This window comes from Mizuhopecten yessoensis, unplaced genomic scaffold, assembly GCF_002113885.1.
Source record: "Mizuhopecten yessoensis strain PY_sf001 unplaced genomic scaffold, ASM211388v2 scaffold917, whole genome shotgun sequence".
NCBI classification, from domain to species: Eukaryota; Metazoa; Mollusca; class Bivalvia; order Pectinida; family Pectinidae; genus Mizuhopecten; species Mizuhopecten yessoensis.
The window spans coordinates 365554-509732 of NW_018403786.1; the positions used below are offsets into that span (position 1 = coordinate 365554).

At 34.8% G+C, this 144179-nt stretch overlaps 8 protein-coding genes across 20 annotated transcripts in view; 2 read left to right on the plus strand and 6 right to left on the minus strand.

Moving 5' to 3' along the window:
- Window positions 1-16231, plus strand: part of LOC110454557 (6-phosphofructo-2-kinase/fructose-2,6-bisphosphatase-like) — a 63363-nt gene extending 47132 nt beyond the window's left edge. For 3 of the 6 annotated variants that reach the window (XM_021504140.1, XM_021504149.1, XM_021504132.1), the window contains exons 13-14: window positions 9845-9972; window positions 10937-15762. In XM_021504140.1, the coding sequence (XP_021359815.1) occupies window positions 9845-9972; window positions 10937-11020 (212 nt within the window). In that variant the 3' untranslated portion in view covers window positions 11021-15762. The other 3 variants (XR_002463387.1, XR_002463386.1, XM_021504158.1) reach the window with 3 other exon arrangements.
- Window positions 16232-25195: 8964 nt separating this feature from the next.
- On the minus strand, window positions 25196-33719 carry LOC110454236. The gene is made up of 5 exons (XM_021503647.1): window positions 33539-33719; window positions 31172-31444; window positions 27150-27246; window positions 26260-26386; window positions 25196-26123 (listed from the first exon to the last, which is right to left on the minus strand). Exons 2-5 carry the CDS (start codon window positions 31395-31397, stop codon window positions 25872-25874), a joined length of 702 nt encoding a protein of 233 aa, XP_021359322.1. The 5' UTR covers window positions 31398-31444; window positions 33539-33719; the 3' UTR covers window positions 25196-25871.
- Window positions 33720-38763: 5044 nt separating this feature from the next.
- Window positions 38764-42113, minus strand: LOC110454241. Its single transcript, XM_021503660.1, has 5 exons — window positions 41900-42113; window positions 40645-40885; window positions 40286-40382; window positions 39696-39819; window positions 38764-39513 (listed from the first exon to the last, which is right to left on the minus strand). The coding sequence occupies exons 2-5, from the start codon at window positions 40883-40885 to the stop codon at window positions 39031-39033; spliced, it is 945 nt and encodes a 314-aa protein (XP_021359335.1). The 5' UTR covers window positions 41900-42113; the 3' UTR covers window positions 38764-39030.
- Window positions 42114-45162: 3049 nt separating this feature from the next.
- On the minus strand, window positions 45163-58991 carry LOC110454247. 2 transcript variants are annotated; one of them, XM_021503674.1, is made up of 15 exons: window positions 58846-58991; window positions 58772-58804; window positions 57144-57406; window positions 56449-56548; window positions 55318-55462; window positions 54898-55110; window positions 53015-53053; window positions 51675-51713; window positions 51027-51086; window positions 50380-50427; window positions 49274-49384; window positions 48697-48792; window positions 47427-47675; window positions 46513-46593; window positions 45163-45724 (listed from the first exon to the last, which is right to left on the minus strand). In XM_021503674.1, exons 3-15 carry the CDS (start codon window positions 57370-57372, stop codon window positions 45551-45553), a joined length of 1584 nt encoding a protein of 527 aa, XP_021359349.1. In that variant the 5' UTR covers window positions 57373-57406; window positions 58772-58804; window positions 58846-58991; the 3' UTR covers window positions 45163-45550. The 2 variants fall into 2 exon arrangements, with proteins under 2 accessions (XP_021359349.1, XP_021359357.1); XM_021503682.1 differs by lacking the exon at window positions 51675-51713.
- A 625-nt stretch (window positions 58992-59616) lies between these two features.
- On the plus strand, window positions 59617-66747 carry LOC110454263. Of its 2 annotated transcripts, none has more exons than XM_021503699.1 (5): window positions 59617-59798; window positions 61211-61492; window positions 62612-62708; window positions 63164-63266; window positions 64407-66747. In XM_021503699.1, exons 2-5 carry the CDS (start codon window positions 61261-61263, stop codon window positions 64689-64691), a joined length of 717 nt encoding a protein of 238 aa, XP_021359374.1. In that variant the 5' UTR covers window positions 59617-59798; window positions 61211-61260; the 3' UTR covers window positions 64692-66747. The 2 variants fall into 2 exon arrangements, with proteins under 2 accessions (XP_021359374.1, XP_021359367.1); XM_021503692.1 differs by lacking the exon at window positions 59617-59798 and adding an exon at window positions 60856-60924.
- Window positions 66748-71067: 4320 nt separating this feature from the next.
- Window positions 71068-104149, minus strand: LOC110454594. Of its 5 annotated transcripts, none has more exons than XM_021504205.1 (6): window positions 103731-104149; window positions 81835-82098; window positions 78364-78460; window positions 77783-77957; window positions 76969-77022; window positions 71068-73157 (listed from the first exon to the last, which is right to left on the minus strand). In XM_021504205.1, the coding sequence occupies exons 2-6, from the start codon at window positions 82043-82045 to the stop codon at window positions 72942-72944; spliced, it is 753 nt and encodes a 250-aa protein (XP_021359880.1). In that variant the 5' UTR covers window positions 82046-82098; window positions 103731-104149; the 3' UTR covers window positions 71068-72941. The 5 variants fall into 5 exon arrangements, with proteins under 5 accessions (XP_021359880.1, XP_021359891.1, XP_021359898.1 ...); XM_021504216.1 differs by lacking the exon at window positions 103731-104149 and adding an exon at window positions 90823-91103; XM_021504223.1 differs by lacking the exon at window positions 103731-104149 and adding an exon at window positions 87801-88001.
- Window positions 104150-132416: 28267 nt separating this feature from the next.
- On the minus strand, window positions 132417-133853 carry LOC110454328 (potassium voltage-gated channel subfamily A member 1-like). The gene has a single exon (XM_021503787.1). The coding sequence runs from the start codon at window positions 133851-133853 to the stop codon at window positions 132417-132419; it is 1437 nt and encodes a 478-aa protein (XP_021359462.1).
- A 3039-nt stretch (window positions 133854-136892) lies between these two features.
- The window catches only part of LOC110454616, a 7848-nt gene continuing 561 nt past the window's right edge, over window positions 136893-144179 (minus strand). The window contains exons 1-3 of one of the 2 annotated variants that reach the window (XM_021504241.1): window positions 142275-142921; window positions 141249-141354; window positions 136893-139010 (exon numbers count right to left, since the gene is read on the minus strand). In XM_021504241.1, coding sequence (XP_021359916.1) covers window positions 138760-139010; window positions 141249-141354; window positions 142275-142334 — 417 coding nt within the window. In that variant the 5' untranslated portion in view covers window positions 142335-142921 and the 3' untranslated portion in view covers window positions 136893-138759. Of the gene's footprint in view, window positions 139011-141248; window positions 141355-142274; window positions 142922-144179 lie in introns of those variants that run through there. The other variant, XM_021504233.1, reaches the window with a different exon arrangement.

A 144179-nucleotide genomic window follows, 5' to 3' on the forward strand; every position in this document is an offset into this window, starting at 1 on the left:
GGAAAGGTCTCAGCCTAGCGATTGGTAAGCTGTTTCTACCCGAGACCAATCAAATAGCTAGTTGCATGCCATCATTTTTGCTTTGACATATTCCAGGGGTGCAGGTGGTGATCTTGTGCCCAACTATATATAGAGAAATATGGCCCTGACTTTATTTAGTCATGTCCTACAATATTATCTGTAACCAACTATTTCTATAATTTATCAGTACCTCTTTGGTTGGTGGAGTGTTACATACTGAAGTGGGGTCTCTTGTCCCCCTTTATTCAGCATTACGGTCTTTTGTTCATTTTTAACACTGAAGTTGTCCAGCGCTGGGGGACTATTAATTTGCTGGAAGTACTTGCCCCACTTTATATTGACTGAATATGAAGGCAAAGCAGACTTTTGGAAATGTTTTTTAATATTGGTATAAAACGTTCTCTGTTTTACTGTAAACAGAACTATTTTGAGTGTGGAAATTCTGATTTGATTTTGTAACATATTTCAACACTGTCCTATATGCTTAGCTCTTCTTAAATCTATCATATCACATGCAGTCTGTCCAGCTTAATGGCATTCCTCAGCTTTTGTGATTGTAGATAAAGTTTCTGACAATTTAGTACAATTCTGATCTTCTATTACTACACTTGACAAGATGTCCAAGGAAAACGTCAACACATGTGAAAAAAGTCTATCCAAGACCAGTACAATATGTATAAAATGTCTACAACAATAACAATAAATGGAGATGACATTTGTTGTAGGTTTACTTTAGTAGTTGTAAATAGATTCTTTTTCGTATTCAATAGTAACCATAGTTTCTTGATATTTTCCCTCAAAGTTTGATGGAAGTATTAGGTTGGGTTTCCCTGACGTCTGGTCTGTGGAAGTGGTGTGACAATTCATTGCAGTTGAGTTACTCACAATTGATTTGATTCAGTTTTCAATTTGTAATTTGGAGATAAGTTTGATTTGGTATGTACTATATACCTGTCTTTAGAGTTAGATACAGTACCAATAGTAATGTTTGGCATTCTGTTGCTTTTATTTTTGTTTCGTATGGAGCATAACAACAATTCGTTGAAGCATAACAACAATAATAATTTAAAAAGCCCAGTTAACATTTCAATGACATTAAAGAATGATTTTAATTTTTTCTTTCTTCCATGTATTTCCATGTGATAAATATGCAAGACCACACACTTGTGTTTTTCTAACGAATCAGAAAGCACTCATTTATTGCGAGGACAAATATATTCACGAGTGCACGGATGTGAGGTCTTGCTTTTATCACATACCTTCTGTATTTGGTAGCGATTGATACAAAGGTTTTATAAACTTTGATATTTTTTACAAATACCGGGAACTTTTCAGTTCGCCATGACAAGGGGATTCCCATAAAAAGTAGTTCTGGCTAGTAGGTAAATACAACGTTCCATATTGCACATGTGCAATACATAATGTTGTATTTCATGGTCTGAAAATTGCTTGTATTACTATAACAAGATTCAACAGGTATGTGATAAAAAATAAATAAAATTGGCTAAAATAATCTGATTGAAAATAATCAAATCAAAGTACTTAATTGGTAAACCAAATCAAATACTGATCAAAGAAGGTAAATACTCCATAGTATGGCTACATCTTCAAACGCAAGAAGATGACAACCCCTGGTAAAGGAAAATCCTTATTGATTATGGGGTCAAAAAAATCTAGGGTCAAGGTCATCGGGACCCATTGTATGAAATTGATTCTAAACACTATAAACAGTCTTTCCACATAGTACTTTGTGACTTAAAAATGATAAAACCACACAAGGTTTGATGTAACCCTATTGTTTTGGGGAATGAAAAGCTCTTGTGTACCTTTCATATGTGTCATCAGTTCTTGTGTACCTTTCATGTGTCATCAGTTCTTGTGTACTTTTCATATGTGTCATCAGGTTATTAAACTTGTTCAGTTCCTTAAAGATATTGGTAGGTTTCACAGTGTCGAACTCTCTTGGAATTGAGATTCATGTCAGAGTAGGGTATACCCTTATACAACGTGACAATGGTAGCATTCTAAAGCATGTATTTTGATCCTCACTTGGATGGTTACCATTGTAAAATTGTTGGTACGGAAAATTATTAATCATCGGTTCCCTATCAACACAATAAATGTCATCCCTTTTTTTTCCATCTGAACTACATTCTGCTGCCAGCCATCAGATTTTGCAACAGTTGACCTTTGCCTTGTTTATAACTTCAATATTTAATCATTTCAATTTTATCAACGGACAATTCCCTTGATCTTCTCTGTTTTGGATATGAAGGGGTTTCTTTTCATAGATATATCGCGGGAGTTGCTTGCGTCATGAGGGGTTTAGTTGTTATTTCGATGGAGATTTGTATTGTCATTAGGAATTGTTAAAAAAAAAAGGATGAAGGGGGCAGGGGCTTCAAATTTGTTGGCGGTAGGCGTGAAGGCAATAATGGCATTATATCATGATGTTCCCGTATTCAAATTTACCCACAGATTTTACTGGCTTTCTGCATCAGTGACATTTAACTTAGTGTTTAGTATGAGGAAAAAAATTGAAAAGAATATGTCCATTATGTGCTGACAGCTCTGTCTGGCTGTCTGGCAGTGTTTTGCTTCAGCATACCAATGCAAATGAAATATTTGATATAACAAAATAGACATAAAACCTTTATCCTTTGTGTTGCTTAATTTATTGAAAATTAATTTTGTTGGGGTCTGTATGGGGCTAGCATCATGAGCATGTGTGTTGGCTATTAAACATTGAGTTATGTCAGCTTGTTTGTTTAGCAGTCGGTATTGGGTTAGTATTAAAGTCCCAAGTGTGAAGTTCTGAATGTATTTCTGTACCTTGCTTTTGTGGAGGCCAGTATTGTAGGTGTATCATGTTTGTGTACAGCGGCATCTAAATGTTATGCTGTACTTTGCTTGTTATTATAAGTTCATTGTGAGGTCAGTATGTTTTGCGTCTGACTGTTAGCTGTATACATTACTGATGTAGTGGTTTGGGGCCAGTATCATGTGTGAATTGGTTTGGATTTGTTTGAATGTGTGTAGCTAGATGTGTTCGTGTGACATCATTTATAGTTGTTGATTAAGAAATGTTTGAGAAAGACATGCTACTTTATTAACATGTCTTAAGTTGCTGATGATCAGTCAAATCTGATGTGGCTTAAAGCCTACATATAGCTTCTTAAAAAAACACCTTCTTCATTGACAAATCTAACGTAAATGATTATACAGTCAAATCTGTCATAGAGAGTGTGTACTGCTACCACTATCTGAAGCTACTGCCTGTCTGTCGCTAGCACCTGTCATTACTAGTCCCTGTCTATAGTTTCCCCCTGTCTACCACTACCACTTTTACAGGTGGTTCTTGTAGACTTTAGGCAATATACATTTATTTTACTCACAAAATGAAGGTTTTGAACATTCCAATATACATGCTACCAATTATAAAAACAAAACATACAAGAACAATAATTAATAATTATTATAGTTCCAGACATAGTTTTGGCTCATAATATGAAGCTTCATGTAGTTGAACCACTACTACCATACATGCTGTGTTAATTATGCAGCTCAGTTGATTAATAGGAACGGTAAATGGTCGGGCAGTGATATAATGTTTAAATTGACCAAGTGCAAATTAATTACGTAAAAATTGACAGAAGATTGTGTTACATTTAAACTGTACCTTTTAGCACTTCAGGCATTGCAACGTTACTGGTTTGTGTGACACTATAGATTTTGTCTATCTATTGGTGACATCACTATATTTAGGGGCGTAATTATTAAAAAAAATATATTTGAATATATATTTTTGTCCTTTTTTCATGAGCTTAGACGTTTTATGGATGACTTTCAAAGTATAACAGGGTTCCATTTATCCAAGGTATCATTTTTGTATCAAAATTTAACAAACAAAAAAACAAAAAATCAAAATTGGGCCATTGATTGAACAATCGGAGCATAGTGAATAAAATTAATTAAAAGTTCAAATTAATTTCGAACAAAATTACAAACAGTAATACAACAAACTGCCTTCAGTTGTCTAGTTCTACCTGAAACACTAACAAATATAAAGGCACAACTTTTAAATTTTCCTCTAGTTATGATCTTCTCTTTACCTGATTGTTTATTTTGTTTATTCCGTTAGATGATCCGTTTTGGTTCATATTTAATCTTCATAATTTGTTCACAGTCACTCAAGAAATTAATTCTTTTGTTTTTTGTTGGTTGTGATTTGCTGTGACCTAAAAAAGATGATGTCACAATTTATGTGGTCATACATTGATGATGTCACAGCTTTTGTGTTTGTTTATTGGTGATGTCATTGTTCATGTGATCATACATTGATGATGTCATGGTTTGCTGTATAAACTAGGCATTTTCTTTCCTTGGGCCTTTGTAGAGGAAATCCCCTATGTTCCGGTCCCCCAAGAGGCTGTCGTCAAAATGCACATGACCGGACATGGCTGTGAATGTGAAAATAATCTGCTGCTAAGGTATTTTTTTGCTAAGTACACACCGATCTCCTAACCTAACCCCTTTTTTGAGTTTTGCTGTCTGTCTTTAATTGGAATTCAGGTTTTTTTTGCTCGTTATATGATGACAAAACTGATTGGTTATTCACCAATACTGGTTTGAAACAATCAGCTGATCAGCAGATTATATTTGATCTTTGTTAAATTGAACAGAAACTGGCAATGGAGCTATATCAGATCATTAGGGCTATGTGTTTTTGCAGCTTCTTTCAACGAGTCTGGTTTCTCTGGTTTTGACACAGTGAACATTACAAAGAATTAATACAATTTATACCTCTTTTTGCTCCAAAGTAGTTTAAAATTCCATATTATTCAAAAGAATTATTTCCACAGAGTTTGGACAATCAGAAAATTTGCACACACCCAAAACTGTTTTACCTCACCTAGTCTGTAGTAAGTTTTTGTTACACCATACCTTATAATACATTCCCTGGTCTAATAATAATCATTGTTACACACACTGTGTGCTGTTTGACCCCAGCTGGTCTAAAGTGAGTTATTCTTACACACACCTCGTGCTGTTTTACCTAACCTGGTAAGTGAATAATTGTAAAAGATGTGGATTAATTAGGTTGCCTTACAAGCGTCAGCTGTAAAGCGTCAGCTGTAGGGAATTTCCCTTTAGCTCAATGGTAGAGCGTCTGACTAGGAACCTGGAGATCGTGGGTTCAATCCCCGATTGAAGCACATTATCCTCTTACCTACTACAAATTGGTGCCGTTGACCCTCCCCGTTCAAGGTAGGAGAACCCTTGGCAGGGAGTCAAACAACCTGGGTTGGTGATTGAAAATAGGGGGGAATAGTGTAAAAGATGTGGATTCATTAGGTCGCCTTACACGCGTCAGCTGTAGGGAATTCCCCTTTAGCTCAGCGGAAGAGCATCGGGCTGGAAAGCCAAGAGTCGCCGGTTTGAGCCGAAGCGACGGCACTATCTTTATCACTATTCCTCGTCCTATTACATAATTCTTACACACACCTTGTGCTGTTTTACCTGAACTAGCCTGAAGTGAGTTATTTTTACAAAGAACACCTTGTACTTTTTTAGGTCACCTGAGCTTTAGCTCAAGTGACCTATTGCTATCCGTTTTCGTCCGTCGTCGTCCGTCGTCCGTCGTCCTTCGTCCGTTAACATTTTACATTTCAAACTTAAAGTCAAGTTCTGCTGGGCCGATTGAACTGAAAGTTGGTAGGAATGATCGCCTCATGGTCCTGACAAAGTGTTGTTATTTTTCGGGTCGATCAGAAATCCAATATGGCCGCCACGGCCGCCATTTTGAAAACCTATTTCAAACTTAAAGTCAAGTTCTGCTGGACCGATTGAACTGAAAGTTGGTAGGAATGATCGCCTCATGGTCCTGACAAAGTGTTGTTATTTTTCGGGTCGATCAGAAATCCAATATGGCCGCCACGGCCGCCATTTTGAAAACCTATTTCAAACTTAAAGTCAAGTTCTGCTGGACCGATTGAACTGAAAGTTGGTAGGAATGATCGCCTCATGGTCCTGACAAAGTGTTGTTATTTTTCGGGTCGATCAGAAATCCAATATGGCCGCCACGGCCGCCATTTTGAAAACCTATTTCAAACTTAAAGTCAAGTTCTGCTGGGCCGATTGAACTGAAAGTTTGTAGGAATGATCGACTCATGGTCCTGACAAAGTGTTGTTATTTTTCGGGTCGATCAGAAATCCAATATGGCCGCCACGGCCGCCATTTTGAAAAACTATTTCAAACTTAAAGTCAAGTTCTGCTAGGCCGATTGAACTGAAACTTTGTAGGAATGATTGACTCATGGTCCTGACAAAGTGTTGTTATTTTTCGGGTCGATCAGAAATCCAATATGGCCACCACGGCTGCCATTTTGAAAAACTATTTCAAACTTAAAGTAAAGATCTACTTGGCCGATTGAACTGAAACTTTGTAGGAATGATCGAATCATGGTCCTGACAAAGTGTTGTTATTTTTCGGGTCAATCAGAAATACAATTTGGCTGCCATGGCCGCTATTTTGCTACTAAGTTCTAATAGGCCGATCTCACTTAAAATTGGTCTAGGAATGATCAGCTCATGGTCCTGACAAAGTTAAGTTAACATTATACTATTTTTTACTCAAATTGGTACATATTTCAACAACAAAAATAAATACTGTAGACTCAGGTGACCGTTTAGGCCCATGGGCCTCTTGTTATATTTCCTGGTTTAAAGTTGGCTCTTCCTCCTTAAGTTTCTTCCACATATTTGAAGCGGGCCCACATCAGAGATTTGGGTGCCATTTGGTAATCATGTTATGCATCTGTCTGGCCATCATCTTTGTTTTCAGAAATTATCACAAAATCCATAAGATTAATCCTTTTAAATTTGACATAGTGATACACTGATATGCAGATGTGCTACAGGGGAATTAAAAGTTTCTAAGGTCAAGGTCACTGTAACTAAAAATAAATGAGAGGGGGGGTGGGGTTACAGTCAGGCACATGGCTGGGCCCTCACTCATGTCAGTGTTCTAGTTGTTACATGTATCTTGTACTCTCTAAAGTGAGTCAAAATGCTACACACATCTTGTACTGTTTGACCTCACCTGTCCACCGAGTCTAAAATGACTATATGTCATTGTGCATCAGGCAGTCTGTTGTCAAACTGTTACCTTATAAGTTCAGGCATATATCATCGACATATTCCAATTGGTAAGAGTTTTTTCATCTGTTGAATATTTCTATGACTGAAGTTGTCAATCTATAGCAAAAACACCAACAAAATATTACGTACTATGATTAAAAAAATCCAAAGATCTCATGCAGTTGTTATCCACAATCCAATAGCGAGGATTTTATTTATTGATCGTCACACTTCAGACGTCTTCCACTACTGATATTTGATGGTCACAATTCACCACTATTGATAATTATTCTCCCACCTTTTACTGAATAGTCTCTCGTTTTACCTGTTCATGATTTCTATGTCAACCAGATTGCACAACTGAAGATACCATACTACAATGTCACTAAAACAATAAGATATCACATCATAATCAGCTACTGACAGGAGGTGTTATGTACAAAACAAGATAATAAACACATTCGAATGCTGAAAACTATTGTTTTTAAACATAGTATTGGAATGATGGGAAAAAAAATTACCATCCTTTACCTTGATGGTTTAACAGATATCTCCAACCCCTTAGGGTGACGACGATTTGGTTGTCTGGGGTGGATGTTGCGGTATCTGTGCTAATTAAAGCATTCAAGTGAGGTTGCACTATAAATGATGCCATTGGAAGCATTGTCCCACTACAAACAGAACACATTACATCTTCAGCACACACGCAGGCATACACACATAGGGAGATATTAGCCAGGTGGCATAGGACTAGTTAGCGCCTAATAAGGCATCTCCTGCGAATTCCTCAAAATTGCATTGATTAATGTATATGCTAATTGTGTTAATTTTACATCTATAAATGTGTAAAGCGCTTTAGAGTGGCTTATGTTAGCTAGATAGGGTGCAATATCAAATGCTGTATATTATTATTATAATCCAGAGTTCTGTCACTATTGATTGTTATTGTCATGCATCTGTAAGTCTGTCAGCTGTTCTGACACAAAGTACTTGTGAGTTTATGTTATGGTGCTGTGTCCATCATCTAATGTCTAATGTCAACACCATACTTTGAACAAGTTCATCTCACTATAATAAGGTAAAGGGTCATGCTATTTATTATGTAACTTGCTGGGTTGAAGTGCCATTAAGTTTGTTGTGTACATAAATTACCTTGACCCACATTCAAGGTCACAGGGATCATATGTGTTGAAATCATTCAACAACTTATTCTCAAAAATCAGAAAGCCTGTAGTTATGATATATCATGTACAAAATATCTTGCTAGGGTTTAAGTGCTATCAGTATTTAAAAAGAAAATGTTTTAAATCACATTCCAGGTCATGGCTCAAATACATCTTTTAATAAATCTTGACACTGACACCAATACTATTCGGCCAATTGCTTGTTTGCTGAATGTCTAACAAGTTTCTTAAACAGAGTGACCCTGAAGCCCTTGAGACTTCATGGGTCAGTTGTGTAAAACTCTTTAAACAGCTTCTTTTAGTGAACTTTGATGGGTAAGGTCATGAGATGTGACTGGTCGCTTTCTTGGGTGAACTGGTAGCTTTCTTGGGTGAACTAATTGTTGTCTATAGTATATTGACCCACATTAGCACAAATATTTCTGTCATCACACTGAACATTGGAACATTGTAGTGTTTATAAAAAAAGGTACATCCTAAAGAAAGGCTTTGTAATACCATTTTAAAGAAAAAATAAAGTTTCCATCAGTATTTAATTAATGAATTAATAAAAATACCATCAGATATCACCTTCTGGAAAGCCAATTTGTACCAAATGTTACTCTTGGCGCTTTAGGTCAGTGTTGAGAAAAATATGAGAATGTGAAAAGGCATCTGCTAATGTTGCAACACTTTAGAACTGAGAATTTTATGTACTGCGGTAATTGTACTACTTGTTGTATAGTGTAAAAGTTAACCAACATGTCCAACATAACAGAAACGAAAATAGTCTGACAATTACTATTACGAAGGAAACATTTTATGTCAACGATTTCTATATATTTGGGTTTTGTTGTAGTGGCAATTAATTCAGGTGTAATTCAAATGTTAAACGGTACAAAAGTCCACATTTTCATTTTTCATTTTTTTGCCCCCACAAATTTACCCTTGTCTGCCCCATTTCATCCCGCCCAGTCCCATCCCGATCCTGTCTCATCACAGATCATTGTCATGACTGTACTGACTCCATTTTTTAGGAGTTTTTCATTAAAACTTATACAGCGTCAAGTATTTGAAAACCTAAGATAAATTTGTGTTTCAGGGTCCCAGGGTCAACACTTAAGTTACTGTTGCTATTTATAGGTCAGCCACAGGGGCAAGATGATTTTCATGTCTGATTGATAGAAGCTAGGGCTGTGATCAATATGTCTTGATTTCATTTAAATATGGTATTCAACGTTACCATTCATATCTTATCATAAATAGGTTGTTAAAGTTATCTGCCCCTTGCTATCTATGAACAATTGATATTTTACGAATTACAGCTGAAAGTACAATTCCAAGTTTGTGCTGAGCTTTTTCCTTTACTTTATTTGTGTGTTTTGTTGTGGTTTTAAACATAACAGTGAACTTGCTATATCTAAATGTTGCATTAAATTATTATCTTAAATATTATTTAAGAGTTATCTACCCTTACCAGCTTCACATTACTTAATACTTGATGTTTATGTTCATTACAGCCGACCTCGCGTATCTAAAGGTCCCACTCCACACAGTCATCAAACTAACACCGGTGGCTTATGGCTGTAAGATTGAGTTTGTTGCCCTCAGCGTAGATGCAGTCAACACCCACAGAGAGCGCCCTCAGGTGGGTAGTACACACGTTTTATCTAATGTCACATCCTATCACTAATCCAACACGGCGAACCCTCCATAAATCCTCCCCCATTTTCTTTTGCCACTTTGCTCACTGCAAACACATACCAATCGCTCCTTTTGCTTTCTTCTTAACAAATAATATGCAATATTTTTATAATTTATTTGCTGACTTGATCCCTAAATCTTATATCCTTTTTTTTTCTCATAAATGTTTATTAGTGAATCAATGCCAAAATGTCCCAGTTTCCCTAGGAAACAAATGTCATAATTTAAGGCTCTTAAAATGTTTTGTTAATTATGATGAACAATTGGTAAAATGTTTGCAACAATGGTTGTTTTTGGTGTCTTATTAATGATAATAGACAATTAGTAGGTGACAAAATAATTCTTTTATAATATATTCTCATTTTAATGATTATTTTTTAAAAAGTGGAATAAAAATGTTGCTAAACCAACACAATTATCCGGCACAGAGATCCAATTTATGAATATATTCACCTTAGACAAAACAAATACTTCTACCTGTAAAATGCTGCTTTACGTATAATAATATACTTATATATAGCATGTTGCAGTTTAACTTAAGGTTAATGGTTAATTTATATATTCATATAATAACATTTTTGATGATGTCACTAGACATAAATATCAAATATATGTAAATATCCAATGAGCCCTTGCTTTTATGAACTTTGACCTCTGGACACATGACTTTCCATGAAATCTATGAGTTCCAATACCCTGTATAGAGATCATTTTCTGTGGTTGGCGGTATTCTTCTCAAGCTATGCCTTCCTTTCCCTTTTCTTTACGATGTTTGTGATAAATAACATGCGGGTGTGTGAGGGATGTGTGTGTTGTGTTGATCTAACTTTGTGTGACTTGAAAACCTGTGTGACCAGCAGGTCTCTGTTTTTCCTTCTCTTACAAACTGATTTCTTTAACTTTTCCAGCACGTCTCTGGCACAAAGAATGGGCCCATCGCAAATGCGATGTTTCCTTCCTGCACTAAGTGTTCCTCCCATGTTGGTACTTAGTCAGCTAGCCTGTGATTGGTGCATGAGTTAGACTCCCTAACCAATGGTAGTCCTTGGCCGCATGTTGCTATGGCAACGATCATCAGGATATCCCTAAAGCTCTTGACTTTGTGTTGTAACAATCAAGTCATGACAATGGCAGTGAACAGCAACAAATTAAAGCCATTGTGCAATTTGTTGACATGACAATAGTGCAGGAATTCGTGTCCAACCAATGGTTGTCATGGTGATATGTGTAGCAGGAAGCTTAGTTTCGATTACAAAAGAACAGTTTAAACAAATGTCTTTCAGTTGTGAGTACTTCATCCTTTTGTGTGTTTTTTCACAAATTTGTCGAAAATGGGAATCACGAACATAAAACTGGTGACACCAAAAAGATATTAACCTTTGACCTGTGATTGTCTGTGTTGTCAATGTTATTAAGTAAGAATTAAGTTCTGTAGTTGAAGTTTAACAAAGCATGCATGGTTCCTGACTTCCTGAATCATTGACCTTGACATTAAAAAGAAAAAGTTTACAACATATGTACGCAAAGACTGTCCTCTTGCTGTGTATCTGAGACTGCTGAAATTGTGCTTAACCCTTTCACCACTGTGGACCATAATGGACTCATCCAGATCAATGAATGGTAGAGTTGACCAAAGTTACATAGGGGTGAAAGGGTTAATGAAAGCTATGTTTGGTGTAAAGCACCCGACCCAGGAAAAACAGACCAACTGCTAAAAATAATCATGGATATTTTCTACTGAAATTATTTTTATGTTAATTCAGGTGCAAGATCTGTTAAGTGTTTTATGAAGTGCTTATGTGACTTGTGTCTAGGTGGTGAAATCAAAATGGATGCATTGCTTCTGTTGACTTGTTCTATTGACTAGAGTCGATTTAAGTTAATGACTTTCTTTGTCAGATAAGAAATCCTTTTGACCTATCTACCCAAACCTAAAATCCTTGGTCGGGTTATGCCAAACAGATAAGTTTATAGTGGTGGCCTGACTGAGAACAAAATCGAGGCTCTTTATAAAGCTTCATACACCCGCTGACAGATAGTCATGCACCAGTTGTTTTTAAACTAATAGCATATTTCATGCATGTCTTACTTATTATCGTTAATTATTTACTGTAAGGAGATTTATTCGCTGGTTTTGTAAAAGTCATGCATGCATGTTGTCGCCTACATCAAGGTATTACCAGTGTTCTCATTAAAAGCTGGTCGCTGGCAAAAGTAGCCTGTTACTTCTCAACTTTGCACTCTGTAGCAAGTGAACATTCAACCAGGTATTCCTTTCAAGTCAGCCACCTATTTGAAACTTTTGTGAGAACACTGGCATATATTCGAAACAGATAATGATGTTTATATACCTTCTAACACAGTATTTGTCTCACAAAATGATATTGTATACAAACAACCCCAAATGTTTGAAGGCTAGTCAGTGCATGTAGGACCAAGGCATTTGATCCTAAGGGGTAGGGTCAGGCATACTTATATACATCAGGGTTAGGGTTGAAAACTGAGAGTGGGTAAATTATCATAGGGTTAGGGTTGAAAACTGAGAGTGGGTAAATTAGCATAGGGTAAGGGTTGAAAACTGACAGTGGGTAAATTATCATAGGGTAAGGGTTGAAAACTGACAGTGGGTAAATTAGCATAGGGTTGGAGATTCCCAGAAACTACTTGAAATACTCCCTGGATCTGACACTGTTGTACAGTGTATGTACCCATATTTGTCAGTCAATAAATCCCTGCCTTGTTATAGCCCTGCACCCATATACATGTACAGCTGAGTAGAAAGGGTAACAAATGCTATTACATAAGTGTCCTGTAATAAGCCTCCTAACTTTTGAGTCAGAGATAATGTGTTGAGGCTTTGATTCCTTTAGCCTTCAGGATGATTATGGTATCCTCTTCAGCATGATTGAAATCTCAATAGAGGGAAATGTTTTCTGTTTCTCATCTATATCTTTTAAATTAAATTGAACTTACTGATGCACTCAATATTTACATACTCAAAAGCTCAATTATATAAATAATAGAATCTGAACAATCAACTTTAAAATGTTCATCCTCTGTTAGGACTCCAGTGCTGGATAGGTGTTCTGGTCCACAGGCCAGTAGTAACCTTAAACTCTACTGGACAACTGAAATTTGCAAAAAAAATATGCTACATGGCTGAAAACCACCAACTCCACAGAAGTAGGAATTTTCACAGCTTTCATTTATATCTAGGGTATTTACTGGATACGTTTTTCTTTGAGCATTTTAACATATCAGTCAGTACAGTGTAATTTTGGCCAGAAGATTAGATTTTATTCCCGCATATGAACATTTTGAGCAAGGCTTTGTCCAGCACTGGATTTTATTTATCATTGACCATGTCATTACTTATACCCAGTGGTTTGTAGTTACCTGTTGTTCTAGACACAGGACCATGGAACTTTGTTCGTCTAAACTCTGGTAATACATATAACATAGTGCTTCACCTGTAATTGATTGATTGATTGATTGATTGATTACACCTGTCATTCAAAGTGCTTCACCTGTCAGAACGGTCGTTGTTGTTCTACATACCAGGTAATCCACGATGGTATCTAACATAAAAGATTACTCAGAACAAAGTACCATTTACCACTTTTAAATATTATCCTGATGTCTATAACATGTATCTACATTTCTATTTGTAGATTATGTAAATTTTTATTACATTTTGTCCAAAGATCAGCATTTAGTCAAATTGGTTCTTATTTATTTAAACAAATGTACCAGATCTACACAAGGTATTTTAGTACATGTAGTCCAGTGGGACCTGTGTAAGATGATGAGAGATCTTTGTTATTTCTACCTTCGTTTAGTTTTCAGGTATTTTATGTTGTGTAACAGGTTCAGTTGAAGATTTATTTTATGTGTTCCCATATCTAGTATTACGGACCAAAGATTGTATGTAATAAAGTGTTTTTGATATAAATATGTGCGATGTTGTTTATATGTTGTCACACGACTACTGTATTACGTATTGAGTACTCCAGATCTTTGTCATATTTTTATGTATGACTTAAGGATCCCTGTACCACTGCCAAAAACTTAAACGATAAATCGGAAACTTATTTTTGAAAATAATAATAAAGATGAAATATAACAGTTGCCCTAACCATCTGAGCTACGGGATCAGGGAAAGTTCCCTGGTCTTGTCCCACTACAGTTATGTCTAAAACAAAATTAAGGGGAGATTACTATGTGTATGAAAATCTAGTGGAATTCTTAAGGATCCCCGTACAACTGCCCAAAACTGTAAATAATCATTGGAAACTTCCAGCGGAACTATAACCTTGATAAATAATTTTTGAAAAGAAAACCATACCTTGCAGGACTGAAGAAAAATAACAGAGATGAAACTAACTAAGTGGAATCAACAAGAGTGTTCTGAGTGTAAAAAAACAAAGGAAGTGTACTAGCCCAAATGTGTTGCAGTTATATCCAAACGGAAGTTAATGGGAGGTTACTGTGTACAGGAAAAATGGCAGTGCAGTGGGGCAGGGATCCTTAATGTGTTGTCACTGACTCTGATATCACAATGAAGACAACAGACCTGGGCAGGAAGTGGACATGGTGGAGTTTAAGACTTGACGGTGGCCAGAGAAAACCTGGTTTTCATAAATTCTTGATTATGCTATTAAAGAGGAACATTTCCTGGCGTCTGACGTCTGTACAGCACCAAGTGACTTATCACAATGGGTTGCTGACCATTATCTGCTGTCTATTTGTAACCTTGAAGTTGATCAATATTCAAAGTAACAAGGGTTAAATTTGTTGAAACACTCACATGATTTGAAGATAAGCAAAGACAAATATTTGGCCAGATATTGCTGGTATAGATTTCTTCCAAAATAAATCCTTGACCAAAACTTAAGATCACAGTGGTCAAATCTTTTAAGCCTTGCAAACAAGTTTTTCTTAAGAAAAGAAAGTCCTCCAGTCATATTTGGCCAGTATCTTGCTAATTTAAGTGCTACAAATAGCAAGAAAAAACATACAAACAAAACACACTGACTCATCTTTGCGGTCAAGGATCAAATCGGTTAAAACACCTACAATCCTGATATTTGGCCTGTACCATGCTGGGATTAATGGCAGTTAATTTTATAAAATATTTTTATAAACCTTCAGGAAAAGATCCACGAAAAAGCAGAACAACAATATTGTGTCCGTAGGGTGCTTAAGCAGCTGGTTTGTTTGAATTAAAAATGATAAAAATGAAAAAGTTTGACATTTGAAAGCATTTGGAAATATCTCTAGTTAATATTGACCTAAATATAATATATTGAATGTCTGTGTCATTAGTGCAAACCAGATTCCTGAAACAGCCTAACATCACCAAAATGTTTGCGTCAAATGGTTGTCTCATGTTATTTGAGGTGGAAGGAGAAGCTTCAAAATGATGCTGACTATGACAGCCATTTCTTCTGGTAATGTTTATAGAGGAACTTGCAGTGGAATGTAAATATATGTGAATGACAAATTCTGAGCTTCTTGGCAGGTTTAAAACAAACTAGGTAAAGCATCTATAGGCCATGAAAATAATATTACTTAATGAATAGACTGACCTTCGTGGAGGCTGAGGGACAGACCATTATGTATTTACCACCACATACTTGTATTCCTTTTTTTAAGTATTTTTTTCTCTGTTATATTTGTCTGTTTTATCGTAGTGAATGCAGGTATATATGGTTGATGTCCCAGTCACACCTTTTTGTTTATTTCCAGTGCACACTAACACAGAGGAGTAGAGACGAAGCGCTGCAGACCGTACCAGCCCACTATTGACCTGCTTGTGGTTGTAGAAGAGGGGATTGATCTCGCTACCATATTCCTTGCCTGTCCCGATATTCTCAGATCGTGTGTTCAAGACTAGGTCTCCTTCAAGACCATCAACACTGTTCAGTAACTCTGGCTTATGTTAATGGTGTATGTTCCTTACTGGTCTCTATCTCCTTTCATAAAGATTTGCACACTAATAAACCAGTGAAATAGTTTTATAAGCAGTATAGATATTAGTATTTTATTAATATTTCATTTTTAATATGTAATTATATTGGGTGATGATACTAACTAGAATCTTAACAGTGCCATATTTTTCTTATGTGGCAACAATATATAAATATGACATTCATTAGCAGGTGACAGTGAATATTGTCAACCCGAGAAAACCATTGTCACCCGAGGCGAAGCCGACGGTGACAATGTTTTTTTTTTTTTTTTTCAGAGTCTTTGTAGCTCAGAAACGGCAGCAAACCTCGATAATGACATCTTGTTTGTTGATAGTCTGCTGTTTACAATCGCTATCGCACCAGCTCTTGATAAAATTGGCTATAGCCGTCAAACGTTCTTGTGACCATCACGGTGAGGAAACTAAGCGATGCACGCACATTTTTCGCGCATGTGATATTTTTCACTGTCTCATGGCAATATCACCCGCGCCCCTTAAAACCAATGTATTTTCGGAGGGTGACAGAGATTTTTGTTTAATTTTCTCCCAACCAATCAAATAGCTAGAAATTCGCCTGAGGTGTAACAAATGTAATTATATCCTGTTCTAAGGGATACAGTTAAAATATTGGGTTGTTGACCAGGAAATATTGTTTAAGAGTGGATGACATATGTAGTAATGATTAGAATTTTTAGGTTGTTCAAAACCTATTATTTATGTCGGGGATATCTCAGGTGGCTTACACACATTTAAGGTAGAGAGTCCAAGCACTCTGTAGTAAAGATTAGAGTCATATATGGGAGAAACATATTAATTATAGTTCATGTTTAACAAAAACATATTAGCTTTTCCACTGCACTACCAGTCAAAATGTGAATTAGCTTTAGGTTAATGCTTTTCTGCAGTTTTGCTGGGTATAACTTCAAAATGTCGTAACTTTCTAAAAGATCTTTAACCTTATACTGTCTTTGAATCTGGAGGAAATTACATAAAATGTACAGGAAAATATCTTTCAAAGGTTTGTTTGCAGTGGAAAGGTTGTGGGAGTTTCTACTTTATTTTCACTCTTATGTTAATTAATGTATTTTGTTGGTTTGTGGAAAACCAAATGTAAAATTGACTCTTCAAATTACATGGGAGACAACTCCTACATCCATATAGAGGAGTGGCTCTATCAGATGATCTGGGAGCAGTATATATCTGCTGTACATATCATTGTAAAGTTTCTAGGCAGCACAGTCTAGACTTACCCTCAGGGTTCAAAGGTCAAGGCCAAGGTCACAGATACTATTGATAGAAAAATTGTTTAAGCAATGAGATGTTTTAGGGAATACAAATGTATAGTTTGATAAAATAATCTAGTTGATTTTGTTTAAAGTTAAAAAAACCGTTTGTCATGAGAATACTTTGGATGAAACCATGTTTCAGGGTACCAAGGTCACTGATACCACGGCTTTAGTGACTTCATTTCTCAAAAATATAGCAGAATTTAAAAAAAAGATATTTTCAAAAGATTTTAAATGTATTCGTGCTATCCCAGTACGAGAGAGAAACTGAACTAAGTTGGTCATTATTAAACAAATATAATATCGTTATAAACATTAATAACGATTTTATTATAATTGATTATTATGCTTTTAAACTGTAAAAAGTGTTTTTCTGATTTTCTACAAAATTAATGTTCAACTGTCCCTGCTGACAAATATAAAGTGATTTAACATTAGAATTAGAATCAGATTCCTACTTTAGTCCCCAATTTCAATGAAATCCCAAAAACTTCCAAGGGAGCAAGCAAGGGAGCTAGCAAGGGAACTAGCAAGGAGCTAGCAAGGGAACTAGCAAGGAGCTAGCAAGGGAAGCTAGCTGAAATAGAATTATAGAAAGCTTGTGTATAGAATAGCAAGGGAGCTAGCAAGGGAAGCTAGCTGAAGTAGAATTATAGAAAGCTTGTGTAGAATGATAGAAGTATTGTAATATATGAATTATATAGTAATATTTTGTTCAAATTTTTATGAGTTAGATACAGTGATACTTACAGTGATACTTAGTCATTCTGAACTCAATTAGTCCATAACACTAAGTTTCAGGACTAAGTGTGCAGGCTTGGTAGGTTTCACTGTAGCAGGGATATGTTTTGATTGTGTATAACCATATTTTTTTTATATGAAGTCCTGTTTTGTTTAGATTCCTATATTTTGTAAACATGGAGTAATGTTATATATACAGAAAGCATATTTTTAAATAAAGAGTTATGTTGTTAAATTATTTGAATTGCTCAAAATCAATTGAGCTGAAATCATGACATGAAATTCTTTTATTTTGTAACTATTTAGATATTTTTGCTCGCCTGATTGAACTGCTTATCTTTCCCTATGAAATGATATGATGGAAAGGGTTGCTAAGGGTGTGAGGATGCTGAAAGAGTATGAATGGGTTGCTAAGGGTGTAAGGATACTGAAAGAGTATGAATGGGTTGCTAAGGGTGTAAGGATACTGACAGAGTATAAAAGGGTTGCTAAGGGTGTAAGGATGCTGAAAGAGTATGAATGGGTTGCTAAGGGTGTAAGGATGCTGACAGAGTATAAATGGGTTGCTAAGGGTGTAAGGATGCTGACAGAGTATAAAACGGGTCGCTAAGGGTGTAAGGATGCTGACAGAGTATGAATGGGTTGCTAAGGGTGTAAGAATGCTGAAAGAATATGAATGGGTTGCTAAGGGTGTAAGGATACTGACAGAATATCAATTGGTTGCTAAGGGTGTAAGGAAGCTGAAAGAGTATGAATGGGTTGCTAAGGGTGTAAGAATGCTGAAAGAATATGAATGGGTTGCTAAGGGTGTAAGGATATTGACAAGAGTATAAAAGGGTTGCTAAGGGTGTAAGGATGCTGACAGAGTAAACGGGTTGCTAATGGTGTAAGGATGCTGACAGAGTATAACAGGGTTGCTAAGGGTGTAAGGATACTGACAAGAGTATAAAAGGGTTGCTAAGGGTGTAAGGATGCTGGAGTATAAATGGGTTATTAAGAGTATTAAGATGCTAACAGGTATCAGGTGGCAATCATAGGCCCTATGCACCTTTCGTTCATTATGCAACATGCTACTGAAGGATTTAGCGAAACAAAATGTTATACTTGATCTGCTGATGATTTAGGTTTTAAGAAATATCACAATATTTTCCTTTAAGTAAAACATACACAAAGTTATCAGTTACACTACATAGAAATACATGTTCATGTTATTACATATGCAGCTTTCAAAATACAATGTAAATGTATTGTTAAATCCGTTTGTTTAGTAATTAACATTTACTGTCTGTGATAGATTTAAAGGGTAGAAGATTACTGAACACTGACATCATAGCTAGATGTTTTAGTTCTATTTACTGTACCTTACAAGGTAAATGGTCCGAGTTCAAAAATGGATTTGCTTGATGATAAAATACTGCATTTGCTCCAATTAGTACAATATGAAATCAATAAATGTCATAAAATTCAAAAATAATTATCCCGTATTGGAGTATAGGGATTCATAATCACTCTCTGAAGAGATGAAATAAATATACAAAAAATATGTAGAAGTATTCTAATTTTCCGAAAGACATCGAAAAAAGGCAGTTTAAAATTTGCTTAATACTTTTGATAAATAAAACCTTATAAGTCCAGCTGATGAATTTAAATGCAATCAACATAGCTGAACAATTTTTATGAGCTACAAACAGAATATAAAAGCTTAGTTGTTTTCTTGTTTTCATAAATAACGCATACCTGGTCATACTATTTTGTACAGAACTTATATGCAAGCTGTATCCTTCCTGAATGGAGCACATAATTTTTTACATATTGATAATGTAAGACATCAAGCCATGTTATCTTTTAACAAATTTTCTTTTTTCTCCTTTTCCTGTCACAGTGTCTAGTCTTTGTGTAAATTTTCAAATTTCTTTATATGAAATATTCATGAAAATCGTGAATAAATATAAACTTAATTCAGTGTGTTTAAATAAGAAATGCTTGCTGTGAGTTTGATTTAAACCCTTTCAGCCCTATGTAACTTTAGTAGACTCTACCTTGCGTTGATCTGGGTGAGTCCATTATGGTCTACAGTGGTGAAAGGGTTGATAAAGAGTGAAGATGACTAAGGTAATAGAATATGTTTTAAGGAAAAGGATGGGGAACAAGAGCTGTCATAATGAAGATTTCTAAATTATTTTAATTTCTGTACAAAGATTGAAAGAATAATGAATTGTTGAGTGATAGTGTGTAAACAGAATGGATATATCTTCCTGTTCAATACGATTGGCACATTTTATATTATATAGAGTTAACAATACTCTGTAATGTTATGTTTCATGAAATCGTTCTGATTTGTTGATAATAAAATAAGATGTAATCTATTTAACATGTGTTATCTTGTTTGTAAGGTCAAGGATCAATCAGAATTTCGAAATCATTTACACAGGTTTGAAATCATTTAAACATAACAGAATAGTCTAGATAGTTTGTTAGTGAGCAGACTTTTAATTGGTACAAAAACCCATAGTTGATAATATTTTTTGTACCATTCAAACATCCTCAATAATATTCACTTTTTTTAACTGACCAGAGCAGAGACCTACATGTATATACTACATATGGGCTTTATACGTCTCTGACCAGAGGGCAACCATATCCAATTTATTTTGTGGGGTATGCATTGTTATATCTATAGTTATAGACTTCATATTAGCTGCATTACTAGATACTAGAAGTCCAACAGTCCTCAAACTAGATTAATGTTACATAATGGGGCGTCGCCGCTGAAGCAGATGACACTTAACCTTCCGAAATACCTGGTCTTATTGTCTAATCACTTTTCAATGGACTCTATGAAAATCGTTACTTTCATTATATTTTGCCATATTTTTGTTATCTCTTTCGAATTAAATTTCCGATTATGCTTACACTTCGGATTTTTTCTTTGAATTTACTTAAACTTTCCTCCATTTCAAACAGGAGAGTATCCAACATGGACGGGATGTTGGATCACTTTTCATATTTATGGTACAGTATTTATTTATTTCTATATATATTCTAAATATATATATATATTTATTACATCTTGTAGGAAGCTCATTAGCTCAAAAAAAAAATCAAAAAATCCCGGGAAATTGTACGGTGCGGTGCGACAACATCAGCATCCTATAACATTTCTAAACTGAAAAAATACGTTGAACTGTTAATCGTTAATGAATAAATGGCTAAATCATTTTAGAAAGTATCAAAACTTTTATGAAATGAAGACAGATATTTTTAATATTGTCACTTATTTTCATAAGCAGGTTTGTATGATTAGGTGTTCCATTTTGGGTACCGGCAAGCTAAAGCATCCAAGAGAACCTTACTCAACTAAATGAGCTCTAATAATAGACACAGGCGCTTGTGATACCCAAGAAATACATAAAATGAAAACTAAAGACATCTTTTGTTTCACATTAGTAAAAATGTGGTGTTAAAAAAACCCTAAAAAATGAAATAGAACAAATTTCTCCAAAAAGCTGTCCAAATTTGGGAACAGCAGCATATATATGTACATTTGTATATATATATATATATATAACAAACGTTTTCAAGCTGTACGACATTTGACGCCCTCTATGTACCTAATAATGTACAATAATCCAATTTAAACCACTATGACTTTGATTGAATATTTTGATAGGGGACGACACATTCTTAAACACACGTCTTCTTTTTAGAGGTTGAATGTTTTGGCTGGCTATCAAAATTACACTGACCTAGTATAAAGTCACTGGTCACTATTCATATTAAATGCAGTAGTGTGCATCTACCCGGAACTTGTCAGCAATTGTCTTTCCATTAAATGTTCTATACACATATACCCATTGCGGATATTTACGTCAGATTAATTAACACACTAGGGTTAGATAGGTTAAGGACAGCATGTTATGTTGGTGACGTGTTCGGCTATCTGGGCAGTATGCCTACCATAGTCACGTTCGTCCTACCATAGTCACGTTCATACGGCTGTCCAAAATAAAGCACATGTACTTCACGTTTGGTTAAACAACACGTATATTATAAACTCGTCCTAAGAAGCTATAAGGTTTATCATTGGCGTCTACAACTGTGGACCGAGGCCAGAGTGTTGTGATGTTCCAGCTCAAGTTTGCTGTTGAAAAACTAAGCGCAATCATATCAGCATAGTAATATTAAACGTTTTGAAGCCGTCCCGGCAAAAATATTTCGCCATATTTATGAATTGATTCAAATAAAGCATTGTAGTTATTTCTTAAAGGAAATACGGGCGCTACAGCAACTCTTGTTGGGTGACCCTTTAAATGACACATTTACCGAAAACCGATTTTTTCGAAATTTCTACTATCGTCAGTCAACATAATGTGCCAATTAATATCCAAAGTATGTTGGTGTACAAAAACAGGATATGTGCCTCTCACTTCCGTAAAGATGCGACACAATTAAATATGTACATAATATACTAAACTTTTATGTGTGTGAGACTGCATAACTTTTTTATTTTGCAACATCTAGCTTTATAGTTGAGCTCATCATGAGAAGCAGACTTTACTGATGACAATTCTATCAGTTGTGATAATAAATTGGTGCGATGTATTGTTAAATAATCAATCATGACTAAGGTCATAAGGTTATTGGATTTTATTTGGAAATAGACGTTGCTTCAATTTTTTCAAATTTTCACCATCGTATCTCAACATAATGCACCAAATAATATAAAAAGATGTTTGGTGTACAAGAACCAGAAATTGGTGTGTCACTTCCGTAAAAAATTGACACAGCAAAAAAGTGAATGAAAATACCAACATTTTTAGACTTTAAGATAGCAGAACTTTTTTATTATGCAATGTTTTGTTACATATTTGAGTTCATAATTTGCAGTAGATCCTACTTTAAACAATGTAATATTATTTGATAGTGTAAAATATTGTTTTGATAGTTATTTGGACAAAAAAGTGAACCCTGTCGTACACCTTTGGAGGGTGGCACTAAATTGGTCATAGCACAGGCCCCGGGGACCTTTTTAATTTAGAAATAGTATCTCATGTGTCATGTCTTAGTGAGCTACAACTATATAACCCAGTTATGGTTAAATTGCTTTGTGGGCAGAATTCTTTTGTTCCTGTAATAGGTCCTGGTTATTTATGCTCATAAATGGGGTTTAAGTTTTGTTGTCACTGCCCCGGTTCTCATTTTCAGAACGTAACATTACTTGGATTTAACCTAGATTTACACTATGGGTGTCATCTGTGAAGCAGAGTACACTTATCTTTCCGGAACATCTGGGTTAATCCTCCCGGTTTTTCAAGGGTATCCATTTAAATATGTCCTTTTCATATTTTGCTCTAGTTTTATCGAATTTGTTTTATATATAAACTTTATTTCTTGTACAACAATTATGAAACAAGTTATTGAAACTGATATTAATCACTCTTGTTGGCCCGGATGTAAGCGCGCGGGGGTCTTGTTGTGGGAGGAAACCGGAGTACCCGGAGAAAACCGACTTGGTTGTGCAGGTGACCCTATACCCTTTCATGTCTGATCGAGGAATCGAACCCCATTCGCCTTGGTGAAAAGCAAGTGCGCTATCCACTGCACCACCCGACCACCCTTAATCGATTTTGTTTTGAATCACAGTCTTGTTTACAAATTAGCATTGTTTTTTTTAGCTAGACTACAACTATATTATAATTAAGATTTTCTTACCCCTGCTGTCAAATAATATATATCTACCCCCCATCACTAGTACATGTATGCAATCATACCAGTGAACAAAGTTTATGACAATGCCGTTTGCTTCCGTAAGTCTAACTACTGTTATACGTGTGGAGATGCTGGGTTTGTTAGACAAGGTTAGTATACTCTTTATGTACCCGATCGACACTTTCTGGAGAATATATTTGCCAATCATGGATATGTACTCCGATAAAATTTTTATATCAAATAAGAGCTCTAATGACGATTTAACTTCCTTAAACATGGATCATGCATCAAAAGCTTTAGTACATCTGTCTTGATACCAATACCCTGTCAATAAAAATGAGACTTATTTGATGAAAGATACACTTGCTGTCTAGTAATATATATATATATATATATATATATATGTATATATATATATATATAGAATGAAACTATCTGTATTACGTTTCTTGATCGACATAACTTTTGTTGACATTGGCGGAAAAATATCTCAACAGACTATCGGTATTGTAATAGGAACTTATTGTGAACCTCTTTTAATCGATCTCTGTGTATTTTTACGTACCTTAATTTTTACTATATAGCAATTACTGTTAAAGAAAAGGGATACTATACCTGCCTGATCCTTTAATTTACATATGATTAAGAAAGGTTCATGATGTTTTGTCTTTGAAAACCGAATTAAACTTGCATCCCCATTTATTATCCAGAAAATTGAAATTAAAGAAACCACAGACTCCTACACGTCGGCCCCATACCCTTATAATAATTTCCCTTTCCTCAGTAGTAACATACATACCAGCCTCCACTAATAACGTTCTGTCACAGTGGATTCTTTGCCCCCGTTGCCTTTTCTTAGTTAACGATTTCCTTGATAAAAACGTCCTGCTGATCAATATAAACAGCTTAGCCAGGGTTTTCTACCTGGAAAGCTATAATCTACGTTGACAAAAGAAGTCGTCATGCATGATTGATTTTTAAACCTACCGTTTCACTTTCAGGATTAAAGACTATCCAAACTATGTGTTAGATCCTTGATGGCATGTATACTACATAAGGTTATGACACGTGATGTAGAAAACAGTCAATCTCCCATATCACTTGGATCATCCTCTTTGTGTAGGGTTTTATGACGTTCCCTCCTCTTTCTGCCTGTCCTCAGTTCCTGGTGTTGTAATTTATTATAAGATTTTGGCATTGTGTGTTGACGCTTTGGTGTGTATATTTTCTATTTAGCCTGAAAGAGGTTCTACTTTATCCTGTAAAACATCTATCGGTTAAAAATTTACAGGCAACATGATTGTGCTTGATGGCATTCGTCTTGCTGATATAGTTAATGGGATAAATGTCAGATATGGATGGTGTGTCAATAAGATGGTCACGGATATAGCTACGCAGGTGGACGTCTCATGTTTACGACAATGAAAAACATTCACGAACACTGAAATCAATTTCAAGATTTACGTTTATTCTTAAAAGTAACGTTTAATGTGACATGGAATACACTCTTAGTTTTCCCCCTTATACAGTCACACCTTGTGAGTGCTAACAGAAAAGTAACATAGATGTATTTACAATTATATAACTATACAACCCTACCAAATTTATCCAGGACTAATACGAAAGCAATAGCCGGTTGCTGACGTCATTATTATTATAATATCATAATTGTACGTTAAATGCGGCAAGCCCGTTTTGAGGTTTGCTTTTGACCAAACATTCACCATTAAGTATATAAAATGTAAACAAAACACAGACATTTTATGAATGAACAATATTTGCTTTATAAGAATATTAAAAATGGTTAATTCACACACAAATGAATTTTTATAGTGAATATGAAAGCCACTTACGCATTCATCATAAATAAATTACGTACTGGTACAGAAGTGAATGTAAGATTATGTCATACAAATTCATTTACATCTGTGTGTACTGAAAACATAGCTATATGGAGTATGTAAGTAACACATTGGAATGTAGAATAAATTATTTGTCAAATCAGTTGCAGAGCAATCAAGACAGCACGAACGCTCAATATTATTTTAAAATAGGTTAGGATAACGAACATCCATATCCAATCCTGAAACCATTTCCGAGACTAGAATGAAATAAAAAGTAATATAATAACACCAATCACATGTCAGCGTTCTTGTTATTCCCAGGGGGGAAGGAATTTTTCTTGTCCACTACCGGCCCGTCATCCGCCCCAGCCTTGGCGCGACCTTTCGATCTACCTTTGGCCCCACCCTTAGCTCCATCATTGACTGTATTCTCGTCCTCAGGAGGTTGATCATTGGGATCCTTTTCGCCTTTAGTAGGGAGGTCTTTCTTTTCTAACATAGGTAAACCTATTTGTTCCTCATCGTCCTCTTCATCGTCGTCATCCTTTAACACAAAGACAGATTTATCAGTAAACAATTATCAAACGAAAATAGAGATAAAGGCTGTTCGACGATGACGACGATGATGATGATGATGATGATGATGAATAAGAAGAAAGCAATGACAATGATTTACTTACATCAGGCCCAGTACAGCATTTTTTGCAACATCTGCAGCAGCAGCAGCAACAGTAAGCACAGTTACAACACTGCTTTTTAGGATACACGTGGTTCCCGCCAAAACCCACGATAGGCCCAGAGTAACATCTAATGGAGGAGAAGACATGATTGCATGAGAAATCATTCGTTATATTCATGGGGATAAAGACACATGGACAATGGAACATGATTCAGTCCACTTTTTCTCAAATATGGACATTTATTCTTTCCACATACATGAACCAGCTGAATATACCAATTCATCGTGTACCCTTTCTCTAGTTATAAAGAACTGGTTTACTTTTGAAATGGGAGTTAGAAGTTATCATGAATATACCGTTTTATACAAACAAGTCTCCGTAGAAATAGCATAGGCATGAAACACACGGGATATTTGACAATTATATAATCCTATTATATGGATGAATGTGGTGTATTTTTTTGACATTGTACCTATGCTACTAATATATTGGTCAGTTCTAGGTTTATGAAATAGCACGTGTATAATATAAAACATAGCCTGTTAAACTGTTCCTATTTCTCTGGTTACTTTTCATGGAAGATGTACGAGTCAAAAAAAACGAGTGATGGTCGGATATCACGTTTAAATCTGTTTGGTTTTTTAAAATTTCAAACATAAGCATGCTTATCTGTCATCGCGAGTTAGAGGACCATTTTCTCTCATTTCGCACATACTTTACAAAACAAATATAGTAAAGCTGGATTCTGTTACAAGCCACCAGCATTGCTGATTGGGATGAACGTATTCCCTATTTCTAATGTTCCATGGACTTATTTTAATCAATGCATAAACACGTGAACTACTCACACGCAATATAATTGATTATTATTTTGGTGATTCGATAATTACCCAAGAAGATGGAGGCAGCATAACAACAGACCGACGAGGAAGGACAAACCAGCCATACCGGCAGACCCGGCCATGATGTACAGCAGCCACTGGGGAACTGTAATGAGAAACTCGCTCATCATTACATACATTCGCAGCTATATGATAATTATATAAATCGTTGATATATAAAATTGCAACTTAAGACTTTGAAAATGTTTCTTTCATGGCGTGGCTAAGGTAAAGTAAATACAAACTTTATTTCCGAAACAGCAATACCCTTAATTATATTTTTTTCACATAATGTACTGTGTTACACAGTGAATATACACATGTCCTATTTTTTTTGCGTATGAACCCATGTAATATGACCAATCAACCCTGTGATTGGTTGAAAGTTTCAATTGTTTCAATTGTGACGTCACGCAAATTGTCGTTTTACACGAAACAAATTTTGATTATGTGATACAAATTATCTTACACTCGTTTTCATTTCATAAGAAATTTATGAAACTCGTCAAGAATTTTTCATTTTAGCTCACCAGAGGTTCGCTAAATTGAAAAATTCTTAGACTCGTTTCATAAATCTCATATGAAATGGAAAGTCATGTAAGATCCTATATACATCTCAAGATATCATTTAGAGACCTGGGGGATTTCCAAATTACCTGGGGGGGGGTTCCATGTTGGAAAAAATTGAGGAAAATGGTGAAAATATATGATTTTTAAAGAAAATTCTCAGGGTGGGGGGTTCCTGAAGCCCAAAAAAACCCTCTGGATCCGCCACTGATAGCGCAATAGTAAGTGTTTAATTACTATATTATAGGTAACTATCTTAATATAGTGATAAATCAATTCAATTAATTTACTCTGTAAAGCCTTACGGATTATGAGATGCATGACATATAATATGATACATATGTAGTTTCAATTTGTACAAAGTTCATGCAGTTGTTTAGGAGAGTGACAATTGTAAATTGATACATTAACACACTATGGAAACATGCGCGAACACACACACACAATATACATATGTGTAGAACTATAACGACAGAGAGTGTTACTTAAATGCTAGTCTAATAAATTTACCAAGATTAGATAACTCATTTACATTGTTAACACTTAGTAACTGGACAAGTTTGAACGATGGAAATAGTAAGACTTCAAGTAACTGACTCGTAAGATGGAATAAAAAGGACACTTTAAGATGAAATGAAATTCGTCTTCAACATCTCCATTATCACACAATGTACACACCCTATCTGCTGTAGCTACATCAACGTATCTTCGACTTTCTATATTTAGCTTGTGTGTAAGTCGCTTTCCGATGGTAAATAGTATACTTAGCGCTAACTTACTTTCTGTTGGCTCAAAAGTTTACTTATTATTAATTTCATATGTGGTAACTCAGTAATTTAGTTAGCGTTCTGATCGCTTATGATTTATATAGCGTTAATTAACTTCCTGGTGGCAGAATGATTTAGTTACGTTATTTAATGTCTAGTTTCTCCATTGTTTAGTAAGCGTTTTTTAATTTCTAGTGTCTCAATAGTTTAGTAAGCGTTATTTAATTTCTAGTGTCTCCATTGTTTAGTAAGCGGTTTTTAATTTCTAGTGGCTCAATAGTTTAGTAAGCGTTATTTAATTTCTAGTGTCTCAATAGTTTAGTAAGCGTTATTTAATTTCTAGTGTCTCAATAGTTTAGTAAGCGTTATTTAATTTCTAGTGGCTCAATAATGTTGTTAGCGTTATTTAATGTCTGATGGCTCAATAATTTAGTAAGCGTTATTTAATTTCTAGTGTCTCCATTGTTTAGTAAGCGTTTTTTAATTTCTAGTGTCTCAATAGTTTAGTAAGCGTTATCTAATTTCTAGTTACTCAATAATTTAGTAAGCGTTATTTAAGTTCTAATGTCTCAATAGTTTAGTAAGCGTTATTTAATTTCTAGTGGCTCAATAGTTTAGTAAGCGTTATTTAATTTCTAGTTACTCAATAATTTAGTAAGCGTTATTTAATTTCTAATGTCTCAATACTTTAGTAAGCGTTATTTAATTTCTAGTGTCTCCATTGTTTAGTTTGCGTTATTTAATTTCTAGTGGCGCAATAGTTTTGTTAGCGTTATTTAATTCCTAGTGGCGCAATAGTTTAGTAAGCGTTATTTAATGTCTAGTATCTCAATAGTTTAGTTAGCGTTATTTAATTTCTAGTATCTCAATAGTTTAGTAAGCGTTATTTAGTTTCTAGTGTCTCAGTAGTTTAGCAAGCGTTATTTAGTTTCTGGTGACTCAATAGTTTAGTAAGCGTTATTTAATTTCTAATGTTTCAATAGTTTAGTAAGCGTTATTGAATTTCTAGTATCTCAATAGTTTAGTAAGCGTTATTTCATTTCTAGTGACTCAATAGTTTAGTAAGTGTTATTTAGTTTCTGGTGACTCAATAGTTTAGTAAGCGTTATTTAATTTCTAGTGGCTCAATAGTGTTGTTAGCGTTATTTAATGTCTGATGGCTCAATAGTTTAGTTAGCGAAATTTAATTTCTAGTGGCTAAATAATTTAGTTAGCTTTATTTAATTTCTAATGTCTCAATAGTTTAGTAAGCGTTATTTCATTTCTAGTGACTCAATAGTTTAGTAAGCGTAATTTAGTTTCTGGTGACTCAATAGTTTAGTTAGCGTTATTTAATTTCTAGTGTCTCAATAGTTTAGCTGGCGTAACTTTAATTTCTAGTGGCACAATAGTGTAGTTAGCGTTATTTATTTTCTAGTAGCACAATAGTGTAGTTAGCGTTATTTAATGTCTGGTGGCACAATAGTTTAGTAAGCGTTATTAAATGTCTGATGGCTCAATAATTTAGTTAGCGTTATTTAATTTCTAGTGGCTCAATAATTTAGTAAGCATTATCTAATTTCTAGAGCCTCAATAGTTTAGTTAGCGTTATTTAATGTCTGATGGCTCAATAATTTAGTTAGCGTTAACAAACTTTCTAGTGGCTCAATACTTTAGTAAGCGTTATTTAGTTTGTAGTGGCTCAATAGTTTAGTTACCGTTACCAAACTTTCTAGAGCCTCAATAGTTTAGTAAGCGTTATTTAATTTCTAGTGGCACAATAGTTTAGTAAGCGTTATTTAATGTCTGATGGCTCAATAATTTAGTTAGCGTTAACAAACTTTCTAGTTGCTCAATAGTTTAGTTACCGTTACCAAACTTTCTAGTGGCTCAATAGTTTAGTAAGCGTTATTTAATGTCTGATGGCTCAATAATTTAGTTAGCGTTAACAAACTTTCTAGTTGCTCAATAGTTTAGTTACCGTTACCAAACTTTCTAGTGGCTCAATAGTTTAGTAAGCGTTATTTAATGTCTGATGGCTCAATAATTTAGTTAGCGTTAACAAACTTTCTAGTTGCTCAATAGTTTAGTTACCGTTACCAAACTTTCTAGTGGCTCAATAGTTTAGTAAGCGTTATTTAATGTCTGATGGCTCAATAATTTAGTTAGCGTTAACAAACTTTCTAGTTGCTCAATAGTTTAGTTACCGTTACCAAACTTTCTAGTGGCTCAATAGTTTAGTAAGCGTTATTTAATTTCTAGTGTCTCAATAGTTTAGTAAGCGTTATTTAATGTCTGACGGCTCAATACTTTAGTTAGCGTTAACAAACTTTCTAGTGGCTCAATAGTTTTGTTAGCGTTAACAAACTTTCTAGTGGCTCAATAGTGAAGGTTAGCGTTCACAAACTTTCTAGTGGCTTGACTACTTAAGTAAGCTTTAACTAACATTTTGATAGCTAAATGGCTTAATTGATTTTGACTAATTTTGTGGACGAAATGTTCATATGATGTTTAATTTGCAATTGGTTGCTCTCTGTACCGATAATCTAAAGTTGTATATGCATATTTTCCCACTTTTAATTTCTAGTAATTGTTTTCCAATAGCTCCATTGTTTAATCACTGTTAATTTACTTTCTGACGGCGTACTATTTTAGTCATTGAGTTTATAGTCAACTTTATATTCAGACTGACCAGTAGTTAAATAAGTGTTCACTTACTCTCTGACGGTTCTATAGTTTCGTAGACGTTTATCGTATTGCTGACCTCATGGTTTTCGTACACAATCAGACACTGTGGTAGCGTGCTTTGCCACACACCTCCTGTACAGTGCACGGCTGTATCCCCCTGCATGGAGTACCCGGATATACACGCGTATTTGACAGTGGTCGAATTTACCAAAGTCGCAGTCGCTGCTGCCACACTGGGATACGCCGGACAAGCCATGGTCAACTGACACTAGATAGGTAACACGCTTTATCTTCTCAAAGTATCTAAAATTAAAATAGAAAATAACTGAAGGTTTTAAACTAAGAATCACAGGGCACAGGACCAAGCAACTGTTAATATGAATTATAGAACAAAGCATTGATGAACATAGCTGAAGACCAAGAAACGTAGACTGACTACCAGCCCCTAAGTTTTTATGAAGAATTTCTCAACTGCATTTTCCACTAGCTTATCTCCCCCTTTTTAATCAGACATCCAAGTGATCAAAATCATTAGTGTTATTTTCTTCTTCTAAATAATTCAATATTCTAGAGACAGGGGCCAGTCTACAAGAAACGCTAAGTAACAAATCTGAAACACAAGAGCAAGTTACACCAAAGATATCAAATAACGGACCAAACAATAAAAGTGGTAGAAAAATACCTGAAATAGATAGCACAGGTTTGTATGTCATAACACCTTTCCATTTATTTGGGGAACGTCTTGATACTACAACGCTAAATGAAATATATAGTACAAAATATTCCATAAACTTCACGAGACATACGTATCTCATTGATCATCTAACACATGTTATAAAGTCTACAAAATATCTAATATTGTCTGAAATATCTTATATAGAGTTTAGTTAAAATCTCTTAAAGTTTATTAAGTATTTGCAGTTTGAAACGATATCTTTATTTGTAGGAAAATATATCTATACTTAATGAACCTTCATTCTTAATAGCCAAATTTCTTAGTTCTAAGAAGTGTTGCGTTTGTTTGCCATTCAATATGAAATTTCTTTGAAGAAAAAGGAATAAGAAAAACGAAGATTGTACTCGATGTATTTGAACTCAACGAAACTTTAGCAAATTAACGACTTGCAAAAATATCATTGAAAAGAATTCTAGGACAATGTTATCAGCAGTTCGGAAAAAGGCTAACGCCTTCTGCGTTTGATGGGTTTTTTTCGACAATACGAAACACTGACCCTAACTTAATTCCGAGTTATATTTCTTTCTCAGCGAGTAGTGACAACGGAAACCACTTAGTAACAAAGAAAAACATGCCTTCGTATAAACATAAAAGGCTAAAAAACAAATCGAAATCGACACGAAATCAGGAGTCGAGAAAACATCAAAACAAAAGGAAATACATATCGTGAACGCAAATTATAACCGGACGCCTAATTAGTTGCTCTGGAAAAGTAAGTTCTTCCCCAAAATTGTATGTTACAGTTAAATGTCGCTAATTGTTTGTTCCAAGTATGAACAATAAGCTAATTTATTTTCTATCAATTTGAAAATTTTTTAGATATCAGTCATTCAACTGTGAAGTGTTTACCATAGATCTACCATCACTGTGCGTTCGATTCTCTTATATGTGGTCGGCAGAAGGAATATTTTTGACCAACGGATACAAATGAATTCATAAAATCTGAAAATATTCCCGAAGTTACATTCTTAGTTACAAATAGATATCTTCCTACTGATTTGTCCTAAAACAAATCAGTATAACAAGGCCATCAATTGACACAGATACTCTGTATTTTACCGGCAGAGGGATCGGCGTGCACTATGCGATAAAATGTAGGTTTAAAATATGCGTTTAAAATGAAAAAATGTTGAAGAGCATCCGCGGAAGAAGAGGTGATAAAATGCCTGCAGTTGATCTATACAGGAACATGTAGAAAGAGACAACCAAAATCCCCACCAATAATTGAGTTTGGAGAATTGACCATTGAAAATAGTGCATCCTGAAAAGAGATTTTATTGTGAAAGTTTAAGCAACGTTTAAAACATGAGGGATAATCTAATCCTAAAAGGAAAAACAGAAATGACGTAGAAAAAATATTTTTATCATATTACATTCGGGATAGCATGTGTATTACGTTATAAGATATATCTCCATGCTTAAATTTTATTTGGTAACATAGAAAAATACCATTGAATCAACACAGAGGATTAAATCGGCATACTAATCCTGTATAAAATGAAAAAATCAGCAACTGAGGAAATATCAAAGCAAAATAACAGATATCATGAACTGTCATACATATTTTAAAGATATAATGTCAACATCAGTTTGCAATAGGAACAGTACAGAATTGGCTAGCACCAAAAGATCTACCTTCTTCTTAAACATATCATACTTACTAATCTATTTGCTTTATCCTCTTTTAAATTCAGCATTTAAATACGCTTTCATTTCCGAATTAGGGTAAATCCATTACAGACCATTATGTTTGTACCACGTTGTAACGAGAGGTCTCATCCATATCGTCATGAATTTAACCAGAGTGTACTGTATGACAATCGTACATGTAGCTCTAACGATTCCGACACCAGACTTTAGATAGTCAAGCACCGTGACGCGATATGTTCGTTTCCACTCCTCACGAAAAGTCTAGTCAACTTGAAAATACAAGTTGATTTATATTTCTTTTTTGTAATTATCTTAGGAATATTCATATTTATTACGTAAGCAACCATTTATTGAATTCAGTTAAGTGCAGATAGGAAGTATTCATATCAGACCTGATTGTGTGGTTTAGGTTGTAAAATGTGTAAGACCTGAATAATTAAACATTCATAACAATACTCTCAGTAGGTCAAGCTGTCGACATTTCGACCGAGTAATATAGAGGTATATGATCTATAATTATAGACAATGCAAATATATCTGTCGCATGTTTACACATTACGTACGCCATAGTCTCGTTGTTCTAGAACGATCGCTGAAGTGATTAATAAAAACAGTGTTTTAATTATTGATTAACGAAATTATGCTTATTTTACAATGGCATTCACTTTCTTAAAATCATTTACAGGGTGCAATTGGATTGGATTGTAAGCTGTATTTATATGTATCTTTACATGTGTCTATCCGAGATTTCATATAATCGAGTGCCATATTATTCAAGGATTTGTAAACTTATATAAAAGTGTAATAATTGTATTCAAAGATAATACACAAACTTCTTTAGATAGTGATAAACTTTATGTGAGTACTGGTCTGTCTGTTTTAAGTATTATTCTTAAAACTTTCTTCTAAAATTTGGGTACTTTAATAACTTGATAGTTCGTTATCCCTAACTATTGCTGCATAGTCTAAAAATTACAAAATCAATAAATATCAACTTTATTCATTTTGCAACAATTATCAAACAAGTTATATAATGAATCACTCTCGTTGGCCCGGTTGTTAGCGTGCGGGGGTGGATGGATGGGGTGGTGGTGGTGGTATGCCTTGGTGAAAATCGAGTGCGTAATTCACTGCGCCACCCGACAACTCAAAAATATATGGCAAGATGTCGGAGCTACTAGCCTATTAAAATGTTCTTGCATCGTTAGATAGATATTTATAAATGATAAATACCGTGTTCCGAAATAATGAATAAGAATACCCTGACGCGAATGTACCCTGGTGATACCGTACCGTAATTATTGTATATATAACACATATATATTTATATTTAGGTAATGTTCATTTCATAGAAAGAGCTATTTATATCGTCAATGAGAGTATAGCACATTACGCAGGATTGTACCTCGAAGGAAAGCTTCGAAAAATACATCTGGAATCTTCTTCATAATGTTATAAACGTTCCAAATGAACAATGATGCTATTTATAAACAGTTTTGATATATAGTAATCTTCTGTGTGTGTAAGGTTCATCCTTCTACGGCCTTCGCTTGTGGTTATTAAATATCAATTACGGTCCTGTTGTGTCGCCAATATGTGTTTTTTTAATAAGCAAAAATCAAAACATTCATCCAGAATATAAGGATATAAATCCTGTTATTATAAGTATAAACGGTATGATATTACATAATACGAGTCCATTTTATGTTTTTAATTCCAGTGTTACGGGGTGTTTAGTGATGATAAAGTGATTTGTAGAGACGATAAACACCACATTATAACAAAAGTAAAAGTTTAACCCCATATTACTAGATCATTCACGTGATGTCTTTCGAGTTATATTTAAACGCAGAGTTGGTAAAAAAAAAATGTTTTGTATTATTGACATAATCTAATTGTTTTAATAAAACAATTAAGACGAGAAGCTAGACCGTGTATATTCGATCGCTTGCAAAAGCTTATACCAAACTATACGACGCGACTATTATTCCCCGTGTCAACTTCCAACAAATGGAACAATTGATATCTAACATGGATACAGAAATACGTTCGGCAGAATACATGTATTTTGTATCAAGTAGGGTCATCATTTATGTCACGTCAACCTTTAAGCGCTGTAGTCTGACGTCACCTAATACAGTAAAATACTTCAACTACACTGACCCTACACAGTAAAAATTACCCCACAAAGTCTATACTCATACACAAGATACAATTAAAATAACATAACCACATTTACCCCACAAAGTCTATACTCATACACAATAAACAGTTAAAATAACATAACCACATTTACCCCACAAAGTCTATACTCATACACAATATACAGTTAAAATTACATAACCACATTTACCCCACAAGGTCTTTACTCATACACAATATACAGTTAAAATAACATAACAACATTTACCCCACAAAGTCTATATTCATACACAAGAAACAGCTAAAATAATTAACATAATCATATTTCCCCACAAAGTCTATATTCATACACAAGGTACAGTTAAAATATCATAACAACATTTACCCCACAAGGTCTATATTCATACACAAGATACAGCTTAAATAATTAAAATAGTCATATTTCCCCACAAAGTCTATATTCATACACAAGGTCCAATTAAAATAACATAACAACATTTACCCCACAAGGTCAATAACATAACAACATTTACCCCACAAGGTCTATATTCATACACAAGATACAGCTTAAATAATTAAAATAGTCATATTTCCCCACAAAGTCTATATTCATACACAAGGTCCAATTAAAATAACATAACAACATTTACCCCACAAGGTCAATAACATAACAACATTTACCCCACAAGGTCTATATTCATACACAAGATACAGCTTAAATAATTAAAATAGTCATATTTCCCCACAAAGTCTATATTCATACACAAGGTCCAATTAAAATAACATAACAACATTTACCCCACAAGGTCAATAACATAACAACATTTACCCCACAAGGTCTATATTCATACACAAGATACAGCTTAAATAATTAAAATAGTCATATTTCCCCACAAAGTCTATATTCATACACAAGGTCCAATTAAAATAACATAACAACATTTACCCCACAAGGTCAATAACATAACAACATTTACCCCACAAGGTCTATATTCATACACAAGATACAGCTTAAATAATTAAAATAGTCATATTTCCCCACAAAGTCTATATTCATACACAAGGTCCAATTAAAATAACATAACAACATTTACCCCACAAGGTCAATAACATAACAACATTTACCCCACAAAGTCTATATTCATACACAAGATACAGCTAAAATAATTAACATAATCATATTTTACCAAAAAGTCTATATTCATAGACAAGATACAGCTAAAATAACATAACCACATTTACCCCACAAGTGAAGGGGGACTGATTATAGTTAAGACTGTTACATTAATCTTCCTCTCTAACACTATAAGGTTTGCACTTTTCATGTAAGAAAAACTTCTCTGTGTTTTGATAAGAATGTATGTCAGCTATACAGTGATATTTGATGCGTCTTCTAAATGTTTCAATGGTCGAAGGAATAAACCAGCATTCCCTGCTTATACGCCAAATTACATTCGCTACATGTGAAACTTTTATAAGTGTTAACATTTTTCTTCATCTATTCCGCTCTGGATCAATTAGCTATGTAGTCACGGTTTCCTACCAGAGAGGCTATACTATACGCTGTGGAATTGTTAAATTGTTTATTATGGCCTTAGCCACAAGTGTTGAATTTCATTGTCAGACAGACTGATTTTTTGAAGGACTTAATTTTACCTGATTTAGATGCAAGTAAACAAATATTATTTTTGGATGCAATAGACATAGAATATGTTTTTGGAGATATTTGTTTTTTAATTTCATGTTTTTATGAGATCATATATCCTACAGTCAAAACCTGCATGCAGACACCACTCATGGGAAGTCCAAATATGTTCTCTTATATATACACTTTATTTATTTTACAACAATTATGAAACAAGTTATTTCAACCTATATTAATCACTCTTGTTGACCCGGATGTTAGCGCGCTGGGGGTCTTAGTATGGGAGGAAACCAGAATATTCGGATGATGAGAAGTTTTTTTTACACACCAATAACATGTTCCATGTGACGTTTCGATGACTAGTACGATATTTTCACTGTCACCTTCATCATACAAATGACCAATGAAGCGTATGCACACAAAGCCGAAATCGACATCGATTGTATGGACAACTCGTACACATTTTACTCCTTTGTGTGCATACGCTTCACAGGCCATTTGTCTGATGAAGGTGACAGTGTACATATCGTACTAGTCATCGAAACGTCACATAGAAAATTGTATTGGTAGTGTAAAAAGAACTTCTCATAATCAATACCTACCAACCTGAAGAAAATGTTTAGAAATAACAGAATACTCGGAGAAAACCCACGTGGTCGGGCAGGTGACCCAAACTTTTTCACGTACGATCAAAATGTCGCCTTGGTGAAAGGTAAGTGCGCTATCTACTGCACCACCTGACCACTCGTAACATGTGCTATTTACACTGATGTTCTTTTTAAGATACAGAATCAATTCATGAACAAATCTTCTACAAGGGGAAACATTAAAAACTGTCTCATTGTGTACTCAGGTGTTTTCAAAATAGAGTTTGTCCCACGAACAGGGTTGACTTATAGTAAAATTATATAGGTAACATACGGTACAGTAATTTTGTTGGTATGTGTTCTAATAGTGTTTTCACTTGCATTGTGATCTGATCGTTTTTATCATATAACTAGCGTGTTTACACATTATATATATCCATGCCATACATTTGATTTCGCTTTTATGCCATTAGTATCAAGACAAATCAATATAATGGCATTAACTATTTTAAAAAAGGGAATTGCAACGAACACATAATGATGACGTCAAGATGGCGACGTTACAGACACGATAGTTTTTTTTTTTTTTTTTTTTTTTTTTTTTTTAAATTATTCAAAGTCGTTGTTATAATAGTTTAGATATATGAAACTCGTCCCTGTCGTTTAAAGCGCAGGAGATCTTCTCTAAAACTAACACTACAATACTCGCTTTATTAATCTCGTGTGTAATCGTATGTATATACATTATATATATATAAACATGCAATTTTCTATTTCAAATGCGATCTGCTATATAACCAAATATAGGCCTTGTTATTACAGTAATGAAAAAATCTGATTGATTTTGAAGTTTTAATGTGAAAGCAATGTGAAGCAGTACATGGTATGTGAAAATCAATACACTACGACGGTTCACAAAATAATAACGTAACATTTGGTATGCACTCTCATCTTCTTACAGTAACTTTAGATATCTTTTACCATTTCGTCCCGGAAATGTGTTACCGAAAGTTGAGATCCCATTGATAAAGGGTTCGATCTGATCATATTTTAATATGATTAAAATAAGTTATTGCTATTATGTTTGCTATCATTGACAGAGACATGAAATTTGGCCTCCGTAATTACGTCACTTTTTTGATTTTTTGATTTGTTTTGTTTTTGGCTTCACAGTTTTATTCGTGCTGGGTTTATCAGTTGACGCTGCTTTGGAGTCAGGTTCCTCATTGTTAGGGAGTTCTGCATTGTCATTGGTAGGAGATTGTTTAGTTTTGGGTTTAGCACGTTGAGCCTCCGTAGCCACACGTTTTTTAGCTGCAAGTAAGGGCTCACTGTCCCTTTGTGATTGTTTAGTTTTGCCATTAGTTGTTTTGGAGTCGTCGACGTCGTCTTCAATGTTGATAACAACTGTATCGTCTGGAAGTGGTGAACATGACGGTGATGATGATGCATATCCCGATGTTGAAGAAGAAACGTCTCTTTCCTTTTCTGCATAACTGTCTGAATCTGCGTCACCTTGAGGCTGATCATCCTTTTCTTTTTCAAGTTCATTCGTTTCGTCTTCAACATCCAGAATGTCAGATGCAGGTCCTATCGTTTTACTTTTATTCATCTGAAAAAAGAAATATAATAATAAAATCAAAAGGATGTTTTAGTAAAAATCAAGCATAATTGCGTAACAAATTACACAATATAGAAACGGCCAAGGTTACAAACTGCCATACAAATTTGGTTTTAACCAATTAATTACAACAATTGCAAAATCATATGAAAATCGTTGTAGTAATTTCATACGTTGCGTAATTTTCTGCAGACTTTGCCTTTCACTAGGAAGTCACACCAGGAAAACACTGAGTACCATCTCCTGTCGGAGTACTGGTATCTACCACCAATAGCAACGACAGGACCAGGGCAACATCTGTAAATAAATATATATCACAAAATTACTAACTCATGTTCATTTATAATATAACGGTTTACGAGAAGAAAGATATTCAGGAAATTGTTTACCTTAAACCCTATTTCAAGTGCGTGACGTCACAACTGGACAACAATTATACGTGACGTCACAAAGTCGTAAAAAATCCTAACCTAAACCTTCATGAGGAAACTCCCAACATGATGAAATTAAGGACGATTATAATTTATCATAAGATATTTTAGAAAAAATTCAAAAACTTTTGTTACCCTTTTCCTTTCGTCGTTGCAGCAATAATGACTGATATGAAAATAGGCGTGATGAATTCGTTTTCCCGGTTGTCAGATTGACCTACACACAAATTTGTTTTTATGTCACCTTTTTATCTTGAAATGCAAACATAGCTTATATATCTGTCCTCGAAATTGTCCATATATTAAAACAAATAAAACATTGAGCTTCTTACCCACATATATGGCAGCACGCCAACAGACAAAAGGCCGCTAGGGCCAGGGCTAGACAACCACCAGAACCCATTATTCCATACACAAACCACGTAGAGACTGAAAACGAATAAGTGCATTCTTATTATTATAGATTGATCTAGACAGTGTTTACAATACCCACGAAAACAACTTATTTGACTGTAAACGTGAAATCATAATATTGAAATAAACAATAAGAGTCTTGCTGTTCCACCTACATCTCTATAGTGGTATATGACTGCGAAGGTATATGAAGTTTTAGTCTTTGTAATGACGAAAAGTGAGTTTTACTACGAAATTGGTTATTTCATAACGAAGATACAGTATGATATTTTCTCACATTCTGCTGACGTATCGGTCGTTGTGTTTGAGTCTGCGTGATATGACATAGATGCGTTTGAGTACTGTTCCAAGGAAGGAAGACAAATTGGATAGTCAGTCATATCCCATACTCCATTCAAGCACTCGATGTAGGGACTCCCTTGCATGGCGTAACCTGCATTACACGTGTAGTTCACAAACGTAGATGATGATTGTTCTGCCGAGCCATAAGCCAGTTTAGGGGCTGATGAGCACGTCATCTGTTAAATAAATATATATATATATACGTACAGTTCTCATTATGCTTTGTATTTGTTATTTAAATATTCTAGCGATACTATAGGTACATATTTTTCTCACATTGAATTAAGCGTTTATAAACCATTATAATTTAACATTCATTTATCTAAGTTTTGTCATTTTAACGCATTTCAAGAGTTAAAGCAACTATCATGAAATAAAGTTTTTCTTGAAAAATTAAAACTTAATTTAGGATCATTATTAAGTTAAGGACCGATCGTGAGACTGGTGCCTGCCATATACTGCTGAATAACATTATTACTCAGAGGAAGTCACAAAGCAAAGATATGCACGCGAAGTGAAATAAGTCTTTTAGCATTCTTTTGGGACTTATTTCGAACCCATAACTATAACAGCAATACAAAAGTTCTACGATATTTTTGTAAAATAATTTAAATGGTTTATTTTAGCTGTTTGATTTTCTAATAATTGAAAAAATAATTCAATACGACCGAGGGATGCTTATCTTTGCTGTTACCTAATACTGCTTTAGCAGTTGTATAATATTGGGCACAGCGTATCCAGCATAGTGACTTTAAACATTATGTGTTATTTATTTATTTCATTGTGATATGTAAATTATGTAAAAGTTATTTAATAAATTAGGTAGATGTTTACGATGATTGCAATTTAAGGGATACACAAAAAATCCAATCACGCCCCGAAAAGATTAATCTGAAGAGTCCCAACGGCAAGAAACACCAATGACAGACAGACAGTATTTACTATAGTTTACATAGAAACTGTAGATGACGATAAATTACACAATGTTCTTAACTCATAATTATTACTAGTCTTATGAAACTATTTTACATTTTACATAAGTGTTAGTTCGAAATAATAAGTTTGCAGTGTCCTTCAAAACGATTTATATGAAAAGCTTTAATAATCAAGAATTTCAATTAAGAGATTTATAAATGGACACTTTATCATTAATTTCAATAATTAAGATCACACTTGTATTGCAGTCTTACCTTGATGAATCTGTCACAGCGTATCACCGTTATGTTTTAACTAGAAACATCCGGTGAACATTAATAAACATTACGAAGATTTTACTCAGTCGTTTGTAATACAGTTGTATCCTGACAAACTAGTATGATTTAATATATCGAGTGTATACCCGAACATTGTGTGTTTTGACGCAGTTTATGTGAGCTATTTCGTTGTTGGAAGCTTTGTTAGCTTTGCGAAAACATTACGAAGCCACATCTTGAAAATAAATTAAATCTTAAGCATGTTTTTAAGTCAATTGTATGACGCTATATTTTGTTCCCCACTTATAAATGAAATTTATTGCATTAAGAATATATTATAATTGTATAACTAACGAATTCGTTAAAGTTGAATAACCAACAACCCATTCTAGCACAGTTTACCCTGCCCATGTACAGGACAAAGAGGTTCAATGTAATGTATACATATCGCTTCATGATTTAACACAATGAACGTACAAGCTGTGATTTATGAACCTAACAGGACTGGTTACTATCTGGTTTAAATATCGGCGATTATAAATATGAAGCTATTATTGTATAAATTACCTTATGCACCTTTTGAAGTAATTAGTATTGATGATAAATTACAAAACATCATTAGTAATGACATAATTCACAACATCAATAGCGATGACGTAATAAACAGCATCGTTAGCGATGATGTAATAATCAACACCAATAGCGATGATGCAATACACATCAACAGTGATGAAGTAATCCACAACACCAATATTGATGAAGAAATAGACAGCATCATTAACTGTTTTGATGATGAATCATATAGATAGTCAAAAGTTTATCAGGAAAATTAACAAAGAAACCTAGCCAAATCCTTCAATGTCTTTCAGATATATCAGCAATGTGTAATCCCAGTAGTATTTTGACACTATACTATAGTACTATAGTAGTGTCAAAATACTACTGGGATCCTGATTAAATATTCTAAGAATGGTAGCGAGAAGTTCGGATAATGGCTTGGTTGCGCAACTAGCAGAACCGTCGTTTATAAGGTAGGTTTTGTAAGGACTTTCTGTGAAGTTTTTGAAATCCAATACAAACGAGGCAGGTCCGTATCCTTATCATAAGTGGATATTCAGAAAGATTGATATGCAGAAGCATGATCAGCAAGCATTTTCCGTCTTTCAAACATGAAAATGTATCGGCAAGGTTTCCTTGGTAATAAGCAAGCCTAGATATGTTTGCAATCAGGATATGTTACGATGTCTGCAGAGACGACTTAACTATTACTACATAGCGTACTGTGTCCGCTGACGCCACAACAACGTACTTATCATGCAGATCGGGTTCATCAATACAGGCTTGTGTTTTTGAATGATGGTTCTCTGCAAGTGAATCCAATTCTGCTAACTTTCGTTTTGCCCGTTGTCTCGCGAAATCTTCCACATAACGTATCAGTACCTTAATTTAGCACTCCAATGATTTAAAATAGGAGTGTTTCAATATTTTGGATTCTGCGTAAATAGCTCGCGTAGCTTTGTATTGTGGATTTTGTTGAGATCGCCAGTTACTAAGTGTCCAGCTGGATTATAGTTGTATGGGGATGTAGAATAACGACATACTGAACGAGGAATGATTCTAAGTTGATATAAATTCAAGCAAGGTCTAGTTTTTTTTGTCTTATTTTTATAGTATATGAATAGCGTTTAAGGGTTAACTCCCTGTCTGCAAATGGTATGTACACATTGTAAACAAATCATTTCTCAATTTCGAGTTATGTTAGTTTCCTCAGAGGTGTTGATGCAAGATGGTTTTCGGAATATACACCTGGCTAATGTTAGTACTGTTAACCTAGTCTCACTGTTTCCCTTTACGTAAGCTCAGTATAATTTATCCGACATTAAGATTTAGTACCTATGCAATCTTCTTTGCATTTCTAAAATAGGGGCCACGGTAACATTGACTTTTTGGTTTCGTGTCTACCGTTTCTAAAATTGTTTGACCGCTGTAAATATCACACATGGTCAAGTGAAGACGCTGTAACTTCTCATTTTTCAATGTAGTTTTAATATGCGCTTCGGTGAACTCTTTTAATTCTTTCTGAGGGGTTTCATAATTACGTCCTGGTTAGAATGACACATCTGTAAGGAATGTGCAAAGTCTAACATTACGTAACCTTGAAAGTCACAGTTATCTCTTTTGAGAAGTTGCACGATTCATAATATACACACAATCCAGGGGTTTTACCTACCTCCTTCTGTGTTTCCAACTTTTAAGAATGAAACAGCTGTACGATGCAGTGTTATTCATTTTTGCCTTGCTGTATCTTTTGCATATGTGTGTTGTAAGTTTATCACATTACATATGTATTTGTTTTCATTACATAATTGCCATACAATATTCAAACTCCGGTTTTATCTCCGTAGTTATGTATGTAGTCCGTATTATTCTGACGTTTTATCGACTTTTTTATATCGGTCTGGCGTCGTTAACTCCGGCTCTCTATAACATGCGGGAAATAAGCGACCCGCGCCAGGGTCGCTCTTCAAACTGATATTTTAGAAACAGATCGTCACTTTCACACACATGTCGCACATGGATCGAAAGATCTATTCATTATGCATAAGATGACCATGCATAGCATGCCTCAAACAACCAATACAATCACTAAAAACATATTTTTTCAAACTTACTCTGTTTTACTTTACGTTTTTGATAGGCCTGCTTTATAATGCCACGTGACTAAAATCTCGTCATAATTTTGGGAAATACCTTCGGTAACGCGAGATCTCGTCAAGTCATATGACATGGCTCATGCCCTAATTTCCATTAAAAACATGGGTTGGTATAGAAAACGTCGGAAAATACTGTTCGTAATGATCTTTGAAACATGTTATTGATACCACCTAGTGCATAAAGAATAGATCTTTCGATCCATGTGCGACATGTGTGTGAAAGTGACGATTTGTTTCTAAAATATCAGTTTGAAGAGCGACCCTGGCGCGGGTAGCTTTGTTCCCGCATGTTATAGAGGGCCGGAGTTCTGGCGTTAATCGACGCCAGATCGATATAAAAAAGTCGATAAAACGTCGAATAATTCGGTCTATTTTGTAGGATTCATGTTGCATTATCGATTGTTTTTGTTAATGACGCATGAATCATTAATAATATCGAATGCTTAGCAATAGTTGTTAATCGAATCTTGTATACACTACCTTAAACAAGTTGTTAGATTGTAGATTGTTTGTGTGGGAAATATAAAAGGCGCTAAGAATGTATGTGAAACTTTATTGTACTCTGCATATATTGTACTTCTTTAATGTCATTTATATGTATTAACAAATGTATTTGGAACAGCTCTAAGTTTGTTAGATTAAGCATTTTAGATGGAAAGCCGAATACAACTATTTGACGAAGGTAAGATCTAAAAGGAAATTCCGATATGCTTATGAATTGTAATTACGTAATAAAATATATAAAAATAAGATAACTCATAAGCCGTCGTCATTGATTTCATCCGTTTCCTCATCTTTGGATTCATTCCATCATAGTACACTGTTCATGTTTTCATTATCACGTACATCATGTTTATGTAAGAGATGGGATAGAGTAACTACAATACATGAGTGTCTATTTTGAGACTGATTTGACCGTTATATCTTTCTATGTTTAAAACAGTCGAGGAATAACAGTTCTTTTGGATCCGACACTGGGCAAGCCAAAATTGTCGCCTTCGTCTTCCTTCCTCTTCTTTTCTGGTTTCTTTTGGTTTCTCACTGGCTTTGGTGCTCCGCTTATTTTAAAAAGGCTTGCAAGTGGAATCATCTCCCCTGCTGTTTTTCTCTGTAACCATAAGACAACAATGATACGGAAGGATGTATATATAGACACTTCTAAATCAGCCAATTAAAATAGGGACAACATACTACTAAATTACGTAGAGAATGATGATGTCTGAACAAAACCATTATTCGAACTCGAAATCGATTAAGTAAGGACAGGATATGATTATATATTAATATCAGTTAATAATTGTTTCCTTACTGTAGTTAAATAAATATATTCATTTTGTAAAACTAAATGGACTGCAGGATACATATAACATGTCATTGAATTTTATGTAATAATTTAATCAAGAAATTGAAATAATTTCATAATTTGATCTCCTCTATATTTATATCTACCAAATCATCAGTATCGTATTGCTAATATTGGCTTCATAAATAAAACAGAACATGCTTTTACATATTCAATAAAGGTTTCAAGATACAATTATCTGAAACGATAAAGGAATGTATGTCTGGTAAATCGTTTTGGTGTGTGCTGCTTACCACTCCTTTTTTATATACAGATTTATTTCATAAAAGTATTCTATTTTCAGTCGAGTATCTATTGATAAGAGAAAAGAAAAAACCCAATTGTCCGCTTTAAAAGACATCTGTCTACGTATAACTCTTTGTTATACCAAGCAAATCACGTTTAAAAGGGAGAACATCTCAAACAGTAAGAGGGAGGTTCGTGAAAAGCGCTACTGTTTGTCACATATATCCACAATTGCGCATCAGATATATTTCTCATCGAAAGTAAGTATGTATTTTATGCCCATATTTGTTTTTTTCTCCCGTACGTACCGTTTTTATTGGCGCTTCCGGAGAAAACAAGTTTTGTTGGGGCTGCATCCTCCATAACTCTTCATCGTTCATATCAGTCCACTGTAAAACATGGTTATTAACAATGAATATAATTCCACTAATATTGGTGTTTCTTCAATTCCTGTCACTGTTATTTTCTTATTTACCATGATTCTGTACTTTATTTTAAATATTTTTTTTTTGTTTATTTTATTTTATTTTTTTTATTCAAAAGATTTGTATACGATCATTTCTTCGTCGTAAACTGTTCACTGTTGACAATATGCATCAAATGAAGTCCCAATCCACTGAATCGACTTTCATATGCAAGACATGATATAGGAACGAACGTAATCCCTTTTGTTAACCTTACCAAGGACAGGAGTATCACTTACCCTGGACATGTGTATCAATTACCCTGAATAATTGCATCTCTTAACCATGCCAGGTGTAGCAATTACCTTGAACAAATGTGTCTCACACCATGCATACAGATATATTTGTTTTACCCTGGATATGTGTGTCTTCTACTTTGAACAGGTAAATCTCACTGCTTGAATAGGTCTTCACAAGTGGCGTTTTTTTAACCTTCATATTATATTATGTCCATTATACAATAACGTAACGACAATAATATTGCATATATTACAGTGTACGAGAAAAGGATCCCCCATTCTTCTTGGGGTGAGATTGGGGACTCTCGGGGAAAGACGGTTAATTTATCAATCTCTCGGTAATCTTGTGGCAATTTATGAATCCCCTTCTCTGCTTGGGTTGAGATTATCTTTTTTGATCACACAGGTGTTAAAGATTCTATAAATGGCATGCGTTGCCGTATATTTTGCTTTGGATAATCCCGTTTCTCCCGACATAAATACCTTCATTGCGCTGCCATCATTGTTACTAGTACACACCTTTGATACTTTCTTATTTATGTTTTTGTCAAATGTCAGGTTGGTTTCGATGACATTTGCAGATGGAGATGACGATACTTTATTTCCTTTTCCCACTGGAAAGCTTCTCTCTAATTGGCCACCGTTTGCTTCGGTCTGGGATATTCCTGCGCGTTTTGATGGCTTTACGTCAACGTTTCCAAATGGATTTTTGGTAGATGCGACCACAATCGCAAAATCTGGGGCAGGAGTACTTTCGAAGCCTCCTTTCTGTGGAAATAATTGATCATGAGACACCAAAAGTGTAATAACTAATTAATTGTAGAGTTTAATACTATACAATAATTTATTTGCTCTACAGATATCAGAAACGTTTTTACACAAAAGAACTTTTGATGAAAGCTTACGCTCACACTAGGTTAGGTATTGGACACAATTAAATATTAATACAAATACATGTATTTATCTGCATTGTTTCGACATACGTAATGCATTACACTCCAATTATACAAAACCTTTACTGCACACTTGTCTTTATTTGAAGTATGTGTACGTGCTTGTTGTACGAAAAATTATTACTAGGCATACCAATTCAGGAAGTGGCTATTAATCAGAAGCCAAACGAAACAAACATTCCACTGCACCATATTGCTATGTTGTCCATTTAGTGTTCATGAGTGTCACTAAAGATCACAAAGAATTAAAGTACACAATTATAGTGTTGCGAAACATATGCAGTAATGCAGCGAAAGAGTAAATAGCATTTTGAAACCCTTTTAACGTTACAGATTGCAATTTATGGCTGCTACAGATATATCGGAGTATTCATTCGCACTATAGAACAGTGCTATATGCGACGGTAGATCAAAACTCCTGTAGGATTGTATTTGCTACTGTAACAGGAAAGAGACTAGTGTGCTTTCACCGGGGATCGAATCCTCGATCTCCAGTTTCCTAGTCCGGCACTTTATCACTGAGCTAAAGGGAAATTCCCTCTAGCTTGAAGCTAGAAGGCGACCTTAATCCTATGTTCAATTCAACTACAAATCTACATTTAACCTTTATAGACATATGAAAGTCTCTACGAAACATGATTTTGATTCTCCGTGACAAACATTCAATACGCCTCCCGAATCTCCATTGCTCTCACCGAGGAATTGAATACATTGTTGTTTCAGAAAATATCAATTAAAATAATAATTAATCTAATGCTAGGAATAATATGATTGATGACATATACACATTACTTAAAATACATAAAGCACTTAAGTGCAGTCAATCTACAACTAACCTTTTCCTCTTTGCGTTTCTTCTTTTTAGGTTTTGGTGGTGGTGCACGTATGACCATCAATGGAGGTCCAACAGGCTCAGCCTTCTTTACTTTTTCCTTGATATATTTAATAAGAAATAAGTTAAATTTATTAAAAAAAAGTATTCATGCTAACATTTCATTTGTACAATAAACATAATTTAATTATCCGGTAGGTAAGGTTTTATGCAAACTTAATGTGGATGGAAAGAAAATCAGAGGAAATGAAAGAAAAAAGTAAAGAATATGAAGAGATCACATAAAATAGGATTTGATAATTTAGATTTAGGTGGTGGTTCGGGTATTGCCATCAATGGAGGCACGGCAGACTCAACTTTCTTTTCTTGTTCTTTTCCCTTGACATATTTAGTTTAATTTAGCAAAAACTTTATCTCTTTCAAATATTCATGTTTACATTTACTACATCAATAATTAATAAGGTGATTATATGTTACATTGTATATAAACATGAAGAAAGAACAAACAAAATAAGTATTGAAAGGACCACTGGATAACAGACCTGCATCAAAGACCACAATTTACTCCATATGAAACCTACCTTTTCCGGTTCGGGCTTTGTCTCTCTAGGTTTGGTTGGTGCTTCGCGTATGGCCATTAATGGTGGCCCGATGGGTTCAGCCTTCTTTTCAGGAACCTTTTTCTTTTCATCCTTCATTAAACGATAAGCATTATCATTTTACTTTCGGTATAAACGTTCGTATTACGTGATGATCGGTTTAGGATTTACCCTCCTTTAAGGGATTGTGTTTACTTAAAGATGGGCTCTTGCTGATTATAAACAATATTTCAATAGTAGAAACATACAGAGATTGATATATATGTATTATATCAAATAATATTCCTTAAAAACACAATGCAATCAAACAAAAAAGATACAGAATTGACTCAAAGATTTACAGGTTTGGACTTGCCATAGGTCACACGTAGGAGTTTGTCAAATAACTACCTTGCAGTCGAACAACTTATTCGTTTCAAGCTTTTTCTGCAGTTGATTCGATTAAATATAACTGATCATATATACTTCTTGACTTATGCAATTACCACGTCGGGATCAGATAAATATGATTTTGTATCGTATAATAACTACAAGAAAACACACCATAACAGATATTGACAATAACAAAAATGCTGAAACCACTTCTCTTGCATCTTATGCATGAAGTACTTGGCGTAAGAGCTGTCTTCCTTTCTAATCGTAAAAAATGGATTGAATAATTTAACATTATTAAACGGTTAGCAGAACATCTACTTGGTTTCATTCAAAACAATCAAACCTTTTTTGTTGAATTCAAGACATTAATGTCATAATCAATGAAAATAAACGCTTATACCAGGATAAGAAAAGTATAATTGTCAAAATACATATCTTTTGTAGTTTCTCATTTTTAATTACATTTATTGGATTACGTATTAATAAAAATCATGGTTTGTCAAACCCTTTTTTAACAATGACAACAGCAATGAGCATTAACAATTTATTGAAACGCTTCACTTGAACTTCATATTCCAAGTACAAATGTATGTGACCTTATATTGTACACTTTAAATAAATGTAAAAACCAAGAACAGGAACTTGAAAAAGAAATAGTCCGAGAAAGTGAAGAAACCACACAACCACAAGAATATTCTCCATATAAAAGTTACCTCTTCCGGTTTTGGAGTGGCCCATAATGTCTTCTCTGCGACTTTTTCCTTCAAACAGTTAAAAACCCCGAAAAGAAATGATAACTTTATTTAAAGACGTGAATATATTCACATCAATCTTTCATAAAGCCTTATAAGAAAATATACACAAGAGATATAAAAAGTCATTAAAGGGCTAGAACTTTTGTTGTTTATTTGATGTGCTGATTATTAGTAGACTTCGTGTTTATTTACCATAAAGAACTTGTTTCAGTAACCAGATAATACATAGATATATTAAATAAAATGAGAATAAATACGTTGATTGTGAACCCCATGATATACCTACTTTACCTAGACTTTACCTAGACTTTACCCTAGACTTTACCTAGACTTTACCTAGACTCTGACCAGCTAAACGCCAGACATTCCATACAAAATGTCAGTAAAAGCTAAAGATACTACTCCTTAATGTTTACAACAATTATCTATTTAAAGGTTGATATATCGAGCTAGAAGAGGATATTGTGATATTTGTACGTCTATTAATTTGCATTTGAAGTACGGAGGTACATAGTTATTATATTGACTATGAAATACCCGAGCTGTCAGCAAGCATTGAAACACGGGATTATAGAGGTAACACCATACGGAGGACAAAAACATACCCGATCACCATCTTGATTTCCCTCCATTGGTTGAACATTTATTATATTACTTTCTTCGTCCTGATCAAGATTGCAAAACAAAAGTTTATTATTAGCATTTGCTTTGATTGTTTAAAACATTGAATAACATACTTTTCATCAGTTCATTCCGTGTATGAATATATTCCACGAGAGCTTTATCCCAAGTAAACATATCCCTTCATGAAAGTGAAACGAGTGAAATCAAAGACGTCAGATGAAAACATTTGTTTGGTATTGGTATTAACAAATAACTATTATTGTTCTTTAAAAACTCACAATTACGTCATGTTTGTGTTCTCTATGCCTACCAAATCCTTAGGCTCTAAATTATTAAGCAATTATTGGGTTTTTTTGTACGCCGATTTGATTAGTGGATACCAGCCGATGACTTCCATTCAAACGGAGTCATGTATACTATACTGTAGTAATACAGCATCTTGTATTTCCACAACGTGAAACACAGGACATTTCTTAACAATTCACTAGGTACGCATTAAAATGAATTATTCTATGCATAGAACATATTAACAACTAAAAAGATTGAAATATTTAAACAATGAATATTTGAAACAAACGAGTTATCAGTGTCACTAGAGTTAGTTCAAAGTATGTCAACAAATAAATTACCTTTGTCTCTTGGACTACAATTACGCTCAGCAGTTTTTCCTGAAATGTAAATAAGGTTCCATTTTGGTATAATACAATAAAAGTTTACGTTGTTTTCTGTTGACTTATCGTGAGTACACAACTCTGGAAACAAGTTAACGAACAGATTATGGTGTGACTGTTTTATGATTTGTTACTTCTTGTTCATATGTATTGTTTATTTTCATAATTTCATTATGTGCGCCATGACGTCACGCTACTTTATTCAGTGCGCAGGCTATTTTAGGATCGAACAGGTATACAGAGTTTGAAAATAATAATGATTTGTGTGCGTTGTTTCTATAATAAATTCTACGTACATGTACGTTCTTCTCTATAACATATAAAGATGAATGTCTATAAACCCAAGAATCTTAATAAGTATCCATCATTGTTCGTTGTATATAATCTATTTAAATATGTCAGATGAATTGTTTCTCGTTGATTATCCATATACAAATCATGAAGAATTTTCCCTTGTTGGATATCCTCTATATAGACATAAGTCTTAGGTACATGTATCACTCATTAGATAATTCCTAAATAGACATAAATCTTAAATATTACTCAATATATATCCTCTATTTGGACATAAATCGTAAGATATCCTCTCTCTATATAGACACAAACTTGACTTTCCCACGTTAGAAGTCCTCTATACAGACATAAAGTTTAGTTATCACTCGTTAGAATCCTCTTTATAAACATAAAGTTTAGTTTTTACACATGATATATGCTCTATACAGACATAAATCTTAATTATCACTCGTCAGATATCCTCTTAATAGCCTTTTGTTTTTTTTAAACATAATATATCGTCTGTTTAGACATTAATCTTTTTTATTACTCGTTAGATATCACTCTCTAGATGTCATCTTAACTATATTAGACATTGAATCATGATGACAAATATTGTCAAGAAAGTTAGAAATCCATTTTAAATGTCGTATCTTTTAATGTTATATTAAATACGATAAACATGTTGCCGAATAATGATACTGATAATAATTCGAGGTTCATATAAACCTCTTTTTTGAAAACCTAGTTTGTAGGTCGTCTCACAAAGTAATATTCGTGGTTATAGGGCCTTTGCAGCAAGCCACTATATTTCTCAACTCTCTGGGAGCATAAAGAAGCCGGTGTTTCCATTTCGGCGCTACATTTCTTAACAATTCACTAGGTACGCATTAAAATGAATTATTCTATGTATAGAACATATTAACTACTAAAAATGATTGAAATATTTAAACAATGAATATGTGAAACAAACGAGTTATCAGTGTCACTAGAGTTAGTTCAAAGTATGTCAACAAATAAATTACCTTTGTCTCTTGGACTACAATAACGTTCAGCAGTTTTTCCTGAAATGTAAATAAGGTTCCTTTTTGGTATAATACAATAAAAGTTTACGTTGTTTTCTATTGACTTATCGTGAGTACACAACTCTGGAAACAAGTTAACGAACAGATTATGGCGTGACTGTTTTATGATTTGTTACTTCTTGTTCATATGTATTGTTTATTTTCATAATTTCATTATGTGAGCCATGACGTCACGCTACTTTACAATATCAAACTTGCATAATGAAATAAAATTTTACGCAGAGTTTTCTCCGGAAAAGAAAAGTTAAATAACGCTTTTAATATAGAGAAAGGTTAGTATTTTATTCAGTGCGCAGGCTATTTTAGGATCGAACAGGTATACAGAGTTTGAAAATAATAATGATTTGTGTGCGTTGTTTCTATAATAAATTCTACGTACATGTACGTTCTTCTCTATAACATATAAAGATGAATGTCTATAAACCCAAGAATCTTAATAAGTATCCATCATTGTTCGTTGTATATAATCTATTTAAATATGTCAGATGAATTGTTTCTCGTTGATTATCCATATACAAATCATGAAGAATTTTCCCTCGTTGGATATCCTCTATTTAGACATCAGTCTTAGGTATATGTATCACTCTTAGATAATTCCTAAAAATACATAAATCTTAAATATTACTCAAAATATATCCTCTATTTGGACATAAATCGTAAGATATGCTCTATATATAGACACAAACTTGATTTTCCCACGTTAGATATCCTCTATACAGACATAAATCTTAAATATCACTCGTTAGATATCCTCTATACAGACAGAAATCTTAATTATCACTCGTTAGATATCCTCTTAATAGACATAAAGTTTAGTTTTTACACATGGTATATGCTCTATACAGACATAGATCTTATATTATCACTCGTCAGATATCCTCTTTATAAACATAAAGTTTAGTTTTTAAACATGATATATCGTCTGTTTAGACATTAATCTTAATTATCTCTCGTTAGATATCCTCTTTATAAACATAAATCATCTTAATTATCACTCGTTAGATATCCTCTTTATAAACATAAATCATCTTAATTATCACTCGTTAGATATCCTCTTTATAAACATAAAGTTGAGTTTTTACACATGATATATGCTCTATACAGACATAGATCTTATATTATAACTCGTCAGATATCCCCTTTATAAACATAAAGTTTAGTTTTTAAACATGATATATCGTCTGTTTAGACATTAATCTTAATTATCACTCGTTAGATATCCTCTTTATAAACATAAATCTTAATTATCACTCGTTAGATATACTCTTTATAAACATAAAGTTTAGTTTTTAAACATAATATATCGTCTGTTTAGACATTAATCTTTATTATTACTCGTTAGATATCACTCTCTAGATGTCTTCTAAACTATATTAGACATTGAATCATGATGACAAATATTTTCAAGAAAGTTGGAAATCCATTTAAGATGTCGTATATTTTATTGTTATATTAAATACGATAAACATGTTGCCGAATGTTTTTGCCAAAACCTTGTTTGTAGGTCGTCTCACAAATTAATATTCGTGGTTATAGGGCCTTTGCAACAAGCCAATATCTTTCTCAACTCTCTGGGAGCATACAGCCGGTGTTTCCATTTTGGCGCTCACAGCTAGCATTCAACAATTCTAGCACTGTCCAACCACGTACCTATTTACAGCTGATAAGAACTAGCGGAGTAAAGTATTTTGTTCAAAGATACAACACAGTGCCTTGACGTGACTCAAACCCGCAACCCTGTCGTTACGAGCCCGGCATCCTACTACTGGGCTACCGTACCTCCACAATAGCACCATATGGAAATATTCTGTTAAAATATATACCTCCTCAGCTTTCTCCAGCTGTTTGGCAAGCTTAGCTTTGCGTCGCTTCCACCTACAGCAGCAGAGTAAACAACCCAAAAGGCATCTTCCTGCGCGCAAGCAGCAAGGGATTGGTCCGAACCTTCGCTTTCTTTTCTTTTTCATCAGAAACTTTTGTAATGCAACGTGTTCTGGTGTGGGTGTTGTTTGGAAGTGTACCTTTCCGTGTGATTTCTGTTAAAGACAAAATATGTATTGCGATAAATATGATTCGATGCATTCCTGACTATAATTAATAGATGATAATGTAAAATAGAAATAAAGAATCCATTGTAAGATTTAAAAACTAAAATACAACAACAACAACAACAACAACAACAAAAAAGTAAGACATATTTGATCAAATAACGTTTTTCTAATTTGAACAAAGTATAAAAGTACCTTTCTAACGTATCGACAACATCGCCGTTTGCAGCAGCTACACTGAAAATTACAGCAATTTACGTTGAGATCCCCCCAGTAGCAGCAACGACGGTCACTATATACGTAGCTCCCGCCGAACCCCACCGCAGGACCGTCGTAACACCTGGATAAGGTAGGAATGAAACGTTCAGTACATGAAGTATAAAGGAAATTAAAAAAAAAAAAAAAAGTTACAGTGTTGTAGCTCCTCTCCAGCACCTCTCATTCCAATATCACTACATGTACGCAAGTTATAATCCAACTGTCCAACTGCAGTTCGAATGCAAGTCAGAGACAATCTTTTTTCCGGCTAAAAGGGATATCTACAATTTTTTACTTTTTTTGCCATTTTACCTGATCATTTGGTCTAAAAAGTTTGCACGTGCATCACATCAAAACCAAAAAATATGTGATATCACGCTCGGTTGATTGAAGCATAACGCTTATGTTCGAATTGGAATATTTATGTCATTAGTTATGCCAATTGCCAAACGTGTTTTTACTCAGTGTCAGTCAGGACTTTTTCACCAGATTTGGAAAAAGAGTCAAAGAGAAAAACTTATTTTACTGATACATTGTATTTGAAATTTAAAAGAAAGTATCGGCTGATTTTTCCTGATTTTGAGTAATAGCTAGGTCAAACCTACATGTATACTATACACAAACATCTTAAATACTTCCCCGTCAAACACCACACGGGAGTAATAGAGTTCATTAGCGTTGTCACCAGCTGGACTGTTGTACGTTAGTGGGTTAATGAACAATATGTGAAAGAAAGAAAATATTTGATTTGATACATTTTATGAGTGTCAAACAATGAACGCATACAATAACGTTTCATTTAAGATATCAGGGAACATATGATGGTGAATCGTAAATGTGTTCTTCTAAAGTTCATTACAAACTGCATATTCTCATTCATCAAAATCTGTAAAACATGGACTAAGACACTAGCTGTCTGTTGTTGGTGCATAATCGCAAAATATATTTCAAGGTTAGAACAAACGTAGTTTTTTTCTGGTTTTACATTGTGCTAAATATAAAACACATAGGTATTGAATTAATTATTTCTTAAACAATACTGCATCTTATATTCATTTCACAACTGACCCGCATTGATGGAGCCAGCACAGCAGGCATCCAGCCAGTAGAGCGAGGATACACGATCCAACAGCCCCATACACCCCGTAGATTATGTAGTCCGGAGTCGCTGTAAAGTGGTACGGAATACTGTTATTTGATTTGATCACATAAAGTGTCATTTGTGCACTTATGGTGATGTTAGTGTTTATATTCAGTAGAGTATAGAACATTGAGTGAGAGACACAAAAGCAATGGGAATATTCGTAATGGACATATTGTGTTGCACTATGTTTTTAGATATCACGATAGGCTACTGACACATCCTGTTCATATTAAGTAATAACATCCAGTAATATCTCTTATATCAATTCGGAGTTTATTCTTAGCATCTTTATTCAAGTTGCATCTACTATCTACATTCTGTGATATTTCTAGTAATAACATTCCGAGATATTTTCAATTAATTTTATTCATTAATTCATAATTCTAGTACCTACATTTGATAATATTTCTACTACTTATATCCAGTCTTATTTATTGTATCCACATTAATTGATATTTCTCTCATAGGAAATAAGTGATAATTATAATCATGTATAGAATCTATGTTATTTCTACGGTTAATACCGCAGTTGCTTTACAATTTACACGAAGTTGTAATTAAACTTATTTGTATAAGTCAGTGAACCTGAATGTGACAGGTTTCCTCATCAGTTTCACACCTTCTGGTTCCTCGAGCGTAGAAGACACATTTCCCGTAGCTATAAAGTTGTTGTTGTTCCTGTTCCAGCTTGTGTAACAATAAGGAAGGGTACCCCAGGCCCCACCACTGCAGAGAACCTGGGCATACCCCGACAGTCCAAACCCGTCATTGCAGGCGTAGGTCACGGAGGTACTAGTATTTGACGAGATGTAACCATTGGCAACGCTCGGGGGGTCAGGACAGGTCATAGGGACGATGAAGAATCAGCCTACACTCTGACAACTGAAAATTAAAATGAAAAGCGATTTCCCATACAGTCAACACACGAAGTAATCAGAAAAAGAGAAGACATCAAAATAAAAAGGGAACAAAGGATTTGTAAATTTGACAGGGCAATCGTTCCGTTTACTATACGTGGCCCTCATCTTCCTTGAATGCTCATGTCAAATACAGAAAGGTCACCTGAAGAGGTCTTAAATTATACCAGACATTGGAGTGCTGTATTGGAAAACATGTCATGAAGGCCACAATAGCATACATCAAACGTGCATTGATTTTGTTTGTTTTCTTGTTTTTGTTTTACGTCTTGTTAACAGCTATGGCCATTTAAGGACGTGCCAGGTTTTGGTGGCGGAGGAAAGTCGGAGTTCCCGGAGAAACACCTCCGACCTACGGCCAGTACCTGGCGACTGCCCCACGTAGGTCTCGAACCCGCGACCCTGTGGTGGAGGCTTAGAGGTACTGCTACGTTCGTTGAAGCCTCTTGTAGCGTATATGTGTGCAATCAAATGAGTGTGTATACCTTTCATCTTTCAAAATACAAGATGGTAGACGCTACATGTGGATTTCTTTGTTGCCAACGTTTGCTGTAACAGAGACTATCTGAACTATCACTCTGGAGTATAGGCACGTACATGGTTTATACAATACTCATTTTATTATAATTTATTTAAAATCAACAGTATTCCTCTAATTCATGAAATTCATATATAGGGGTTTGACGGACCTTACCTTCTGTTTTATAAGTAATATAAACCAATTAGGACGTCCACCTCTACGGTCCCTAGAACCATCGATGACTCCCAGAAGGACGAAACCCCTGTTTTGTGCAGTGTAACTCACCTATGGCGTACTCTATCCATGACTAACTTTTATAAGTGCAACCAAATGTTTCATCACACTACAGGTGAACTTCTTGATATGGCATAGATGACGAAGAATACGTAAAGTCTAAAGATTTATTTATTTTTTGTGAAAGAAATATGATGTAAAGATTTCTGCATTGGTTCTAGAATGCGAAAACAAAGGATCGTCAATTAGCTTATCTCACTTCTGCAAGAATATAAAACAGATTATGCGCCGAGACGTTGTGCTTATTTAGTAGCCTTTGAAATAGCAATAAATATATGTCAACATGTTTTACGATAGTGTTCATTAAAATTGTACTGTTATGTACGTTGAGAATGTGATGTCAGTTTGAATTAAAGCTTCCATGTGATTTAAGTAAGCCAAGATTAGAAATATATAATATGAAGCAATATGTTAATATATTAATCTATCAAATTTTGCTCCCTTCGTTGCTATTCAAGCAAATATTCACAAATGACTTCTCGATATGAAAGTATTGTATAGAAGAGTGATACATACGTTTCCGTCTGCTACGGTCCTTTAAACAGCCATTTTGAATCGGTATATTGTTATTAAACCGATTCAACAGCCATTTTGGACAACCAATTCCACTGCAGGCTATAAAGAGAAATATACAGTGCGAAGAGATAAATTGTACATGTAATTTAACGATGCATTTGTCTATCAATAGGGTTCTATCATAACATATACACACACGTCCTATAAATTATTTGATACACCTGAGCCAAGCTATTATATCGCTCATCGTAACCAGTGTTGGCACGATATGATTGTATTGTTTAAAGGTCTTAAACGTATTTCTCTATCTCATAGAGTCAAAATATACGACGTATCAACAAGATCGTAAAACAATACGTCTCCCCTCCAAATGAAAATACTTGTGTCAAGATTAAAGATTTATTCAATTTTCATGCCACAAGCCCTTCATTATATGATACAGAATACAATGTATTGAGAATGATGTACGTTCAAATTCATGATGATTAATCAATAAAATGGTTTCTTACTTGTAAGTCTCAAAGAAAAAAATCCTTAATGTATATAGCTGTTTATTATTTTTTAAACTTAACAACTGAATAACCTTAAAACAAAAAGATTCTTCCAATAATATCTTTTAATAAACTGCACTCTAAGATTTTAAAGTTTACTACAAATTGATGGAGAGGGAAAATCTTTATATTTCACAAATACTTTATAAGATTAACTTTAAACATATTCATAAGTTTATTATATATTCCTTTATCTTACATACTGGGTTTGCGTTGTTCGCCCAGTACACAGCTCAACAGTTTTATACGACGTATATCGCGAGTCAAAAAGAAGTCTGGCCGGTAAACCTCGGCTAGAGCGGAACTTCTCACCCGTATCTTTCCAGTGACTGATTCAATTATGCTGTTCCGTTAGAATTCATAATTATAAGGCTGTGCAACTGTACAAGATTTGGAGGATTTACTTGAAGCCTAATTAATATAAAAAGTAGAAGTTAAACCAGTCAGGAAGACGAATCATTCATGCAGCTATCAAAGTAAGTATAACAAAAGTTTATTGATATCTATAAAGGTTTGTCATGTAAATACATATGTTTAAGTGTGTTTAGAGAATACCCCAAAAAAATCTATTTATGAAGTAGTAATGCCTAACGTTTTGAACCATACATTTGGTGAACGTTCATTTTCAATGGCAACTATTTCCAATATTAACTTTGACATCAACATAATATTTCAACCCAAGATAAACAGAAATATACTCTGCTTTAGTTCGGACTGACAGGTCGGTCATATGTAAATGTTCACATCCATAATAATGATAATAATAATAATAAAATTTGAGGTTCTTATATACCGCTATATCACAACCTAGTTCGTAGGTTGTCTCAAAGCGGTTCACAAATTAGTATCCGTGGTTATAGGGCCATTGCAAACATCCAATATCTTTCTCAACTCCCTGTGTGGGCATACAGCCGGTGCTGTCATATTAAAACCACTCAGAACTTTGCATTTTCCCATTTGTGTTTAAAATTATATACAAATCTTGCATCCAATTGTGTCAACACTGTCTGTTTGTTCTCCGTACATAATTCATTATAAGCATAATAATATGAGAATTTGGCTGATAATAAAACCACACACAAAGCTCATTATAATTGGGGTCTATGATACCTTTATTCACCTTTTCTCTTGATTTACAGACTTAATGTCATACTGATATGCCACAAGTCCTATAATTAGTAATACACTAACAAAGAATTCTCAAACCAGGCGAGGCAGAATAGACTTAACTAGACCTCCTTGTCCAACACGTTGTCTATCCATTTCCTGAAGAGTATTTCTCCTCCCAAACAACCAGTTCAAATTAATTCCAATGTAAATCCTAAATTATATAAATGCAAACTAGATGATATTTCAATTCCAAATATATATTCCGTCTTTTCGCATTGCAGAGTTATCTGCTCTTGTTAGCAGTTATTGATTGTTACGTCATTTGCTTGTGAGTAACGTCATCAATTTTTGAGAAAACGACGTAATTTTCTCACCCAAAACCAATGGCGTAAAAATCAATACCTGCTCACAAGAGAAGATCACTCTGCAATACGCAAAGACGGAATTGGCAAATGCAAAGCGTCAGATGTGCTAGCCTTTTTACAGTACCAGGTATATGTAATACGTTGTCTAAAAAACATAAAAGATGAAAATATTATCCTTTTTACACATTCAAAGATCTGATCACTGATATCATTATTGCGTCTGAGCATTCTCATTCGGATAGAAAGTGCAAGTAGACATATCACTAAAGCACAACATTCGGACGTAATTAGGGAAGTGTATACATGTATACTTATCCGCCTTATCGTAATCTCAGGCTTAAGCATTTGAATGACGCAATTTTTAAAAAATCATTTAAATTATAGCAACACATTTTTCTATTGCATTTCTCCAGGAGAACGACTACCAAACCAGAATTCAACAGGTACCATCCGTAGAATCAAGATGACTACAGAATGTGGAGACCCACCGTCCATCCTTGGTGCGACCGTGCATGCCATTAATGTTACCGCTGTTGAATATAAGTGTGTCTGGGGAACCAAAATCCAGGGTTACGAGGTGGTACTCTGTGAGTATGGAAAATGGAGTCAAGATTTCCCAGCTTGTATGATTAACTGGCGGACTGAGGCATTGTCTGGAGAATCGAATTATACCAGTTCTTTTCACAGACCTGAAGGTATGTTTAAACATTGACTTTTTAGTGACTTTATTATTACATTTAAACATAGTAATACAATTATTTTTTACTTAACATTTCGTAGATCGTTGTTGATCTAAATTCTTTCTTGGAATTCACTGAGATATCATGACGGACGCTAAATACGATGTATCTTCCTCGGATGCCTGGCTTCGATTCACTTCCCCATTCTATGGTATTTACATGTGGCAGTTGTTTTTTTTTATTCAAGAGCCTGCTCGAAAGATCATGATTGACGAACGTTTCCAGAGATGAAGTTTATTGAAGACCATGAACACGTTGTCTTGTCGCCATCATGATCATTGCGATTTTTTTGTGTAATAAATATAGGATCTTACATGAGTTTCCATTTCATATAAGATTTATGAAACGAGTCTTGGAATTTTGAGGCGAGCTAAAATGAAACATTCGTGACGAGTTTCATAAATTTCATATGAAATGAAAACGATTGTAAGATTTTTTTCGCATAATCAAGATTTGTGGCATTCATTCGTTTAAAGCGACTATTTTCATGCAACCTTGAAATTTTGACTCCAGCGCATAAGTCTGTGACGTCATGTACTTGTCCTAGGCGTGACGTCACAATTGAAACAATTAAAACTTACAACCAATAACAGGGCTGATTGGTCATATTACATGGGCTAATACGCTAAAAGAATATGACATGGGTATATTTACTGGATAACACAGCACATTATGTGATAAAAGGGTTTACGTCTTTGATGATGGTCATTACTTTACCTTTTTATGCCCTTCCCTAGTTCTCGCTTTGAGGTCATTATATTTCTTGATATTGACGTCAATTTACAATCCCCGATTGTTTTGCCTGTAGTGAGACATTAGATCCTTTGGATAGGAATGAAACATTTTGGTTAATTTAAGAGTGTTATATTATTCTCTAATTTGTGGTAATTAAATGTTACTAGTTCACACTGACCACTTGTATTATTTCCATTTTTTGTTTCTTATTCTTATATATCAATATGTAACTAATCAATAATCGATAACTAATATGTGTCTGATATTATCAGGTTCTAATGCATTTTCTAACCAAGACTTACATGCACAAGTAAATTTGGTTTTATGTATATTTTGCAGTTCCTACCTGGCTTTTGACACTCTGGGGAATATTTGCTGCGACTGTTTTCTTATCCTTCGCCTTATGTTTCGTCTTACTCTGCGTACGACTTTGTTGGTAAACACGTTTTCAGTTATTTAGATAATTACTCTTATATTCCTTCGACTGTTACTGAGATTGACAACCAATGACGCAAATAAATAATTAAGGAGAGAGAAAAGCAAAACAAACGAAAACAAAGTATGGCAAAAAGACAAAAGAAACAGACGCTGATGTTTTGTCCTTAAAAGCTGCTCATTTGTAACATCTTCTTTATCGAGAAAAGATTCAGCCGTATTGTTTTCCAAGTATGAACACTCTAATTTATAGTCGAGGTTTATCCTAGGAAACGGTTATTATGGATGTTCGCCCCTTTTGAACATTTTGTTTATAACGCCCCTTACACCTTTAAAGTAATTTGTATTAGTGCTACATTTTGGTACTTGTATAGTAGTAATGAATTCCTTACATTGACAATTTTGAAAAAGAAGAAAAAAAAAATGACCTAATTAAGACCTTATTGTTATATATAGGTGTTGCAGAGGAAAAGCCGTGGCGTTTGGGGGTACATTTCGGTATAACCAGACATGGATATCAAGAAATATATTTTATTGCTGCAAGTGTGAATACAAGCCGGTATGTAATAATCGATCTTAAATACATAATTGATTTGATGATATATATAAATATCTATCCAGTCTGATAAATTCTAACAAACAGAAAATTGTTACTTTTATACAGCCATAAGGTTTTTTGAAAACGGGGCATTTGTACTAGACATCGTATGTAATTGTCTAATATATTCCGTCTTTGTGTATTGCAGAGTTATCTTCTCTTGTGAGTAGGTATTGATTGTTACGTCATTTGTTTGTGAGAGTAACGTCATCAGTTTTTGAGAAAACGACGTAATTTTCTCACACAAACCGATGACGTAACAATGAATACCTGATCACAAGAGAAGATAACTCTGCAATGCGCAAAGACGGAATATATTTTGTGTCAGTGGTATTCAAAATGTATGTTCCCACGTTCGATTTATGATTTAATTTTGGCTATTCCTCCAATGCTTAACTTTTTTCAGGTAATTTCGTACATGCATAACAATGTTTTGTCGCGGTATTTATTATTCAAACTTCTAATAGGTTGAAATTACTCGGCGATGTAATTACTACGCAATGTCAAGTTTTGTGCACTTTTTTTTTTAGATTTTATCAGAAATTACAAATAGTCATCTGTTATGAATTAAAAAATGTTGTGCATCTTTTCATATCAAATTATATGGGATAACCAGGTTTATTTTTTGAGGTTATACATCATGTTCCAAAAAAATCTGTGTGTACTTTTGTGCATAAACCGCCTCGCATGTTGTGTTTTATGCAAAATAATTTTATTTTTTTTCTCTCAGAAACAATGAATAGTCATCTGTTGTGAACTAAAACATATTGTCTGTATCTATATATGAAATAAAAAGGGAAAACCAAGTTTAATTCTTGAGGTTATACATTATATTTCGAAAAAATCTGTGTTCTTTAGTTCATAAACTGCTTTGCATATTTATGCAAACTGGAAACATTATATTCGGTATAAACCGTCAAAATAATGCTGGTTATTCCTTAGAAATGTAGAGGTATAATACTATCATACCATATCGTACATTATCCCATACGTTATATACCAAAAATGTCTGTGTGTACTTGCATATTTATGCGATATGCAAATAGTATATTCGGTATATCCCATACCGTACGCATCCATATCCCATATTATTTCTTGCAGATTCCAAGTAGAAAGAAAATGATGAAAATGATGTTAGAAGAAAGGAACAAGAAAGAAGAGGATACGGTGTCTTTAACTATCGAAGAAACAGAATTTAATAAGGAACAAATAGAAATAGAAATAATGCAAGAAAATGAAAGAAAAGCGGCTGAAGCTATTGTTAGACAAAATGAAATTTCTGCCCAAAATGAAGAAGCTATGAATGAAATGAACGATTCGTCAAATCCGGAAACGGCAGTTGAAGCGGAAGTTGAAACGGAAGTTGAGGCCTCCGGTGTAGAATAAAAAGAGGGCAATACTATCGACACTTTTAACTGTGAGAAAAAATCACTTGTTAATATATGGCAATATCTTGAATATGCTTTCACGTCACATGGAATCACTGTTCTTCCTGTAGAGGATGCATCCTACAATACCTGTGAATATCTGTACTCACTTATTTTCATTATTATACATATAGTCTATCCTATACTCCTAAATACTTAACCGGAACTATATACACAAAAATACACATGCTCTGTTTTTTTCTCGTGCATACCTTACAGGTACACCAGACACAAAATACACATACTCTGTCCTATACTCGTCAATACTTAACCGGTACAATAAACACAAAAATACACGTACTCTGTCATATACATGTAGCTGTTTGCGTGTGTTAGCATCTAATCTATCTATATATTTGAAAACGGTTGGAATTCGATTCAAATAATAAGTTTACTTATATTGTTGTAAAGTTCCTTATAATGTGAGTTGGTAGAATGAATATGTGCCTCAAATTGTCGACAGAAAAATAGTTTCATGTAGGCAAGGGTTTGAGGGAATCGTCCTAGTGACTACATACAACTTGATATATTAGTGACCGTGTATCATAAATCATGCTATCTCCAGACATGATTAGTGATCTTTTTAGTCCGATAATACAGACCACAAGCTCAGGTTTATATCTTTACTTAATAAGACAACCTATATGGCTTTTGGAATCAATTTGTTTTGAATCTGTATGGTGTTTTTTGCTATAGTGTAATCAATATTGGATAGTCCATTCGCACGTGTCAACAGATCTGATATAAAATGAGCCGATTTGTAGGCTTGATATATCTATATGTATGGTAAACTACATAAAGGACAAGGCTGTGCGTGTGTCTTTTTATCAGTTCTAGTAATGTAACCTTTATAAATGGTATGTGTTTAACTAATTTTGCAATAGATAGCTTATAAGTGTTACACCGTGTTGTATCCTTGAGCAATATAATTTACTCCGCTTGTTCCAGTCTACTCAGCTGTAAATGAGTACGTGGTTGGGAAGTGTTAGAATTGTAGAATCGTGATGGTAGCTGCGAGCGCCGAAATGGCAGCACCGGCTGTATGCTCCCTAGGGAGTTTAGAAAGATATTGGCTGGTTGCAAAGGCCCTATAACCACGGATACTAATTTGTGAACCGCCTTGAGACGACCTGCGAATTATGTGTTGTGATAAAGCGGTATATTAAACCTCGAATAATGATAATTATTATTATTAAGTGATTTTATCCTATCTTTAATACACAGTTTATAGTCCCTAACTTATATATGAGGTTCTATTTATCAGTTACAGACTTTCGTTGATGTGGATATTTGGTTACATGAATATGGACCTGTGAAGGGTATATTTACCGAGACGAATTGTCATCAACTTTTGAGACGTAATTTTTCTCGCACAAACCAATGACGTAACAATCAATACCTGCTCACAAGAGAGGATAACTCTGCAATACGCAAAGACGGAATCCTTTTTAAATCATATACACTGTCCAGTACTCTTTAATGCATAAACCGTAATGTCTTGCGTATATCCCGCAGACGATACTTTTGTTACATTGAAAAATGCCCTCTGTGGGCTATCCGATACCCCTCTCTTGCACCATACCAGGTAGTTATATATATATATTATCTTAAAACTCTGCAGTGTAACATTACCTATGTCGATCTAACGCCTAGTTTTTTTGCAGAGGACTATCAGTATTTGAGTACTATACCGTCTACGTAGAGAACTGAATTGAGTACTTGGAGTCGCCTTGACTGTTGACATCAGCATAATGAATGTTCTAAAATTAATCACTCCGAGTAAATATCAGAAACCACAGATGATAACGTTTGTATAGTTTGTTTATTTATGCGCTTGTTGATATTCGATGCATTGTGTATTATGATTTGAATTATACATTATTTTGGTTATTGAGTCATATTGTTAATTATTATAATTTCGGTAAGTTCATAATAAAAGTGATATTCCAAAATCACTTCTATTTCGTTATTTTTGACTACCTGTTTTTTTAAATATCAAGTTTTGATCAAGTTCTGTTTATTTTTAAATCTCACATGTGTTGATCATGTTCTGCATTTAAATATGTATGTGTCAATTATTTGACCTAAAAAGTATTGAAATAAAAACTTCAAGCAATATAAGCGCATATTTTATTATATGTATGTACGTCAAGGGCGAAAGTCAACGATTATTCGGAGGCACAGGAAATGACGTGCAAATGTATGACGTTAGTTGAAACAACCGTTGACTTTCGCCCCTGAAGAAAGCCAGGAGGCCGAAATATTTGGACTAAGAGTGACATTTGTTCTATATTTTCATCCTTTTTTCCCTTTTGGAAATCACTTGTTGTTTATTAAGGTTTTATAAACTATCCAGTAGGTTTCTTGTAAACAAATATTTTTAATTATCCGGTTGAAACCTTATTGTATATGTTTGATAAGGGAGACAATCCCGTCACATCCATAACAAATGTCTGTTTTACAAACAGCTTAGTCATATATGAAAACTCTTAAACAAAATACTGTTTTGTCTATTTACCAAAATGAGTACCGAACATCGTGAATTTATGTGCTAAATGATATAATAATACAGAACTACACAAATTTATGATTGAATAGCTAATGGTATGGAACACAACAATTCGCCCTTGGCATTGCATATGAAAATGCGGTTACATGGCTAATTTTCACCTTGTGACTTATCACAATCATACAGGTATGTGCATATGTGATTTCCATAAAGTTGGTAGTGTTCCAATCGATAATCGTTTTGACAGTTTAAGCTATGAATACAATGCATGAATTCTTAAAATATTTATCGCAAACAGATATGTTTAGTATTGACAGCTCCCGTAGCCTGACCGATATTAGGCTCTCAATAGCGATCACGACAGATACACTATTAAAGTTTGAATGAAGCTCTTTATAACACGTTTACAGCCCATACTATTTATGCTGTAGGTTAGTCGTCCATGATCGAACATATTATTTGATAGGTTATCGGTTATGTTGGCCTTTCTTTATCAACTTAGGATACGTACGTCATAGGCCTTTGCTATGCTGTCTGTGTTGGTCTCTATGTTTTGGTTTAAGTTATTACGTACGTCATGATAGACACAACCTGTCTATGAATACAATTCTAACAAAGCGTTTTTCCTATTTATAACTTCTGTATCGAGCACATGTCGTTATCTGATTGAACCATTTCCATATAGTTAATTCAATCTCACAAGTTGAAATACTCAAAGTAATACAAATCTTGAACTTGAACTTGAAACTCAGAATGATATGTTTACTAACGGGGTCACTCCTACGTTTAAACAAATGTGAAATTAGGCAATGAATCTATGATTTAGGCTTATGAGATACGATCTGGACAGGAAAATGTATCCGCATTTTAAACAATGAAAAAAATTCGTGATCAATTGATTGAACATCTGCGTCGATATAAGAAATATAAACAAGAATGATAATACGAAACCAAGAAAATTTACTACCGTGCATTTCTAAAATGACATCACTGTGAGGTTCTCACAAAAGTAAGACGGTTGTTGTAGGGAGAATTGAAAACTAAGAATTTTCATCTTCGCATCCTGTAGCACTGGGATATTATCAAAATGATAGGTTCGAACAAGGAGAATAAACAGATGCAAAGGGTCGAGTTTAATCCCATTCAAAAATTCAGAAATCCTTGTAGCGAAACAAAAACTAAAGTTCCTATTCAATGTAGAATACTCGTTATATAACAGGTAAAAGTCTATTGTGATGTCACAAGAAATAATTCGGAAATATAAATTCACATATAGACTTTGTACTGCCTGTATCTATTTTAAAGCCAAATCTTCCGAATATGTATGTTTTGAATATTTCCATAAGATATATAAAAAAAATAAGTGTAGCTATAGCTAAGTTAAATAAATCGTGTTTGCATAAAAGTTTACAATCTGCTTTGGAGGAGTTACTTCCCCTTTGTACAATGTAAATGTCTTTACTATCTGTAAACAATGTGTTCACCACTAATTGTAGCTTTAAGGAGAGGACTTATATAGCCAATGCCTGATCTCCAATCCTGTTGACTTCTTTTGTCAATAAAACATGTTGAAATTGACTACAAATTCACGGCAGACCGACTTCTTGGTGTTTCAACAATCAGTGCAACTGTTCAAGCATTAGTTTAGTGAATGATAAAAAGAATGTTTAAGTTGTTTCCTTATTTCTGACATTTATGAAACTCTCCTGATATCTTTTTCATAAAAAAAATCCCATTTAATAGCTGCTGGGTTGAGATTCTCTTTGTACCATGACAGTAGTTGTTTAAGTAAATGAGAAAACATTTTTGCATATCACATTTATTTCTTGTAAACTGCCCAAACAAATTAAACAAATTATGTTTTTTTTCTTCTAAAATTGACACAATGCTTATACACTAGTTATGTATACATACAATTTTAACCGGTTGACGGTAGGAATTAGGATGTAATTATTTTCTCTTTGGTATGAGAAACGCCAATAGGTGGCGCTATTAGTGGTATTTGCACGTGCAAATGGTTGGGTTGTTACCAATACGTGTCATTCAGGCGACACAGGTAACAAGAGGCACACGTGTATTTTTAGCTCTGATTCTGTTCAGAGAACGAAATGACGGACCTACTTCCGTTCGGTGTGCGTGCGCGTAATTCAGTTCCTGCATGCTTCCGCTATATAGTTTCGTTATTGTAAATAGAATCTCTGACACTCACCTGTGGGTTACATAAAGTCTTCTCCAAATAATAATCCATACTTTAAATAATTGCTGAAAACAAAATGTTTATCTCCGGTGCATTCTACGAGTGTTGTGGTGGTGAAAACTAAATACACACGCGTAAAGATTCAAGTGTCGAAAAAGTACTGTCAAGCATTGCCACTGTCTGTACGGTCTAGCTTTTAATATTTGGTAAGTACAAGGAAGAAGTAAATACATATACTTATAAACGTATGAGTGATGAAATATAGCCTCTATTTTGTTGTTTCAAACGGGAACGTACTATAACATATCGTGCTTAGGTTGATAACGGTAATCTACCAGTACCACGTGGCTCTGAGACGAGCCGATATGTGAACTGTGTATGCATGCTTATCAAACATCTCTGAAACACAGCATGCTATTTCTCTTGTATTTATTTATGAAAATGTAACAATTTAAGACCATGACACAACTGCCGCTGCTGTTTGACAAGAATTCGCGCTGTGTCAAAATATTATCCAATCCGGTGCAAGGGAAATAACTCTTATGTTGGTAAAGTCGTATTGAGAAATATAATTCAAATATTTGTGAGATTTTGTGATGAATTGAATATTCAATGACAGTAAATAAAGTCACTACATATACTAATCATTATTATTAATATGAATAAAAAATAAATAAAAATAAAAGGAGTACAATGTCTCTTTTCTCCATGCATGTTTCCCCACTACTGTTAATTGGACCTATTCTTTATTATCCATTCACCGATTGCCATTCTACACGTAAATGCTCATGTCACATCATTGGAGGATGCTAATTAATGAAAAATACAACAATGCGTCACAAAAGAGGTTGAAAAAAGAGGAGAGGGAGAAATGTTTTTAAGGCATCATTTAAGAGGTGATTGATTTTGGAAATTCCAAAGGCAACACCATCACATGACCTGATTTTCAATTAGCAGAATACAGAACACATATCTGAGGTATTATAGTAGATATTGATGCTCAACGTGTAACTGAAGCAATTAAATTTAAAGTGGTGAGCGGCTTTAATGTCACAGTCACATAACTCTAGTTTAATTTTTAAATGGGGTTATTATATTGAGATTAATAGGTTAGGAGTTATATGTTTGTGTGTGAGATGTACATTATTGTGTAATTGTGTTTATTAATCATGTTGATTGTAAATAAACATCGGTCAGTGCCTATGTCACTGGGAAATACAGTTTTTGTATTCGTGTTGTTTATCCTATTGTATAATATAGACAGAGAACTAGAACAGTGGTAGTATTTACGTCCTCGTCTGCCAGGAGTTATTTCCCTTTGCTCACAATTTGTTAAGTATATACTCATGGAGACGAAAAAATCGCATGTTGATGTATGCTACCCGTTAAAGTATCTCAATTCAAACAAAGGAGACTGGTATGTCAACTGTCTACATAATAACCATGTACATTGGGAGTTGTCCATGGGGTGTTATTGCTGTACATTGTCGTAATTAGCATAATTACAACTTTGTTTGGACTGCTGCATCGGCTTAATACATTTTTAAACGGATTGTTTTTGACTTTATATTTCATGTGATTATTATACACACGTGATTTGAAATAATGCAATAAGTACAATATATGCGTAATCAAGTTTATTAAAACATGCTTTTAAAGAATCTAAAGAATCACAGAGTTGATTGCGTATATATGTTTAACAATAACTACGAACAAGATTAACAGAGAATCGAAACATTTCAATGAAAAATGTATAATAATAATGAGCAATAAAGATACGTACATTTACAACAAATGGGCATGTTACAAGTAAACTTACAAATGAAATGGTAGATATGTAACAAGACAGAAGCTCCGTCAATTTACTATAAATATCTACTAATATACTGGATATCCCGAAACTTACACTGTTCAATTTATTTTTGCTGTTTGCGTGGTTACAGTAAAACCACAAATATCGATTCAAATAATCGGACACAAGACATAAAACAGCAAACCTCGAAAACAATTAATCCGCGAAGTGAAGCATCCACGAACGCATCCTGTTATACCCGCATCGGACTCGCCAAACACGGTATCCGCAAAAATGTTGAATATCTATTTTTACAAAAAGGAAATCTGTGATATCAAATTTTCAAAATATGTACAAAAATGCCAGCAGTTACAACTGAGACAATGTTGTCCTTGAAATAATATAAAATCGATCAATAAGAGTGGATATAATTATGACACAACAGCAACCATTTCCACATGTTTATGATGTGTAACACGTCATATATTTTGTCAGTTTAATGACCACATCTACAGAATACAGTATTACCTGATTTGAAATTTTGAATATTCACCCAAAATAAGATGTCGGTTTAGAAACCGGCGCGTTCAGATTAAATGTTTCTTAACTTACGAATTTCTATTGCTATGGAGGTTTAAAGCAACACAATTAAGTAAAAACAAATTATGAAAATGTGATATTGCTGATGTATAATGAACATGATATAGAAATCAGACAGTAGAAACAGTATTTTCAAAATAACAATAACATGCGGTTACAGTATTTTTTTTTACAAAATGATTAATAAATAACATATACATTATATTTTGGCAATGATGAATAAATAATACGCGTGACAAAACTGTCGTGACACTACTGTCAAGCATCAGTCTTACAATGTACAAGTATAAAAGATTATTTACAAGAATGGAATGAGGAACATGAATGAGTACAAACACGACATCTTTGTTAGAAAGGCCACATGCATATCTGGTTACTGAATTTATTGGCACATATTTTCTTTCACAATTAATACGTAAGAAGCAAAATGTTCTGTAGAAATACAGAATAATCGTTACTACATTCTAGTTGTCAGCTGATAAAGAAGGTAATATTTTGAAACGAATTGAAAAAAAGACGCCATGTAAAAAAAAAATCAAATACAAAAAATTCGAATGCTATACTTAATCGATCTCCTATTAAAATCCCTATTTTCCCCATTCGCTTGTTTTGCTTGCATTTGATTGTTTTTGTTATTCGTTTGTTTGTTCTATAAGTTACTAATCCCATGATATAAACAATAAAAAACGTATTTTGAATGCTGCATTTCTGAGAATATATTCCCTCAATTCAATTTATTTTGGTGACAGGATACCTGACCCGCTCATCATCAAAACGTTACACATAAACATTCACTGGTTGTACTTTATGAAACTGTAGACATATTTTTGTGCTATATTTTGATCCATTTTACAAATAAGGTTTTTTTTTCAAAATCAAATTCATGTCAGTGTCCCTACATATGTACCACTTGTAATTCGAGTTAAAGTTGCAGACGCTACGAGAGTGTAGCATCAACTACCTCACTACTTTGAACTCGAGTTAACTCATTCACCTCTGAAATTTCGTAATGAGCTATTCCAACTTGTGATTTGGAAGGATTCAAATGTGTCTTCAGGGGTGAATGAGTTAATTATGCTGAAGCTTTGGGGATGTGACGGCCATTGTCACACTACTTTGTACTCGTGTTGTTGTTGCGGATGGTGTGGGAGTGCGGCATCCACTGCTTCACTTCCCGGGCTGGCTGGTTCCGCTTGTCCCTAAGAACCAGTTCTTGAATGGTCGTGACTGTCGTGTTCTGGCCGTTGACAAAAGCAGGCGACTCTCCGTGACGTGAGGAATCTAACCCGCTATCCGGAGTGGAGTTTGCCTCGCTGACGTGCGTCGTCTGGAATGGATAACGACACTTATTTCTCAGCTCAACTGACAGGGTTAAATGAATCTCAACATACTGAATACTGTATACATGTAGTCTGGTGACTTCACGTATGTCTGAGTTCACCGATACAGTTTGCTGCTTAATGTTTTTGAAATGTTTCTTAACTTTTCCTGATTGGTCAACACTTCAGCTGATATGTTTGCCCTAACATGTATGACACATTAACTCCTATTCATGTTTTTTTCAGTAGATTTGCTTGTAATTTGATCACGAACGACTTGGCATGTACTGCAATGTTCCTTATAGATTGGTGTGTATTTTCGAGAACTGTTCATTAAGAAATCGACAGTAAACAGTTCATTTCTCATCATAAGCTTCTGAAACCTTATGGCGTTACCATTTCATCTTATTCTTTAACAGGATATTTTTAAGTTCTAGTGTCAACACATTTCTGATCAGTTGGCTTTGATTTATCAATCCTTTTATTGAGACTATTGACATTGGAAAAAATTGAACATTGACCTATACCTCTGAGAAAGGTATGCTTAAACCTCTGATAAATATATTCATTTTCACTGTTAAACATGTAAATTTATTAATGACAAAAATGTGTAAACACTGATAAATTTAAACATACACCACTAACAATATATACATGTACCACTGAAAAAAATTCATTAAAATACCACACCAAGATACATACATATATTTTTAATATATATACATATATTATTGATAAACATGTATTTACCATGAATAAACATATCTATATATTAAAGATAATCATATATATTTACCTATGATTACACACTTTTTCCTATATTGAACATATACGCATACCTCTTATTATATATGCATCTACCACTGAAAAAATGTCTACACATACCACCGGGGTAACATGTACAAATACAACCGAAAATTATATACATATACCACAGATAGATATTTGGTATATATTTGTAAACAACAAAGGTAAACATAAACAATAAAGGAATTCTGGGAAGGAATGAAAGAAATACAAGTAAGTTATAAGAATAACGGTTATAAAAATGTTTATTAAGTAGAGTATTTTAAGCGTAAATATATAAAACAAAAATCACCATTTCACATATTTTTGTAAATAATAGATAAAAGTATATTAATATCAAACTTAATATAGAATAAAATCATAAATCTGTCAGATCTACTGCTAGGCCTTTCTGCCTTCCAGGCGTATTAAATTTTATATATGTATTGTTAGCTTCACGGGAATTGAAAAAGCTTATATTCGGTCTTTGCGTATTGCAGAGTTATCTTCTCTTGGGAGCAGGTATTGATTGTTACGTCATTGGTTAGTGTAAGAAATTTACGTCGTTTTCTCAAAAATTGATGACGTTACTCTCACAAACAAGTGACGTAACAATCAATACCTGCTCCCAAGAGAAGATAACTCTGCAATATGCAAAGACGGAATATGTACAATGTGATGTGCAATTGCTGCTTTAAAATGTAGGTTCTTATTAGAAACTAGCATAGTGAGATCTTATCCACAAAATATATTATATTCAAATATTTAAATTATTTCAAGTTCGGAACAGTTACATTATATCTGAATAAAACTTCATCATCCTGATCTATTTTTATTATTGATATAAAATATTTTCAAAAAGACCAAGATGAATGTAAAGTAGACATTGTTTTTACTTTCAACCATCAAAACATGAAAAAAGAAATAAGCTATTTTTGATGATCGTTGTAAATTAATGTTTAATATGTTGTATATTATGATGAACTAATTGATTCCAGACATTTAAAGGTTAACAAATGTTAAACTGATTAATATATATAATATTTAGCATTAGAATAACGTAGGTAATTAGATAAGAACAACTGTCTCAATAATAAACTGTTCAATAAGGTTTAATAGATTTTGTTAGCCAGTTAACGAATTTCATAATAAAACAAACACAAGAACAGCAAAAATACAAACAAAAACAATTAAGTTATGTATTCTTATAAAAAGACCTAAAGGAATATCTCAATCGGTACAAAAAATATTAACATAATAAAAAATATAACGAATAGATATATAGTCATATGTAATAATTGCAACTATGCTGTTAAAGTTGAGAAGAGTTTAACGAATATGACGATGTTCCATGTCATTTGAATTTACACCGAAATAGCACGTTATCCATCTGACCAGTTGCAGATGTAGGTACATGTTGTGAGAAAATAGAAAATTTTGTGAATATTTGCCTCACCCTGTTTACAAATGAAGTTATTCAGATGATCAATTCAACACAATGATCGATGCAAGAAGATAATTAATTAATCGCGAATTTGAATTCCTTTAATATCGACATAGAATTTTACCAAGCATTTTTTTGAGATTTAGTTCCAACACTGTGAGAGTAGTGTAAACACATATTAGGTACTCCAACGCTTTAAAAGAAATAAAGTCATGGATGTTCCTATCCTGAGAGAGAGTAACAGTCTTCGTGTACATGGTAACCGCTCCTAATTGGTTTCAAGTAGTTTAACGGAAAATAAGAACACTTGTAAGTTGTTAGCCACAACGAAATAATCAGTTTCAGAGATGTAGGAGTTTAAATTGAATTTATCCACTAAGAATCAAATCACACACTTGATACTAGAAAAAACACTTCCTGCTTTTCCGTCAAAACAGTATGGATGGTATGTAATGCATCACAACACCTATATATATCCCACAGTTGTTATGTCCACGCTGGTCAGTGGTCAGTATTGATGTTTCACGTGGTGAAACATTTTGTTGTTGTTGTTGGCAACCTAATTAGTAAGAAACAAGAAAAACTATTTGTGCACAGTTGTTATTCAATCCGGTACACACCACACATCAAACATATACAAGCAATGGACACAATCGATCGGACGCCTCACATTTGGCATGACGTCACTGAGGTCGCAACTGGGTGCCAATCTATCATCGGTATGGGTTACATCTTCTTGTTATTTTGAAATAATTAAGTACACTAATAACCATATATGGTTAGTGAGGGTGACATTCACAATGACATTAGTGTGAAAAATATTGAGTTTAGTGTATACCTATGTACAAAAACCTGTTCTGTTAATATCTAAAAACAAAATTTTCAATTAACAAACAAAATTTGGATATGATGTAATCGTAAGATTGCCAAAATATAAAGATATTGTGACATATAATGAAATCAATTTAGAACACATATTTCTGATTTTCTTTTACGACACACAATGTATTACTTATTTGGTCGTTTGCATTTCCAAAAGAAGTGAAACTGACTTAAATGCATGTTATAATTGAGAATCGTCTGAGTTGGATTTTTTTTAATGTTTTTTCCCCATTTGTTTGTTAAATGCTCAAGTAGGAAATTCTATTTTAAATAAAAATATCTTGATAGAATATGATGGCTTTCATTGTCGTAATAGTTATCATCTTCAGATCCTACAGAGATATGTAATCGCTAAATATAACGTGCATTTGTACTATAACAAACAATATTGACTTACAATACATTTTAGAAAAGCACCATGAGATCGTAACATGAGAAATATAGATGAGCAAGCATCACCATTAAAGATACATAGTGCAAGTTTTAGTTTCTTCTATGATATGAGATTGGACGTTAATTAAGTTCAGGTTATTAGCATCAAGTAGTCTATAGTTAAGTTAGTGGATACAACAAGAGATGGGTAGGAGGTAAAGAAGACATTCCTTTATATGCAATGTCGGTAGAGTCCATTGTTTCAATATTCTCTGGAGCAACGGAATACAAATTGTAGAAAGATATAGAAGGAAAAGTCTTTCACAACGACCTACCTTAGGGTATCCCTTCTTTGACTTTGAATAGTTGAAACCCGCTATCCGCACTTCCTGTATAGATGTAATCACATCGAATGATACATAAACCATTCTCACAAACACGACAGCCTTATTGTATAAATAAGTTTTCGTACGAAGTGCCCAGGAGGTTAATTCTATTTGACAGATGTATTTAGGCTATAAGGATATTCGTTCAAACATCAATTTTTACAGTAATTGCGGCGATCAGGGCCAAGACTTTCGAAGTCGGAGTAAAATTTTCATCACATTTTTGAAATGTATCAAAAGTGTATCTGTTCTGTTGATCGTAATTTGAATTCTTTTAAGTAGTAATTAGCTATTGATAACGGTCTCCTTGAAATATGCTTTCAACTTTCATAAATCGTTTCGTTACAGGAAAATAACAAGTGTAATAAAATAACTCGTTCAAACGTTATATTTTGTATTTATCATTGCAGACGTCGGACCGAGTTTTGTTTTTGTTTTTGTTCAAATACGTTTTTCATTAGATTTGCTTGTAATTTGATCCCGAACGACTTGGCATGTACTGCAATTTTCAGTAGATTTGTGTTTATTTCCGTGAACTGATCATTGATAAATCGACAGTAAAATGTTCATAGAAAAATACGACTTGGACAGTAGAAGGAAATGCATTTTTAATTGCCGCTTAACTAACCAGGTTTTGTTTTACAATTTGTCTTTATATTGTCAGAAGCCTTCTTCTACATAAGGAACATAAATGAATTTCATACTCTTCCGAAATTTTATTTGATAATTGATGTATATGTGCGTTTTAATTATGTTATCAAACCTGATCATTTTTGTGTCCATTGCGCATGTCCACGACACTTGAAGATCTGCTGTCATAGAAATCGTCCCCTCTTCTTCTTCGCCGTCGCCGTTGGTTACAACAACAACATGGCGATCCTCGGGTGTTCAAAGGGTGTACGGCATTCGCACCGGAACCTAGGGGCCCCGACACACACCTGAAAATTCGAAATAGTTTAAACGGTACTTTAATCTAATAAACATAAAACCTGCTGCGGTTCTTACATTTTATATGATATCATAAAACTTACTTTGCTCATTCAAATTAAGACAGATATCAGTGAAACAACACTGTACTTTATAGTAAGAATATTTCTACTGGTATAGCATCGCTTTATTTTCGTTTCAACGATAAAAATGGGATTTGAGAATTAATTTCTGGTGAATGCAATGATAAATGAAATTTTTACTTATACTATCAAATCCTTTGAATTTCTAAAGATAAAAATCTGTGTCAAAAAAATCAGAGGGATAGTTAAAGATTAAGATAAGTTTTAGAAACATAAAACGGTAATAATACATTGATATACTAGTGTTATTCTTTTTAATGACTTTGATACATACCCACACATGTACATACAACAGCAGACGATACAGGTCAATATCAATAGGGCAACAGCACACCCCAAGGCGGCCAGTACTCCGAGCAACCAATCCGGCACTGACAACAAAAACCAACATCGTACACGGCTGTTAGACTCAGTCACACACAAGATATATAACGCAAGTGTCCTATATTGATAATTGAATTAAATTGATTAGTCACACTCAAGGTTTTAGTTTGCTCAACATGAAAATTACAATCAGAACAAAAACTATAAAATTATTTCCTACGTCATTCAACAATAATGAGTATGACGTCAGAAGGCACTGATATATCACTTATAGGTTAAACAAGTCTCATTAAAACTATATCTTCACATCGCTCCCGTTTGCTGATATGTCACGCGACATATCAGTAAACGGGAGCGATGTGAAGATATAATTTTATTTAGATTGAGGTTAAAACAGCTAAACTAGGATTTGTCCTATATTCAGTTATGCAGCGTCAAAACACCCAGACAAACTTATGCCACATTTGTGATATCACTGCTTATGACGTCAAAACAAACAACATTACATCACAAATTGAAGGTGGAGGCAATGTGTTTGGAGTTTGCTTATATTTTTACAAAGGAATTCTACAGCGAATCTCTAATTTCGTACCCATTACAATAGTTTTAGGTCATGTTCATGTATTTAAAACGCGATTCCTTGACATATATAACAGCTGATATATAGTCATAATTAGAAGCAGAACGGTTTGATATTTCTTGCCTCTTTAGTAACCTATGTTATATTTAATAAGCTTTCAGCTCATACAAAAATGTCACTATCCATCACAAAATAAGTGCATCCTTTGTTAAAATATGATGGCACCTAACTGAACTATACAAGTTAGATCAATATATAACGTCATAATCCTTAGTATCAAGCGTTGCAACTAGCATTGTTAACCGACATTAAATATACAATACACGTACTACATTAACGACTAGCAAGTGTTAACAAATGAGCGTTGTATTAATTGATATGACTTAGAAATCTATGTTACATGTATGTCCTTTATCAACGTCTGCTGCAACGCTGCTGATTTCTTCGATGACCACTACAATTGACTATTACATTAAAACATTCTTTAATATAATGCATTTCAATTTGACCAAATTTCTCATTCGGTCCATGACGTCATATGATGAAGCGAGGACGTCTCGTCCTAGTGTTATTTATTAGTTATACTATGTTAGCATTGTGGACCATTTACCCGCAAAGCCTTGTGACGTCGAAGAGGTACCATCTGTAATTGTAATCACATCATCAACCCTAAAAACATACAACATGACGGCAAGGAACCTTTGTAATACTGCAAAAGTGGAATTTTTTCGCGGCGTGGAAATGTTTGCGTTTTATTTTTTGCGTCAAGTAAATATTCGCGATGAGATCCACAGGCATACATCAGATTTAAATTTATTTAAATTATTGATATAAAGAATATAAAGATTTTAGAACCACTGCAAATGAAATGAAAATTGCCATACCGCGATCACTTTAAAGTGACACAACGCGGACTTTTCCGCTTTTAAAGTAACGTGTGAGATCATATGTGTGGTACACTATGTAATTTGTGTGTTAAAATGAGCAGTTTCATAGTGCTAAATGTAATATAATATGTAGTAACATGTTTGGTCAAATGTGTGTGTGTGTGTTAATTTGTTTGATAACAGGTTCGGTAAATAGACACATGTGTGGTTATCTGTTTGGTTTCACTTTTATTAAAGTTGTCATTGCTTATCACAAATACCTTCAGGGTGTCTATTTCAAACGATTCTAAAAACGCCGGTGTTGTAACGACAGTTTCCCTTGCTTAATTTTCTTGTCTATCATCTGAAAATTACACACGGTCACTAAAATGGCACATAGTTGTAAAGCGTCATTTTCCACTGTTTCAACAATTTCCTGTTTAAAGTTAAATGTCCAGGCTCTTTGGTGTGGAGTAAAGCTGATTTATGACCCGACTGTTGTCGTTTAAGCTGTAGGTATTTGTAAGCATACATTTCGATGTCTGTTGTTCAGTCAATTTCCATCACACCTGTTGACATCAACATTTCTATGGTGTCTTTATCTAGTTTCAAAAGCCACGATTTCACCTTTCCTATTGCTTTAAAATGTGTTTATTTTAGACGAATTATGCATAGTAAAAATGTTTCAGAATGGTATTTGCATATTTTGCGATCTATGAAGAAGATAACGAAAATTGGATGTCAGCTCAATATCGCCGGAGGCAGATTGAATGGGGAAAGTGCAATAAACCATGGTTGAGAAGTCGAGTTAATGTTACAAATAAAGTATATTCGGAACTACCTATGTTGTACAGTGTTGAGATAAAATAAAATACCAAAATTAAGTGACAAAATGTTTCAGTTATAGAGTGTCCTGTGTTTTTACAACAAAATATTTTTGAGATGTGAACTTGAATACTTTCAGTCCACTTACCTTACATGTAATTTGTATGAGTCAGATAAGGTAAATTGTTTGACGTGTGTGGGTTAGGAGATGTTGAACTCCATTGCATGCCTTATTGCACATGATAATTGTTTCACTATGTATATTGTACTGAATCCATGTTACAAGTAGGTTCCAAATTAGGTCTTTGAGCAAGGCACGTCTTTGTTAAACCTTGAGGATACAATGCTTGAAATGTTTTGACGTGGTAGAATATAATACATTGTAATGTGAATGGTACGCGCCAGAATATATTCGGATACGTTAATTACTTTCAACATTTCTCATTCCACTATCAACCACACTATTAAATAGAGGTTGTAAATAAGAAAGAAAGAATACCCCCTATCTTTAAAGTATTTGACGTTCCATTGAAAAATTGAGCCAATATATATGAATAGATAATAACCGCTTTGAAAGGAATTATTATCTTTATAATGGGCAATTTTGTTCTGTAAGTGTATGCATACAACTCATATGAAGCCCAAGTATAGGTTAGGCATACCAATGTAAGTGTGACGTTTGTAATATGGTCTTTCTAGAAAATGAGCAAGGAGGTGCAATTATCGTATTTTTGTGATTTTGTATATAAAATAAAAAAACGAAAGATAGGTTATAACGTACAAGGACATTAAAGCTTCATCTTCATGTAAAGTTCCGGTGCTACATAATCGAGGTAGAACATGACACAGTTTGTTTCGTAGATCACTAATTTTTCCGTAACGAAGTCGGTGTTCCAGCCGTAGATTTTGTTTTCTAACGTTAGTCGAAGTTTGAAAAGTTACAGGACGACGGTAGCGAGCCGTTACTCTATTTTCACACATGAAAAATATGTTTCTTTGATACATTTTTCGCGGATGTATCATTCGCACCCTCCCCCCCACCCNCACGAAAAATACAGCATTTTTATCAGTAATTTTCGAATAAGAGGCAGAGAAACCATACATTAGAATTATTGAAAATTACGGATAATTGGTATTGGAAGAGACTTACTGTCAGAGTTATATACATTGACGTTGGTATCGATGTCGTCAGCCTGTGTGAGATAGGTGCATGTTGGGCTATTTCCGGTCCAGGTGCTGCCGGAACAAACAATCTGGTTGCTACCCGCCAAAGAGTACCCACTAATACATGTGAAGGTGGCAACAGTATCGTTGTATGCGACTGTGGCTGCCGCCACACTAGGTGGCGCTCCGCACGCCATGACCGGAGTGCTTGTCGTCAGAGTAGTGGTAGCCGAAACAGGTGTTGTTGAAACTAAAATAGAAAGAGAAATAACTTATTAAGCAATAAAACAACGCATAGTCATCTTTTAGCTTAATTTCTACGTAACACGATTGTAATGTGAGCATGAATATATTTCAAGAGAGTTTCAGTCCGTAGGAAATATATATTCATTCGCGCAATGACTGAATGCAATCAGAGACGCCAGATGATCACAATAAACAACTACCGTACTTGTTCTATTTATTCATAAACACTACTCATAAGTACACAAAATCAACGTTGAATTTGCTTCCAGAGAACATGAATAGAACCACAACAGCTGACAATAAGGACGCCAAGACGGAATTAAGATGCGTCGTTAGTATAGCGTAAAATTGCGATTAAATGTTCGGAATCCATTCTGTTTCTATTTGTCAGTTTGATCAATGGATAAAAACCGATGAGTTCCAGCCAAGGAGAAGCCTTGGCTACTTCGGTAATTAGCCTACACCCTCTTGTTCTGCCACAGATGGAATGAGATATGGAACCGTATATAGCATGTGATTCGAAAACTAGCTCTTACTGGATTCACCAGTTGTGGTGCAGATATGTCTGCAATGTTGTTCTTTGATTTTCATGACATTTGTATTAACAGGATTTCATGTATGTTAGCATACACAGTAAGTTCTCATTAGTTCTAATATTTTATTAAATGAAGTGTACATTAAATTGAGTATTTTTGTGTCTCTCGGCTTTTTTTGGAAATAACAAATAAAAAATCCCCTTTTTGTTCAATTTTAACTTCATTATACGATTATGTTATCTATACGTGCATATACGTGCATTGCATTCTTCATGTTCCGGAGGTATCCAGGCAAGTACGTTATTTATGATCCCTGTGGTGGATTACGTAGACACTTATTTATTTATAGAGGCAAATAAAGATTTATTTTATCAGGGAAACATATTAGTTTATTGGAATGTTAGACCTTATTGACACCGTATTGGTACACCCGTATACACTTTATAACAACTTAAACGCTATTATACACAACTCCCGACATTGCTTAGGGATATAAAAATAAAAAATATATATAACACAGATACTTTGTTTGTAACAAGTGGTATAGAAATAAAAGGATTTATAAAATAGATAACACCGTTTTTTTAAAAAGAGATAAAGAAATATAAAGATATGCAACACACAAACTTTTTTCTGCGACAAGGGATATATATCAATAAAAGGACCAATAAAGGTTTTGTCCCTGATAAGGACTATAAAGTATCTAGATATACAAATATTGACTCCTCGCATATTAAATGGAGCGTTATTTATTGAGCCAAAAATGAAACACACGGGGGTAAATCGTGGCGTATCTTGCTTAATATCCCAAAATCCATATTTAATTTGCACAGGTACATTTTGTAATGTAAAAAGCATTTTCAGAAGTATTCCATGGATCAAAGGCGAAGGAGACAACTCGTAGAACAAGCGGGCTTCCTTCACAAGAGGAATGCAACTTACGCGGAAAGGTTCAAATCATATACCACCAGTTTCCTTATGTTATATTCGTCGGTTTTCGAAACATAATTATACGGGAACAGACCATTGCTTTGATTTTTGCAAAGTCATAAAGAAATGCATAGCATGGCACCAGACATTGTTGACCAGGTATGTTAATTAGGGGCGGGGNCTTACAGTGGTCGACAAAGCGCGACAACGGAACGGGTAGCACATTACCGGTTACGTTCTTTTTGACAGGCGTAAAGACCCACTCTTTTTGTACCCACCCACTCCTCAAAAAGCCCTAAACCTATTGCGCCAAAGTGGATTGAGGGCCAACCAGCCGTTACACCAATAAGAAAACGTGCGCCGAAGTCTATTTGGCTGACAACAACATTAAGTTATTAAACCTGCTACCTAAAATCCTATTTATCTTGTATTAAGTAATATCAAGAATCTATCAAACGAATGTATAATAAAACATAAACAACATATTTTCTGATAAATTACGATGATTTCTGTTCTAATATATAAATGATTCATTTTGATGTGGCAAAAAATAATTAAATAAATAAAATGAATATATTTATATGTAAGAATTTTTTAAGATGAAAATATACCATAAAAAAACTTACATTATTGTCTATATCATCATCTTTGTAAAATATAAAGGCTGGTATTTACGCGAATGCGGCTACATGAAGCACTTTAACTGCAATGAAAATATCTTTTTACATATTTACAATGCAACCCCCTTTTTAACAATGAACATTGCAATCAGTAAAGAAACGTATTATCTTTCAGTATCTTATGTGACACGATCAAAGACTTAAGTCATTTAACAAACATAAAACACTTTTTAAGTAAACTATAAAATTCCGCATTTCACATCATTACCGACAGTGTGGGAACAAAGGATAGGCACCGTCCTGGAAATGCATGCCACATAACATACGAATGTGTGAGTGATATTATTTGTAGGATCCAATATTCACGGCATATAGTTGCAATATTTTCAACTATTCTTGTTGGATAAGGTTTTGTAGGTAAACGTCCGCGCGAAATGTACAACATCACAGGGGGTCTTTAACTCGTCATTATGTGGAAATGTTTTACTACAATTCACAGCGAGCTTTTTCCTTCTTTTTTTGCCCCGTTTATAATGAAAAGCGTCAAAAACGTTCAAAATAGCGAGGTATACACGTTATTTTAACAGCAGCAAAGTAATACACGACCTATGAACATGTCTTCATGCAAACAACGACAATCCAACATCTGTGCTTAAGGCGACAGTTCATTTCTGAACTTAACTTTCGTTTTAAAAATGAAACAATCATTATATTAATTAATGACACAATATTTACGCTAAATTGCTCTTTTATATGACCAAACTGAAAATGATTATTAACATTTATAATACTTTAAAATACGGACATACCGATCAACGTTTCTGACGTCATTATGTAGCAATATGTATACTGCCTGAGCCGTTATTACTCTAACTTAACGTTGTTTAAAAAATGATATGATGCTTCTTATCCTCACATATTAAATGATTATTAGCAGGTCCTCTAAATAAAACTAGTATACATACCCATTGTTTCAGTAAGCTCAGAATATAGCAATATATAAGTAACAAAACCGTCCAGGTAAATTAAGGTACGTCTCTGACAAGATGCAGATCGTTCTATGTATACACGCTTGCGTAAATAACGTAACATTAATGTATTAGAGTAGCGGGTTGTTTGCTTTCCATCACTAACATGTGAAACATCAGGATTGGCTGCGCTGAGCGTTATTGATTGAGAGATTCTGGATGTACGAAGTCAGACTTGTTTTTTCAGTTTGGCCGTTTGCCAGGTGAAACTTGGTACCATCTCGTCAGAAGTTCAGTGCCGACATATGTATATTTGTATATGATCTACAAATACAGATTTAACGGAAACGTAGATTTCTTAACGAGATAGGACCACCTTTATTTGGAGTCAAGCAAGTTTCTGCGGAATCTGTTACACTCTATTCATCAAAAGATTAAAATATTTTGTTGCGGGAAAACGGTATGTACGCCAGTAGATTATTTTCAAATTCTCCATGAAATTGTATACATGCGTTGCTAGACCGTAATCGGCTAAGGTTATAGCTAGACCGAAATCGGGTCAAATTTTATATATACATTACGTGACCGTGATTCGGTAGGGTTATTTGTCGCTAAACAGTGATTGGGTCAGGTTATAAATTGTTGGACCGTGATCCGGTCAGGTTATACAAAACTGGACCGTGGTTCAGTAGAGTTATATGTTGCTTGACCATAATCGGGTAAGGTTATATATTAGTCGACCGTGCTATACATTGCTGGACCGTGATTAGGTAGAGTAATTTGTTGCGTAACCGTAAACGGGTTATGTGATACATTGACGTGATTTGGTAGGGCTAACCAATTATTGGACCGTGATTCAGTAAGGGTTATTTGTTGGTAGACCATAATCGGGCCAGATTATATATTACTGGACCATGATTCGATAGGGCACTACATTGCTGGATCGTGATTCCGTTAGGTTAAACATTGCTAGACAGATTGATTGATTGATTGATTGAATGATAGGTTTTACGTCCGATTCACTACCGAGAATTTCTAGGGCAGTACATGACTTGTCACTATCGCAAGCAACAGTGAGCTGATTATATTTTGCTGATTGATATAAGGCTGTTTGAACAATTTCTTGTGTAGCTTTAATGTATAATCTCATCAAGTGGTATGTTCCTAGTTAAAACATGCCAATAGTTATCTCCCTTCGCAAAATCATACGCACAGGCAATGTTAAATTCATCGGCAAATGAAACAGGTTACTGCTGGTAGTTGCATTGAGTCCAACTTGAGTAGGAAGTGAAATATATATAGTTGGGCCGTGATAGGGTAATGTTTTACATTGCTGGAACTGTGATAGAGTAATGTTACATGAGATGGTAATGCTATACATTGCTGGACCGTGTTATGGTAATGTTATACATTGTTGGACCGTGATATGGTAAGCTCATACGAAACCATTTTTATCAAGCATCAAAGTGCTTTTCACGCTCGCATTCCTTTAATCTATAAATGCCTATTAAAATTCAGTATTTCGTCAGCGGATAAATGAAAATAAATCCCACAAACATTACAAAAATGGCGTCATGGGATAATGATGATATATATAACATATATGAATGCTATATTGATATGGATTTTAGAAATCTAAAATTGATACCTTTCACCGAAACAGATTTTTAGCAAAATGAATTCACATTTGCTAAAGTGAGATAATGCTATATATTAGAGGAATACACAAACAAGACATCACATTATCGACACAAAAAGATATTCAGTTGTCAGTTACTGACCATCAACAGAACCATGGAGGGTCAGTAAGAAAGATCCAGACGAGTCTAAATAGTTAACATGATTTTTTTTACTTTTCTATCTCGTGTTATACCAAATCACCACTAACTAGAACTTAACCCCGACGTCAATAAGTTTGTTTTTTATTACTGAAAGTGATCTATATCTTTTATCATGAGGTAGCCTATATCTTGAAATACACACTGTACTTGTGGAAACCAAACAATTCAATCTTACTGTTTATTCATGTGCCGTCATTAAAAGTTAAGCCGGTTGAAAGTTACAAAATATAAGGAAGCATTCCAATCTGCTATATTTCTGTCTATGTATAATAGTTATGATTTTGGTAATTTAAACCAGAAAAAACACTTATATGCAATAATTGTTGATCACGGTAAAGGTCCAAACGCGATAAACAAAAATCGAGAAATGAGGTTGATAAGCAACTATGATATTGGCAATATTAACCAGAAAGACACTTATATGCAAATCATCTGCTATGGACTATGTTGTACATGTATGGTAATATCAAATTTATAATCTTAACATGGATAAGCTAGACCATACACGAAATTATTAAAAGATCGAAAACAAATCGGAATACTTGACGGATGTGGCATGAAGTAATTATCCTAGATTGCAAGAGAAATTAGAGGCAAGTACGTAAAAAATCAATTTTAATATCGCTAAAAAAAAAAAATATTACATACGTTCTAATATGGTAAATTCAATAAAAATGGTCAACAACTACTTCAGTAAATATCCAACATAGAACTTTTATGTTTTTTTCTCTAAGTTGAACTGTCGGATTGAAAATAACTTTATTGTATTGAAATTCAAATACAGTTTTAATTGTTTACGAAATATACATACCTGTTGTGTCGGTGTTAATTTGTTAAAATATCAATCAACCTTCTCACGGTGTAGAATTAAAATGCCTTTTCCTTACACACTTAAAAGTAGAAAGAACGCACACCCGTCTCTCTTCTTCAAGTGTTTAGACACTACAAATTGGTCAGTACACAAATCTCCATAACGGTGACCACACCATGGGTGATTAAACAAAATATTTACTGAAGGTAACCCTGTCAGTGCTCGTATTTCTATGATCAGGGCATCTGTTAGAGAACGGGTTTACGGTCGAATAAACGGGGTCATTGACAAAGCTTTATACGAAAGTAACCTAGCTGTCTGTAGCATTCAACAGCAACAATTAATCACCTGTATAACCATTGTAGATACAGTGGGTATGTGTCGCATGTCACATGATATCTTGTTCGAAATATATATAAAGACTTTTAATCATTTATGCCGTGTGCCTTGTTTATACGAACATAATATGTTTAATGAATCATGAAAATAACCCATAGAATTAATTCAAAGATTATATTGTATATTTATTTTACAAAAATGAGTAGAAATTTTTAAAAAAAGATGGCATATGTTATGAGCAAAGTATAGAACTGTAATCTATACACCGAGTGGCATTCCCTAGTGACGAGACCGCTTTACAATTTACAAACATTCTTCATTACTGATTGAATTTCACAATTTTATATAACACAATTACAATAATTGACTGTGGTCAAGATTGACGTTTCAATTTCGTCAATACAGCCCACACTATGACCGACTACGAGTTTTATTCCCACACTGTGATAAATGTATTTCATTTACGATAAAGAAACCCATTAACTTCCAATCAAATCTTTACAAACACACTGAGTTGGTCAGTTTGTACACCTGACGATCCCTATATCTAATTTGTTAACGTCACCTCCACGCTATAACAAACTGATCAGAAATTCTAAGGAAATATAATTTTCTTAATGAATTTGGTTGTTGTTGGGCAGTCTTATAAATTACCTAGCATGTGATTTCTACCGGAAACGCATTAATCTACTCTGAAGATATCCCTTTGTGATACACAACATATCAACTGTTAATCAAAGCATAATTATGTGTATCAAATGGAGGTTACTGTATAGTACAATAACTCAGAAATGTCCCATGTTTCATATGAGAAAAATGTTCACTATCGGAGCATCTTGTTTCATCTCCGGTTACTTTTGATCCCATGATATTTTCCAACTTATTAGGATGTCTCCTCGTTAATTATCTTTGTTTGTTCCGAATTTGACTTCAGATTTGTCCTATTGTTGTGACGCTGTATCATTATTGTTTTTTCGAGTTTACTGTTGTATATGGTGTAGTATGCGTTCATAATGCCGGTGTGATCGTTATGAGAATATCGGCTAAAAAATGAAATTGATAAAATTTTCAATATTGGTCATCTACGTCGTTCTTATTCAACATAGATACTATTACTTTCGATTTATTTTAATGTTCAGGAGATTGGGAAAACAGACTTTCACTTCGCTTAAAATCATCAATAGAATTACCAAGAAGCAACTAATTGGGGGAAAAAAATGTAAATGCAGGAAGCCAAACAAATAAAACGTTTTATTACACCATATGACCATTGTTTCCATTAAGGATTCATCATTGCTACTTAAGGTCAGAAGGTCATAGAATAAAAAAGACCTGTCCAAAATATTCCGAAACATAATTTATGTGGAATACAGAAAAAAAGAGAGGAAAATATGCTCATAAAAACCCTTTATATAAACTTTATTTATTTTACAACAATTATGAAACAAGTTATTTCAAATTATATTAATCACTTTTGTTGGCCGGTATTTTAGCGTGCAGGGGGTCTTCATGTGGGAGGAAACCGGAGTACCCGGAGAAAACCCTTTACAACGTTAAAATACGAATGTACGTAAACATATCTAATAGCGTTCTTATGTGTGCTTCTTATAGCGTATCCGGCCCTTTAAATTGTGTATGAGCGTGATCATGTACAACCCGCACCTTTTAATAGTTATGCTTGCCACCATTCAGAAAGTTGAGTTACTTTAAATTATTCAGAACCTGTGTAGCTAATTCTGTCAACTCTTTAAGGAACATGACAAACAAATTTCTGTATTGATATTCCAATGTACATGTTGGGGTATTATCAAATACATACAGATATATTGTCATGATATAATAATCAATGTCCTTCAAGCACCAACTGAAATTCGTTTAACGCTCTCCACTTCCAATGCATGCGGCTATCTTTTTAATTTCGAATTTGCTCTCCTGAACTTTTAGTAAAGTCATTGTATATGATAAATACGTGAACCTTATGTCTATATATTTTTTAACAATGAATGGCTGTGTGTAAGCTATTCATTTCATTTTACTTATCTAACGAGTGCTATAGATGTAGATTTAGGATTTGGCGTCATTTGGGTCATTATCTATTTTGTCAAACCTCGAAATAATGTTTGCTGTATAAATATAACTAGAAAGTGTATATTTGTCATGTCTCCTCATGGCGGAAAGATTAAAACTATAAGATTTCTCTTAACAAAAGATTATTCTATTTATATATCAACTTATTTTCAATGATTGTCATAAGACATTGAGCTTCCCGAGTAAGGTAGGGTAGTTTTTAGTATTGAATTAAACATATTTCAACCAATGCTTTGTTGAAGTGATGATCATATAACATATCTCAATGGACATATATTGGTTTAATACTGGGCGTGTCTAAACTGTTTATTGACTTTTGAATTAGGTCAATACTGTATATCTATTTAATATACCTAAAAAATCAATAGATGTTCTAAAGAGGTGTAGCTGGGTCGATAAATCATCGTATGGACTTATGAAATGTTAATAATACTTTTTATAATATAATCTCTTCACATTTGAACTAGTATCTGTATTATTTCCCTGGAATAATGAAACTGTTGTGACGTAAACAAAGTTAAGATATTGTTTGATTTCTTATAATTAAATTAAAAAAAGGTTATATAGATTATCTCATTATCTCCTTATCTCTTACCTTATCTCTCCTTAAGGATCCTTGGACAAGTTCGTCCTATTTATACGTCATTTAATTATCAATAAACACTCAAGCTAAACTTTCCTTATACACCCAATATTACATCTCGACACTGCCAATTATCTGATCATAAAACCAGATTTTGTTGACATGACGTGCTAGGTGATAGTTAACGGCTCACATCTCACTATTAAGGCTTCTGACCTAACACTGTACACATACAGTAACGTTGTGAAGTAGAGCACCAATAGATAAGTACACAAATAAATACGACTCCAATCACCGTGCTGTCAGGTTTATACCGTTACATGGGCTCAAAATCACTATGTATCGGGTACTTTATGTAACCCTACCTATTAAAATATAAAAAATATAAAAAAAAAGTCAAACATAGACTGTGACTTTCATAGACTGGAATTGCCAAGGATGTGATGTCGTGAGATGACTCGCGAATGTTTAGTATTTTGGAAAAAAAAGACAAACAGTTAAAAACATTTCATTCCTCATAGTTAAATTAACATTGAAGATAACTGTTAAATCACATTATTGTATTTGTTAAATGAAAACTCCCCGGGTGCGTTATGCAAATAAATTCCAGCACAAAATTCAGCAAAACGATAACTAAAAAAAAACTCGTTGCAAAGACGTGTTCTTAGAAACGTAATCCCAAATGTTTTAGGCCATCACATCCTAACTACGTTAACAAAAACATCAAGAATGAAAGAAAGACAGAAAGGAAAAGAAAGAAAGAAAGAAAGAAGGAAGGAAGGAAGGAAGGAAGGAAGGAAGGAAGGAAGGGTTGTACCGGCGGTTTTGCGGTCAATGGTCCACCACTGATCCGCCAAGGAATAGCAGACAGAACACTCAACACATAACTCAGGACATACCAGTAAGACAGAATGTTAACCAACCGAAAACAGCAATCAGTCTCAGGTTGAAGAATCTAACGTCATCATATATAAGTCAATTGATCTATATCAAACATTTAACGAGGAGAGGTAGAAGTGAACAAGTCCTTGTAACAGACGTGTTTGGTCTGATTTTAACAATGTTATATATTACGTTGTATAGTTGTTCTGACACGTGTGCACTTTAAAGATAACCTGTTGAGTAGTTAAACACTTTGCAGTTTACAAGTGCATGTGCGTTCGTGACGACGCATGTTTACTCTAACTTATCCTGCAGAATGTGCTTGAGCATTTGTATGTCATATGACACTTTATGACGCATTATACATTTTATTGTTTATAATACGAACGTAAAAAAAAGAGTTAAACACTTATGTCGGAGACATTGATTTTAAAAGCCAAAACATTTTATGACTTTAACAACAGCAAGTAAAATATTCGGTTAGATTATCTTTAATATATCAGCAACATAAAGCTGTTAAACATAAAAATTGTGGAAAAAGTCAAAAGAATAATTTTCAAATTTGGGAGCCTGTTTTTTTCATGTATTTATGTTGTTTACTTCCTTAGCTTCAGTCAGGTAGTTAGAGTTTGTGTGGTGTATTTAAATAATATTGATGATACGATTCATAGATAAGGCGTATACGCATTAAGTATGTTACATAATATTTTAGACTCCTTTAAGCTGTGTCATCGTTGTTGACTATTTATCCAGTATATATATCGATTAATTAGAAGTTGTTATTTGTTATCATGTTTCCATGCTAATAATTAGAAACTAAACAGTTAAAAATACCTTCACAATATTTAACTTGTAGATTCAGGTGAGAAAATACAGATTTATAACTGAAATAAAGTTACATATTTGTTCAATCACCGCAAAGCGTTTTCGAGATACTGTAGTACAAGATAATTCACCCTGAACGAAAAAGATACGGCTTGCAGTTCAAATTTTATCAAGCATTTTTGTGAACTTGTCAAGTTCGTACAAGCATAGTTTGAATAAAAAATGTACCTCACTTTCTATTAAATACTTCGCACATAGATTCACGGTAAAACATGTTTTAATTTAATTGATTTTACTCATCCTTACGGCTGTCAAAATTGCACGTCTTCATGTCCACGTACTATTTAGTACCCTAGTTTTAGATAATTTTGTATGCAGGCATGTTGATTGTGTGATAAGTGACAAATATTTACGCCATTATCATATCCCTCTGCCGATCACGGGTGTGTTATTTGGTCTGGATGTATATAATCTTGATTCTGTCATTTTCAAGTATGTTTCCTTTCATCTTCAGATGTATAATTAACAAAAAATGCCACGTCTACGTGCCTTGTTTTGACTTCATGATTTTAGCACATTGGAAAAAATGTATGTCAATATCACTTGTATGTGAAAATATGTAGAAATACTAAACAAAATTTGGATTTCGAATACGCTTTGGTCTAAGTGCTTTGACACAAACGATATTAGCCGTGCCTGTTTTAAGGTAACTTGATAAAAATGTTGTGGGTATATCACAATTTACTATGATTGACACCCCTTTCTTTGTTTAATTATGCAATAGACAGCTTGAGTACACATAAATACGTTTTAAGTTTAATATAAATGTTTGCACAATTAAGACGACGCAGACTCCACAAAAATCCAATAAACGGAACCAGATCCCGAGGAAGATTAATTATATCACCACATAAGGAACCCGTCAGAATCAAGGACATTATTTCGCCTACATTTTCACCTGAATGCAATCATTTAAGGATTGAAAGCTGTGCTGAATGTTTACATAGAATAGTTATCGCAATAAACCAAGCTTCTTTTCTTGACCACAATTAATAATTTGAGTATTTTATCGTGGTGTTGACATATGTTGTGTGTTATTAAATCATCAATTAACTTTTTTACTCATAAAGTAAACTTCAAATGGTCATTATATGTTTCTCTGCATGTTTTGAATACAGTTTGCATAATGATTTCTATACAATTGTTTTAAATATCAATTTCACTTTTTAAATGTTGATATACGCTAATCAATACTAAAAATAGTAACGTTGAATTTGCTTTTGTGGTTAGATTCTATGAAAACATTTATTTGAAAACATTCCCATACCCTTGGACTAACGATTTTATGGATTTGTATAAACTGACAGCAGTTAGTTCGATAAGATGATATAATTCTTATTGAAACAAGTAGCCCATGGCATACACGTTTAATGCATTTACTAGTTTAGGAACGCCGAAAGCTTTTTTCCAAACTTAAACATGTATAATACTTTGTTTTCTTTCAATTGGTATTTATATCCAGTACGATAGAACAACAGACAAAATACTTTCCCCTGTGATGTTTTTGTAGCTTTACTACAAAAATGCTACAAAAGCATGAGTACTGTAGAAGTTTTTGAATTCAGTACGTCTAGTTCAGTAACACATTGAAGTGGTTGTATTTTTTTTATAACGCTCAGTGTATGCATAACAAGACTGCTCGACGACAAAGTTCCAAAGAAGTAATTAAATTGAATTCTCAAAAGAATATTAAGGATAAACTTAAACTCCGCAGAGTAAGAATTTTCAATGAAATCGGAAATTATCTGTTTAATCATATATGCATAATGTTTGTTCTATGATCATAGGATACTAATTAGATATCCCTATACTGTAGGGTTAAAGTGTTTGATTAATACGGAAGCTTTGTCTGCATAAAAATAAGACTTATTTGATATACAAATTACATGACATAATGTATATACATCTTGTCAATGTAATGATAATTCACATTAAAGCAGATATTTACGCAGTGCTTTGTCCTTGTGCAAATATTTCAAATTGAATTTACCCACCGAGCTTTCATTCTCTTTCGATTTTTATTCATCAGAACTGTGTATTAATACAATACATATACATTTTCAGAAGAGTCACGTTTATTGAACGCTTTTAAACGTCAAGACATATTTTTTCATTTCAGGTTTGCCCTCTACCAAAAACCTGCAGCGGACTATACATGTATACCGTTTTATTGCAATATACACGTTTACAAAATCTTTTACTATCCATATTATTACTTATAAGACTTTTAAGCTCTGTTTCATTTCTTTAAATGTACTGATGACACGCATGATTTTGATTTCACTTCTTCTTTGACATGACAAATAGTCAAAAAGTAAACATCTGTGCTAACACAGGAGGCCGAATTCGACTTCGAGAACAAAAGAAATCGATAATACATCAGAACTTAAGAAGAACTGTCATTAACACTCTACTAACAATCGCAGGCGGAGCCACCTGACCGAAAAGTTAAGTGTTTCCGGCGCCATTTTAGGTACCCTTAGGATGTCTGACGTCATATCAGGATTCTGAGTTCGTTGGTGCCCTACATAATATAATTAGTCACGTATGTCTGGAATTCCAGGAACAGAGGAGTATCAGAGTGAATATAGTCATAATTCAAACAGTACAGTGTGTATTGAATACAATTCCGCATAGAGGATATTAAACAAAGTTTACTCAAATGAATAGAGGTCTGCTGCTGATAAAAAAAAAAATCTTTTGAAAAGACCAATCAAATATGTCATTGATGTTTAAAAGATTGTTTTACATGCTAAAACCTGGAAATAAAAAAAAAAATCATTTATTGGCAACGTCTTATCTTTGGTTATAGCTACACTCATATCAGGAATTCAAATAGCTTGCATTAAACGCAATGATGTAATGTTTAAGGTAGTTCCTCTTAAATGTCTAATACAGATATTTCTGACAATGGCATCCCATTTTTTGACATTTGGTGTCATTTGAACACAAAGGCATTATCAGGCTGAGAAACCAACTGCTACATACCGGCTGGATCATCCAATATTTGTTCTATCGAAATGCACTGATATATTAGAGTACGTTTCAACTATAAGACGCATGTTTGAAGTTGTTGAAATTGTATACTTCGTCACGTATAAATAGATGGGTAAATGTTTATTTTATATCTGTACAAAAGTTGCTAACCACTTTTCTGTTGTTTTAACTGTTTTTATTTTTTGGCATTCTCAATTTCTGGTATATTTCTATAGCATCTGATCTATAAACTCATGTTCTTTGGTAGTGAATTCTAGTGTTAGTTTAGGGTTAGTTTTTCTACTTGGAACACAAATTATACAATGTGTTGTGCTATGTACATAGTATGTACATAAAACGGAATCTGATATAATTGCAGCCTTGTAGATATGTGCTCCTTTATATTTATCTTTGTCAGAAATGTTCCAACACCATCTATTTTATCAATATAATGCACGACGCCTCCTATCACTGTTAGTGTCAGCACTTCGATATTTATATAACTGAATGTATATATTTGTACAACGTCTATCGAGAAACGGCGTACTTTTAATTTATTTTGAGACATGAGAAAAATAATACGTATTGTACCTTTCGGATATAACATGTAACCGTGATCAAATTCTATTTACGAACAAACTTACGGTGTGCTAAGAGATTAAGATCTTGTTTGTTTAAATTAAAAACTGGTCTATAATTTCAGAATTTTACAATGTATTTCCTGGACAATATTACATTTCAAAACAAAGTTTTGATTCAAACTGGCCACGAAGTTCTGTCTATGTCTGAAATGAAACATGGTTATGTATATTTGATTTATAGACTGAACCTCAATTAAATAAGAGCTCAAGCGGTTTCTTTCATTTGCGGATGCGGTTGTTTTATTTGTGAGCAAATGTATTTCCGTGTTTTTAAATACAATAAAACGTGTTTGTTTATTAGATATCCAAGCTTTCGGCGTTTAAGTATGACACAGTATATGTTAGTTGTATTTAATAATGCTAGAAACATAAAGTAATATAACCCCTATTTGAAAAGTTAGTTTGTTGATACGGGAAGCCAAACAAAATAAGCATTTACTGCTCACTAACGCTACTTTGTTTATGTATGATTTATCATTGTTACTACGATCAAAACAATGAAAAGACATTCCAGAAATGCCCCGAAACATGTAATACAATGCAGTACAAAGGGAAGGGTCTTATAAAACCCTTGAATACGTAAACATTTAAAAAGTAATGATACAGCAGAGTATTCATTCTTAAACCTGCGTTTCATGTAAACACATCATACATTATGTTAATACGCAGTTTTATTACTCAAATTTCTCTTTCCAGATGAATTAGCATTTTGATTAACTGGTTTAGTATTTACAACTTAATTCAGATTTTTTTTATTAAGAATTGAGACGACTTTTCTAATAAGACCGATAGTGTATTCTATTCGGACCATTTATATTAAATTTCAAAATAAATAATGAAAACTTTGAGTAATTGATTTCACGATCTTAATGTCAGAGTTGATCACGTCTTGTTAAATACGTGCAACGAGTAAGAGGTAAAATTAAATTTCGGAGTTAATTATATTATGTTGACATTTAAGGTGGGACATACGTGACACTGGCAAACGTAATCTTAGAGTTAGATAAAGAACACATTTAAAAAATGTCTTTGATTGATATAAAACATTAAATTCTGGACATTTTGGAATTTATTTCTCTTTTTATTGCGATTATTATTTAATGCAAATGAAATCAAAGCAGGCATATTGAATAGTGACATTTTAAGTGCTCGTTAATGGGAGGGAAGGCACACCATTGACAATAGTAATACCTTTAACATGATTTACGATGCACAATGGTTAAATCGCTGCACAACACATTCTTGATTTTACGTAAATGGGATTAATTTCCGCCGTTTTATGTGTCCAGAAAGCAAATAAAAGAATTATCCTCTTTTAAGGGACATTTGGCAGACTTATTCAATTAGGAATGATTTTAAACATTGCGTTTTTGCAGATGTGTGATAGACGTGTTTACATCATATACAAAATTGTCAGCAATATTCATATCTGCGTATTTACATATGTACTGCGATGGTTCATGCTAGAAAAAAGATACCAATTTTGCTTAAGAATAAAATAATTGAACTCAGCCACTCAAACAGTCTGCCATAACATGTAAACTTTGGGCCACAAGCATTGAAGCATTGGGCTAATACATCAGATAATTTGGCCAAAGTCATAAAACATTGTTTCCGAAGACATGTTTACACAGCGCCCAAGAACATGTGAACATTGAGCCCTTAGACATGAAACTTTGGGCACACAGATACGTAGACAATGGACAAAAACATATAAACACCAGGCCCTAAGACATGAAAACATTGGGCCCAAAAAAAATGGGTACACAGGTTTGAAAATAATCGGCCAAAACATGTAATGTAAAAACAATTGGCCCCAAAGACGAGTGAAAAAACATTTGAGCATGATTTTAATTATAAATTGTAAAATTACAAACTTGACCTTTGTATTGAACCTTTACCTTACTTATCATATGTCTATGACCGTTTTGCAGTGCAACTATACGTTTATCCGGGTACAAGAACATTTTTGACGGTCAAAGTATGTATTCTTACGGGGTATTGTTTTTAATGAGTCCGGATTAGAAAGTTCAAAATATTTGGATAGATGATTTGTTTTAGAAATATGACAAAGCAGCAATATAGTAATGAAGTTGTGATGACATTTTATGCATGTGCATTTAACGCTAAAAACCTTTATACTTTTCACGTGGATTCTCATCAGACTGTTGAGTGTGAAGTGTGTGGTGATTTTTATTTCACTCATGTTGCAAATAGTTAAATATTCAGGAAGTCTGTGATACCCGCTAGAAACAAACATTAGCGAAACATGAACACCGTGCAATGAGCGTGAAGTTACTTAAAGTGTTTAGTACGGTACTATACATAATTTTGGCATCTAATTCAAAACATTCTTCAAACTTGCATATCTCTAATATAACTGGCAATGAAGTCAAGCTAAATCGTACAAAGATATATTACGTAACTGAAGTTATTGCAAATGGTAAGTACTTTAGTTAAGAAGGTGCGCTGTGTATTTAAAACTTAAAGCAGACATATCAATATTACATATGACGCATTCTTAAGGAGCAATTACCTATATGGGTTCGAAGAGCGGTAGCCTGCTCGGTGCCACTTCGTGATCGTATGGGGGCAACTGATAAGGAGCACTTATAGAATCAGGTTGTCCTGTGCTTCAAAAATGCCAAAGAGAGTGAAAAAGACTTGCATTTTGTCATTCTTTATCAAGTCTTTAATTGTATTGATGTCTCCATATAAGTACTTCTGGTTAACTAAATTAAGAATCATATGATCGATCGGATTTTGTGCTGCCGTCTTTTTAGTAAATGATATATCAGCTTGGGGTACGTTAGAGTGGTGTCTGAGTAGTTTTACAATCAGTTGACACCTTAGTTATGTAATGCTATCTGTTACAGAGCAAACATTTAAGTCGTATAAACATTTTCTTTTCAGAAATATAGAACAATCATCTCAAAAAGTTCGCAGACTCAGCAATTGAGTTCTATTTAAATAATTAGATATCAATATTTTTTACATCTATATTTTTTATACAATCAATGCTTTACGCATATTGAGGTTATACACTTAACTTTAATAGGAAATCAATGATATGACTAATGATTACTTAAACAGATAGTTGAGCACAAGAAATGGCGTGTCAACGCTATAAAGCAAGAATAATGACTTTTTACTGCTGTTTGTTTAGATCAACTAAAAAACCCATTTGCGCATTGATTAAATAAAGGAAACTGCACACCTGTTTAACCTACCAATATCAATATATAAAAGAGATAATTCACTAGACAATATCGCGATTTGTAATCGAAACCAGATATTAATTCCTATGACGTATACTGCAAATAGTTATCAGAAATAGGATAAAGGATAGGTGCCTATAAGGCTGTTTTTTGAGCCCCTTCATTACCGGTTTTTCATCTGATTTGTATCTTATTGTATTACCTTCGAAAGGACTACTGCCAAAGCTTGATTGAAAGTGAGTCTCTGGGGCGACAAAAGGGGTTGAAATAAATCAAATATATCAGGTTTGTTTTCCAAAATATGACCAAAAAAGACAAAATATAGTTTTTGTTTAAGAAAATAATGTATAAATAATACACACATTGATAGACATCGACAGTAGTCACAACGCTAGCTTGAGACTATATCCACAGACCGGTAGACATCGACAGTAGTCACAACGCTAGTAGCTTGAGACTATATCCACTGACCCGGTAAACATCGACAGTCGTCACAACGCTAGCTTGAGACTATATCCACATACCCGGTAGACATCGACAGTAGTCACAACGCTAGCTTGAGACTATATCCACAGACCCGGTAGATACGACAGTAGTCACAACGCTAGCTTGAGACTATATCCACAGACCCGGTAGATACGACAAGAGACACAACGCTAGCTTGAGACTATATCCACAGACCCGGTAGATACGACAAGAGACACAACGCTAGCTTGAGACTATATCCACAGACCCGGTAGACTTCGACAGTAGTCACAACGCTAGCTTGAGACTATATCCACAGACCGGTAGACATCGACGGTAGTCACAACGCTAGTAGCTTGAGACTATATCCACTGACCCGGTAAACATCGACAGTCGTCACAACGCTAGCTTGAGACTATATCCACAGACTCGGTAAACATCGACAGTAGTCACAACGCTAGTAGCTTGAGACTATATCCACTGACACGGTAAACATCGACAGTCGTCACAACGCTAGCTTGAGACTATATCCACAGACGCGGTAGACATCGACAGTAGTCACAACGCTACCTTGAGACTATATCCACAGACCCGGTAATCATCGACAGTAGTCACAACGCTAGCTTGAGACTATATCCACAGACCCGGTAGACATCGACAGTAGTCAAAACGCTAGCTTGAGACTACATCCACAGACCCGGTAGACATCGACAGTAGTCACAACGCTAGCTTGAGACTATATCCACAGACCCGGTAGACACTGACAGAAGGCACAACTTTTTGTTTTAAATATCCTGCTTTTTTTTCTTTTTTTTTTATGTATTTACCGTGTAGTTTCATTTCGTCTGTCTACATGTTCCTGCCATTTTAATTGTTTTGATTCCTATTTTGAATTGAACCAAGGCATCAATCTATTGTTGTGGCATATATCTACTATATTGCACAGTGAATTTGTACGTGTACATTGTATTTAAATTTAAACAATACATATGATGTAATTTACTTTATATAACTCCGTAATGATAACGATACTACTTATGCAATCAAGTATTTATAATCTTTTTTATGCGAGCTCGTACCTTCTAAAAGTGACCTATTGTGTCCCTTGTATCTATGCATGAAAGGCTCTTTATAGGCTATCATAGATTTTATACTTTTATTATGGCATTCCTACTTTACATATAATACCCAAAGTTAATAGATATATCTAAATCTATATAGAGAGATACAGTATATATAAATGAACTATAGATATATTAAAATGAAACAAAATATGTCTACATGAAATTCGATATCACGAAAAGAAACAGATAAATGAAAATATACTCAAGATATCTGAAAGGGTTTGGTAATGTCGATATATTTAACATTGTAAAGATATGTCATATGCTTAGACTATTTATAACATATCTCATCAGATAATAATTATTATGTATCAAGAAGATTATGATAAATATCAATAAGAAAATATATGTGATGTCCTTTTTTGGTATTCAATTAAGTTCGCTTGCCAAAATGTATACTTATAGATCAATAGCTGCAGAGACATTTTTTCTCCTTTGATCCCACCAATGAACAAAACAAACTATATTTTTGTATGAAAAATCAATAAAGAACACTATTACAAGGTACACCATTTGATTAAGGAAGAAATAGTTATCCTTAAATATATCTGACTTTCCGCTTCTATCGGGTCACTGTATTCATTAAAGAATTTTTTTCGATGTGTCCTTCATATATATTGCTGTTCTTCATTCTAACACGTTAGAGTCGTGATCGACTTAAAGTGTGGAGGGCTATAGCAATCCACTCGAATTATAATAAAATATCATGTTTCCAAATAATATACATGCATTATCTTGTCATAAGATGATAGAAAGAAGAACAAGCACAGACATCGTCCTTCATAAAAAAAAAGCATATCTGAAGCATACCTCCTAACTTTGACCGATTTGTCATCAACATCATACAAAGTGTGCTAATCAGCACAAGTAATGTAATGGTCTCAAGCTTGAAATTGACCCTCTTCGAAATTCTAGGGTTGACGCTTACTCATATTCTCTGCATTCTTGGAATAGATCATGACACATTCAAAGGTGCACGGTCAGTTATTTTTCCGATAAAAGAAAACTGACCGATAGCTGGGACAATGCATAGCCTTTGAAGATTACAGAGGAGCATCAACAAGATTCAAGATTTCAAGATTTTTTTATTACGCTCTGACACACAAAGTGTGTAACAAGAGGTCAAACAAAATAACATCAATCAAAGCCGGTCTATTTTACCGTTACGTTGCCGAGCGATTATTTTGATATACATTTAAAGGCAACACTAGTTTACTTATATTAGCCATAAGGTGGCGCGTACAGAATAAACAAAATTAGGTTTATTCCTCCATTTCATTGATAAATAGAGAAATATGTACTATCTGATTAATATGATATTAGACCCAACGGTCCATGGGTATTTTATTCAGATTATCTGTTTACTGAACTGATACATATGCCTTAACTCATTCTATATTCAATAGATAACGACCTTTGATAGCGTGACGGTAAATATTTTGTATGGTTGGGTGACCTCTGATATCTGAATGACCTTCTTCAAATATATTCAACACAAAAAGTTGATGGTTTGACGACATCTAATGTCTAAATGATCTTTCTCGAAAGTATTCAACCTTAAAAATAATCAAAAATGAATGAAATACTCTTTTCTGGAACTATATTGGAATTAAGTTCGTATAATGGCTTCCATTTGTATCAGGACTTCTTGCGAACATTTTCTTTCTGAACCTAGGCATATTGTCATAGCAAGTTTTAAACATGTCTGAATTATAGAAAATATTGATCTTATAAAATGGACTTCGGTATGTAGAGATGGGTAACATTGACCAGATCTAAATATAAAATATAAACTTTATATAATTTACAACAATAATGAAAAACAAATCATCAATTTGATTTAATCACATTTGTTGGCCCGGATAGGAGCACACGAGGGGTCATAATGTAGGAGGAACCCTGACTTACTGCAGAAATAAACCCACGTGGTCGGCCATGTCACCCGTATAATTATTCACATCCGAGCATGGAATCGAACCCCGGTTGTCCCGCTGAAAGGCGAGTGAGCTATTTAATTCGCCTGCGTAACCACACCAGAGGTTGGCCTGATCGGATCCACGGCATGATCTCAAAAGTCCAAAACTGATCTACAACGCCAATTGCAACACTCGTGAACTGTTTCTTTTCCTTTGGTATTCCCTTACAAAAATGTTTAAACTCTTTTCTGCTCCCTTTTAATTCCAGGTTTGGTTTAGTGAGATACGTCCCGTTTTTTTTACGTTCTATCATTTATATATGTATAAAAGGTCGTTAATTAATATCATAAACATAAATAAATAACATAAACGAATTTATAAAATTTTCATTTTCGTTATGTTAGATATATGTAAAACGATTTCATTTGAATGAACAAGTCATCAATGGTTAAAATGCTTTCTTGGTGTAATTAATAATAAAAGCAATTAATTTACCCTGCTATCGATCGGGTTTTCACTTTGGAATAGCTCATTTAAGGGTCAGGAAATTTATCTAGGGACAGAGTGAGGATACCATAAGAGGAAAGAAGCTGGCTTGTTAGGGAAAAGTACTAAGGGCAAGATAATGGTTTGTAAGTAAAATACACCAAGGTAAAAACAGATGCTTAGTAAAAAAGAGTATAAACGGAAAGAGTTTGAAATGGAAAGATACCAAGGAAAACAGGAAGGTTTGTGAAGGAAACAAGCAACAGTCACACTCACATCAGCGTAAAACACTGTAAATAATCAGCTAAGTAAGTTCACTGAACATACCTTATTAAATTATGTAACGTTGTCTTCCCGAAAATTCCAAGACACTTGTGACGTATGATATCCTAGGCAGCCTCGCCTGTCCTCTGCTACCCGAGTGTCGACAGATATTGGTTGTGATGGGATTTTAAACGTAGGAACTGGAACCGTCTGTCGGAGTCAACAATATCTATTGATCGCTTGCCGACCTTAAAGGTCTCACAAAGGTGAAATACAGGTAAACGGAACAGAATGAACGCCCATGCTGATTAAAAGAAATCCGGTATAAATGAATTAAAAATAATATCATACAAATATTGTCTCCAAGGTAAATAAGACGTATGCCTTGCAGTTTCCTATAACTATCACTGGTAAGATTTCATTACTTTAATCTTGTTGTACAGCTATGTTTTACAGCTATGTGTCTGTTCACCTTATCATACTTAGACGAAAGACCTTGTGAATGGAACTGGTATTTATATAACTTTATATATTGTAATTAAAACCGTTGCATGTAATACAATTTGTTGTACCTGGTTGTTATCAGATTGTTTACGAGGCTGTGCTTTTATTACCGGTCCTTATGGCATATACTCTCCTTCATGTCACACTCCTTGTGGTGAATCAAAAGATTAATATATTTCTGCAATATTCATTTTATTGGTTTTTATGTGTTTGTACAGCTTATCGGGGGAAACGTCCCATATTGAACGACCCGTGGAAGTAAGTAAGCAGTAAGGAGAAGATTACAATGAGATTAATACGGTAAATTAAAATCATATAGTGTGAAAGTTATCATACGAGGACATTACTACACTGTGTTACTTAATTAGTCTTTAGGACAATATTTGGTTAAGTTCGTCAGAGCCTGGTTAGCTTACCATGTCAGAAACTCAGCTTTCCAAAATAACATGAATCCTAGATGTCTTGAAATTAACAGATTTTTATTAATTCTTCATTTTCTCCTTCTCAGATTTAAAACATTCTATTTTGAATATAGGTTGGGGAATTTGACACTTTTTTCATAAAAGAACATAAATAACCAGTCGTCCTAATGCGTCAAGCTAACAAGACTTTATAAAATCGGACAGAGAAGTGAATTTTAAAGTAAAACGTTTTTTTGTGACCTGCTATTTATTTATATACAATAATTATGATTTATCAGTGTCTCTTATATCAAACGATTACCACACTGTAGGAAATTGAGCAGTATAAATAAAACTATGGGTATTGTGTTTGCAGACAATAATATCCCACAATTGTGTACCAATATACATGGGACGTGACCCCCTTTTTATGATAATGCCCCCATCCTCATAGCCCACTATTGTCATACAGTTAAACTGTTTAAAAGCACCCGTAAATAGGTTCATGTAGTGCACGTCTATAGCGTAATTGGTCACCTCGACTTTTAAATTTTGTTTTGTAAACAATGTGCAAAATAATGATGTGCAGTATAATTATATATTTGTGACTTTACTCGTTTGATCAATACATTTCTTGGTAAACTTTCAGAAAAAGCTTTATTCAGATTTTAATAAAATATAGATAAAAATAAATTAGAAAATATTAAATTACGCTAAATGTATTTTTAAGTCTCAAATACCGATATGAGATTAGTGGTATTCTTATAACGGCTCTGCAGTATGACAAAACCATATCAGTTGAAATATTATATTGTATAACGATTCCTCGCGTAAAATATTAGACCTGTATAGTTATACAGTTTTGTACGTAAAATCTACAGGCGTATTAACTTAATGTTTTTGCTCGTAGCTGAAACGAAACAGAAAAATAGGACCCAAAACGACCATAATAAAACAATGTCTATTACTAAATTAACTCTTCACTTAATTGAATATAACGGAAATATCTGGTGTTAGAAATCGACGACCGTGCCTAGGTGATGGCCGAGTTGATGAACTTTGTATGTTTATTGTAGGTGAAATGCACTGGAGCTAGTAAAGCGATTAGAAAATATCGCAAGTTTATTGAACTAATACGAAACTAAACAACCTGAATATCAACGTGAAGCTATTGATTATGATCGGGTCAACAGCAAATCAATGTAAATGTCCCGATGATGACGGGGTACTCTACGTTGGTTCCTACGCTTCTACATTTGCAACAAGTATGAACTCATCAATTGTGCGTCAATGTTACGCATGCTTTAACAAACAAGTCAAGTGAAACCAAATCTTTTGAAATTAAAATCCTTACATATTCATATGAATTCCGTTTAATCCATGTTGATGTGTTAATAGAGTTTTTCTACAGAGAACAAATTTGTTATAAATAGTAATTTAAATGAGTCTTTATTAAATATTTTGTACGTGTTATTCCGGTTTAGAGGGAATACGCCTTATCTAGCTTGTTATAAAGTCACGTTCAGTTGTGCAACAACCGCAATGCTATGTCATCCATGTGAAATCTTTTACGTGGGGTTTAAAATTATATTATGTCGACATCCTAATGGTTTATTGCAAGATAATGGAATCTAATCGACTAAAGATCCCTATCTATGATATTACAACGCAACGAAATTATACATCTACGTTTTTTTTTATTAGCTTTGATACATTATGCATTCCACTTTATAGGGAAATGTTCATTATACCAACAAATGTGATTTAATATGAAAATATAATGGCAAACTAACTTGAAGTTGAACGACAAACAACATCCGCTTTCACTTTACAAATAAACTGACACTTCAGCTGTAATTTAACCGAAACTTTGTTAGGCTAAACCATCTGTGAAAGGCCAAAGCGTTAAATAGAATAATTCATTTAGTGTAGCAAAACCCTCTTCATTCATAAACCTCGAGGCAAATAGTCGCTTCCAGGAAAGAAAATTAAGACTGAAACTCCCTCGTCTCTTGCCATTTACTAGTATATCCTGTCCTCTAAATATACAAATAAATTTATCACATAATGTACTGTGTTATCCAGTGAATATAACCATGTCATATTATTTTGCGTATTAACCCATGTAATATGACCTATCAGCCCTGTGATTGGTTGTAAGTTTCATTTGTTTCAATTATGACGTCACGCCTAGGACAAGTACATGATGTCACTGGACTCAAAATGGCGGCTTTTACATTTCAGAGTTGCATGAAAATTGTCGTTTTTTACGAATAAATGCCACAAATCTTGATTATGTGATAAAAAGGATCTTACACTCGTTTTCATTTCATTTGAAATTTATGAAACTCGTCACGAATGTTTCATTTTAGCTCACCAGAGGGTCGCTAAATTGAAACATATTCTTAGACTCGTTTCATAAATAACGTATGAAATGAAAACTCATGTAAGATCCTATATATCTGAGGCACATTTGATTTTTCTCATTTCAATGATGTCTCATTTCATTTTCCCTTCTGATTGAAGACGAATCCATCGCAGACAAAATAGGCTTCGGTTTAGTAAGACAGCATGGAGGTTATCTAGAGGTAATATCAACCGTGTTTGACTCCATTTTGCTAAACATACGTTTTTGCTTTTAATGTTGATCAGTACGTAAAATGATGGCAACCTATGAAACACAATTCCTTTGATAGCTCCAATACCTTACTATGCATCATGGCGTCAATATCACCGACTCTTTAAGTGTGCCTCAAACTATACTGAAAGTTATTTAACTCATTCACCACTGTAGGCCGTAATGGACTAATCCAGATCAATGTATGGTATAGTTTATTAAAGTTACATAAGGTTTAAATTACCTTACAATAATAAAGACGTGTTTGCTAGGTCTTAGGTCCTCATTGTGACTTGAGACCACAGGACGGGTACCACAAACTTCGCAGCTTTGCTTGTGGAAGTTTGATTGGGTTTATGAGATTTTCCTTTATAATAGGAGCCCCTTTACAGAATTGGTATGGACAGTGTGGTACATACAATACAGACATCAGCTCAAAGCCTACTTTACGTAGGTTCAGAAGGTTTCTTATATTGAGACAAGATTTTCGATCTTTATTATAAATGATAACTACCATCGAGGTGTTTTTTTCTGGAATGCCTCCTTAAAGATAAAGTTTTATCTATTTTTTCATTTGATTGATTGTCATTTATTTTAAGTGACAGCTTAACAGGTAATGTTAAACTGTTTAAGAATTGCTAAAATGATGTCTTAACTGGCGTGGGTCCTGTCAATGTTGGGGATATGAAAGCCTTACAAATGATATATATACCACCATAAAAGGAAAACATCTGAACTAAACACTGAGGACACTAAAAAAGGAAAAGAAAGACTCCGCAACACCATAAACTACTAAAACAAAATAGTGTGCTCCTAATAGGCAAACAATGTGCTCTGGACGGGAACACAAGGTGTTCTGGGGGAACACAAGGTGCTCTGGACGGGAACACAAGGTGTTCTGGGGGAACACAAGGTGCTCTGGACGGGAACACAATGTGCTCTTGAAGAACAAACGAGGGGCTCCGGAAAGACAAACAATGTGATCCGAACTTTTTTTTCTTCGCAGCATTTGATATCTCGACGACATACCTGTATCGTTAAATTATTAGTATTCATAAGTATCTGTATTCTTATACAAGGTGTGCTGACATGTGGTATACCGACACATATGTATGATAGTATCAAGTGTATTGACATTCAGTAGTTTGACACATCTGTATGAAAGTATCAAATGACCTTCCATGTCTCGAAATGTCTGTATTATACTATCAAATGACAACTGATGTCTTTACATGTCTATTTGATAATATCAAATGACATTGGATGTCTCGAAATACATTATGTATCTGTATGATAGTATCAAATGACATCGGATGTCTCGACATAAATTATGTATCTGTATGATAGTATCAAAGGATATCTGACGACTTGACATACATTATGTATCTGTATGATAGTATCAAATGACATAGGATGTCTTGACATACATTATGTATCTGTATGATAGTATCAAATGACATCGGATTTCTCGACATACATTATGTATCTGTTTGATAGTATCAAATGACATCGGATGTCTCGACATACATTATGTATCTGTTTGATAATATCCAATGATATCTGACGTCTTGACATAATTTATGTATCTGTATGATAGTATCAAATGACATCGTAAGTCTCGACATACATTATGTATCTGTTTGATAGTATCCAATGATATCTGACGTCTTGACATAAATTATGTATCTCTGTATGATAGTATCATGATCTGTATGATAGTATCAAATGATATCTATCTGTTTGATAGTATCCAATGATATCTGACGTCTTGACATAAATTATGTATCTGTATGATAGTATCAAATGACATCGTAAGTCTCGACATACATTATGTATCTGTTTGATAGTATCAAATGATATCTGATGCCTTTACATGTCTGTTTGGTAGTATCACGTGACAACTGATGTCTTCACATATCTGTATGATAGTATCAAGTGATATCTGATGTCTTTGCATGTCTGTTTGGTAGTATCACGTGACAACTGATGTCTTCACATATCTGTATGATAGTATCAAATGATATCTGACGTCTTGACATACAGTATGTGTCTGTATGATAGTGTCAAATGACATCGGATGTCTCGACATACATTATGTATCTGTATGGTAGTATCAAATGATATCGGATGTCTCGACATAAATTATGTATCTGTATGATAGTATCGAATGACATCGGATGTCTCGACATACATTATGTATCTGTATGATAGTATCAAATGACATCGTAAGTCTCGACACACATTATGTATCTGTTTGATAGTATCAAATGATATCTGACGTGTTGACATGTCCATATGATTGTATCAAGTGATATCTGATGTCTTTGCATGTCTGTTTGGTAGCATCACGTGACAACTGATGTCTTCACATATCTGTATGATATTATCAAGTGATATCTGACGTCCTTTAGTTGTCTGTATGGTAGTATCACGGGACAACTGATGACTTCACATATCTGTATGATAGTATCACATGATATCTGACGTCTTGACATGTGCATATGATAGTATCAAGTGATATCTCTCGACATACATTATGTATCTGTTTGATAGTATCAAATGACATCGTAAGTCTCGACATACATTATGTATCTGTATGATAGTATCGAATGACATCGGATGTCTCGACATACATTATGCATCTGTATGATAGTATCAAAGGATATCTGACGACTTGACATACATTATGTATCTGTATGATAGTACCAAATGACATAGGATGTCTCGACATACATTATGCATCTGTATGATAGTATCAAAGGATATCTGACGACTTGACATACATTATGTATCTGTATGATAGTACCAAATGACATAGGATGTCTCGACATACATTATGCATCTGTATGATAGTATCAAAGGATATCTGACGACTTGACATACATTATGTATCTGTATGGTAGTATCAAATGATATCGGATGTCTCGACATAAATTATGTATCTGTATGATAGTACCAAATGACATAGGATGTCTCGACATACATTATGTATCTGTTTGATAGTATCCAATGATATCTGACGTCTTGACATGTGCATATGATAGTATCAAGTGATATATGACGTCTTTACATATCTGTATGGTAGTATCACGTGCCAACTGATGACTTCACATATCTGTTTGATAGTATCTTCACATATCTGTTTGATAGTATCAAATGATATCTGATGCCTTTACATGTCTGTTTGGTAGTATCACGTGACAACTACGGTAGTATCACGTGACAACTGATGTCTTTGTATCTGTATGATAGTATCAAATGATACCTTATGATAGTATCAAATGACATCTGACGTCTTGAGATACATTATGTGTCTGTATGATAGTATCAAATGACATCGTAAGTCTCGACATACATTATGTATCTGTTTGATAGTATCCAATGATATCTGACGTCTTGACATGTGCATATGATAGTATCAAGTGATATATGACGTCTTTACATATCTGTATGGTAGTATCACGTGACATGATAGTATCAAATGACATAGGATGTCTCGACATACATTATGTATCTGTTTGATAGTATCAAATGATATCTGACGGGTTGACATGTCCATATGATTGTATCAAGTGATATCTGATGTCTTTGCATGTCTGTTTGGTAGCATCACGTGACAACTGATGTCTTTGTATCTGTATGATAGTATCAAAGGATATCTGACGACTTGACATACATTATGTATCTGTATGGTAGTATCAAATGATATCGGATGTCTCGACATAAATTATGTATCTGTATGATAGTATCGAATGACATCGGATGTCTCGACATACATTATGTATCTGTTTGATAGTATCAAATGATATCTGACGGGTTGACATGTCCATATGATTGTATCAAGTGATATCTGATGTCTTTGCATGTCTGTTTGGTAGTATCACGTGACAACTACTGTCTTCACACATCTACTTGATAGTATCAAGTGATATCTCTCGACATACATTATGTATCTGTTTGATAGTATCCAATGATATCTGACGTCTTGACATGTCTGTATGGTAGTCTCACGTGACAACTGATGACTTCACATATCTGTTTGATAGTATCTTCACATATCTGTTTGATAGTATCTTCACATATCTGTTTGATAGTATCTTCACATATCTGTTTGATAGTATCAAATGACATCGGATGTCTCGACATACATTATGTATCTGTTTGATAGTATCAAATGATATCTGATGCCTTTACATGTCTGTTTGGTAGTATCACGTGACAACTACTGTCTTCACACATCTACTTGATAGTATCAAGTGATATCTCTCGACATACATTATGTATCTGTTTGATAGTATCCAATGATATCTGACGTCTTGACATAAATTAGGTATCTGTATGATAGTATCAAATGACAATCAAGTGATATCTGACGTCTTTACATGTCTCTATGGTAGTATCACGTGACAACTGATGACTTCACATATCTGTTTGATAGTATCAAGTGATATCTGACGTCCTTTACATGTCTGTATGGTAGTATCACGTGACAACTGATGTCTTCAAATATCTGTATGATAGTATCAAGTGATATCTGACGTCTTGACATTTCTGGATGGTAGAATCAAATGACAACTGATGACTTCACATATCTGTCTGATAGTATCAAATGGTATGTCATGTCTCAAAATGTCTGTCTGATAGTATCAAATGACAACTGATGACTTCACATATCTGCTTGATAGTATCAAATGGTATGTCATGTCTCAAAATGTCTGTATGATAGTATCAATGACAACTGATGACTTCACATATCTGTATGATAGTATCAAGTGATATCTGACGTCTTGACATTTCTGTATGGTAGTATCAAATGACAACTGATGACTTCACATATCTGTTTGATAGTATCAAATGGTATGTCATGTCTCAAAATGTCTGTATGATAGTATCAAATGCCAACTGATGACTTCACATATCTGCTTGATAGTATCAAATGGTATGTCATGTCTCAAAATGGCTGTATGATAGTATAAAATGACAACTGATGACTTCACATATCTGCTTGATAGTATCAAATGGTATGTCATGTCTCAAAATGTCTCTATGATAGTATCAAATGACAACTAATGACTTCACATAGCTGTATGATAGTATCAAGTGGCATGGCATGACTCACAATGTCTGTATGATAGTATCGAGTGACATGTCATGTCTCACGATGTCTGTATGATAGTTTCAAATGACAACTGATGACTTCACTGTATGGTAGTATCAAATGACAACTGATGACTTCACATATCTGTTCGATAGTATCAAATGGTATGTCATGTCTCAAAATGTCTGTCTGATAGTATCAAATGACAACTGATGATTTCACATATCTGTTTGATAGTATCAAATGGTATGTCATGTCTCAAAATGGCTGTATGATAGTATAAAATGACAACTGATGACTTCACATATCTGTCTGATAGTATCAAATGGTATGTCATGTCTCAAAATGGCTGTATGATAGTATAAAATGACAACTGATGACTTCACATATCTGTTTGATACTATCAAATGGTATGTCATGTCTCAAAATGGCTGTATGATAGTATAAAATGACAACTGATGACTTCACATATCTGTATGATAGTATCAAGTGATATCTGACGTCCTGCCATTTCTGTATGGTAGTATCAAATGAAAACTGATGACTTCACATATCTGTTTTATAGTATCAAGTGGCATGTCATGTCTTACAATGTCTGTATGATAGTATCAAATGACAACTAATGACTTCACATAGCTGTATGATAGTATCAAGTGGCATGTCATGACTCACAATGTCTGTATGATAGTATCAAGTGACATGTCATGTTTCACGATGTCTGTATGATAGTATTAAATGACAACTGATGACTTCACATATCTGTATGATAGTATCGTATCACGTGACAACTGATGTCTTCACATATCTGTATGATAGTATCAAATGATACCTGACGTCTTGACATGTCCATATGAGAGTATCAAATGATATCTGACGTCTTTACATGTCTCTATGGTAGTATCACGTGACAACTGATGACTTCAAATATCTGTATGATAGTATCAAAGGATACCTGACGTCTTGACATGTCCATATGAGAGTATCAAATGATATCTGACGTCTTTACATGTCTCTATGGTAGTATCACGTGACAACTGATGACTTCACATATCTGTATGATAGTATCGTATCACGTGACAACTGATGTCTTCACATATCTGTATGATAGTATCAAGTGCCATGTCATGTCTCACAATGTATGTATGATAGTATCAAGTGACATGACATGTCTCACGATGTCTGTATGATAGTATCAAGTGGAATGTATCACAATGTCTGTATGATAGTATCAAGTGACATGACATGTCTCACGATGTCTGTATGATAGCATCAAGTGGAATGTCTCACAATGTCTGTATGATAGCATCAAGTGGAATGTCTCACAATGTCTGTATGATAGTATCAAGTGCCATGTCATGTCTCACAATGTCTGTATGATAATATCAAATGACAACTGATGACTTCACATATCTGTGTGATAGTATCAAGTGGCATGTCATGTCTCACAATGTCTGGATGATAGTATCAAGTGACATGTCATGTCTCACAATGACTGTATGATAGTATCAAGTGACATGACATGTCTCACGAAGTCTGTATGATAGTATCAAGTGGAATGTCTCACGATGTCTGTATGATAGTATCAAGTGGAATGTATCACAATGTCTGTATGATAGTATCAAGGGACATGTCATGTCTCACAATGTCTGTATGATATTATCAAGTGGAATGTCTCACAATGTCTGTATGATAGCATCAAGTGGAATGTCTCACAATGTCTGTATGATAGTATCAAGTGACATGTCATGTCTCACAATGTCTGTATGATAGTATCAAGTGACATGACATGTCTCACGATGTCTGTATGATAGTATCAAGTGGAATGTCTCACAATGTCTGTATGATAGTATCAAGTGGCATGTCTCACAATGTCTGTATGATAGTATCAAGTGGCATGTCTCACGATGTCTGTATGATAATACAGGGAGTATTGACACGCGGTTTACTTATCCACAACCAACACTAGTATTGCCGTTTGTGTTAGAAGGATATCTAAAAGTATGCTCCATGTTTCCAAAATCATTTGAGATTTTTATTATTAAACTGGAATGAAAAACACTATCTTTAAATTATGTATGTGTGAATCGACCATAAACGAACCAGCGACACATCTATTCCAACATAGGCTGTCACACATCCAAATCGTTTACTATCCCAAACCAATACCGTAAACCCATAATCACATCATTAATCTCCGGACGTGTGTATTTGAAAGAGCAGCGTTAAAACTCTCATTGGTTGTTGATATCCAGACAGATACACCTGAAATGATCTATTCAATATCCTATTAGACCGCTCGTTAAGGGATCTTCTGGATATTGAACGTGCATACCTAATACTTGGCTGTCGTTAGCCTCCAAAGCTTACAGAAAGCACTCCATACTAGTGTGTTCTACCGTCCCGTGACTACAATCTGTCGATGATTGCCTTGGCCATTAACGGTATGAATTGTTCGGATAATACTTAGGCACAGATTGGTTCAGGGCCCATGTCTGCAAACTAATCTAAGTTTCAAGTACTCATATCATAATTCTTATCAATCATATGTAAGAAAATTATTGTTTTTATTGACATAATTGAATTGCTTATGGCAATATTGAATAACATTTTTTGTGACATTTTTTAAAGAGGTGAAAGCATAGATTATTATAAACAATTTATTTCGGTGTAGGTTGGCTAACTGTACATTTCACTCCCTGCTCAAGGTGTTTGCAAATCATTTATCATGGATGAAATCCTATTTAATGATTTAGAATGAGAATGCCGTGACGTAAGTGTTTACGAAAATTGTATGCCTCTATTAGCTCATACATGACGTCTTCTTCCTCCAAAAAAGCCAAGAATCTAGATGAAAGGTAACGCCATCTTTATGAGAAACATTTTAATCGAGATTGATCTCGGGTTATTGGCGGTGAATAATTTGACTGTGATAATGTATTAAAATCGTCAACATTTAGACTTGACGATAAAACAGCGGGTGTCATTTAAGTCAGTTATTCAGTTCATCTATGTTTACTTACGAAGATGGTAAACAAACTTGTTCTGTCAATATATTAAAAGTCCACAAAGATCAGGTTGTGATAATTCTGCAATTTGTGTGAGTTACAGTTTTCGTCAAATCCATAATTAGCTTTTTGAATAATTTGTATTGTATCTCAATGTCTTTGTTTGACCTCTGTACATAAGTGTTACCAGTTGGTACACATGCTGCCATGTGTGACCTCTGACCAAGCTTGCACCCAATGTATCACTGTAGCTATGTGTGATATCTGTACCAACGTAGTACCTAGTGTATCACTGTAGCTATGTGTAATATCTGTACCAAGCTTGTGACCAGTGTATCACTGTGGCTATGTGTGATATCTGTTCCAAGGTAGTACCCAGTGTATCACTGTGGCTATGTGTTATATCTGTACCAAGGTAGTACCCAGTGTATCACAGTGGCTATGTGTGAAATCTGTACCAAGGTAGTACCCAGTGTATCACAGTGGCTATGTGTGAAATCTGTACCAAGGTAGTACCCAGTGTATCACTGTGGCTATGTGTGATCTCTGTACCAAGGTAGTACCCAGTGTATCACTGTGACTATGTGTGATATCTGTACCAATGTAGTACCCAGTGTATCACTGTGGCTATGTGTGATATCTGTACCAAGGTAGTACCCAGTGTATCACTGTGGCTATGTGTGATATCTGTACCAAGGTAGTACCCAGTGTATCACTGTGGCTATGTGTGATCTCTGTACCAAGGTAGTACCCAGTGTATCACTGTGACTTTGTGTGATCTCTGTACCAAGGTAGTACCCATTGTATCACTGTGGCTTTGTGTGATCTCTGTACCAAGCTAGTACCCAGTGTATCACTGTAGCTCTGTGTGATCTCTGTACCAAGGTAGTAGCCAGTGTATCACTGTGTCTATGTGTGATCTCTGTACCAAGGTAGCACCCAGTGTATCACTGTAGCTATGTGTGATCTCTGTACCAAGGTAGTACCCAGTGTATCACTGTAGCTATGTGTGATCTCTGTACCAAGGTAGTACCCAATGTATCACTGTGGCTTTGTGTGCTCTCTGTACCAAGGTTGTACCCAATGTATCACTATAGCCATGTGTGATATCTGAACCAAGGTAGTACCCAGTGTATCACTGTGGATATGTGTGATATCTATATCTGAACCAAGGTAGTACCCAGTGTATCACTGTAGCTATGTGTGATATCTGTACCAAGGTAGTACCCAGTGTATCACTGTGGCTATGTGTGATATCTGTACCAACGTAGTACCTAGTGTATCACTGTGGCTTTGTGATATCTGTACCAAGGTAGTGCCCAGTGTATCACTCTGGCTTTATGTGATTTATGTACCAAGGTAGTACCCAGTGTATCACTGTGGCTATGTGTTATATCTGTACCAAGGTAGTTCCCAGTGTATCACTCTGGCTTTATGTGATTTATGTACCAAGTTAGTACCCAGTGTATCACTGTAGCTATGTGTGATTGATCTCTGTACCAAGGTAGTACACAGTGTATCACTGTGGCTATGTGTGATATTGTGTGATCTCTGTACCAAGGTAGTACCCAATGTATCACTACTGTGGCTTTGTGATATCTGTACCAAGGTAGGGCCCAGTGTATCACTCTGGCTTTATGTGATTTATGTACCAAGATAGTACCCAGTGTATCACTGTGGCTATGTGTTATATCTGTACCAAGGTAGTACCCAGTGTATCCCTGTGGCTATGGGTGATATCTGTACCAAGGTAGTACCCAGTGCATCTCTGTAGCTATGTGTGATATCTGTACCAAGGCAGTACCTAGTGTATCACTGTGGCTTTGTGTGATCTCTGTACCAAGGAAGTACCCAGTGTATCATTGTGGCTATGTGTGATCTCTGTACCAAGGTAATACACAGTGTATCACTGTTGCTATGTGTGATATCTGTACCAAGGTAGTACCCAGTGTATCACTGGGGCTTTGTGTGCTCTCTGTACCAAGGTAGGACCCAATGTATCACTATAGCCATGTGTGATATCTGTACCAAGGTAGTACCCAGTGTATCACTGGGGCTTTGTGTGCTCTCTGTACCAAGGTAGGACCCAATGTATCACTATAGCCATGTGTGATATCTGAACCAAGGTAGTACCCAGTGTATCACTGTGGATAATATGTGTTATCTGTACCAAGGTAGTACCCAGTGTATCACTGGTGCTATGTGTGATATCTGTACCAAGGTAGTACCTAGTGTATCACTGGGGCTATGTGTGACATCTGTACTAAGGTAGTACCCAGTGCATCACTGTAGCTATTTGTGATCTCTGTACCAAGGAAGTGACCAATGTATCACTGTAGCTATGTGTGATTTCTGTACCAAGGTAGTATCAAGTGCATCACGTGGCTACGTGTGATATCTGTACCAAGGTAGTATCAAGTGTACCACGTGGCTATGTGTGATTTATGTATCAAGGTAGTACCCAGTGTATCACTGTGGCTATGTGGGATCTCTGTACCAAGGTAGCACCCAGTGTATCACTGTGTCTATGTGTGATCTCTGTACCAAGGTAGTACCCAGTGTATCACTGGGGCTTTGTGTGCTCTCTGTACCAAGGTAGGACCCAATGTATCACTATAGCCATGTGTGATATCTGTACCAAGGTAGTACCCAGTGCATCTCTGTAGCTATGTGTGATATCTGTACCAAGGCAGTACCTAGTGTATCACTGTGGCTTTGTGTGATCTCTGTACCAAGGAAGTACCCAGTGTATCATTGTGGCTATGTGTGATCTCTGTACCAAGGTAATACACAGTGTATCACTTTGGCTATGTGTGATCTCTGTACCAAGGTAGTACCCAGTGTATCACTGTGGCTTTGTGTGCTCTCTGTACCAAGGTAGTACCCAATGTATCACTATAGCCATGTGTGATATCTGTACCAAGGTAGTACCCAGTGTATCACTGTGGATAATATGTGATATCTGTACCAAGGTAGTACCCAGTGTATCACTGTAGCTATGTGTGATATCTGTACCAACGTAGTACCTAGTGTATCACTGTAGCTTTGTGATATCTGTACCAAGGTAGTGCCCAGTGTATCACTCTGGCTTTGTGTGATTTATGTACCAAGGTAGTACCCAGTGTATCACTGTGGCTTTGTGTGATCTCTGTACCAAGGTAGTACCCAGTGTATCACTGTAGCTATGTGTGATAGCTGTACCAACGTAGTACCTAGTGTATCACTGTAGCTTTGTGATATATGTACCAAGGTAGTGCCCAGTGTATCACTCTGGGGGTGTGTGATTTATGTACCAAGGTAGTACACAGTGTATCACTGTGGCTATGTGTGATCTCTGTACCAAGGGAGCACCCAGTGTATCACTGTAGCTATGTGTGATATCTGTACCAAGGTAGTGACCAATGTATCACTGTAGCTATGTGTGATTTCTGTACCAAGGTAGTACCTAGTGTATCACGTGGCTATGTGTAATATCTGTACCAAGGTAGTACCCAGTGTATCACTGTGGCTATGTGTGATATCTGTACCAAGGTAGTACCTAGTGTATCACTGTGGCTATGTGTGATATCTGTACCAAGGTAGTACCCAGTGTATCACTGTGGCTATGTGTGATATCTGTACCAAGGTAGTACCCAGTGTATCACTGTGGCTATGTGTGATATCTGTACCAAGGTAGTACCCAGTGTATCACTGTGGCTATGTGTGATATCTGTACCAAGGTAGTACCCAGTGTATCACTGTGGCTATGTGTGATATCTGTACCAAGGTAGTACCCAGTGTATCACTGTGGCTATGTGTGATATCTGTACCAAGGTAGTACCCAGTGTATCACTGTGGCTATGTGTGATATCTGTACCAAGGTAGTACCCAGTGTATCACTGTGGCTATGTGTGATATCTGTACCAAGGTAGTACCCAGTGTATCACTGTGGCTATGTGTGATATCTGTACCAAGGTAGTACCCAGTGTATCACTGTGGCTATGTGTGATATCTGTACCAAGGTAGTACCCAGTGTATCACTGTGGCTATGTGTGATATCTGTACCAAGGTAGTACCCAGTGTATCACTGTGGCTATGTGTGATATCTGTACCAAGGTAGTACCCAGTGTATCACTGTGGCTATGTGTGATATCTGTACCAAGGTAGTACCCAGTGTATCACTGTGGCTATGTGTGATATCTGTACCAAGGTAGTGACCAGTGTATCACTGTGGCTATGTGTAATCTCTGTACCAAGCTTGTGACCAATGTTTCAATGTGGTTATGTTTGATATCTGTACCAAGCTTCTGACCAATGTATCACTGAAGATATATGTGACCTCTGTAGCAAGCTAGTTACCAATGTATCACCGTGGCTATTTGTGACTACCCAATTTATAACTTTGTCACGTACATAACGTCATACGTGCGTTAGTACGAAATGATCCCACTACGATTTCATTTTTATATCCACTAAGACCTAACTACAAAGATGAACCCAACTAAGGTCTGGGCAACAACTTGGACATTAAATTCAATCAAAGTAAAACAAAATCAGTCATGTTTTCTAGAAAACAAGACACCGTTCACATCCCACTTTTTTCCCAAAATAGCCAAATCATAGACACATCATTACATCAGCACTTCGGACTTACACTTCAAGATGATGCAACATGGAAACAGCACATACAGAATATATACAAAAAAACTTACAATAGACTTAATATTCTTCGCCACATCAAAACTAAAGTCAATAGAAAATCCTTAATTAAAATATATGTGGGATTTATTAGGCCAATTTTGGAATATGCAGATATTATTTGGGATAATTGTACACAACAGGCAAAAGATCTTCTTGAATCTGTACAATTAGAAGCAGCTAGGATAATAACAGGTCTTCGTTTTGGGGTATCACATGACAAACTATACAATGAATTAGGTTGGGAAACACTATCTGTAAGACGATATAAACACAAACATGTAATGATGTACAAAATTACGCATGGGCAGACACCTCAATACCGACAAAATGTTTTAAATCCTTTTATTAATAATCAAAATGATAACCCCTACTCTCTCAGACAAACTAGGCTTTTCAACCCGACGTTATGTAGAACTAATAACTAATTCGACAGTTTTCCCCTCAAATGTGCCGCACAATTAACACTACAAATTCTGATCTTCTAAATTCTCCCTCTCCTGCAGCATTAACAAATTATTTGAATATGTATCAATTTTCAAAACAGAAGGTAACAGAAGAGCAAATATTATTCTATATCATCTTCGAAACTCTTGTAGTAATTTAAATTATGATTTACACCATGACCATCTTACTAATAGTCCAGCTTGTACCTGCTCTGCTGAACATGAAACAGTATCTCATTACTTTTTGGAATGCTCTATTTTTAATAATCAAAGAACTAGTTTGTTCAATTCTCTCAATAGTTATGGCAACCACAATCACATTGATATAAACATTCTTCTACAGGGCTGTCCTGATTGTGATGGGCTTACAAATAGACGAATCCTTGACGATGTGCATATTTTTATTGGAAAATCCCGTCGTTTTAATTTGTATATGACTTAAAGCCACGATGTACATGTTAAAACAAAAATATTCTATATTACATCCAGGAGATTCTAGTTGAGCATGACTACTGACTATTGCATGTACTTATCTTGTCATTGTAAATAATTACACTCTATATGTATTTATTTAATATATCATTTTTAATTGTAACAGTTGTTGGTAGCAGTGACCTGTGCAATATATGCACATGGACTTTTGGTCTAAGCCTGCCAATATCTGTCTATGATATTGTATATATATGCTGAAATAAATGTATTTGTACACGTACTTGTATGTGTGTGTAAGTGTATACGAGGTGTGTGTGAAATGTTTCCTTCATGAGTTACTTCCCCTTAGCCTTGTGTTAATATGGATTAGTTTGTGTTAATTTTTTCATTTCCAACATGTCTAAAATATTATGTTTCATTGTTTATTCCACTTTGGCCATTTGACGGAAAGAATTTATATAGGCTTTGCCTGTTATTCTATCCATTTGACTATGACATCTTGTCAATAAAATTTGATGAAATGACAAACAAAACAAAAAAGATCTGACAAGTTCTATCCCCAATATTATCTGACTTTGACGCTTAACGCTACTCAGATCGGACTCAATACCGAACGCCACTCAGATCTGCTGACTGTTATATCTAACGCAATTCACACGTAGTTGCAAAGTTTAATATGTCTCACCTTTGACCACAATGCCTAACGCAAATACTATTGATCTGCAAGGTCTAACACCATTCAAATCTGACTGCATTTTCTTTTGTGATACAAATTGTAAAAGTACAAATCGCAGTTTAAGTTTGTATTTCAATCCATTCGACCTATAGGGAAAAAACCCAGGTATTTTTTTAAAAGCATGTTGAAAATAGCATGTAACATACTAGACAAATGAATGTTTGATTCTAATTCTTTGATCTTTTTTAAATCAAAGGAATTATGTTGACCTATGTCAGCATCGAAAATGATAACAAATGACTGAAATGATTTGATTCAAAGAGGGTTTTATGAATCAATATTATATAACGGAATGTTTGTGTTTGTTTCCCGATTCCGATTCGTTATTATCACGACTTGTTTATTTTTGTTGGTTTTCCCCTTTTTCCTTTTGTCATTGAAAACAAATCTATATGTAATGTTTTAAAACCAAATTTTTAAAATGGGTCATAAATTATATGAGGTTCACATCATGTTGATGTAGTATATGCATTATCTAAAAACGTATACGAGAATGCTATACAGAGTATATCTCACAAAAGTATATACGATATCTCGTTAAATTAATGATATGTCTTATTTGATTCAGACATCATTATATAAAGAATAGGGGTTATACAAATATTTATGAAATTTCTATCGGTATATGAGAAGTAGAATGTAATGAAGAGAATAAGACATCTAATAACAAAATATGAAAGGGTTTGTTTATTTCACATTAGGGGTGAACTCATGAGAATGATTGAGTTAATGGCTAACAATATCGTAATTGGTTTTGGGACAAGATTTTCGAGCAGACTGTAGTTTTGAGATATATCGACGTTGTGCTGTCTTTAAGAACTGTGTTCACCACGTCGATCATTTATAAAGTTTTTAAACTTGAAATCAAGAACTCTAGATTTTTGTGCATCATCTGCTTTCTTCGATCTTTACTTAAAATATCGGAAACAGGTCCGCTTACAGTACCCAACGCTGTACGATAAGCGGGACGAATTCAATTTTCCTATCGTAAACTTTCCCTTTCTCCATAGTAACATCCATCATCCCAACCATTCGGTGTTAACATGTTGCAGCTGGTTTGGTATTCAAGAGCTTGTACGAATACTGTATCATGATGTCCGTTGTAGATGTCGCCTGCTGACGGACAAATTTGCAAAGAGTGTTTTTCGCAAGGAACATTTTGATGAAGACTATGGGGAAGTTTTTGGTTGCCATTATGATTTCATTTGGAAATATATGCTAGTTCCTTGTGTGATATTAAGGTCGATGATTTTGATTCTGCTCGTTAGTGTGTCATGTTGTTTAGTTGACACTATTCTGGTTCTTGCTTTGAGTACTTGTAATTGCTTATATTTGGCCATTTACATGGCGAGTGTCGTTGTTGAAGTATAAGACGCTTACCTTTCCGGAACGCATGGTCTTAATAATCCTTGTTCTTTTTACATTAAAAGGGATGTCATTTTTTGTAAAAAAAAGCAGTAAGACGGCTAGATGACAAGTTGAAAAGTACGAGGTTCCGCGTACGATTGATTGAGACTTAATGTTCCACCTACTTTAGAAAGGGTTTGGTAAGTCAACATTACCAATGAAGTTAATGTCACATCACCACATCTCACCCTGTCACACGAGGAAAGGATGTCGTCACTAGGATTAGGTAGGACAAGACGCCAATGTGGAGTCAGGGAAACTCTACACAGGGCGTAGGAATGTTACGAAGTGTGATTGAAGGCCTTATATTCCATAGATATGTATAAAAAAAAGTTAAACGTCATCATATTCGTAGAGTTTCCCTGACACCACATGGGCGTCTTGTCCTACCTAATCCTAGTGACGACATCCTTTCCTCGTGTGACAGGGTGAGATGTGGTGATGTGGCAGTACCTTGATCTAAATAAAAAAAATCAGTTTGACCTGGCAGGAGCTAGTAAGAATTGATTAAGATATAGGTACGTGATGGAAGGAGTCACTTTCTTTGATCTTTTTAGAAGGCTGCAATACCATTAATTCATACTGAGTGTTAATCAATTTTATAGTTTATCCTTGATCTAAATAAAATAAAATCAGTCTGACCTTTAAATACAGGTCACAATGTACAGCACTTATGTATCGGTCGTTTTAAGAGCAATAACCTCGTCAAATGTATTGTTAAAGCGCCTTGGTAGCTTATAATTACAACTGAGAAGTGAACAAGTTCATGTGAGCGGAATCTCTTCATTCTTTATTATTCATTCCTTGATGAGAGTGAAGGGGAACGCTAGGTTGGTTGGTTGGTTAGGGTAGCTTATTGCATTAGACGACAGCGTTCAGTTATTATTTTGCCACTCAAAGGCTAACGTTAAGGCACTATCTCACGGAAATGTATAGCAGACCAACGTAGCATTTACTTTAAAAAGGAAATATATCAATTCGTTCCACCAAAATAGTTGAGGAAGAAAAGGGGAAAACGTGTATATTGTCAGGCAACGAATTTGTATTTAAAGAACTACACGGACTCACAAATCATTAAGCTATATACCGTCGAGGTTAGTTTCCAATATATTGGAAATGACAGGCTAAATGTGTCCGATTGTCCTCCGTAGACATGGCATGCATTCAGTAGCTCAGCTTTACATAATAATCGTATTAGCTAGGCTGGGAAAATATGGTGAATAATTAAAAGTCAATATGATAGTCTGAAGAACAAATCCGGAATAAGGTAAAGTAAAGAATGAGAAAATGGACCCGTATTCGTAAAGAATGAGGTACAAGGTTGTGTAGGTAAGTCGGACTAGAAGATTTGTTATCGTTGTGTATTAAACACAAACATGGCTATGTATGCATTTCTTAAAAAATGTGTCCATTTATATAACAGTATATCCTTCATTTACATAAAGTTCAAATTTTAAATTTTGCGTTAACATTTAGTGAACAATAGCGTCTAACTAATGTTTCACTTAAGATCACTTTAACAGCCTTCGTCGGTATAATTCGAAAGTATTATGTTTTTAATGCAGAAAATTTGTAAAGCTGGTTATCAGTTAGGTTATCAATGGTGAATGATTAAGGTACGTAGCAAGGCCAAAATGAGGTCGAATTAGTGCATGGAAATTAGTCATTTCATGGAAATTGACAAGTAGTGTTCATGTTTTTATAGATGTGAATTAACCCAAAGAAGTTCCAGTAGGTTTGCAGCAAAAAAGAAAAAGATTCAGTCTATTGTGTCTTATCATATTCGTAATAAGCGATTAATGCGTGTGTTAAGAAGAGGTGGCACTGCCGAATTCGTGGTTTTCTTCACTGTCCTTTTATTGAAAACGGAAAAGACAACAAAATTGATTTGCTTACTTAGTTGCAACACTAGGTACTTCTATCCTTTCACAAAACTAGGTGCCGTTTTTTTCTGATTAACAACACCATGTTTTCTAACTCTTTTTGTTTGTTTGGGGTTTTACGTCCTGTATGAGGCCTACGTGGGGCAGTCGTCAGGTACATGTACTGGCCGCAGGTCGGTGGGTTTTTTTCTCTCCGGGAAATCCGGCTTTCCCTCATCATCAAAGCGTGGAACGTCCTTAAATGACCATAGCTATAAATAGCACGTGAATCACAAACAAACAAACAAACCGCAGATAAGAAAGAATAGTGACGTGAAAAAGGAAGAAAATGCAATTGGAGCAGCCGATCAATTTTGTTTTCTTCAGAGTCACCGAAGCAGGCCATCCTCGATATCCAGGGGTTACGCTCACTTTCGCTCTCTACACCCCTGGAATATATGTCATAGCAAAAGCGAAGGCTCAGTGTGAAGCACATTGTGGATGACACGAGAAGACTAGTTTGATCCTTTGATGTACACCAACAGAATCTCGCGGTCGCATAGCTGTAAAACTTAATGACTTTGAAGTCGTGTGTCGCTCCCCTGTTATCGTCAAAGAACAAGCAACAGCCAAGTGATTGGTCAGGATTTTGTACCTGTCACCAATCAAATAGCTAGCCGCGTGCCTTCAATTTTGCTATGACATTTTCCAGGGGTGCAGAGAACGAAAGTGAGAGTAACCCCTGGATATCGAGGATGCCGAAGCAGAAGACACAGAAGAAACCTTCCGATTCTGCAAGTCCCCCGAATTAATTGCCTCTTATGATGACATGCAGTGGATACAGTAGGCCTGTACTTTTTCCCGGCCTGTTCTTCGTTCTCCTATCTTATCCTGGTGTGTTATGGTACCATGTCTACGTTGTGACAAATTGGTGTTGGGACACTTTAGAGCGTCTCTTGAATGAACCTTATTTCAGTGTACAGTACTGTCCCATGATATCTGTGGTTGTGTGGCCCATTATATGTACCGAGTGTTACCGTGGTATTCGAGGGATGATCCTAGGCACTGTCAAACTCTAATGAAAGTTGTATTTATTTAATTATACCGAAAAGCATGGCGGCTAAAACGAACCGTAAACGAATCTTTTTTGCTCGGTCACTTTATTTGCATTGTAACACACACTGTCACTCGTTGCTAGGGCGTTGGGATGCACCCTTCTATTGACTCAGATTTAAAGCGAATGTGACAGTGTAAAATAAGCAATTTGTCTCGACCAATCAGATTACAGGATTTTCTCTAGAGGTATGTTAACATCTTTTAGAACTCACACTTGTGTCATGTGACCTTAGTTGTTGTTTTGTTCCCCTATCAGGACTCATTATTATAATTACGTTATCATCATAACTATGATTTCAGCTAACAACATACATCGATAACCTACGCTTTCACACATAACGGGCAAAAATCACTTCAATGATAACGTCCAGACTGAATTACTGGCCCTCAAATGAGCAATTTCTTGCTGTTTCCTTTGAGTTTCTTGGATTGGAATCTTACTGCGAATTCCGTGTCTTTGTACACATACAATACATTAAAATAAGTATCGAAATAATAAATATAAATAAAATATACAACATTTGATATAGCGCCTTATCTAGCTAACATAAGTCATTCTTAAGCGCTTTACAGTACATAGATATACAATTTTATACAGTCAATACAATTAGCACATATATATTAATCAATACAATATTGAGGAATTCTCAGGAGCTGTCTTATCAGGCGCTAACTACTAGCCATGTGCCACCTTGCTAATATCTCCCTATGTGTGTATGCCTGTGTGTGTGCTGGAGATGTATTGTGTTCTGTTTGTAGTGGGACCGTGCTTCCAACAGTATCATTTATAGTGCCACCTCACTTGAATGCTACAGAACAGATACCGCAACACCCACCCCAGACCAGTTTATACTCCACCTGGGTTGTTAGAGTTGAAGATTTTGACCGTAGAAGGGACGTTACGGAGAATAAAAGTATGGAGGGTTTATCATTTTGATTTCGCAAAGTTCTCGGTATCAGCCTCTCAGTCCATGATAAGGTAGATCTAACTCGGTAGCATTCGCCACCATAACTCTTACAAGGGCTAATGTGTAAAGAACCGTGTAATTGATCACTCGGGGTATGTGATTATGGTAGTTTTAATCCAACTATACATCAGCTTTTGATATCACAGTAAACAACATGCGGTACTGATGTTGGTCCAGGATAAACATCCCTTGTTAAACTAAAAACTGTGACATGGTCAACGTTCCAGTCTCGGCACAACAAGCCCCCGAGACAGTTCGGCTATTGTTGACAATTCCAGTAGCGTTGGGGGGCCACACTTCCGACCCAGATCCTACTTCACTGTCAGCAAAGATATTAAACCAGCACGAAGTCACACACCTGATGGTGTCAGTATGTCGCCGTTACAGCCTATCTTTAGTTCACTTCAGTTTCTTCCATCACTGATAACTGTGACAGAGGAGAAATTGCACTCGGTTTCATTGGAGCACGTTTGTTACAAATGTAGTGTAACGCTAGTTCAATGTTGATCGTTTTCTGTCCCCTGACCAAGTCAGGAGACAGAACTGACCAACAGTTAAGCTCATATGACGATGCTGTCCACTGATTATTGATCCTTATATGACGATAATGATTCATAATGATGATAAAGCCACACAACTGCTACTAGGTCAAATGACCACATGGTCCACATATATTATAGGACCACCCGAAGGCCATTTTAAGGTATTTCCGATTGTCTAAAACCTGACACGGCAGCATGACACTTGGCCCTTTCTCATTACTTTGATAACGGGATACTAAAATGACTTATTGGCGTCAAGAGAAACTGTAAAGATAGAAATCCCAAGTGCTGCATTGTGACCAGCAGATCGCCGCTGTGGTGTTCAATCAAGAGGTCATACAAAGAATTCATTTTCCTCATTTCAAAGTACTTAACTTTAATATCATTTTGCGTGTTTTTCAACACCCATGTCTAAAACGATCGTTGGGCATGTAATATATATATATAAAAAAAATAATGGAACAATAATTGTTTATTTGGACACTCGGATCGCTATCGCACTCGGGAACCTTCGTCACTTTCCGTAAATGAGAAAGTACCGTCGGGTCCCGATTAAACGCTAGCGCTGTCGCTGTCGCCGATGATTTACCGTAATAATTTAATATCGAAGTTTTACTTTCTATTCAACAATGTACATATTAAACGTTTCGCAACGTTTCAAGACCGTCTGGTCCCTTTATCAAGCTTTGACACATCTTTAATATCACATATTTCCAAACTGATGAATGCCATTGATGTAATCATTATTTGTATTGTTGGGGGTGGAGTTGGTTTAGATCAATTTTCGGTAAAAATGATATTTCATCATTTGGAGTGGGATTTTTTTATCAAAAATTTATCAAAACTCCCCAAACGTGTAAAATTACTCAAAACACCTTAGTTTGGGTCCAAATAAAGCTTTACAATATTCTCAGGTCCCGGTGGTAATATCTAGAGGACATCACTGTGATAATGTAGACGACATTATATTGGTATAGAGCTGTTTCGTTTTATGTCAAGTTCATATCTTTGCTGTTAGGGGTTGACAAGGCTCAGTTCCGGCACCATTCATTACCCAGATGTTAAATGTTTGAGCAGCTTAACGAATCATTAACAGATTGTTTTCTTGAATATCTAAATATATTTGTTAGATATACAGATACAAATTATCGTTTTCAATCCCTAAACACATAATTTAAGTTCTTAATTTCAACTTTTATTCTTTAATATTCTAGATAAAGTGTATGCGTTCAGTTCACATTAAGATAACTATGCTGCGAATTAGCGAGTTTTGGTGGTCACAATTATACCTGGTTCAAGAGGTTCTTTCGATTAATAAAACTTTACATAAGACATAGTGAAAATGAGATTTAACTATTTAATTCTACATTAACTAGTAACCATGAAGAAAATAAGACAAAAATAAAACAAAATCTAAAATCTAAAATTCCTCTCAACTTTAAAAAGCTCTTTCTTGATTGATAAGCGACGCTAAATGATGGTAACATGTTAGACATGTATATATTGATTCGAAACAGAAGTTTAACATATACTAAACTGACAGTAAATAACGAGAAAATTAAATATACCTAAGGAACTCTAATTATGTAGGATACAATCATGTATGTAAGTTTGTAGTTGAAAATTAGGAACATTTTTTATTTTCTTTCACTAGCCACTGAACCAAAAAATATATATTTGTCGTCAATATCAAAACAGAGACGTAAATATCACATTGTTACATATATGTATCTGATTAGAATAAATATTAGTCTATCAGATAAAGAAAATCTTATCAACATCCTTAAATTGAAGGATCAAAAGAAATACGTGATTCCTGTACGACAATTTAGCAGTCGTTAAAACTGAGAAGATTAGATCTACTCGCTTGTAACTTATTTAGCTTCAAAATATCTGTGAAATTTTATTCAATTTAATCTAACTCAATGGCCTTTCTCATCAAAACAAGATCATATCATATTGATTGAACTTCAAATAAGCATACACCTTTAACAAGAACTATATATATAGGCATAATATTGACAGTTGGCGCGTTGCAAGCCCACCTTCCTCAGTTCAAAAGACTTTTTAAGGAAGAAACCAATAACACACCAACGTTTCGGTTCAGTAGATGATAATTTTATAAATTGTAATTTTGTATGTCACTTAATGATGCAGTTTTAAATTCTTTCTGTGCAAAAACGGTTTCGAAATGTCAGAGATACCGGTAACACTATGCAACACAATAGAAAAAGGCGAGCGCCACATCTTCTGTTGCAAGCGTTCTTACAAAGACACAGTTTCCAAGTTTTTTTAATCTCTGCCAGTTTCGATCAAGAACAACGACATTTTTTCAGATGTCACGGAAATATAATCAAGTAAAATGTGGTCAAATTGTCAACACATATTGTGTGTCAGTTTCGTTTCCTCTTTTGCTTTTCTTTGCTCGTGTCTAGGCCTGGTTACCTGTGTCTGGATAAACTGGCCACAGATAACCCCGATTCAGATTTACGAAATGTTTGCGAAACCGACATATTCGTAAGAGTTCAGGTGTCAGTGAAATTAGATAAAAGTTTATAATATGAATGTATACATCTGTGGGCACTACAAACGTATAAATAAAAGTGTGTGTATAAAACAAGTGTGTGTCTAGCACTCAGCGAGGACAGCACACCTGTGGCATCCTGTTGTAGAACACTGTCTAACAGATTTGTGGGAAAGCTAAAATATTATATAAACGTAATTTATTTTACAACAATTATGAAGCAAGTTATTTCAACTTATATTAATCACTCTTGTTAGCCCGGATGTTAGCGCGCGGGGGTCTTAATGTGGGAGGAAACCGGAGTACCCGGAGAAAGCTAACTCCAGACTTCGAAATATTTATACATTTCTATTTTCTTTTTCCTCCATAACTGTAAGATTAATAAAATATTAACAAGCTTGGGAAGAGATCGGCAAATCAAAGGGGCGAATGATAATATTTTTTTCTCCATTAAAGTGGGATATGACCATTTTCTCCCACCTCTAAAATGGAACTGTTTCGGTAAAAACAAAAGCAAAAAACAAAATTTGCGTATGCCAAGATATGGTCTGCTTGTATAAGGTGACGATATTTACCTGTTTTTTTTTTAGGAAAACGTCAATGTACCAGATGTCTTACCCTAGTATTGGACCAGGAACTTCCATGCCGGGAAAATCATGAATTTGCCTGTCCAGCGTAAGAGAAATCTTAAAATGAAAGGTTTCGAAAATCACTTGACAGTATAGTACATATATTTTGTTCTCGTTCTTAAAAGCTATGTAACAAATAACTGTTATATTTGATAAAGCACTTTTGCCTTGTTTATTTGATATGACAGAAGCAATATCGGTCATTACATCACTGCTAATGAACCATCCATAACAATGTTGTTGTTTTTTATAATACTTTATTTCAGCTCTCCATCATCATAAATATGGTGGGCTGTTTAAATCGCTTTTCATCCCTGGTCCGGCGTCAGTCTGTCCAAATTTAACCCCTTTTTTGATATTATTTCTCAAAAAAATGCAATATCCTATTTTGCAAGCCTCGCACATTATCCTTCTCTCTTCCTATCTGTGCCTGCTTTAAATACAACATAGTCACCATTCCATGTTGGAATTAGTATGAATACTGCGTATGTTTTAGTACTAATATTAATACCCGGCCTCCTCTGACGACGCAATATATATAAAAAAAAAAAACTGGTCTCAGAAAGCTAGGTTATCGCAACTACGTATGTGTAGAGACCCTTATGGAATTTAAAATGATGTGTGTGCTCCACTTTTATTTTATTATAGAATCGCAGAAACAAAGCAGACAAACGAAAATTAAAAAGCTTATATACAGGAGCATTTTATCCTTCTTTAGGTTTTCTAAATTAGTGTTCATTGACGTGGAAAGGGAGACAACTAGTTATTATAGTCTTGCAATACACGTATCGATAGAAAGCACTTACAACCAAACGTATGGGAAACTGCCATAAATATTGTTATCTGAAGTAATCTAGCCATATTCTTTGTTATATTCCCTAAAATACTCAGATCTTGTCCGTGTTTATGATCTAGCTTTACCGTTAAGTACGTCATCACATTATCCAATCTTATTAAAATCATATCCGAATTCCCGTTCCTCTACGATACTGGAAGATACTACGAAGAATGTCTGTCTGTCTGTCTGTCTTACATCGTAGACGGGAATTCGAATAAGATTTTAATTAGATTGTCACATTATCTTGCTTCTCAAGTCATATCCGGGTCATATCTAGTACGTCATCATAACTCATTTCTGAAGTGTTGTCTTGGGCATGTTCCTATGGGCCTACCTGCAGCTGGGTTCTGTTTAGTACGTTAATACGTTTTACGTGTGAAGCCCTAATACGGGCTATATTTATGCATCGTTTAGCCTTACCAAGGGCATTGCTTCCTTGTGGTGTTACATTAGTAACGTCTATATCCCTGCATAGGTATTACGGAATGTCTTCGAGCCCTATATGGTTACTATTTAGTATCAGCAAGGTTATCCTACTAGTCTACTCGTGACGATAATCCAGCCTATCGGCCCTATGTAACAATTCGGTGTCTAGTACTTAATTTTGTGTAAATCTGCATAGCTTAGTTACATGATAATATACAATTACGCTCAATATGTAAGCTATTTATATATTGCATACTTTCACGCTTAAAAATCAATGACTGATCCTAATAGTGGTAGATTGAACTTCGATATATTTGTACATTAATGTTTGAGCTACATTCAATTAAAGAAGTAAAGATAATATAAATAAATAAAATCTAAAAAAAAACCCGGGAAAACACCCTAAACTTTATGTGAAAAATTGAAAAACATTCAAATGTTCTTAAAATTTGCTTTTCTCCTCCGTGTACATATGGCTAGCCTCTCGTTGTGGGGAAGGGGACAGTTATCTCCTAAGCATCTCAGTACATGGACGCTCTACTTTTGTACGAGTTGTAGAGACAGTTAAAGTTTGTCACAACAATCGGAACAGGGAGGGCGATGGTCAGAATACCGCCAATGACAGTAAAAGTCCCGACAATTTTACCGGCTGTCCCCTGGGGAAACATGTCCCCGTATCCCACCGTTGTCATGGAGACAACCGACCACCAGAAAGTGCCCGGGATACTTTCAAAATGAGTGCCTTCTACGAATCGTTCACTGTGAAACATCGCCGCAGAGAATATCACCACCCCAAAAGCCAAGAATGCGACGAACGTGAGGAGTTCTTTAAAACTGTTGGCAATAGTCAAAGCAAGGATCTGTAAACCCTCCGAATGTTTACCGAGTTTAAGTACACGCGTCACTCGTAAAATCCTGAGAACGGCTACAGCATTGCTTGCATGGGAATCTATACAGACGCCGGAGAGGCAGTAGGTTCCTACAAATACCAAGTGAGGAAGAACAGACACTAAGTCCACCCAGTGGAGGATGTGTTTGATGAAGGAACGTTTTGAGGGACATGAGATAAATCGCATCAACAGTTCAAAAATAAACCAGGCCACACACACACTCTCCATGATGAAAAAATGGTCTCCGTAGTTGATGGTTACGGTGGGGAGTTTATTCTGCTTGGATGAATTATTTTCTGTAAGATTAATATTCGTGTACACACAGGTGTCGCTGGCAAATTCTGGTACGGTTTCCATACAGAAAGTACCAATAGACAGAAGAATAAACCCAACTGATAGAACGGACATCAATCTGGCGCCGATAGAACTGCTCGGGTGTTCAAACAATTGCCATATTGCTTTTAGTTTTTTGTTTTCTGGCAGGGGGCATTCTTTCTTCAGAATGCAGCCCTCTGACTGTTTATATTCATCCATCATATCTTTGTCGAATCCGAAGAATTTTAATTCCTCAATAAACACGTCCAATGGCACTTCATAAGGACGTTTCAGGCGGCCTCCGCTTTGGTAGAAATACAAAATTGCTTGAAAACTTGGCCGATGTCTGTCAAAGAAGTACTCCTTCCGTTTGAAATCCCAGTAACGTTCTCGCAGGAAAGGGTTTCCTAGTAGAGTATTAGGAAGTCTATTCAGAGTTTTCAATTGGGTTTCGAACTGAAGACCGCTGACGTTGATTTTTACTCGATGACACCCCTCTTTTGCACAGTTGTGTTCCCAGTCAACTGGATGGGATATATTCTCACTGGAAAGCTCCAGTCCTTCATCCTCACTGACAGATGTCCCCTTGTCGTCGACGTATGTGTGCTCGTTTCTATGTGTGTCCTCAAACCCACGTAACAGCGACAAGGGGCTGGGAGCAAAGTCAGCGGGCGATCGACGCAATTTTGTTAAATCACCAAGATAATCTCCAAGATGTCTTCTTTCAAGTTTAGGAGTAATCACAAACTGCATATTGTTTGCTTAAGATCTTCCGTAGAAATGCACGGTAGCACGGACGTTTAGGTACTGTCGTTAAGTGCCGCAGTTTTGATCAACAAATAAATTACTTATTCATGACGTCTGTCATTATGTTACATAAGACAACCGACTGTGACATGCTCTATGAAATTATTGTCGATTCAGACTGGATTAAGAGAACGGAGGCATATTAGTGCCGTTCATAATTCGACCGTACAATCAGTGTCCATTGTTACGTGAATGTTAGGTGGTCAGTTTCGTACTAATCACTCCCGCCACTGGTCAGTTGGCTGTGAGCCTTAGGAGGTTGTGTAACTCGTGCGTAACTCGTATTAAGTTTGTTAATCAAAATCTTAAAATCTCTCAGTCATGAATTTTGGAATCTAAAATTTAAAATCAGAAGTTGCGCTAGAGAACCAAATTCTGCGCCAATTATTGAGAAAAGGAATTTCCCAACCCCTTCTCCTGGCATAGAAAGACTACGAACGTGGAACGGAACAACGTACAGAGGCTATTCAAAAGGAAAACGAAAACTGTAGGGTAATATTTTGTATAAATGTCGGCAAAATATTTCAATCTTTCAAACCAATCATTTTGCTTAAATATGGTTGCTTAATTTGTACATGTGCAATGTATCTCGATAAATTATTGCTTGAAATGTATCGGGCAAGGATAAAAACGTTTTATGAGCAAATCTTCGAAGTCGAGCTTACTTAAACATTGTTACACAATCAGCGTACTCAAACTTCGTAATATTGAATGTTAAGAAATTGAAGTAATTAATGAGGAATCAATCGTGAAATGAGCGTTGTGTACAGTTAAGTTCAGAAAAAAAGTCACTACATACCCTGTATATTTAACAGCGGAACTAGACTGGGTCGATCGTCGGCGAGCAGATAGCTCAATTGGTAAAACGTCCGTCTGGAGATAAAAAGGTTCCAGGTTCGAACCCCTGTCCAGCCGCTACATTTTCTCTTTATCCTGTTACAAAATTGGCGAGCTTGCCAACCCTTGTGTCAAGCATTGGGAGTACTTAAATAGTTGTGTCCTCGGGGGCGGAGACTGAGAAAAAAGGAGGGAGGAATGTAGCGGAACCAGACTGGGTCGCTCGTCGGCGACCCGGTAGCTCAATTGGTAAAGTGTCCGTCTAAAGTTTGGAAGGTCCTGTGTTCGAACCCCTGTCTGGCCGTTACAGTTTCCCTTTCTCCTGTTACAATTCAATATGTCGAACACCGCGGAATGATAATACAACTGGAGGCGGAGACTCGAGATTAAAAGAAACAAATTATTCTCGAAGTACATATGTTAAGATAGTAACCCTAAAACAATCGCCATAGATAGTATGTACCGTAAATCACAGTTCCGTTATTGGGGATAACAAACCATCAATATCAATATAGCCACCAGAAAAGCTAGAACTTGGGAGAAAATAATAAGATGAACAAAATACAAAAGTGAACCAAATTAGCTGATACCCAGATATTGGAAGAAACGACAGACTTGCTAGTGGAAATAGAAAATAACCTTCATAGTTCCTTAAAATAGATCTTCATCACGCAATGAAATAATTTGTCGTTTCTTGTAAAAAATCAAAAAAATCAAATAGGGTCCATATGTTCTCGATACCTTATACACTATGGCTATTTCGGTTAACCGGACAGCAGCCATATGTGTTCAATGACAGAAAATATATTTGATACAAAAGTTCGGCCCTTTCTTTTCCCCAAGATTAAATACTGGTGAGTACATATCCCTAAATGGTCTGGCCCCGTGTTACTTTTAGGAATCAATAAACATTTACAGGCCATGTAGATCTTTACGCTCGGAAACAGAGACATTACTTGTTGTTCCGCGAACACGCAATGTCACCTTCAGACAGAGACGTACACGCTTCGATAAATCAGTCGCTACATTGTTGAACAATCTACCCGTACATGTCTTTTGAGACATTCAAAGTGTCTTGAAATTTTCTAGAGGAATCTGAAAACACGCCTGTTTACTTTGTTTTTTTGTTGATTCGGTAAGGTTACTTTGATATTCAGAACAATCCTGTGTGAACGTGTTTTCTTGGGGTTCAAGATTAAACATATTTCAAAGGTATTGTATGTATGTATATTTGGTTTTTTGGTTTCGTAGAGCGCTCTACGGCTTCTAGTTTCAGGATATGGCGCTATATAAAGTGCTATTTTTAGTATCATTGTTTTATCCTTCCCGGCTACCATTCTTCATCAAAGGCACGGTAGTCCAGTGGTAGGACGCCGGGCTCATGACCGAAGGGTTGCGGGTTCGCGCCACGGCACGGCAATGTGTTGTATCCTTGAGCAAGATACTTTACTCCGCTTGTTCCAGTCTACTCAGCTGTAAATGAGTACGTGGTTGGCAGTGCTAGAATTGTTGAATGCTAGTTGTTAGCGCCGAAATGGCAGCTCCGGCTGTATGCTCCACAGGGAGTTGAGAAATGTAGTGGCTAGTTCCAAAGGCCCTATAACCACGGATAATAATTTGTGAACCGCTTTGAGACGAGACGACCTACGAACTAGGTTGTGATAAAGCGGTATATAGAAACCTCCAATTGTTATTATTATTCATTAAACCTCACAAAAGCATTATAAAAAGCACTCGAGGGAAGGGAAATAACTCCTAATCAATGCTATATAGTTTCGACATATTCCACGGATTTGGAGTATACCCCACAACTCTTTTTGATTTGATGGAAGCTTGAGATACCGTAATAACGTCCGTCTTCTTACTTTAGTCCAAGTTCTCCTCTTAGACGAATTTTAATGTCTCCCTTTCTAAAATATAATTGCGATGGTGAGAAATTAAGGATGAGAGTTTATCATATTTGGTGTCCAGTGTTTGGAAGTTACATGTACGTGTACCACCAACATATAACCGCCATTTTACAAATCTGCCAAACAGAACACAACTGGTTTTGGCGACAAACTTTCACTAATTGATCATTTCAGAAATATCATTAATTGATTATCCAACAAATAAAACCCCAAAAAATAAGAAAAACAAAAACCAAAAAAGACGTTATGTAGTTTATTTAAAAAAAGAACGATTCAATAATATTCTTATAAAAATCGATTTGGCAATGTTTTCACACGTAACATATATGTATATGTATAACATAATTAATGTTTTACTGGTAACGATCTGAATTCTTTGGCTGGTGTTTTGAAGTCTACGAATAAATAGGTTATCCACTTGGCGATATTGCAAGTCTACTGGGGTTACCTCCCTTAGGAACGTATTTCGCATTGGTAACTATTTATCCTCATGCTTTTTATCATTGTAATATATTTAACATGGTTAAATAAAGCGTTAACAGAACAAGAGAACTTTCCAAAGAGCTGTAATACCTTCAAAACACCACACGGGCCACAAGGTTTCGTTGTGTTGATATAGTCTAATTAATTCATAAAAGGTACCACAACCTCCGGTATCTTGTATATAATTCATTAAATATGTTTAACACAAGTATGTTAAGCTATACTGCTTTTGGAATAAATTGAATTGAACTTAATTTGATTTACCTTATCAATACATATGAATTATATTTTTAATCAAATGAAGCGCAGAATTAGGGTGACCGATGATAACAGCTGACTAGATATTAACTTTAAGACAGTAAATTAGAAAAGGTTCAAACTAAGAGTGAAACGACTTTATTACTATTTCGGTAGTAAATGTTAACATTTTACGTGCTGAGACTTTTAAATTTCAATTGAAGCCGATCTTTCAAGAAAAGTAGAATGTAAGGATATATGGTTATAATAAGAAGTACATCAACGAAACAGGCAATATCATTTAACACTACATCAATATTATCAGGTTTAAAACATGTTCATTTACCAACTATAAACATCAACATTGAGCGAATTTTGTTTGATTTTGCCCTGAGGAACAACTGCATCCATAAACATGTATTAGTATAATATCCATTGCACTATATATACAAGCCTCGTTAAAACTCCAGGGTACTTCTAAAAATATTTAATATATAAAAAAAAAAAAAAAAAAAAAAAAAAAAAACCTTGAAATTCCAAGTGTTACGCTCATGTATGTTCTCAGCACCCCTAGAATATATTATGACACTATCGAAGGCAAGCAGTAAGCTATTTGATCGGTTTCAGGCCAATCTGATTTAAACCAGATCTTTGATTCCACTTCTATACTCTACGTTGCAGTCAAACGTAGACTGGAGTACCGGAGTGGAATCAAAGATATGTTTTTAATATGATTGGGTTTCAGGCCAATTTTTTTTTATCAATCGCTATATGTTGATACCAGTTCTTTGAAATTAAATGAGGAGCAACACTCGACTTCAATTTTACCGTTATGCTGCCGTGCGATTCTTCAGATGTACATAAAGTGATCTAACTAGTCTATAAGTATCGTCCTCAAGATGTCGCGTGCAGAGCCCTCGATATTCACTATCGTGTCATATGCCAATGGTGCAGGGAACGTAAGAGATCGTAGCCCCATGGAATTTCGAGAATGCAAAAACTAAAACAGATAATAAACCAGAGTACATTCAGTTTGTAGTTAACCACTAACTTTTCATAGTCAGTCTCTATTGCTTTTGAATCGAAATAATAAATTAAAATATATATGACTGTGATAGTACTTAAAGTATCAAAAGTGTCCGTGTTTTAAAACAATGCATGAACATACGACTATTCTGTCTTTGCGTATTGCAGAGTTATCTTCTCTTGGGAGCAGGTATTGATTGTTACGTCATTGGTTTGTGTGAAAAAATTACGTCGTTTTCTCAAACATTGATGAGGTAACTCTCACAAACAAATGACGTAACAATCAATACCTGCTCATAAGAGCAGATAACTCTGCAATACGCAAAGACGGAATAAGTGGAAGATATGTCCATTTTCTACTACGTTTCCGGTGATTCTCGGAATGCTGCAGAATAAAGAAGATTTTTAAAATCCACTTGGTCGCCGTTGATTATACTGGTCGATAGGTTATCCCATTCTTCCTGGGATAAAGGTTCGTACTGAGCTAGTGCCTCGTCTGATCTACACGACACGAAACAGGTGCCTATCAGTAGCATAACCATAGATATAGCCACGAGTACACCTGCCAACGCTAGGCTTCTTCTTTCAACGCTCAGCAGCAAGGAGTTCTCTGTAAAAACGATAACAGTGTAAGGTTATTTACTAAATCAATGCTACTTTTGAACAAGGCAAAATATGTTGCGAGCAAAGGATAGTCACCAAACCTCCAGACAAACTGTCCGGTATCAAAATAGTGCAAACAGCAATAACTCTGTATATAATCGGTCACAAGACCATACTTCAGGGTGTGACACTCTGTCATCCGAAGGGGTGATCACATACAGAACGTGGAAATTGTAGGCGACAGGGTATATGAAATTTGTCCCAACCAAGATGATTTGCAATGAACAAAGGGACATAACTATGTATATACAAGTAGTCGAATGCCGAGTCCCGATTTCAGTACGCTACGTGTACAGTCCGCCATAACAACAGGTACTCGCATGCAATATTTGACAATGTAAGTTGACAGAGTAAATGATATATTCCCCTCGAAGTGGTTCGGGTAAACAAATAGCCATAGTTTTGAATATAAAACAGTACGAGACCCGATTTTAAGACTCCGCTGTCCCAAGATCCCAAGAGGTAAAGTACGGACGATCAGACGAATTGACGACTGGAGTGCAAACGTTTCCTGGTAGTACGGGAGGAGGGGACTGATGAGCTAAATACTATTTTGAATAGTGTTCAACAGTATAAAAACTACTGGCTACATAAGTACACCCTACATTTAGATAATATACAAGTATTACCGAAATCTTCCTTTAAAATGTGAAGTTGACGACCCCGTCATGTTTTTTTTCTGTTAGATTTTATCATATGTTTATTTCAATCAAAGATCTATGCATTTATGTTTTGTTTTGCATATACTTATGTTAATATCTAAAAACAGACATAAAATTGATTTTATCTCTCATATATCCCTGCATTTGATCTACAATCAATATCTTCCTGAATGACTTATTCATGTAGCGGAAAATAAAAAAGTATATGTTAATATATTTACGTCATATCACAGCACTAGCATATTTAGAGATTAAATATCAAGTTTTAATTATCGATGAAAACGGGGTTTTATTTAAGTATTTCGGGTTATGAATAGACAATACTTCAATATGGATCCTATTTTTCATCGTTAGTCATGTATATCTATATGCTTCAATTGACAAGTTCTTTCCTTTTTCAAGAAAAAACAGTTTGAAATAGTCTTTATAAAGTATACACCAATTTTGCGACAAGTTGGTGGCTGGAATTGAGGTGCGCAGAGGGTGTTACTGTGTGATGAAACCAGGTTATCCGGAGAAAACCCACGTGGTCGAGCAGGGAACCCTACATCCTCGCGACCGATTGGGGACAGAAGAGTTGGAGCACGGTAAGGACATGTGTAAGGGCAAAAGATCAAATAATAAATATTCGTTATAGCGTATGAACGGTTGCCTTCCATATAGGATTCATATGCTGTGCTAAAGGTAAAACGAATAACAATTTCTATGCCTTTATATAAATCAAAAGAACATTTCCATATAGAAAGGTAACCCCTTAAATATAACTGAAATCATCTTACAATGAAAATTTAACAAACTCTTAAACTTCGAGCCCCCCTCCATTCCATCCCAGCAACCAAAATTAAAAATGAAATAGGCGTTGTGCGTGTGGTTGGACACCTTTAACCACTGGGCGATCACACCGCGGCCCCCTCTAAAAGGTCCATTGACAAGTAGACAAACACCAAAATAGAATTACATCTAATTTTACAACGTTTGCGATGTAACGATACTTTTCACTTGTTATAACGAAAGCCTCCCTTGTATTGAAAATGTAAACCATTGAGACGTATGTGAAATGACTTTGATTGCGTGCCTGTACCTCTCTAAGTTTCAACATACATAAACATTAATCTGGCAGAACCGGGCCGTTGGCTTAGCCTCCAGGAATTATTACATCAGCTGCAGCTGAGATGTGACATCGGCTTGTTTGTGAATGAAAACAATGCATCACGTGACAAATGTTTGCATAATTACATTTTCTAGGTCACATTGCTTTATAGGAACTGAAGAGGACACGAAAGCACACTCATTTACATTTTCATGTGGTAGAATAGATATAATCAACATCTGTTTGCATATTGATGTGAGATATATAAATCGGGATTCGATTTAAAAATGATTTACAAATGCAGAGGGGGCATTCGTTAATATGTTTTCACTGTCGTATCATATTCCACCATAATAAACGCAATGATGCTGTTCATTATAACTAAGATAATGTCCACATCAGGTTAGATTTGAATAAATACAATAGCGCTCACCAAACGACTGAAGTTTCTGTTTCCATTCTGCTTCTAGTGACGTAATGTGTTGGTCAATGGATGTATCATTTTTGTCCAGTACTGGGCAGCAGGCAGGTTGCGGCACCTATCAAACACAGAAAGGATGCCAATGTAATAAAACCACTTTTGTATAAATAATTGCATTGAATGTATCATGTTTTGTCTCGTGCAACAACATGGTCGAGACATATATTGCATCCCATATGTTGTATATGTGAATGATAAAGTCTGACTACAAAACATTTATATAAATTGTCCAGTATACTGTATCACTTTAACTTAGCAGATTTCATTATTACTTTAAGTAAAGACGTTCAAACAGGACTCGGAAGAAAAAAAAAGACAACGGTATGACAAAAATGCGGTATTGGATTCCAAAGTCGATGTATGTTTTTTTTATAAAATGTTCAGTCAGTTGACAGATACAGGCATCTGTTGTATGGCGTGATGAAATATGAACCGACATGAATGAAATATATACGCAGTATCAACATTCGGTACGGTGAGTCACGTCAATCGATCACTCGTCTGTCTGTAGCTACATGTATGCAATGTCCATTGATGACATTTAACCGGAAACAGAAGTACCTATAGATATACAATAATCACGAATAATGAACATTAATAGCAAACGAAGTGGTTGTAAAATATTTCATGTCTGATTGTAAAGATCAATTGGGTGTGAATAGGCATATATTAATTGCACAGAAACTGTATAAAATAAACTTTTCATAGACGGTACTTTGTATAGAATCTATCAAGTATCTATTTTAAATCAACACATTCAATCATAAAGTGTTTAACTGTAAATGGTTTATCACATGCATGACAATAAGGTTGGTCTTCCTCGTGTAACAGGTTGTGGATTAGATATACAGTCAAGGAGGATTTGTGCAAAACACTTTTTTCTAGAATAAGATGATTAAAAACACACATTCCATCCCACCTTTCCATACTATCAAATGCATGGTCACTTTTAATTTAACCCCTTTTGAATGTACTTACAGCCGCAAATTCAGCAAGAAGGACGATTAACAGATACCGCATAGTCCAGAGGCTGACCATACCCACACACAAACTTGTTGTCAAGTATACCAAAGTGAGTGGTCAAATGTTTGACACAGCAATACGTACACACAATGATTTTAAGAATAATTACATGAAGTATAGAAAATATACTAAGGCTGATGTGACCATCCTAATGGTGAAAATCCTTAAATGTTTTTGTGACGTCAAAATGTATATCCACAAAACTTTGCCGCCTGTCTTATATTTATAATATTTTGTGAATAACCCTTTCTGATTGTCTACATTGCTGTTAATATTTCCGTCTTAAATCTGTCTGATTAATTTTGACACAACTGTTGCCGTCCAGTCTGCTCCTCTTTCCTTGTTGCGACAGAGAGTGGTACTTGAGATTTCACTCAGTCCATTCCGTTTTGTCTTGCTGTTGTTAATTTTCTTGAATGTTTTAAGTGGTTGTCCAGTGCGTGTCTAGATGACGTCTTTCTGTTGTAAAGTCCAAGCTATATGACCTAAATGTTGACCATTCGCTTATTAGAGTTCCTCACCAGCGAACGTACAACATGGGTATTGGCGCTTTGTACATGTAAGTACAATATGTATCAGTCCCCGTTATCAATAGACAAGGGAAGAAGACAGCTGGTGTTTCGCACAGCTGTTATACAGGTAGGAGAGAAGTGACGTCACTGCCACAGGTGGGATGGCGACAACAGGTACTTTGCGGGGAGTTAATGCAGTAATGCACGCACTTTACAATATACATCCGACACAAGTTAATCGGATTTTCTTATTGTTTACCGTTTGAATACTGTATATACATGTATTAAAGAGTAGGTTGACACGAGAATTCTCAGGTCACTCTGCAAAATGTAATATCAAAACCAAGAACAGGAAAAAATGCGTAACTGGTACATATTGTTCAATATCGTTTGGTCAGAGACGTACATACTTTTTATGACTTTATACGTCTATGGTTTGGTGTAGGAGGATAACGAGCTATAGTCTAATACTATACATGAGCGGGTACATTCTGTAGTCCGCATCACAGGGACATAAGAATGTGTTACAGCTATATTTGGACCTAAACTGATATGTTCAGAGTAATTCTACATGTTTTAAAAACATGCCAAATTACTCTGAACACCTTACTTTAGATCCAAATATAGCTGTAACAAATGTATCTTGTGTACCTGACACACGTTTGACATTCCGTAGTCCGTCTACACGTGATCCCCATATCTAAATGACACGCATTTCTTCCTAATGCATGGCTTTAAAACTTTATTATCATATTAATTATACAATAATTTTGAATATTATTAATGATATCAGCGTTCAAACTTACAAAGTTTCGTTGTTAACAAGTTTCACTTCGCAAAACATAATTATGAGGCCAAGCTGAAGCTCAACGTGCAGTGAAAGATTTAATTCTGGAGATCAAGACATTTTATACCACGATCTAGGGTCTCGAATAGTAGAGATTCCAGGAAAACGATGGACGTCAGTGTCGAACGGTTCGTTAGGGGTACCTTAATTAGTTATACTGAGGTTGTGTAGTTACGTTACAGCATCCCCGAGGCTATATGTGTGTGTCTCCGAACGTTAATTAACCTAACCCCTGCAACTCTCCCGACACATTTAAAAAAAATCGGTACCCACCCTTCTATCTCCCAATAATTCAGCAGGCCTAGTAAAGCCACGGAATTAGATTATCTAAGTCTGTTGTATAGCCTACCATTCACTTGAAATGGAACAGGAACGGTAACTCTGTGAAAAGCTCGATCCTCCACCCTTCCCATTTTTCACGCCATCCTGTTTCATACATTCTCACATAGACTTACACAAGTTCCACATGACTCATTCCAAATGTCGTAACATCAACCGTGG

What these genes read in the sequence shown, in the direction of transcription:
- LOC110454594 (XM_021504190.1), bottom strand. Translation starts at nt 85,272, where the DNA reads ATGTTACGTTATTTACGCAAGCGTGTATACATAGAACGATCTGCATCT. An exon ending in TGAGCTTACTGAAACAATGG is followed by an intron (nt 82,099 to 85,145) that starts GTATGTATACTA and finishes TTTCTATTTTAG; the next exon opens with TTTCAACAACACCTGTTTCG. An exon ending in ATGGACACAAAAATGATCAG is followed by an intron (nt 77,023 to 77,782) that starts GTTTGATAACAT and finishes ACATCTATACAG; the next exon opens with GAAGTGCGGATAGCGGGTTT.
- LOC110454241 (XM_021503660.1), bottom strand. Translation starts at nt 40,885, where the DNA reads ATGACGTGCTCATCAGCCCCTAAACTGGCTTATGGCTCGGCAGAACAA. An exon ending in GACCGATACGTCAGCAGAAT is followed by an intron (nt 40,383 to 40,644) that starts GTGAGAAAATAT and finishes ATTCGTTTTCAG; the next exon opens with TCTCTACGTGGTTTGTGTAT. An exon ending in GCGTGCTGCCATATATGTGG is followed by an intron (nt 39,820 to 40,285) that starts GTAAGAAGCTCA and finishes ATTTATTTACAG; the next exon opens with ATGTTGCCCTGGTCCTGTCG.
- LOC110454263 (XM_021503692.1), top strand. Translation starts at nt 60,885, where the DNA reads ATGCAAAGCGTCAGATGTGCTAGCCTTTTTACAGTACCAG. An exon ending in TAGCCTTTTTACAGTACCAG is followed by an intron (nt 60,925 to 61,210) that starts GTATATGTAATA and finishes GCATTTCTCCAG; the next exon opens with GAGAACGACTACCAAACCAG. An exon ending in TTCTTTTCACAGACCTGAAG is followed by an intron (nt 61,493 to 62,611) that starts GTATGTTTAAAC and finishes TATATTTTGCAG; the next exon opens with TTCCTACCTGGCTTTTGACA.
- LOC110454236 (XM_021503647.1), bottom strand. Translation starts at nt 31,397, where the DNA reads ATGGCTTGTCCGGCGTATCCCAGTGTGGCAGCAGCGACTGCGACTTTG. An exon ending in TGCTGCCTCCATCTTCTTGG is followed by an intron (nt 26,387 to 27,149) that starts GTAATTATCGAA and finishes CTCCTCCATTAG; the next exon opens with ATGTTACTCTGGGCCTATCG. An exon ending in AATGCTGTACTGGGCCTGAT is followed by an intron (nt 26,124 to 26,259) that starts GTAAGTAAATCA and finishes TTTGTGTTAAAG; the next exon opens with GATGACGACGATGAAGAGGA.
- LOC110454328 (XM_021503787.1), bottom strand. Translation starts at nt 133,853, where the DNA reads ATGCAGTTTGTGATTACTCCTAAACTTGAAAGAAGACATCTTGGAGAT.
- LOC110454247 (XM_021503674.1), bottom strand. Translation starts at nt 57,372, where the DNA reads ATGACCTGTCCTGACCCCCCGAGCGTTGCCAATGGTTACATCTCGTCA. An exon ending in TACGCTCGAGGAACCAGAAG is followed by an intron (nt 56,549 to 57,143) that starts GTGTGAAACTGA and finishes ACCACTTTACAG; the next exon opens with CGACTCCGGACTACATAATC. An exon ending in CAAAGCCCGAACCGGAAAAG is followed by an intron (nt 48,793 to 49,273) that starts GTAGGTTTCATA and finishes AAATATATCAAG; the next exon opens with GAAAAAGTAAAGAAGGCTGA.